Genomic DNA, 144179 nt, shown 5'->3' with positions numbered 1-144179 from the left:
TATGCTAAGCCATTAATTGAGGAACTTTTCCTCTTTCCTTCTACTGTTAATGGAACAAGCGCCCAGTAATGAGAGGAGATTTCCAAAAGTTTTGCTACCAATTTCTCAGCAGTCAGAAGGGCCTCCATGTGCAAACTGTGGAAGCCTCAACACAGAGCAGATTAGCTGTGTTGATATGGAGGAGCAGGACCTGTACATGAAGACTGTAACAGGAAAAAACCCAAGGCTATTTCTATTTCCTTCAATAAACACTTTATTGAATCTAACTTTTCCAAATAACTTATTTAATAACCAGATTCACACACTTAGAGTTTTCCAATATTTGATGTAAAAATAAACCCTTAAAATATTTGGGCTCTTTCTGGCTCACTTTCATATATTGTTTTTGAAGGGAAGTACATTTCTGAGGACTGTAGAAGAACCTTTTCTTAAAATGTATGGCTGGCTGGTCAGCCAGGGACAGCACTTTGCGTTGTCTGTCTGACTCTCTGCACTAAGATCTATCCAGTGAGAAGGATATTCTGACATAAGCTAGTCTTTCCAGAACAAAAGGTGTATATGATATCATTTCTCCATGCTGAAAAATAAGGATTAGAACTTCAATTCTTGCATGAAATTGTCCAATAACTTGGAAACCAATACACCCTGCCACGGAAAAGATCACTGGGCAGAAATTACCTGTACCATTTAAGTGAGAAATATGAAATCAAGCTTTACAGGTAAAGTAAAAAAAACCCAAACAAACCAAAACCAAAAATTAATCACTAGAGGTTCATATCAGAGACAAGTACTAGCTAAATGTGTGCATAATTCCTGCCTCGGTAGTAAATATAGATCATTTACTACTCACTCCAATACACAAGGGGATCACAGAATCATTTCAATGCCACATACATTTTCAAACAAATCTATTTGATTTAGTCTGAGGAACTGGAGAGTCTGCTTTAAAATTACTTTAAATGATAAAGACTGCCAAAATCAGTAGTCTTTTGGAGTTATTAAAAAAAAAATAAAACAACCACATGCAGGAAAGCTAAATAAATAAAGACTTTGTTCTTCCTTTCACCTACATAATATGCACTGTCACTTTGCAATGAATAGATAAAAAGGATTAAAACTGCATCTGTTTCCCCACAGAATAAAAACATTGCTGAAAGGCAAGTAGAAGCTGGCTTCCCTACATGTCAGCTCTCATACAACGTATGCAAAACATCCCTGTAGCATCAGGACAACTGTGATGAAAGCTGAATGCCAACGTTCCAGCTGAAAACAAATCTTGCTGGGAAATGAGCTGTAAGGGACACCGCAGTTAGCATGACTGTCTTTGTTTATCACATGCCACACTATTAATTTGTTACACAATCATAACGCTACTGAACCATAATTTATAAGTATGTGGTTTTTTACTTACAAAGACAAGAAATATACATATTAAAATCCTTTTGGTTTTGTAGATGTTTGATAGCTTGGAAAAAAGCACCCAACAGCACTTGATATTTAAAGAAGAGCCTTTCAAATCATGATGACATCTTGCACTGTATTATTTATCTTAGTATGTACAGGGCAGGGTCAGCACAGACAGGAACACTTAATGTTCTCAAATACCAACCCTTGTACAGGTATAACAAAATTACCTTAAAATATCTGTCAGAAACACACATCTTCTTAAACCCTCCAGCAGAATCAGACTGATGTGTGCTGAGCTGCATTCCTTCAGAATAAAATGTCACAGTTGGAGATATTTACATCCTCTTTGGCACCAAGGCTGAGAGCCTTGTGGATGAGCTGAGGGTTTGCACCATCTCAGCATCAGCCCATGAGCTCCTTGAACTCCCTGTGATGAGTGCTCAGTGACAGTGAGAGTTTCAGAGGAGCTACTGGCTTTTTCTTTGATGGCAACAAAAAATTTACCAGGGTGATATTGCAAATACAGTAAGATCCTTCTTCTGCAAACAGTTTCTCTGATCCTGTACAGCATTTGCTAAGAAACATGTCCAGCTTAACACACACTATTAGGTCTGTAAGCCAGGCAAGAGTGACCGTGAGCTGTGCCCTTAAGAAAATGATAACTGCATTGATGCCAGGCATTCTTGTCTAGTCTACTACTATTCCATTTCATGCTTTTTTGAGCTTGATGCACAACATTTCTTTTCACAAAATTGATTGCATTATTCATCTGGAAACTTTAAAAATCTGTCAAAAGCTGCAGCACAACTTACTGATAAAAAATACAGTAAAATGGTCTAGCACTTTATGCATAAATGACAGGTAACTTTTAATTTAACCATGGACTTGTTAAACAAATACAAAAAATGTCTTTATGATGCATTCTTGGGCTTTTAATTTTGCTCTCAATTTATTGTTAGCTATAAGAAAATAGGGCTTTTTCCATTGTCAGCTTAGACAACAGAAGAAATTTGGGGGATTTAAATTAAATTAAAAGGCTGTTTTCTCTTTTTTATAAGAGGGAAATCTAGATTCAGCTCTGACCATACACCAATTTCATGTTGAGTAAAGCCAGGAAAAGCCTACATATTTAAATTATCACCAGGATCCACCAATTTTTCTTCTCTGAAAAATAATATTTACAGCTTGGTTTCACCTAAATTTGTGAGTACTGGGAGAGTAGTTGGGTTTTCTTGGCATCTTTTGAAGAAGCCAAAGTACCAGGCTGGGGAGGCTGGGTGGAGGCTGTGAAATAGTCTTTCTGTAGGACACCTCTGTATGAGAGCCAAAAGCCACAGGGCTATTTTCTGGTTTCCATAGTGGCTTCCACTCCTGCCTTTCACCTGTAAATCTGCCAGCACAAATAGGGCCACTCCATGTTGGAGTTTTCTTAAGTATTTGGGATACTCAAGAAGCATTTCTTTGAGTGTGCTGTCAGTCACAGAGACCAAGGCTCTCTCCTGAGCTCCATCTGACACAGTGCCCTTTGGGAAGCCCTCTTGCAGTGTAACCCACCACACACATAGAAGGTTTAGACACAAAGCAAACAGCCCTGCCTCTTTCACCTAACACATCAATTTACAGGACGCAGCTTCCATTAGTGTTGTCAGGAAGCATCAAAAAGAATGAAGGCATCAGAATAGATCAAACATCCAGCTATGTCTTGCTGAGAATTATATATACAGTTCAGAGAGAGGTATGGCTGGTCAGAAGAGCAACAGAAGGCAACACAGGGTGGGTCAGGACACAAGCAAGGCTTTTTAGCAGGTGGTCTGAAGACCTCAATGAGCACCTGAGCCTCAGTGCATCTCTGGCAACCCTCAGAAAGAATCAGTTCCTCCTAACCCTGTCAAAATAGGAAAAATAATAAAACCAAGTAAATTAATTGAATCTACTAATAGTGTTTTAATTTTATTATTTTGACCTTGTATGAGGTATAAGCCAGGAGCTACAGCTTCTACCTCTCACACTGCTCTTGCTTCCCCCCACACTACTTTTGAAAGCACAGCACAGATGCTTTCCCAGCAGTGTGTTGTTCTGCTGCCAATTCCTTTGTCTTGCTTGCACTGTCACCAACTGTACTCTTCTGGGGGTAGCTTTTCCTGTTTCTAACAAGATGTATTTCACAAATTACAAATTAAAGCACTGCAACAGGTCTCCTGACACGAACAGAAAAATTGCGCTTGCTGGAGCAAGAGCACAAAGGAGGAAGAGATTCATTGCCACCAGATATATACAACTAGAAACAGAACAACTGCTAAAAATGAATTTTAAAATGCAGTTATGTGGGAGTTATAGAAGAAATGTCAAAGAGATGACCTTAATAAAGAAGTGAATGCAGTACAATGGTCATGGCACACATGCTACTTCATGTCTCTGCAAGCCAGAGGAATTTCTAAGCTGGGTATGGGATGCCTAATTACTTTGAGTCACGTTGCTCTCAAAATATTTTGCCACATTCCATAAAAACGTGGTGAAATATTTAAAACATGCCAGACTCCTGTTAAATGGGAACTACTCTTTTTTGAGTGCTTACTTCTACAAATGGGAAATTCAATGTCTTTAATATCTTTAATATTAACAGCGAATTAATCTCTAGCTAAAATATTTTAAAGCTACCCCGTTTACTGAATGTAAATTTAAATAAGCTACTTTGTTCACATCAATTCAAGGAAAAGAATAATTTGTTACATGTGTTTTGGGATCTATGTTAACTCTCCAAAGCATATAGTGAAAGTTATCCCAGATTCCTTATTAACAAATTTAAATAAAGCAGAATTACTTTTTCTGTGAAGATCCTTTTCCATTTGCATGTTCTAAGATGGTAGTTTCTATAGTCTAGGTTTCTCATTTATATTTATAGATGTAGTATAACATTTCAAGACCAAAGCTGAAAGAAAACACAAACACACGCATTGAAGTCATTAAAATTCCTCTTAGGTCATAATATAATTAAAAATAAGAGAACAAGAGCGAAGACAAACATCGCTACCTTCACAATAATGTTATTAGGTTAAGGATGTGACAATTAACAATCCATTGTCTGTGATTTCATTTCTACAGTAGTTTGTTGTTGTTAGAGAAGTAATTGATGGAGCTTTGTTCATATGATTGCACACAGGCATGCAGTGTTGTAGATGAACATTTATTTACTCCCTGAGATAAGTCACCCTAAGTAATCACACAGGGTTCCGAGAGCCGTTTGGGGCTCAGCCACGAACAAAGCCAACAAGCACCATGCACATACTAATTTCTTGAGGTCTCCTACAATCACCAGAGTCAATAATTGGCTCTTTATGGTACTAAATAAAGTTACTCTTTATGGCACTAAATCTCCTTGAATAAAATTTTGTGCAGATGACATCTGTTCCTTTTACATTCATCAATACAGATTATTTTGCTCTCAATACATCTCAATGCTTAGAACTTTAGACACATTCTGTGCACTTTCTAGAGCAATGCCCTGGGTATGATCAGTTGTGCTAAAGCACAGATATATTTCTAAAACTGTTCTTTGGCTTAAATCATGAGACACAGCCATTCTTAAAGCTGGAATTCTTAAACCTCTCTCATGTCTCCCTAATCTTTGGAAACATAGTTTTCCTGAGAGCTCCTGGTGCTCCACAGTCCCCATTTCAGTGTGAGCAGAAGCAAAGGTCTTGCTCCTGGGTGTGACCAGGGGTTACATGGTTCTGTTCCCTTGCTGATACTCTGCTGACAGCTGAGATACGAAATTTCACCTCATTTTTACTCCTTCATGTGTTGTATGCAACACACTAGCACTATTGATTTAATACAGGCACCATGGCCTTTATAGGTGACATTTTATCAGTTATATTATTAAGTAGCTTCATCTTTATTATAAACACAGGTGAAGTTATCCAGTTGTTAGAAACTAAACAGCTCTGTCTTTCCACCTCTCTTCTAATTTGCTTTTATGCTTTATTTTTACATGTGCATGTGACAATACATATTTTAATTATTTTAAAATTTAAATATCCAGAAGGAAGATATTTAGCATATCTGAGTTAAATATAACCCACTTCTTGCTCGACTCTTTCTTCCTGTAATATTATTTCAGACAAATCTAGTGACAATACATTTAATCTAACACAGATTACTCACAAAACTCACACAGTTTAGATTTCTGGGGTTGTTGGGGTTTTGGTGTTTTTTACAGTTTTTGTTGTTTTGCATTTACTTGGTTTTGGGGTTTGGGTTTTTTCCTTCTTTTGGGAAACTTTCACTTGCATTCTCTTTATCTGATGTGTACACTGTCTCCAACTGCATTTTGAGTTTTCTTGATGACAGTGCAAGAGACACCAGCGGTACTACATAAATTTATGTCACACTTAATTGAATGGTAGGAGTGAAGAGTATTCCCTAAAATTAAACTGACTGTTTCCATGGAAACAAGAGAGCACAAACAGAATTGTAATAACTTGACTTTATAAAGTCAAAAGAAAGGGCATTTTTATATGTTTTGTTGACAAAAGGACAGAAGCCAGTAGTTTATTATTTATGGGATTTCACCTTTAGGCATATTTTTGAATCTTATTTTGTTTGGAAGAAATGAGTTGTTGCTTTTGAGGTCAGAGAGGCTCATATTGGTATAAAAAGGTATAGGGTACCACTGTTAATGAATAATATGTTCTCCCAAATAACACAGATGAGAGCTTGAACATAGAAACACAGTTTGAAGACATTGGGACTATTTTTCAAATGGAATTTAACATTCATCTTCAGGGAAAAAAACAAAACAAACAAACAAACACCACCACCAAAAAAAAAACCCCAAACAAACAAACAAACCCACAAAATAGATAAAGGAGAAGACTAGCTGTTTAAAAATTGCTAGCAATGGAAATCAACCTCAACCCAGACATTGTCATAGTTATACAATATCTTTTCTCAGTTAAAGACGAAAACAAAATAAAAACAAATACACCCCCCAGTATAGGGAGAGGGGGTGTGTGGGAAATTGTTAAGGAAAAAGTTAAGGAGTGATTTGCTACACTACAATAGCTAATTTTGTGAAGTCACCCTAGTCCTCTGGCCAATTAGATGAACATTCCCTACTGAGATCCTCCTGGAACTACTACCCCAGGATTTGATACGGGGCTCCAGAATCAGAGACAACTGCTAATCGTGAGGGACACCCTCTCCTCCTACTGGAAAGGCCCTCTGCTTCTACAGCTAAGGATTAGTCCCCCACTGTAGCCCACTAAGGGCTTCAGGTCTAGACACAGAACTTCCCATTGTCCTCTCACCTTGTCTGATTGCTCACTTGTGTGTCACATACAAGTTTTAATAGTTATTTCAGCAGTTCTAATAACTACTTTGAAAATAACAATGTCAAATGTCACAGCCTGCACACACCAACAAAGCAGCTCCCTGACAGTGATTGCTGCTTGACAGTTAACCAAGTTTTAATCCCTTCTCTGTGTACTGGTGAGCTTTTTATCATTCTCATTTCATGGGTGAAATGCTGAGTATCAGCAGCTCATATTTTCTGTAAAAATAACTATATGAACTATATTGCCTGCATCAGTTAAACTAGTCTGCTTAATGATTTATTTATTCTTAACCAAAGGGGATAAGTTACTTCATAAACTGATCCGAAAGCAAAGACAGCTGGTGGGACTGATACAAATATTTGTATAGTAGCTTTTCCCTATAAGGCTCTATCTCATGTGACATCTCCATTTTACATTTACATCCTTAAACTTAACAGCTTCATAAACACAACCTATACATTTAATTCCTTTATGTACTTTCATACAGAATATCCAAATATACCAATAAACTAATATCTTTTGAATGAGCACTACTAAGGCATACTTTTTGATAGAATTGGGTTTTCTTTTTTACTTTCCCACCTTAGCTGGCTGGGTATTTTATGATTTTTCAATGCTATTTTCATTGGCAAGGATAATATTCTGTGACATGGATCAGGAAAGGAACCAAAAAAAAAAAAAAAATTGTGAAACCGAACCTGTGAAAAGAGAGAATTTAGCATAGTACTAATGTAAGAGTGAGAATACTGAAATGCAAAGCAGATGCCCATTTGTCTTCCACTGCAACTTGTAAGACTAAGGAAAATTGTTTTAGAAGTGATTAACAGTTGTTTTTCAGAAAAAAGTCACAGGTGAAGATGCAAGATTTGACTTAATTTTCTAGATCTTTCACAATATGTGGCCTTAAACATAGTTTACTTGTATGTATACTAAAGTCTAATCTAAGATCATAGTGAAATTGCATATGCCTTTCTATGCCTTCTTTTCAATATCTTCTCTCCGTGATTTTTCAAAAAACAAAAAAGCCCCATGGGAGGCTAAACACTCTTCCATGACCATCCTGTATGCTGCTACAAGACTGTATCCCCAAACATTTTAATTCTAATTGTATCCCCAAACATTTTCTAAGCTCTAACCACACAAGCAGTGTGAGAAATATGATGTAAGCAAACATACATACCTGTTAACAACATATTAAAGAAATTCCAAACAACACATAAGGTTTTCACATCTGTTAGTTAACAGAATTTTTCATAGATAAGAATACATTACAGAGGAAGAATAAAATGAGAGTGTGACACTATATAAATACAGCTAAAAGATGGAGATTGCAATTATCTGTAACAAATCATTAATAGGCTTTGAATTCAGACTTAGGCCATGAAATCTCAGATGCCCTAGCTTTTTCATTGTCAGCCTGCTGGCATAGACTCTTACACCAAGAACTGCGCAGTACAGAGCTTCCATCCGTCCCTCCCAATTCAGGGCACCAGGAGAGCAGAATCAAACAGCACTGGAATTAGAAGTGATGCAGAGATGCTCTTTTAAAAATGTAGATGTGAATTTGCCATTCCATTTTGTGGTCTGCAGTGAGGCATTGTAACTGAATGTGACAGAACACTGCAGGAGGGTAGTTCTGCTTCACAGCATTTTAAGGGAAGAGAAGTGGGTAATGCTGATGCTTTAAAACTGTAGGCATGTTTTTCCACAAATAAGCTCTACACAAAAATACACATATACAGCCAGATGTCAAAGGTACGTAGGTTTCATTTCAGGGAGAGGGAAAGGCAGAAGAAAACAGAGTTACAATAGAAATACTATCTTACAGCCAGCACTGACCCTGCCATTGATACACCCAATTACAGCAGATTTCTCCTAACAGCTCAGGTCTGCCACATCTTGCAGAATATCAGCCCTTCCACCTACAGATTCTGACAATGTAATAAGATGAAAGGATGAGTGAGAGTCTCTCAAATTAGTCAGAAAGTTTCCCCTGCAGCTGTCCTTACTAAAATTTCCTGCAGAACCGGACCTCTTCTTAGCAAACTTCTGGTATTTGTTTTTCATTTGCACCAAAACAAAAGGCTCCTCCTCAGCACTCAAACTTTAGCACTCGGTAGAAACGGTACAGAAAATGCTCTTGAATTCCAACTAAAAAAACAGCTAAAAACTATAAACATAGAGCAATGTAGAGACTATTCAGAAATGGTGAAGAGGGGTGATTGGGTAGGAGTTACACGCTAGAATTTAAAAGATCGTTTTGACAGAAGCTTTGCCAAAACAGATCCATTGACAGTTAAAAATTTGTTTCTATGAGCCTGTATTTACTTGGGGGATAGTGTGAAAAATGCACAGAGCCATACCTGATCTGCAGAAACCCTTTAACACCACATAACCACAGTAAAGAAGAAGGAACAAATAAGTCAAACCAGGAAAATAGCTATCTCCACCTTTCCTACGTGCAAGAGAAACTGAATCATTTACCAGCTGCTTGTGCTGTTGTTTACAACTCAGGCAATGCAACATAAGAAAATTAATTATGCCAGCACCACAGATTCATTCCTAGTGTTAATTTGCTGTGCACATTTTCCTTCACACTTCACAAGTTGCCCAGGATAAACTGAAAAAGGACTGGTAAGAAAAATCCTACAACCTTGCTGCAAGTAAGAATGCAGAGCAATCAACTACTTCCAAACTTCTCCCCTCCACCTCTTTCTATCTGTTCTCTGCAGCCACAGTCATGATCTCTCATGCAGAAGCCCTCAGGCTCTTATTCCCCTGTGCTGGGGTTTTACCCCAAACACCTTTGTGGTCCAAGCCTGCTTGCAGCATTGCTGTGATTTGCAGAACAACTTGCACAAACACCACTGGCTCTTCAGCTTGGCTTGTCCCAAGGGGCTTGACCAGAGTCTCTGCGATTGAAATCTCTGCATCTCCTGGCGTAAGTCCCAATGAACTTGGAAGAAATACCCATGGTATTTCTGAATGTGCAGAAATACTGTGCTGACATCTTTAGTCTTTAGAGGAAGACTAAAGGTGTCAGCCTGGTATTTCTGCATGTTCAGGTTTAAAGCCACACCTCGGCTAAACTATTCACCTATTGGAAGTGAAAAGGAGGTCTAAATGTTTTCTTCAGCTAAAACACAGGTCCCCACTGCTTTACAAGCATTAAGCAACGAACAGATAAGCATATTACAAATCCTTTAGAACATCAAGTTGCTGAAAGTATACATTTTGCTATTTTATCATTTTTTATGCAAGGACAGAAGCTTTTAAGTCTCAGTATACTCATCCCAGAGCTGGAATTGCTTCATTTCCTCTTTTGCTAAATTATTTTAGAGCAGTTTGTGACACTGTTTTTTTTTCCCCTCAGTCACATCACAGAGCCTGTGTATCACTGTTGAACAACAAGACTCAAATACTTTAAAGCAACTAAGGCAATGCTGGCAGAGAACAAAGTCAGAACTTCACTGGCATTCTTGAGTTTGCCGGGCACCTGGCCCACAAGGGGCTGGGGCAGCACCTACCAGAAGGAACAGGGCACTCTAAGTTTCAAAGATTTGTTTCCATGGGATTTATGGACAAGATATTTTATAGAAGAGATATTGAAGGTATAAGCAAAAATTAAATTCCTAAATTAACATTATAAATTAATAGTAGCCTAGCCATACCTCTTATTTTGGTCAGTTTTGCCACACATTTTATCAATGGCCTAATGTGACAGTTCATTCACAAGCTGAACGAATTGAGGGAGGTACTGGGAAGAAAGACACCAAAAGTTGGCAGAGGCTCCCTTCAAAGCCTTTCCTCTCATGGTGGACTTGTCCTTAATATTGGAGAACTCTCTCTGCAGAAGAATCACCAAAGAAAAAAACCAGATGACAGAAAAGACAGCCTGTAATTTACAAATCATTTTCACTTTTTTCTCCTCACACATTTCATCCTTCATACATATCCTAACATAAAATTTCTGGTTTGGCTCTGCCTTCACTTCTTATAGATGTCAGATAGCCTCTTGTCTCACAGAGACCTGTGTAGAGTTATTTATTATCCCATAAAAATAAGAGTTTAGTCATGTATGTTAATATATGCATTTACAAACAAGTTCACTGTTATCCAATTTTTACTTTGTAGCCAATCTGCACTGTTATAAGATATATTTTGGTTTGGGAACCTTTTAAAATAATTACAATTATTTTATGTCAATTTGGCAAGTTGCTTGCTAATATTTATTCATAAACCAACACTTAAACAGTTAATTCTTTATCACATTTTTAACAATGTACTCTGCAGAATAATTCCCGTGAACTCCCTTATCAAAATGGCAAAGAAAACACTGTTAAGTAATAACCCATGCACAAAAATATCTTATTTCCCAATAATTCCTGATTAGCCACAGATAAAGCATAAGCCCAGCTTGTTAAAAAACAAAAAATAGCCTGCAACTTCAACTTCCATTAAAAACCTAGAGAAAAAAAGAGTCAAGATTTTCCAAAGGGAAATCACCAGAGGAGGAAAAAAAAAAATCAAGCTTTTGAAAGCATGAAACTGAGAAGCAATTTTCTAGAACTCTCAGCTTGCTCAATTACTTGTATGTGGAATTTGTTTTAATTTTCCCTGTTGGAGGACTTGCTACTAGTCCTACTGCAGTCTCTACGAGCATCACTAATGAGGTCACTGCATAAGGGTTCAGAGCTGAACTGCACTTACAGACAGAAAATAATGGCTATCACAGAAGCACATTTAATTATATTATCAAGTTTATCTTTATTGCCTCTTCATGAATTTCATATCACATTCTTTCCATTTACAACTGAAGAATTCTTCTCACATTCAGCTACAGGAGAAATAAAAGACAAGGCTTCAAGAATGAGTCCACTCTTGAAAATATAATCATCCAAATGAAAAACATGTGAACAAAACCAACCAAACAAAAAAGAAATTTAAAAAATAACTGCAGACCGTCCTGTGTATCAAAGCCACACACAGGCACACCTGCCCTGCCAGGATACCTGCTGCATATGAGCAGCGTGGGCTCAGTAGAATTCCTAACAAGAAATGCAGTGTTTTCTGCACGTCAAATAAACTCTGCCCACACAGACTCAACCTGCAGTACACAGGGTACTAAAGAGTCCAACAGCAGGCAGGACTCAAAAGGAGCTCCCTTTTCAAATAAAAATTTTAATGCTATTTCAGTCGATTTCACATTCAAAACACAGTTTCTCAACCACCATATTTAATTTTTGTTTAAAAGCTGAACTGTCTGCAAACAGCACACTGTGCTGCACAGAAGCTGGTATCCACCAGAGTGAAGTCTCAGCAGTACCACAATGTCCCTTCCAGTCCAGTCTGTGAGCAAAGTGTGTGCTGTGGAAATAGGTTATTAGAGGGAAATCAAATTATTGATAGAACTATTATTATTATTATTATTATATTTAGATAAATTAATAGATAATTAAATTGATCTTGTATATTCTTTCCTCATTCACGTGCAATGTAAGCTCATACACATATGCTCAGGAACTCTGAAAAACTCTGTTGCTTTAAGACAATGTAGGAAGCCTCGCTACCATGTGTTATTTGAGGAGATCTTAGAGATTTAAATGCAAATACTTAAATCTCTTTTCAGTAGTTTGTGCTTTTCAACACTTAATTTCCTAAAACTTTAGGCCATAATAAGTGTTTCTAATGTTTTACCTCTTATTTCACTTTGCAGTAAAACAATTTCCAGTCTGTTGTATGTATGATAGCAATAAACAGAGTAAACAGTATTTTTCACTAATAGTTTACATGATTTCTGTGCTGCCTTCATCTCGGGGTCAGTGCTCTGAAAAGCTGAACAAATTTTCTTTAATTAACATTCTGAAGTGACTGAGAGGAAGATCCAGTTAGTCATTCACAGCCAGGAGGTCAGGCCTCCTGTCCTCCTCCTGCTGCACACAGATGTCCCCACACTTGTAGTGAGAGGATGTGAGCTCCAGGGCAGCCCATGTGCCAACTCTGCCCTGGCCACAAATGTGTAATGAAGACCCCAGGAAAGAGAAAACACAGGTGGCTGCAAAACAGAAAGTGCATACAGAGAGGTCAGGTTAGGACACAAATACAGGTTCAGCACGTTGGAGTTACTTTACCAGTTTCTGCTTAACTGTCTGAGTGCTCTCTGATGAACCTGGGGCTAACAGTCTGTCCCCTTGCTCTTTGTTCCTGCCTCTTCCAGATGGGCTGCAGAACTCTGATGGGGAGAGGGAACAAATAAAATACTAATAGCCACAGCTATTCCAGTACAATAAAGGGAGCCAGACTGCAGCCAAACATCAGTGAGAAAATGGTAAAGATTGTGTTTTCCTCCCCTCGTATTGGGGAAACACAAAGTTCCCTTGATGCCTATATTAAACCAAATCCAAATAAATCAAAATGTTCTGCTTTTTTAGAACAACAGTCTGAAATTAATATGCTTCATTTTTGCCACAGCAGCCCCCCCACCTCCATGGGCAGGAGCAAAGAATGGGAGCTGTGACTTGCAGGATGCATTTCCCACTTCTCTCTTGCCCACCTTTAACTCTGTGCAGCAGTACCAATATCTGGCTGCTCGCTCTTGAAGCTGTGCTCAGCAGGTGAAGCCCATCCACACACTCAAGAAAGTCAAATGGAAATTAACTGCATGTGTATGAAGCCAAAACCCGCATATGCCAGATAGAAAAAGGCAGAAATCTTTATAACAATTGTTTTAGGACACAGACTACATAGACATATTTTTAGCATCATGCTTGGGACTGTTTTGCAAAAGGCACTATTTCTTTGCCCCCAGACATCTCTTTCATGAACTCCAGTAGCACAATTAACACTAGAAAATATTAACAAATATAATCAATGGGGAAAAAAAGAAAGGATTCTTTTTTGAGAACTGCTGATAAACATGAGTTTGCTGTGATTTCAGATAGTTTATGTCTCGTCCCTGTGATAAGACAGGAAAAGGCAACCAAATGTATTTTCTGGTTCCACCAGGGAGACTCTCAAATGGCCTTTCACTCCAAACAGCTATTTGCACAAGTGCCTCATCCAATTAGGAATGAAACCCAAAGAGCAATGATTTGTCTGGCAATCAGGTATTTCCAGTCAGTCTCTGGATTATGCTCACAGACACACAGAACTTCACAAGTAATCAGTCTGATAATCAAATATTGTTGTCATATAATAAATTCGACTAATAGACACAGAGCACCTGCTGGGTTTGTTCCTGCTGCTATTACTAGCCAAATTTTATTAGCAAATAAAAGCTAAGGCTGCTCTTCTTCCATTTCAGCAACTTGTGATAATGGTGACATTAGGATCCCTGCTCCAAGCATATAATTTTTAAGCTCTGTCTACACTTTCATGAGCACAATTAGGCGTGTCAAATCTACTAGTCTAAGAATCTTCATCTTCTTTCTCAGCTGAATTATTTATGCAGCCAATATTAAGTAAAGAACTCTTTACATATAAATGTTTTATATCAACTTAATTAAAAGTTCTAGTTCTCAGTCACTCAGTACTGGCCTAGGTAATTTGCCTAATTTTTGTCTTCCGGGGGTTCTCTTGTGAGCAATCTAACCACACCGAACCTGTCAGGAAGGAACAGTTTACTGAAGTGATATGTAATTTATTTTTTTTACCCTAACTGTGTTTTGGTGACTGACTGAATTGTGAATCTTCATCACAAAGAAAGGCTCTTGCTGAAAGGGATGAGTATTTCTTCCCTGAAAGGTGATATAATAAGGTGTGGAAATAGAAGAGCTCTGCCAAAGTCCCCTTTTCAACTGGAACTTCTTCCACATGCAGCTGATGTGAACTCTCAGTCCACACGGGGCAACAGGGTAGCCCAGAATCACAGAAGGGTTTGGGTAGGAAGAGACTTTAAAGATCATCCAGTTCCAACTCCCTTGCCATTAGCAGAGACACCTTCCACTGGACCAGACTGACAGACCCAGCCTTGCTTGAATGCCACCAGGGATGGGGCATCCATGGTTCTCAACAGGGCCTCACCACCCCCACAGTAAAGAATTTCCTCCTCATATTAATCTAAACCTACCCTGTCAGTTTTAAAGACTGATTCTTCATTGAGCAAAGCACTGAAATCTTTAAGAAAATAGAAAACACAACAAATTGGAAAAAAAAAACCAAATCAAAACACCCTAGAGTTTAATGGGAAACTACCAAGGACAGGCAGAGATTTTAAAGAAAATATTTGCTAAAGACATAAAAGCCAGGATCCATTCTGGACAGTGCTTGAAGGGCAGGCAAAATATTCAGCAAAGCTGAAACCGTAAGATAAATCTCAATGATCTCTCTGTGCTGATGTTCACAGTGCAGGAAGAGCAGTGGGGACCTTCTCACAGCAGAGCATTCCTAAGAATCACCGGATCACATCTAAGAATCCATTAAAATCTGCAGTGTCTGTAGAAGTCTTAATTACTGAAATCAATTAAATTAATAAAGCCAACTCACCACCTGAACAACACGTCTGATAATATTCAGCCAAGAGTTTAAAAGAATTTCTTAATGAAATTGCCTACTACCTGCTACTCTAAAAGCCCTTTCCCTGAACTGACTTCCATATGACATAAATGAATGTTGGCAAGGTTGAGCCAAGCAACTAAAAACCTTGACAAAAGCTTTTAACTTGGGTAGAGAGGTTGAAAGTAAAATGAATTAAAAATTTGCTGGGGACTTTCAAAAATAAGATAGAATGGAAAGCAAATCAACATTTCTCTTTTTTCAATAAAAGTAAAGTTTCAGATTTATTAAGTTTATGAAGTTGCAAACAAGCTAGAATAATCCAGCCATGGAGCATCCTAGATCTTCTGAAAGAAATTAATTTAGAAGTCTCTCAATGACCTCTAAGAAAAATAAATTGTCATTGGATAAGAAGGAACTGCCAGACTGATAATTTGCTAAAGGATAGAAGGCAAATTATAAGAGTAAACAATTCTCTTGTTGATGATAAATTAGTCATGGTAATAAAGATCATAACAAACCCAGATGAATTCCAGAAAGACCTAACAATGCTGAATGAGTAATTAAAAGGCAGATGAAATTCATCATCAATAAACAAAGAAACGTCCTTATGGAAAACATAAGTACAAAATTATGTGCTTGAAATTATATTTTCCTATTCAAAAAGTAATGTAATATCTCTGATATTGATCAAAAATAACAGTTACTTTGATAAAAATACCATTTCAATGCCCAGTAGTCCAAATGTAAATAAGAAATCTTAGGGAAAAAACAGAGAACAAAGCATGAAACATCATTATGTTTTTATATAAATCCTTTGGGTGCCCACATTTTGAGTCATGAGTTCAATTTTAGTAACCTCATAACACACATAGCAAAAAGGGCAACAAAGGATGATCAGAGACAAAATGATTTTCTAAAAATAGAGACTGAATAGAAAAGGACTCTTCAGAGTGGAAACCTGACAATAAAGATGGAGTATGCTCATTTCATGCATCTCTATCAATGTGGAGAAGATGAATAGGAAGTGATTATCAACTGTTTCTCAGAACACCACAAATACCCAAGTCATGCTATTTAGTGCTACTCTTAAAAGCGTAGAAGAATAAATATTTTTACATACTTCATTGATCATTTTGCCACAGAAGACTGGGGTGATCAGGAAAACAGGAAAGTGCAAAGAGGAACTAAACAATTTCTGGACAATAGGTCCATTGATGGACACTAACCCAGTTGGTGCAGTCTTCTTCTTGGGCAGTGCTCTGACTGCAGATTTTCACAGCTATGGAAATGGATCACTCTACACTTATCCTGCTTTTACATCTGTTCACTTCTGCCATAGTTGAAGACTAAAGATGGCTAAACAGAATTATGGTCTGACGTGGTAAAATTGTTCCTGTTCTATTTTTTTTTTTTGGTGATTTGTGTTTTTTTTTTCATTTTCTTGAAGTACTACGACATTCTGGTAAACAAAATAATGCCTTCCAAGAAAAAGAAGGAAGATAAAAGAATTGATGTTTTCCAACAGAGGAAGTGTTTGTTGCTGGCACTAGAGCCTTACAGGCAGTGGTTTTTTATTAGGCAACACAACAGTTAAGGTCACTGGTATCCACTTTTAGGATCAGTCTGTTGGATGCCCCAACACACAAAGGGGAGCTGGCAAATTTGCCTGTGAGATGGTACTCACAACTTATTCTTATATTCTTATTATACACCAGTGAGAGCTGATGCCACCCCTCTCTTTAGCTAATTCTTCAGCTCTGAAGAGCAATAGAGAATTGCAGTTATGTCATCATTACTACCAAGCATGGGGCTGAAACATAACCTTCATATGCTTCCATTTGGTGGTGTGTCCTTCCCCATCAGGTTTAATTAGAATCCTAATATTTGTATGGATATACTGGATTTTATGTGGGAAAAATGTAGATAACCTGAAGTTATTCCAAAAGTCTGGTCATTGATTTAAGTCACTTATTCTAGTTGCAGTGATATGTTTAATGAATCTAAGTAAAGGTTTGAGAATTCTATCTCAAATTCTGCCTTTAATATACATTTTACTTCTCACTGACTCCAGAGAGAGCACTCTAAAGAAAGATAGAGCCACACATCAGCTGCTTACTATGCTCATTGTCCTTTAGAGAGCAGTAGAAAAAAAAATAGTGTCATCTCTAGGAACTAAGTTGCTTGATTTATGCCTCCTTTCTCTTTTCTCAGAGTTTTTGGATTTGTATCCTCATCATTTTACATTTGTTCCTACGAATGGTGTGCTCTCAAGCTATTTCCTATCACATATATACTCCCTTTATTGTTTGCAATATTGAACAATAGTGACTGAATTCCAACACCACTACAAAATTTCTCCAAGGTCCCATCTTTGTTATCACCAAACTTGCCAATACACACTACTTTCCAGCTCTAGGAAGTTAGTATTTTACAAACTTAAAAACACATTTAAAAGCAAGGAAGACATTTAGACAGTCTGCAAGTTCTTTGGAAAACAGGAAAATACCAGCTATAGCTGCATTCATACACAATGGGCAAGCACAGAGGGTTTCCATTGCTTCTTTACACCAGTAAAGAACACCAGTGCCCTTCTCTAACATACATTACACAGTTCCTAACACGTTGCAAGCCATCAGTGATTGCCTCCTCCTTATGGTGGGATACAGACACGGGAGATGCACCACGCAGCCACACTGACTCTGCACCAGCCCAGGGCCCTCTCATGCCCAGGAAATTCTCCCCCATCACCACTCCAGGACAGCATAAACAGCCTACACCCAGGAGAGCCTTCAGAACTATTTCAAAGTGACCTATTCCTTTTAAATACATGGTTGTAACAAGATGGAATCCAAGGTTATTGTGTCTAAGCAGTACCTCCTAGGAGACACACTGTCACTGGGTCAGTACCAAGAAAACTTTTAAAACAGGAAAGGAAGAAATTTTGTGCAGCAATTCAATATATTCCTCTACTAACCAAACCATTTCTTCCCAGCATTCAAGGCTGGGAAACCAAGGCTTTGTGACTTATTCAGTTTTCTGAAGTATGCCTGTGAAGACACAGTTCTCATGAACTTATCCTCTAAATCAAAACCCCTGTCAATAACCTGGGTGCAGAACATGAAGGTACTTCATAACAGACCTTGCCAAGGTCACAAACATGTGCCAGGTTTTACACTACCCTAATCTATTTTGTGGGCACTGCCATATCCTCTCCTCTCCTGTCAGACAGGTACTGAGGAAGGGCTTTGCAGTTCAGAGCCCTGCAGGACACGCACAGCTCCTCCCACCCCGCTGCAAGCAGAGCAGCAGTGCCACAGGGACCTCTCACCGTGGGGGCTGGATACCCAGGCTGGATATACAGCGAGCACAGAGGGGAGGCAGCCAAAGCTCAGAGAACTGCAGAGTTCCCTTGAAGCTGCTTGGACTGCACAGAATCCAGGTAACGAGGGGTGGATCCTCACACCTCTGCTGACAGCCTATCTCTGGGATTTCCTGTTCCCATTTCCTTCTCCAAAATGAAACCTTCTTTTCCACAAATTCTTTCACTACTTCTCTCCACTGACACATTCTGGATTTATTCCAATGTAAAGAAGGCAAACTTTTACTTTACTCTCAGTTAGGTGGGTGGGAGATTTTTCTGTTTGATTTAGGTTTGTTTGCTGGGGTTTTGGGGGGGGTTTTTTTTGGTTTTTTTAAGTTAAGTTAATTTTATTATTATTATTGAAGTTTATCACACTGTGCAAGTCATCTTGAACTGCTTTCAGTCATGCACAGACCAGAAAAAAGCCTGCTGAGAATAAACATGTTGCAAACCAAATTACACCTGAAAAGGCAACACACTGTTTCAAATGACATATGGCTGCTGTACAGAACACAGTGTAGAACATTAAAAGGCTGGAAGCTGGGGGACTGACTCCATGCATCCATGCATGTAACAATACAGATTGCTAGGATTGCTCTATTTATTGTGGTGGCTTTTAAAACAAAAAATGACACAAGCTTGATACCACAGTTTTATCACCAGCATAGATGAGCTATTTACAAGGCATGAAGAGAGATATTGCACTTTAACTTCAGACAAAGGTATATTTAAAAAGCAAACACATCTTTACTAGGTTAAGCTGCTGTAGTTTACAGCAAGTGCAGAATCACATAAAGTGAATATCAAAATTCTCAACAGCAGTTTTTCTTCTGAATTCAATCCAAACTAATAAATCTACTGTGGCTCTGCATTCTCTGTTCACTTCAGCTCTTCTCTAAATGACAAGTCTTGTCCATGTGCCATGGATAAGTATAGCATCGTGTCAGGGAAATGACAGAAGTATCCTCAATTCTGCCAGACAAATCACAGTAGATGGGACATTATTTTTTCTTTCACTATTTGACAGTGCCATCTGTAACTTCTGCCAATTTTCATGCATTACTCAAGGCAATTGCTTTCCTTTTGTTAAGAAGAAAAGAAGGTTGTGACAGAGCTAGCCATCAAAGTTAACAGGGAACCCATCTTTGTGCAACTTTTATGATACTCCTACCTGCAACATGGAAGAGAGGCAAAATGCCAACAAAATACATGAGTCAACAGACTGACAAAGACAAATGCAAATTTAAAAAAAATATATAGTCAGTGTTTTGTCATTCAAGGAAGCACTAGAATTATACATGACCTGCTTTGTCCTTAAGAGCTAGAATGGGCACTTGGTTGGAATATTAGTACAGGAAATGCCAGGCTCATCAGGCTGGAGGCACATGATCTAGTAGGGAAGCAGCTTGTTGTGCTACATACTGAACATATTTCTACCTTTTTTGTAGAAAAATAACACTCCAACTTCCTTCATGCCATCTGCCTTACACTGAGTTCCTCAAATATTGCAGGAAAAGGAAAGATGCGTAGGAACCTCCTATAATATTGTCAATGTATAAAAGACAGTCTTCTCTACTAATATTTCAAATGCTAAATGGTAGACTTGGTCTCATAATTACTAAACACATTTAGTTAGGTTTATCCTGTATGTGCAAGGTCATTGTAGGAGAGTTTAAAGCATTTAAGTGTTCCAGATAGAATACTTTAATGCTTTAATACATGGTCTTGTGCAGCATTTCTACCTGAGTTCTCCTGTGATAGTGATTAACTCCAAACAGCCTTTTGTTGACAAGACTCTCCCACAACTTGGCTTAGATTCCTGCATGCTGGTGACTTTTGCAACTTTTCTAGCTTTCTCTGCTCAAATAAGGTCTTAGTCCTCAATATAACCTTTTGCAAGTAGAGCAGAGCAGCAGTTCTTTTTGTCTCAGTGGTGGTAAGAGATGACACAAGGAACTGCTAAGTTTCTGTCTGGCTCAACAAGTCGTTTTCTGCATGAACTGAAGTACATTTTGCAAACTGGATGCTGGCAAAATGGCAGGTACATGTCTAGAATTAGTATTATAACCATTAACATATGGTTAACAACTCAAAAAGAGAGAAGGGACTTCAGGACCTAAAAGCTGTTGAGTCCTATCTTCCAAAGACATCCACAGGGGACTGGATACTTTCTAAAAATAAAATGGAAGATCCACAGTGTAAATTTGAGTGCCTTTAGGGGCAAGCATGCATGTTTCAACCACTTAGTCTTAATTTTTTTTTTTTTTTATTTTGCAAGCTTTTTTTTGAATTGTCAAAGTAAAAAAGCTCAAATCTTTATCATGCAAGCTATGACAGATGGGATCCCTTTGGATCTGCTATAGAAAAAGATTCAGAAGGACTATCTGCAGTATTTGCTGCAAAAATTCCCAGCAGAAGTCGGATGTCTTCATGAAAGAAGTGTACTTTTTAAACATTCTTACAAATTAAAAATCACAGGTAAATGCATAAGTTCTTAAGTGATGTTACAGGGTATATTAAAGTCCTTCTTGAGCTGAGAATAACAGATAAATAGTGCAGAAAATATAACCTGTCCCTTTCTGTCCTAATGCCAAAGATGCAATCACTCTTGTCAGAAACATTATTGTGTCATACAGTAAAATTTGAGAATATTAAAATACCAGTGCAGAGATTTGATATTAAAAACATTTCTCATGAAATTACTTGCTGCACATTGACAAAAATATGGAAGCCCTGTGGGCTTGTTCCTTTAAAATGATACATTTGATTCTGACAGAAAGAAATTTAAAGAAATTATGTACAGACTGATTTCCAAGTAATAGCAGAAACACAAGTCATGCTCACAACCAAAAATCCAAGTACTATAGCCTTTGAGGATTACATTGAACATGCTGATAAATGATGTGCAAGTGGGTGTAGGAAAAAATAAATACAAGGATCACAGAAGTCACACTAAGTTCTGTACAGGCAACTCTCTTGTGCAGGAACATTTTCATTTAAATCAACTTGTATTAGCTTGTTTCTTTGAAGCTGTAACAAGAACCATATAAATTCTCCTGAAGTCATTAGGCACAGAGACATACTAAAATGCACCTGTAAGTGTTAAACCAAGTAGAAAATGTGTAAATTAAATTAACTAAATTAGGAAAAAAAGTAGAACTTTCAATATGGAGAAGCAATTGATACTTAATTATGACTCAACAGCAGTTATGGGCTAAACATATCACTTCCCTTTTGATGCAGTTCTTAAACAACTCCCAGCAGGACAGCATAGGAAGCTGGGGGATGCTTAACAGGTCACTTCCTTCTGCACTGCCTTCTCAGAGTTAAAGGCTGGAATGGAAAAACTGAGAGAAGTATTGTAAAACACAGGTCCTCCTCCTCAAGCCACACAAACCATTTCAGGAACTTACATCTGCTTCTGCAGGAGAAGCACCAAAGATACTCTCCTAGTCTCACCACCCTACCACTCAAAAAAGAGAGGTACACTGTGGAATAATCTCCAAGCCTGCTTGTGAGATCCTTTCAAGCACTTCCTCCATGTAGTGTCAGAGTGCTCTTAAGGCACTTAGGGGCCTGGCTGACAAAGGACCAAGCTGACCATATCTGAGCAGAGAAATAAAAATATGGGATTGCTAACTGCCATGAAGAATTCTACACCAAGATTCCTTCCCATCCTGCCTAGATGGCCCAGACCATGGCTTCAGCCTGTTGGTAAGAGATTTTTTTCCCTAGTTTTCTTTTTCTGCTCTTCTAATAGTACTTCCATTTGAATACATGAAACCCTTTTTAGACCCATAAAAACACTTTTCTTTTTGCTGCAGCTAAATCCATTTCTCTAGTGCATGCCAAAATCCAAATCTTCTATGATAAAGCAATAAGATGTCTCTTAATCTTGCCAGCATGGATTGCATAAAGCTAGAGAGCTTTATATTGAGGCTATTCCTTCCTTTATCTTAGAAATCACACACCCCCATCACTGTCACTATTTCTTCAATCCACCAGTGTCCAATCTCTGAAGAGAAATGTTGGTTTTTTTCTGGACAAACCCTGTATTTGTGATATATTCCCACATTTTGATCAATTGTTAGGGGTTCTGCTAACGCAGTTTCTTGTTTAAGAACATGAACAATCTTCAGTGTGTCTGAGTTCCTTCACCTGCCTGTTGAAGATCATCCTGCATACACAATAAGTGAATGATCAGAACTGAATATGCAAGTATGACCAACATTGTCTGAAAGTGACAAACTGGTAAAAAAAATATGTAATTATGGAATATAATTAGTTTAATGCCTTAGGATCTTAGCTTTTATGTTTTTCTTATGTTTGTAATCCTGCAATTCTTTAGTGTATAACTCTAAAATTCAGGTAGACTGTTAGCTACTGCTTTCCCTTCTTGGTCAGACAAAAAAAATCCTCTCCAGGCCTGAGAATCAAGGACACCCCCCTGCCTCAGGCCCCAAGAGATGTAAACAAAAGTGAGGCGGGAGGGGGCTCAAACCTGGGATGACTTCATTACCTGGAGCTGTAATTGGAAGATTAACCCCCGATATGCAAATGGACCAAACTTATAAAAGTATGAAAACCCATCCTCCATTTTTTGGGTGTAGGCCCTGGGGGAGATTTGTCTGACATAAATATAGGCCCTTCAAATAATAATAATAATAATTCAAAAAACAACAACAACAGACCAACAAGAAAACCCCCATGCTTTTTATTCCCTTAATTTTATCTGGCCTCTGTTTTTAGATAGTCTCAAAAAGGCATCAGTTTGTTTCATGAAAAGTGTGGGCTGCACCAAAATAAAGAAATTGTGGTTTTATCTAGACAGTTTAAAGGGTAAGTATTCTTAGAGCAGCTGGCTGGGATCATTTCAGCTGAGATATACTCTGAACACAGAGACAGATCTATCACTTACAGTAATAAAAAGTCATAAATGTCCCTATTAAAGAGTGGTTTTCTGCATAATGAGGAATAAAGGACTGAGGGGTCTCTCAGGTGAATGCTGAATGTATAGGTAAGCTATTTTTTCATAAAGTAGTTCCAGACACTGAACAAGAAGTCAGGTTTGAAATCCCAAACTGACATTGATTCAGATGCTAGCTTGAGGCCATGCTTTGGATAAGTGTACTATTGCTCTCTGTGTGGAACACAAGAGATTCGCCTGTAGCAGCAACAGCAGCAAAATTGCATTAAAAAAATTAAAGCCTGCCTACTGAGCTCTTTTGAGGCTGTAAAATGGTATAATTTTGTGCCAAAACCTACCATTAAAAAAACAAACAAGGAAAATAACAACTATTTTGTCTTTATGACTATTTCCTTTGATAAGACTCCAACACATTTAACAAACCAATATTTTATAGAACTTAAAAAAAAAAGTCAACATTCTACAGCAACACTTGCTACAGGCACCAAGGCTGGTGACTGCTGGGCCTGAGGGATTTTTAGTGTATGACCTGTATCCAAATGAAAGGCTTCCATTAATTGTGTAACTGATGAGGGGAACAATATGAGAGAAAAAAATCTCTCTTAAGCTTTAAGGGAATGGACTCTACAATACTTTGGGGTTAAAGTTAACTTTAAGTTGTTAGCTTAGTATTGACACCTGCCAGGTGAATCAGCTGAAATACCTGAATCTCCGGGGTCTTCTGAAGTGGAAAAGCAGAATTTTTACCTCATAGCAGTATTAGTCATCTGCCTTCCCAGCCCCTACAATCGCCTGAGAGAGGTTTCATACGAGCTGCAGCCCTTGGCAGGTGTTCCTTAGCCTGGATCACAGTTTACTGCTTCACATCCTTTAGCTGTGTGCCGTGGTGCTCTCCTGCCGGCTCTGCAGCCACAGCCACTGCCCAGAGGCCCCTCACAGCTGCCTCCTCGCCAGGACACTGCCCGATGTTTGCAAGCTTTATACAACAAAGGAGGAAGGAAAAGAAGACATAGTTCCATAAGGAAAGGCATTTGAATGCCTTTTCTGTCATTACATTCAGCCACGTTTCCTTCAGTTGCAATAAAATCCCAGAGATTTTAAGCCTTTTCTGATAATGTTATGTTACATGGTTTTTCTCCTGATGTTTTACAAAAGAATCTAAATAATGCCTTTCACCCACACACTGCATTTGTTGGTGGCTCAGAGAAAGCAGGCTTCCTCACAAGTTTCCATGAAACTGGGTGGGTAATTCTAAGTTGGATTTTTAAAAGAAATATAATGTTTTCTCAAAGAAAGCTATCAGGGACTCATTTCTGGGGAAGAGAAAGATGGATATTCCAGAAATAAATGTCTGAACTGGGATGTAGGAGGCACAACCTCCAGACCTACAACAAGGGACACTGTCAGAGCTCAGGCCCCTCATGGCCCTCATGAGGCGCTGAGGGCCAAGGCCCCAATTTCGTACCTTAATTTTGGTCACAAACTCACAAACAACCTCTGTGATGCCTGTGCTGGTTTCTGATGAGGGTGCCCTTTCCAGCATGGTCAGCCACAGTCATTCTTCGCCCTCTGTCCCAGGGAACGGGGAATTTGGGATGCCATTTCCGATCTTTGCTGAGGGCAAGCTGTGGGGCAAGGACGGGTGCCATTCCCAGCCCCGGGCTCGGCTGTGGGACGAGGCTGGGTGTGCCATTCCCAGCCCCGGGCTCGGCTGTGGGACGAGGCTGGGTGTGCCATTCCCAGCCCTGGGCTCGGCTGTGGGACGAGGCTGGGTGTGCCATTCCCAGCCCCGGGCTCGGCTGTGGGACGAGGCTGGGTGTGCCATTCCCAGCCCCGGGCTCGGCTGTGGGACGAGGCCGGGTGCCATTCCCAGCCCCGGGCTCGGCTGTGGGACGAGGCTGGGTGCCATTCCCAGCCCCGGGCTCGGCTGTGGGACGAGGCTGGGTGCCATTCCCAGCCCCGGGCTCGGCTGTGGGTCTCACTGCCGCCATGGGGCTCTGCTGAGGGCAGCGCCTGCCGGAGGAGCGAGGCGGGCAAGCAGGGAAAGGCTGTGCAAATAAATTAGCCTTTGTTTTATGGCCCAGCTCATGTGAAAATAAGAGATTAAAAAAATAAATAATAAAAAACCCTACCATCAAACCTGAAATGAAAACTGGATCAAGATGCATTTTAAATAGTCACTCCCTCTAGAAACTGCTGAGAAAATAAACTGACATATACATCTTGAAACATTCTAAATAGGTCAGTTAGACTTTTCCAGTTAATAAGAACACTGTATCTTAAATTCATTCTTTTTATACCATATTTACCATTAACACTCACCAGACCTATCACGGACTGGGTTTTTTTTCCATTACATCCAAAAGCTTTTATAATATAGTCTACCTTTAGCACTACAGGGCTCCAGTCAGCAGGAGGCTCTGAAACAAATAGTTTTAATTAAAGCCCTTTTAAACCCAAATTTTTTAGTTCACCCATGTCAGGAAATGCTTCGTAGTAGGGCAGCCATCAGAGTGCTGTGGGAGTGAGGAGCATATGTGTGTTTCACAGACATTAATGTCGGGGGTTAAGGGGCTGGGAGTGGCCTCTGAGGAGTACTTTTGTTTGTCACATCCCAGCTCTAAGGCAGCCAGGGAGGTAGTAAGGGGAATTTAGCACAGTGGCAGAAATTCTGACTCTCTAGGTGACGTGACCCCAGGTGGGTGCTGGATCTTGATCACTCTGAAAAGCACCACACAACAATGACAATTAAGAGCTGAACACTTCTAGAGTAATTTTGAAATGTTTGTTAACTCAGATGCCATGGTTACATTAACAAATTCAAACATACATGGATGCACTGTCAGAATCAAGCAGCTTCAGGAGTCCTCAGTAAACAAAACCTACCTACAACTTCAATCCTACTACCTCTACTGCCCAGGTGGTTGGTAGCCCAACTTACTACAGCTGAGACGCACTCAGCTCCCAGGCTCATCACCTTGGCTTAAAAGTCATATTATTCAGTGTACTACTTTGCTTTGAAGAGATATGCAGCTATATTTCTGGCTGTTTGTAAGGAACATACAGTTGGCTGTAGCAGATGCTGATTCTGATTCTGTAAGTTTACATACCCAAAAAGACTGAAAATATTAGTCAGATCAAGAATTTGGAATAGGATCAGAGAAGAAATAACCAAATGTCTAAAAGTGCCAAGTGAATTTATGACTGAGCACTGAAACCAGGTAATGGTGGAAGCAACTGAGACATGAAATCTATCCATTTCAATACTTCCTCTGGAAATGTTCCATAAAGCTGGAGGAGACTGGAGCTCAGCCTGACAGGATTTGGATGTCTATAAAACCAACCTAAATAACAAACTAAATCCTGTGTATGAGGGTATTCTGAGGAGGCGGCGAGTTATCTAAATATAAAGCTTTGAATTTTAATTGTCATTTCTTAGAATAGAATTCTGCACTTAGAGAGACAAGCCTCAGTTGGATGCAACACAGTGAAAAACACCTTTGCTAAAATATCTTTTTTCCTTAACATCTGTTGTTGCAATCCTCAACTCATACTGCAGTCATTTAATACAAGTGAGATTGTTCTAATTCTGTGCAAATTAAACATAAATACAGCTGAACTGCTCAAACTCCGGGTCTCAAACAACACCAGTAACTCAGGAGTGTAAAGCAAGCCTGGAAGCATGATACTGATGGAGTTGTTTAATAAACATTTCTGTGCAGTGTCAAGACAGCATTGTTTATTCTCTATTCAGCTTCAAGTTTTGTGCTATTTAGTTTATTTCTGAAAGGGTCAAGTCTGACATGAGGCATTAGTTGAGAGGCTTGTTTTCCATTAAAAACAAAAACTATTGTAATATTCATGACTGAGACAAAGTAAACGTCAAAGACAATCTAGAGGTAAACAACAAGAAAAAAACCCTTGTTTTTTTCTAACCTGCCATTGTTTACACATTGTTTACTTATGTGGGGGGTTTTAATCCTTGGGAGTAGCTAATACTGAAATTTGTACTTGGCAATTTTATTGTAGATCCTTTCCATCAGAATTAATATGAATACAGATCAATCCACTGGTCAGTGCAGGTGACCTTATCACAGAAATTTAAGAGTTTTATTATTTTGCATTGCTCTTTATGTTATAAATACAGCATACTCTAACAGTTACCCAAAAGAGGGTTTATAGAGTAGTTTAAACTGCCAAAACCAACAGCTTGCCACTAAAAACAAACAAAACAAGACTCTACACCAATAACATATTGGCTATTTTTGTCTTGTTGGTCATGAGAATGTTAGCAAATAAACCTTGCTTTGTTTCAACAAATAGTTTGATACAGTCACATGTACAGAGTAATCTATGTCCCTAAACACTTCACAAGAGACATAACTGTAATCATATTCATTTTCTAATACCAGAAGTCTTGATTATAAACAAGTCAGTAAAGAGCAGTAAAGAAATAATTCCTAATAAGGACCTATTTAATTTATTCTAAGACCTTACTTGTAAAACTGTAACACATGATGTTCTCATCAATGGTCAGAACTCTGCAACAAACTGCAATGTCACAGAAATTTTCTCTAGTAGAGACAATTCAACAGGAAAAAACAGGTAAGCCTGGGACTAGCCAGGTGAGACAGAGGCTATTCATGCAGTTGAATAACTTTGGGAAAGCCCATGAGCTAAATCATAAGAGACACGTAAATGAAAATAATCAGAGTAAGCAGTGTTGCCTACAGGTACCATTACACTGTCTACCATTATAATGCATAACTGTTATAATGGAAATATTAGGCAGTTTTACAGTTTTTTCACATTCCAATGGAACTGAAGATTTTTCACATTATCTGTTCCGTACTGGGTTTACTGGGGCTTTTTTTTTTTTTTTTTTGTCATTGTCTCAGAAGCCCTTCAGTTATTTGTAAAAATTTGCATTAGTAGAAACTTCTCTTTTTCTCCTGTTAACAATATCCACAACTTTTTTTTAAAACATCTTGCCAGGTATGTATGTTCCCTCTCATCAGGAACGTACTCTTCACCATTTCTATGAAAGATGCTACTTAGCTGTTCCCATGCAGTTCACAAATGCTCAGCCTCTGGCACCAGCAGGAGAGCCCAGGGTGTTGAGGCAACAGGCAGAAAACCTGAGCAGGAACGCTCTCTCAGGGAAGCAGGAACGCTCTCTCAGGGAAGCAGGAACGCTCTCTCAGGGAAGCAGGAACGCTCTCTCAGGGAAGCGGGAACGCTCTCTCAGGGAAGCGGGAACGCTCTCTCAGGGAAGCGGGAACGCTCTCTCAGGGAAGCGGGAACGCTCTCACTCCTGGGTTTCAGAGCTTCTGCTCCTCTTACCCAGGCAATATGGCAAGGAAAGCAGACTGGCAGGTGGGACAAGAGCCAGGATGAGAGATTGGAAAAATGCACCGACAGAAACAAGACAGCTGCAGGTGGAAGACCAAAAGCACAAAGTAAATTTCAGTTTTTTGTTTCTGTTGTCTTTGACTGCTTAGTTTGTAACCTTGCTGTCCCCACATAGCTTTTGTTTTATGAAGTCAAATGCTTTACTAGATTTCTTTTCTTGGTCTATATTTATCTGTGCATTGTTTGAGTTAACAGACAAGTATTTACATAATCATGTCTTCATCTGCTACTGTGAACATGTACAAAACTCTGCATATGTAGGAATCTGCAGCACTGTCAGTTTAAAAAGATCATATTTGGTGTCCTCGCTCAACAGAACTTTTCAATATAAAGTAACAACATATAAACAATGCTAGTTCAAATATCCCAAACAGAACTTCTTCCTAGTTGCAATCATGTCTGTGGTACAGCTGTGATGTCAGCAGATGTGAAATGGCTTCCTATTCTTTGGAATAATACATGGGCAGATGATGAATCAAGAATGAAATGGTACTTCTACACTGAAATCTCCTTTAGATCTTGGCATCAACAATCCATTGGAAATGCACATGCATTCCAGGTATCTAACTAGCATGACTGATGTTAACATTTATGATGGTGAAGCAGAAGATTTTTAACATGAGTTATAACTAGATTCAGCCTACAATATAAACCCATTCTTCTTATTTCTCCCAAGACCAGTGAATTCTCAGAGCCACTCTCCACTACACTTCACTCATTGTATCTTCTACTTGCAACTTAATATACCTTAATCCTTTCAAAGCATTTGGAAAGAACACTCAGTGCATCAAAAACAATGAGTTAATTATATAAATGTTTGATTGTGTAACACTTAATCTCCTCCCCCCCCCCCAAAAAATATAAAAACAACCAAAAAGACCAAACGCACACATACTTTGTTCTTGACCAGGATTAGTTATTGTTCACATAATTCATACTTCCCTTCAGCTTTGATATTAGCCTAAATAAATGGACAATATCATGGCTGTGGAAATCCAGTACCTTCTTGCTGTTACACAGATAATAATCCAAAAAATTCTCCGTATGCTCAAATTGTCTCACTGACATCTCTATTTACACTAGCAGCAGTAGCTTCTGCTCTCTCTGAGCCGTATCATCACTGCAGGCACCAGACCATTTTTATGCACCTGGTGGGAACTGCTGCTCAGGTGCCTATCACCTGCATATCACCTACTGTTTTTAGGAAGAAACCCTCTTTCATTAAACCTTGGCACTCCCATTTTCTAAATAACAGGATCAGGGCTCTTTTGCAAGCATTTCTGCAAATTATATAGCCACTATAATCTAATGAATGACTGTTCAAATTTATAGACAGTAGCCTAGAAAAACAGTGAAGTACAATTAGGAAAGAAACCTGCAGTTTTTTGTCTCTTGGGTTCCAGCTCTGCACAAGCACATTCATTCCAAACAGTTGTTGTTCTGACTTCAATCAAGTTTGTTTTTACCATGAAAATTTGCCTGTTCAGGGCCTCTGCTACCTCACCAGCAAAGGCCTGATCAACAGAGCCATTAGAATGTTTGTAGTAATCTTCTGCTAAAATTTGTTCTGTGGATACAATAGCTGCTGCCTGTTTTGTGCTGCAGTTGTGTTACAATTAGCAACATTAGCTACACATCTGTCAGGTATTAGGTATTTTTCACATAGACCCTCCACAGGATGATCACTGGGTAAAATCCTTTGGGGGATGCTTGTTCAGATTAATCACAGCATAAAGCAAGATATGTGAGTTTAACTGAATGGTGAAGTCACTGTGCTCGTCTCTCATGTCCATCACCCAGAGATGAGAACAGGCAGCTTGTCTGCACAGAGCAACACAGCCCTGCAAAGACAGGCTCTGCAGCTAGGTCCTCTCAGTCCTACAGACACTGCAGGCAGCTGACCATTCTAGGTCATCTCTCCTGAATGAAACATTTACAAAGCTGATTAGTTGAACTGACCCATCTTTTGGTCAGCTTCAGTTTGGCTTCAGAAATCCCTTAATAGGATTTACTCTTCTGCTGCAGCTTGCATAGGAGCCCTGTAAATTCAGCCCAGAGGGCTTTTACTAAAGGAAAATGAGGTGGTGTATAATTTCACTGCAGTACACTTCAAATACATGTGCAAAAGCATGAAGACCAGTCAGGTTCAGCATTGATTTGCATGAGGTCATATCAACATGATGGTTGTTCCTATAAAAGGCACATGTGTTGTAGCAAATTCAAATTGCATTGCAGGAACATGAAAGAGGGAGAGCATGGAAACTGCCTCATAGGCTTCCTGACCCACTGAACAAAAAACACAGCAGTCAAGAAGTTTGACAAAGTGAGCAGGAGACCTGCATTTGGCAACTCATCCCTACATGCAGCTCCCTGCCAGAGCAGTGAGCAAGGTGCCTCTGGTGGCACATTTCAGTGCACAACCTCCATTCAGCTACACAGAAAGTTGTTAAATTCTGCATAGGGCTGAAATTTTCCATTTTCTGTTTCAACCATTATCAAGGTTTTTCCCAAGATGAAACACATCTAATAGTTATTAAAATAAAACTACCTAGAATAGAACTTTAAATTTAAAAGATTAGCATGTTTGTGCATATGTTCTGTGCTGTTTCAAATCTGAACAGCTACTACAACTTTGAAAAATGCCATGTCAATGAACCCTGGGATGCATCAGACCAGGTAAAAGGGTGACGGAGCAGTGGGAAATATTGTGGAAAGTTCTGGTCTCCTCTCAAAAATTAGGGTCAGACAGAACTCACAGAGAAGAATACAAGGTCGTCTAAAAGATAGGAAAATGCTTGTCATTAATGTCCAAGATATGAAATCTAGAAAAGCAAATGGGCAAATGAAACAGATCTTCAAAACTCTAAATGTTCTAGAGGTTGTAAGATTAGATGCCCATTCATCATCTCTTTCAGTGCAAGTGTTAAAAATGAGACGCTTGACACGGCCAATATATCAAGCAGCAATTTAATAATTAATTAATTAACATGGTAAAGTGTGAGCAAAGAGGCAGCGCTGGGTACAGTGGCAGGGGTTTTCCCTTCCAACTGCACACCCATTGCTGGTTTTGATGGTATTTTATACATATTCATAAGCTTTCTCAGCAGTTTCCATTTCTAGTTTTAACGTCACAATTCAATACCTAACAGCCATAAATCTATAGATTGTCCTGTATAATTCTATGGACCATTGTGATCTATTCTGATATTTCAATACTCCAGGATGTACTTCCAGGATATGTTTTTCCAGGTGGTGGGATCTGGCTTCCAGATGTGGGGGTCCCATCTCTATTTTCAAGTCCATCCATCTCGGGCAGTGATGTCCAGTTTCCTTCTCTAGGAGCCATGAATCAGTGAGCTGAAGTCTTGTCTTCATGTCCAGGATGTTTTCCCACCTTGTGTGAGGCCTGACCCCCCTCCTTTTTCCTTCTTTTGTCTAAAAGAAAACCTTTTTGCACTCTAAAACTACAGTTTAAAATTCTTTAATACAAAGCAAGCTTCTAAAGTTATAATTAAAGGACACTAATTGCAGAATAGCTTGAGACTTATAATAGATAATTGCAAGCAAAAGATTTATTCAAAAACTTCCTTCCATGCTTTCCTCAGCTGTTTATTAGAACTCATCTTTATAACTGTCCCATGGCTGTGTTCCACCACTATGATTACACAGATTTTCTTCATTTCCCTGACACGAAACATAACTTTGTATTTCACAGTCCCCACTCTGCTTGTATAAATTTTTATTTATCTTGCTTATTCGTGTCTGGGTTTCGAACCTGGCCAAAACTTTAGCAACTTTTCCCTCTTCATCCTTCTTCTTTAATTTCATTATTTTGGATATTTTAGATGTTTTCCCAAAATGGCCAAATTCCCCTGTAGCTAGTTCAGGGTCTACTGGCATCACAGCGACCTGCATACCTTGTATCACAGAGTGGATAAGCCGAACAAAGCATGGAATTAAGCAAGGTAAAAACAACAATCCAGTCAATGAACATAATATTATAAATACTATTTTCTTCCACCAAGCCCCCCCTCCAAACAACTGGTCTCACCATGGAGCTGAAGGATAGAATTCTATTGTTGAACAGGCATTTGTTTGTTACTTAAATATCCTTCAGGGTTTTGTGGCTACCACCGATTTTAGAGAAATTTGTGGTATACATTTTCCTGCAAGAGGTTTCCCCTACTCTTGTCCCAAAAGCTTTCCCTTTCTTGGCTATGCATTCTTGGCCTATTACTACATTTGTCAATACTTATCCTTCTGTCCGTTCTTCAGGTTTTGTAATTCCTGTTCCCTTCTACTTTAAAATTTGTGCTACTTCTGACCCTTCTCCTCTCTAAGGCTATTGCCCTGTCATTTGGGTCCCACCACAAATTCAGCACTTGGAAATATTTAATTCTATTACAATTCATTGCATTAAATCCATAAACAAATTCTCCAAAAGTGGAAAGGTCTAACTCTGGCAGCTGTTTCTTTAATTTCTCATACAAATTTGGGGAAGCAACTTTAGATTCAGAGTGGGTTTTCAACCCTTCTACTGCTTTCTGCACTAAATTCTCCCCATATTGAACTCCTTCCCCATCAGTGTATCCCCACATACTTGCTTTGGTAAAACATATATATTCTTCTCTTCTTGGACATGTCTGGTAATTACAGCCAGCTCCTCCTCTTGCTCCTAAATTCTTTGCCATCCAAAATTCTCTTCCTTGCTCTTCACAAACACTTAACTGACTTTTATCATAACCACCTTTGTTTATATGGGTGTGACCAACAAAGGATACCGTTGTGACTCCTCTCCATTTCACTGACTGGTGACATGAGTGACATTTGTCAATTGCCATGGCAATGCTTACACACATGATCAGGTATATAACGAGAGGTCCAGTATGACATGCCTTTCCACCCCTCCAACCTATTGGGTTGCTGCCAACAGTTGGGAATTTCATCTTCTTGGTGGCAAAGGCAGAGGTCAATCTGGTCTTGCCCTCTATTTATTCTTACCTGTGAATTGTTGCCAGGCCCACTGAAGCTTAGCTCTGTGCCACTCCCTTATTTCAATTTGGTATCCGTCTGGTATCCAATTGTTGTAATCACACTCAATTCTTTCCAATTTTGCCTTTGCTTCTTCCTGCAGATCGATCTCAGCCCGTGTCCCGTGCAACCAGGTCTCCCACCAATCCTTATCACCTACTTTGATGTATCCTTTCTCTACTGCAGCCCTTAGTGTTCTATCTGTCTCTTTCTCTATCTCATCCCTACAACTCCAGCAAAGGGTACTAGGGATCTTTGCCCCCACCAAGTTTATATACCACAATTTCTGACACTCAATGCACCTGAAACAACCCCAGGGAAAACATTTACAGTTTTGGGTAGGACATTTCACTTTCCTTGGAAGGTTTTGATTCTGAAACCTCAGGTACAAGAGTTTCTGAAACATGCATCAATCCTTTTTAAGTCTTATTTTCAGTTCTCTAGGAGCAGATGAGATGTTCCACTGAAGCTCGGCCGGTGCCTCTGTTGGTGGTCCCACTGGTCCTTTAATCGTGATGTGTGGGTCCAGCCTTTCTCTGCAGTCTGGATGGCTGTATCAGTGGTTAAAGGGGTTAAATATGGGCCTTCCCATTTAGAAGATAAGGTCTCCTCTTTGCAATTTGCAGCTTTTAACCAGCACTCAATCACTTGGTTTTATTTTATGTATGCTAAATCCTAGAGGGGTAGATTGAGCCAATATTCCTTTTTCTCTCAACTCTAATACATGTTGTCTAATTGTTTGGATATATTTTCTGAATAGTCATATCTTCAACTATTACTGATGTTTGGGGTATCTCCTGGGAATATGGCATGCCATAAAGCATTTCGTATGCTGATAGCCCAGTATCTGCATTAGGAAGTGTTCTTATATTAAGCAATGCTAAAGGTAAACATTTTACCCAGGACATCTTGGTTTCAATCATTAATTTGGTTAATTGCTGCTTTAGTGTTTGGTTCATCCTTTCCACCCTCCCAGAGCTCTGAGGGTGCCAAGGGGGTATGGTGTTCTCAGGAAATACCCATGGCTTGTGTTACCCCTTTGATGACACTAGAGGTAAAATGGGAGCCTTGATCAGAATCAATGGCTCGAATAACCCCAAATCGGGGAATAATTTGTTCTAGTAGTATTTTAATTACAAATTTGGCCGTGGCCCTTACAGCTGGGTAAGCTTCTACCCAGCGAATTAGTTGATCTACTATTACTAACAGATACTTCCACTTACTGACTTTTGGAAGCTCAGCATAATCCACCTGAACTCTTTCAAGAGGTTCATAGGCTATTTTCTTACCGGCCCCCCCCCGCTGAAGTTTGCCTCTTTACCTTTTTGTTGACTCTCTGACAAGTAACACGCCTCTGTGTTGCTTGCTTTGCTATTTCAAAAAAATCCCAATACACCCATCATATTTTTAAAAAATGATCACACAAGGCTCTGGTTCTTCAATAAGTATGCTGATGTAATTGGCTCAAAATCTTTTGTGCATAGGCTTTGGACAAAATTTCCCACCTATCTAAGAGTACTCCTTTTCTTTGTTCTTTCTTAGTATCTAATTTCTTTATAGCTTCTTGGGAGCTATAAAATTTTTTTGGACTTCTCTTTGAACTTTTGTTATAATATTCAACTGAATTGTTTCTTTCAATTCAAAAGCTGCCTCTTTTTGCAGCTTGGTCAGCTATGACATTTCCTCTTGCTAAATAGCTTGTGTTTCTTTGGTGACCTTTTACATGTGTAACAGCTATTTTTTTTTTTTTTTTTTTTTCTTTTTAATGATTCAAACACTTTAAGTATTAATTCTTGATAGATCAACCATTTTCTTTGGGTATTGATCAAACTTCTCTCTTTCCAAATCTTCCTAAAAGTATGTACAATTCTAAAAGTATACTTTGTATAAATAGTCTCCACTTTGTCTTTTAACAGTTCTAAAGCCTGGTATAAGGCATATAACTCCCGGGCTTGTGCGGGCCAGCTGGAACTTAACCATTTCCTTTCTACTATCAACATGTTTCCTCCCTTTACAATTGCATATCCTGACCTCTGCTTCCTTTCTAATACTTTGGAGGAGCTACTGATGAAATATTTCTCCCCTTCAGATAATTATATATTTTTTTTTTTATTTCAGTTAAATCTGGTCTTACTTTAGTTTGTAATTCAATTAACTCTACAAAATCATGAATCTGTTCTCCAGTTAACTTCTGATATAAAAATTTTGCTTTTTGACTATACTTTTTTATCTACTACAATACTTTAGTACAATACTTTAATAGTTTTACCAGCTGTCTTATCTCTCCCTTTGTTCTGGGAGAAGGTAAGGCAAGTATGCCCGATACTCATTCGGGGTCCAGTTTCTTTGTTCTTTTACTTAACTAATGACCCAAATACTTCATTTCTGCTTCTACAAATTGCAACTTGGACATTGAAGCTTTTAAACCCTTTTTCTCTAAGAAGTGTAATAGCTTAATTGTGGCTTCTCTTGGGCCTCAGGAACTGATCTAGTTTATCAGACACCCCCATTTCCTTTTAAGGGCTCTCACATCCCCAGTGTTCAGTGGTACTGATACATATCTAATAGCTGTCCTCCCCTTCCCCCCTTGGTATCTTGCTATCAGTACCTTCCTTAATGGATCTAACTGGCCCCTTTTGCTCTCATCATCACTGTCCTTGCGCCTTTCTGCCCGAACTGTCTCCCTGCTTCTATGTGCAGGTGGTGAATCTGGAGGACGAGGCAGAGCCACAGGGGCTTGAGGTGCAAGCGGTGCCATAGCGGCTTGAGGTGCTGGGGGTGCTGGATTAGGCACCTCTGGTGGGGCAGCTGGTTGTGGTAGATAAGGGGGGAGGTTGTGTAAGTGGCCTCATGGATTCTTCTCCTTTTTTGGTTTTTAAAGCATACAGGGGAGAAGGCCAGGACTTCTGCTATAAAGCAGCATAATCGCTCTCTTGGTTAATTGGATCCTTTTTATTTACACAGGCATTCAGGGCCTGACAGATCCACTCCTCAGATGACCTGTACATTGGCCAGTACAAATTATCAGGTCGTGTCATTTCTTTAGTCCATTCCATCATACAGTATTTTATCATTTTCTCTTTACTTTTTCCTTTCCTGGATTTACATTCATCCTAAAATTTTAACATTAACCCCAGGGGACTGTCCTGTGGTAAAAAGCTCCCTCCTTTCCCAGTACCTTTAGTACTTCTATTTGCCTGTTGGTTTATACCAACCCCTGGGTCCTTGCCTTGGCATTGACCCACCCTAAGAAACGGGTATTCCCTCACTTGCCTCGACCACACTCTTTCTGACTTCAGTAAAGAAAGGCCTTCCTATTTTCTCACTTGTCTAGGATTTCTTTAATAAAAAGTCCCTTCAACCAATACCGCTTCCCGCCTCTGATTTACTGTAAAGAAATCCCCCCCAGCTATTGCCGCATCCCGCCCCCGACCTTTTTATATGAAAGAATTCCCTTTACCAACACTCGCTTTGTTCCTTCACCTGCCGCTCCCCTCGCGGAGACACGGAACCGAGGTTAGAAGAACTCCACAATCACTTCGTGGTCAGACCACGTCTCACACACACACCACTCACACTCTCACACGTGTGTACCCGTTCTTAGCCCACCTAACCAAGCGATACTTACAGCCTCCTTTTCTCGCCTGGGTCTCTGTGCACGAGTTATTACAGGTGAATTTCACTGCAGCTTTATCCGGGAGCTCAAAATCCTTTGCTCACAATTTACCTCGAGGATCTCCTTCTCCCTGAAAGATTCCCCAGTCACTCAGGGCCACCTGAGGCAAAAGCCTGCAAGGTGGGGCGCCTCCCCGAGATCAGGGGCCTCCCTCAATGGATTGGAGATGCCCGCATTCTCCACCAAATTGTTAAAAATGAGACGCTTGACACGGCCAATATATCAAGCAGCAATTTAATAATTAATTAATTAACATGGTAAAGTGTGAGCAAAGAGGCAGCGCTGGGTACAGTGGCAGGGGTTTTCCCTTCCAACTGCACACCCATTGCTGGTTTTGATGGTATTTTATACATATTCATAAGCTTTCTCAGCAGTTTCCATTTCTAGTTTTAACGTCACAATTCAATACCTAACAGCCATAAATCTATAGATTGTCCTGTATAATTCTATGGACCATTGTGATCTATTCTGATATTTCAATACTCCAGGATGTACTTCCAGGATATGTTTTTCCAGGTGGTGGGATCTGGCTTCCAGATGTGGGGGTCCCATCTCTATTTTCAAGTCCATCCATCTCGGGCAGTGATGTCCAGTTTCCTTCTCTAGGAGCCATGAATCAGTGAGCTGAAGTCTTGTCTTCATGTCCAGGATGTTTTCCCACCTTGTGTGAGGCCTGACCCCCCTCCTTTTTCCTTCTTTTGTCTAAAAGAAAACCTTTTTGCACTCTAAAACTACAGTTTAAAATTCTTTAATACAAAGCAAGCTTCTAAAGTTATAATTAAAGGACACTAATTGCAGAATAGCTTGAGACTTATAATAGATAATTGCAAGCAAAAGATTTATTCAAAAACTTCCTTCCATGCTTTCCTCAGCTGTTTATTAGAACTCATCTTTATAACTGTCCCATGGCTGTGTTCCACCACTATGATTACACAGATTTTCTTCATTTCCCTGACACGAAACATAACTTTGTATTTCACACAAGGAGCAAGTGGTCTCAAAGGAGGCCACCAAAAATCAAACTCAAAAAACCTAAAAAGGGTTGTTTTTTCATAAAAGACTAGTAAAGCTGTGGATCCCCTTTCATATAACAGTGAAATTTTATACTTTTTTTATTATTAAAGAGAAACTAGAAAAATTTGTGGGAGAGATATATGCCAGCAGTTACACTTCACATAATATTATTTGAACATGTTTCTGTATTAAAAATACTGGGGGCTAGGAAAAGGACTAGAGGATGGTGGATATACATATATATTACATGTTTGTCCTGTTTGCATTCTCAGTCCTAGTGATTTGCTTTTGATTTCCGTGGGAGGCAGGACCTTGGAATATAGGGGGGTTTATTTAAAAGAATTAAAACTTAAAACCAGCTATTTTCATGCTGTTATCTCTCAAGTTACTGTAAGCCACAAAGAACAAGTAATATGTCTGTGAAGTCCCAGAGATTTTAAAAAGACCTCAATTAAACAGATTCTAGAGCACATCTAATGGAGTCCTTTTACGTATCCTCTTATTTTATTCTTCCCAAAGGCTAGCCTGTCCTGACTTTTCCCCTTGAATACCCACCCTAGTCCCAGGCAGAAGGAAGAAGGAGGAAGCACAGCATGGAGTTTATCTCAGCTCACACCCAGAGGGGTCACATTAGTCACTGTCAACTTGCAACTGTTATATAAAGGAAGCAACTTGCCCAACAAAATATGGAAAAAGAGGCTTCAGTGGGCTCTCCCAGACAGTGAATCAGAGTTCTACACCTACTCAAAAATCCTCTGAAGGTGTTTCCATCTCTCCTAGGCAGACTAGAAGACAAGCCAGCAAACACAGACATCCAAGGAAAATGGCTAAATTTAGGCAGATAAATACCTCTTCTTGTGCAGACTGGAAATAAAGGCAGAGCCTAAAGAGATAACTATCAAATAAATTGCCAGTGATTGCTTTTGAACTGCCCAGGAATGATGGTATTTTATCTTGTCATCACATCTAATAAACAGAAAATGCAATTGAGTCACTCAGTAGGCAATTGGATTTGATTTTTCATTTCCCTTTGATGCTTATAATTCCATTTTATGTTAGCAGCTGAGAGGGCTGGGTTGTGACAGTGATAACAGATAATCTAGTAGTGCATACTTTTTCCTAGAACATCATCAAAGCAGCAAGTCGTGATAACCTCTAGGTGCAACAAGGACTAAAGATGAGACTTTCACATAGAGGCTTTTGCAGCATTACTGACATCATTACACTGCTGCTCTGTAGAAATCAGTTGGCATTTTTCAGCATAATAGAGCAACCTTCCTTCAGCAAAATGCTGGTGTTAGCTGAACTACTCTGGAAAGCCTGGAGGGGCTCATTTACACTGGGGTTAATGGTCTAAATTCTGCACTTCTATTCCCAAAATCCAAGCCTCCATGCAGACATTCTCCCAGTTTTCGTATCATTCAGCAGCTTTTGCCTTCTTCTGATAAAATATAAATTGCATGGCTTGGCTTTTTCCACAGCTGTACAAACTACTTCAGCTAATGGTTACCTAACTCTCACAAGCATAACAACATTTGTATCACAACCCAGCAAGTCCTCCAGACAATTCCACTCAATTCCTCTTCTAAAAGTCCTTGAATTGATGTAGGTTCATAATTATCCAAGTATACTCTTAATTGTTTTCAGATCAGTCCCCTTATTACAATTTTTTTTCAGTCTCTCTCAATTAGGCTCAGTTTAAGTGCTTCCAGATGAAACATCCCAAGATAAATATTCTTGTGACTACCAAGACAATTGAGAGTTCAAAGCACTGTATAAATGTAGCAGAATTTATCTGTTTAGGAACCCAAAAGTGAGACAGTATCTTGAACCTGATAGACAAATGAAGTTGAGCCTATTTGTCTCCTGCTGTTTTAACTCAGTGAGTGCCCTGTGCTACAGGGGCACCTGACACTGCAGTAATGCTGAGGCACAGGAATAGATTACCTACAGTACTTATGGAAATGCCTAGCAGTGGGAATTTTTAAGAACATGTTGGACTAACTGCTTGTGACAGTTGCTTAAGTATAGTTGACATTACTTTCAGAAAAGGGGATTATCTTTCACGGGTTTTCCCAGACCTATTTTGTAGAATTTCATGGCATACCAGCATTAAAACCATGGTACAAATTTATGAAACAGCAGCAGCTCACATATCTTGGAATGTGACGTGACTGTGTGGCCTTCTGAAGTTCCTTCCAGCCTGATTTACCCCAATTCCCTGGGTAGCTGTATAGATTGCCATGGATCCACTGTTCTCTGTGCCCCACTGTGATTTTAGAGGTCAAAGCCTCAAATATGGAAATTTGTTGAGAAGGCTGGTGACAAACATGCCTACATATAACCATGGTTCTTGTACTGCACATTTCTTACCCTTAATCTTGGTGTCTGCAGACATATTGTGATCTGTTTGCACTCCCCTTCTTTTTCTCTCAGCTCCTCTTTTCCTCAGGAAAGCATCACATTCTGAAGATTTTGTGGACATTTCTACATGTTTAGAATATTCAAAGTGTTTTACCATTCTGAAAGATCTTCACATCTGACTGAACTGTATTTACAGATGAATGTTCACAACAAAGAAAAAAAAGAACTTGTTCAAATTTTAATTTGCAGTAGAAGTAACAACTTGGCTGCTACAGCCAATAAACTTTTATGTAACTAACTTTGTGAGGCGGTGAACACTTTTCCCTATATATAATGGATTAGAAGTATGTCATATATTGAGTCAGCCCTAAGATCTCAACATAAAAATAAAGAAACAAGCCCCAAGACATTATTACCTTAGAAAAAAAATTCAGCGTTCTCAAGTTCAATCTTCAGTATAACTAGCTTCATTACCAGCTAGTATAAATGAGCTTTTGATCCATGGTGCAATTTACATGCATTTATAGCATGTTATAAACCCACACAATAATTTTATTTTTTTTAGAATTTGCTTCTTAGCAAGTGTTTTCTGACAAGAAAGCATCTTCATAGCTCCATAAGAACAAGCGTATTTGAAGATTCTGGTGACAGATAAAAACTAGCTATGTCCAAAACACCATTAAAGCTGTAAAGCTACTCTTTTTCCCCCCCCCTTAACTTAAGGACTACATCGCTAATATTCCAAAGCTGTATTTTATTTTTCCTCATCATCCTTATTATTATTTCTGGTTTCTTACTCCTTAGTTTAAGAAAAATTTGTAGATGCTGAGAACTGAGTTATGAAAAGCATGCTAGACCCCATGCTTTATACAAAAGAACTCTGTCAAGTTTAAGAGGTTCACATGACCTTGTTCATACATGCCAAGGAGGAGAGGAGGAGTTCCCTCTAAATCCCATGGCATCAGGAGTCCATGTATTCCAATTACAAATCAACTAAGCCCACACAGTGTAAAAATTAACCTCAGTATTATGTTTATTTCCTGATGTTTTCCTGTAAATCAAATAGAAATTAAGGATGTGCTTGCATTTAGATTTCTTAAATGAAAATAGAAATAAACCAAACCAAAATAAATTTAAAACAAACAAACAAATTCTCCCCTCCCCTAAATAAGATATTTTAATCTGGTAATTCCTGATGCAACCTTGAGTAAAGCTTACCATTGGCTTACACCTAGTATAATAGAAGGACTTTTATTTTTCCCTGTTGTCCTTTAGATGGGAAAAAAACCCCCAAAACCCAGGCAAACATGCTGTGAGCAATATCTCACCCTTTAACATCATATCAAAAGTGAAGATCAAGTCCTTTTCTGCATAAATATTTAGGGAGAGCCCCTCAACACATGGACTTTGAAACTTAAAAGGATTTAGGCAACACACAAGACATTTTGATGTTCCACTGAGAAACAAGATCAATAAACTGCAACCAAGCTGAAATATTAGTTCCAAGAAGGATGATAAGGATGATAAGGATGATTCTTTCATAAATGTTGGATTTGAAGGTAACTATATAGTGTATATGTACTAGTTTACATTCAAATATTTATATTTTATTCAGGCTCTTACACACATACTAATGTGTGACATTCAGTTAAAGTACTACATATTAATGTGCAATCTTAATGGTGTTTGAAGGAAGGGAAATGACACCCATTACCTTACCTGTCCACTCTCTCCTCATCCAGCACATGTTTAAATTCAGCCTATGGAGTATGAATAGCACAGCTGTCCCAAACACTTCAGAAAGCAGTCCAATATAACCAGACGGGTAGTATTCACTTATAAGACTCAAAGTGTGGTGGGGAAATACAAGAGAGTTCTGCCATCATTGCTTTAAAGAGCAAGACTGGATGCTGAAGTAGATTTAACAACAGAAAAATAATCTTAATAAGTGCAGGGCCTGGTAGCATTATGCAGTGTTCAGTTTGATATAAGAGATGGGGAATGGTTGCAGGGATTTTGGCTTGGAAGACTGACAGTGAAGAAACCTGAGCATGTACCATGGAGCAGTGAGTGATTGCACACTCCTGAGTCTACTCCAAATATTTTATTTTATGCATGCATAACACTCAACCAAAGTTATACCAGTTCAGTATGGCATAAAATAAAAAAGTAAGGCATTCAGAGAAGCAAGACACGATACAATTACCATCAGCTTCGCCTTTCCCTAAGCTTTAAGAACCTGTAATTGAGAGCTGTGGGAAACCCCCATCAAAGTACATCTAATATTATCAGGCTTTACTTAAATTACTGAACTACAAACTCAGTTTGACAAAACTGCTTTAGTATGGCTCTACTGTTATTCCATTTTAACTTTTATTACCAAAAACAAAATCGAAATGCAGGGCTTACATTCAGGAAATTATTTAAATTTACTTCTGTTGTTAGAATGGACGGCCTTTAATGAGGTCTGTACATGCAATAAAATATCTTGCTATAGGCTGATTAAATAGATCCTTTAAAAAATTAAAAAGAAAACTTTAAAAGAGCCCTAAATCAGAATTTTGAAGCCCAGGTACCAGTTTGAGTCTACTCTCACTTGGGCTCCACTGCTGCTTGCTGGAGGTCTGAGCTGCTTGGTGGGTGCTCAGATTGTCTGAATTTCATCCAGGAATACTCTGAGCTGTTGACATGGCAGATGTCAGAGTTGCATGAGTGGAATCTCTGGTGTGTTTAGCTGGAAATTTAAAGCTTAAAATTTGGTATGACTTTTAGGAATCTGAAAGCAGGTGGTACACAGCAATTTGAACAGGAACAGAAGAAACTACCACTGAATTCAGTGAGAAGAGAGAACATGCAACCTTGGAGATCAGGGATCAGTAGACATGCCCAGTCTTAATTCAGACTAATACTCACGCAGCATTTCTTACAATCCTGCCCAGGCTTCCTGCATATCCCTCTCCAACCACTGAATTGAAATTTGGGTTCCTGTAAAGGCACAGTGAAACAGGCCATTCATTTGGGAAGTACAAGCATTTTGGCAAGCCAAAAAGATGCAAAAGTCAACTAGAAGGTCAGTCCTACTGTATATGCCAGCTTTTTCCATAAGCTGTGAATGGCACTGAAAATTAGAAGAAAGGAACAGGCCCTGTATCAGTGCACTGTCCTTTAGAAAGATTGCAGATGCCTCAGAGACCTGAGGTGTTAGAGCAAAATTTTCTGCAATACCATCACAATTTAAATCTCAAAAATCATGCACAATAATTAACGTCAAGAGCTATTCAAGGACTTTGTACTTTGGCCAAAATATCCCCAGCAGATGACATGGTCACTAAGCACAAAAAGCCCAAAATCACATTTATGTACATGCACCCAAACTCAGACTGTGGCTGTAATGAGGATGGGTTTAAAGTGCAGTGAGAAGGCAATGAGAAAGGAGAGTGGTTTATATCAGTTCTCTTCCCTGAGGCCATCTCAAGAGCACTCAGGGAAGAGGATGTAGACTGCATTTGTTACATTGGTAATATATGTTTCATTAAAAAAATCCAAAATTCCCAAACTCCTCTTTCCTGGGGAAATGCAGAGTGCAAAAGGATTTGCTGGCATAAGTGTAACAGACCACATACGGAATAAATTCAAAATTTGGAAAAAGTTACATTTTTCATGCATGCACTGTACTCTTGTACAGATACAGAGCACGTACACATACACAGAAAACTCATGGTGCTGGAGATTCAGTCAGAAGAGAGAACAGGTAAAATTTATGGAGAAGAAAAATGTTAATCCTGCAGAGGACCAAAATTAGGTCTGCTGTGCCTATGAAAAGGCTTGCACAGAATATAACATTTACCAGATTCCAAACTAGTTAGCAATTCCAATCCTGAAGTTTATAATTAAAGACCAGCTTCACTCTGCAAAAAGTAGTGGAGCTGGCAGAATATTTTTCTTGCTTTTAGGTGATCAGGAGAGGAAATATGACAGAATGGCAAAGAAAAATCTATGAAGAAAGATGAGGCAGTTCTTCAGTTTACTGAATTATCAATTACTAAGTGACAGTGTGACTCCTAGAAATCCCACTTGTGCAGTATGACATTCAGTATGGATAGTGTGGAGAACACTGACTGGTTTTGAAAAATACTGCCAGGAAATGTAGGGAGTGTTATTAGGCATGTCAGTAAAAGCCAAAGGTACAAGTGATAAATGCTCAGTGCAAAATGTGAGTGTGGGAGAATTGTGTGGGTCTGCACAGGATCTTCACACAACTCTTCTGAGACATTAAAACTGAACAAGCTGGACTTTGCAGGTTTTTAAATTTTAAGTCATATAATTTTCAAATTAATTAGGCAGTAACTTGTAACAAACTTCAGTAAGTAGCAACACTGCAACATTCCACATTCAAACTAACCAAAGAGTAGCAAAATCTCTGCCCTATTTTAAGAGACTTAAAATGAGATGTCCATGACAGATATTTTTACAAATTCATCCTACTATCATTTCTGGTCTTGACTTCTGTTAATTCTGCACAATTCTTTTAATTTCAAGAACAAATACCTAGTAATTAATATTTTGGGCTTTTAAAAAAAATATTCTAAACTCTAATCCTTCCTGTTCCAAAAAAAATAACTAGCCATTACTTATCTACTTGTAAGTAAATATGGCTCAGCTTTGAAAAACTGAAAGGTTAGGAACAGACACCATGAAATCTAAGACATATAAGAAATCCCTATCAGAATGATAAAATCTTTCCTTTTTGTCACATCCTTTTTCATATTATGTACTTTTATTGTCACAATATCTACATACAATAAGAAAATTCTTAATAATGATTTTCAAATTATCTGTAGGTCCTTAAGCAGAGGCAATGTCCAGTTCAGTTTGTTTAGACTGAACAGTTATCCTTATACACATCTTTATTGTCACTGAATTACTGAAGCCTGATTAAAGTTTAATGACATGGCTAGTCTAGTGGTGAGTCTCCAGAGACTACCACGAGCTGACAGATCTATTTGTTTCAAAGAGAGCAGAAGTGCTAAAAGTACATAAAAGCAGTAGCTGCACATTTTCAGATTAGCACTGCCTTCTCTAAAGACACAGTGCAGCACGTAAAGCCTGAGCCTGTGGTGTTACTCACACATTGCTCAGAAGGCTGCCCCACAGAGCTTTAAAAAAAGCCCAAATAAACAATTACTTAAAAATTATAGATCTCTATCAAGAATTTTTGAAGAGGGCTTCCAAGAGTTTTGTGTTTCAGAGCTCCATTTCTTCAACCTTTCTCATACAAGCTATTCCTATTGCAGTACAGAAATCTCCAAAGTGCAATAAAACACCACAACATTTACAAGGGTTTTCTCCAGTTGTGGGCCTTATTTTAGCTGTTCATAATAGAACAAACTAGTCTCTCCAAAACCATGACAGATCCCCTTCTGCAGCAACAGAACAGGGTCTGCCACTGCAGACTCACCAAGTTTTAACATTTGCATCTGTGGGGAGTATTAGCATTACTAATGGTATTAGCATTACTGTATTCTTAAAACACTACAAAAGAAATTGGATCCTTGAACATAAGTAGGAATTAGTCATCTTAATAAATAGTTTATGAATATGAGTTGAACCTCAGAAATTCATTTTCCATTGGAGGCCATTGATGTTAAAAATAACGTCTATTTTCCAATGTTTATTCACTCTATGCTATCAATAAAAAAATCATTCTGGACAACAACCAAAAAAGGATTAGCTCTTGAAAACAAAATTTCATGTGTATTTTCTCACCTCTAAGCAACAGTAATTTTGTAAATTCTGTAATAGTTTCTTCATGGTTAAGACCAAGGATGCTATGGTCATAGCACTTTAGAAATGCAGAGGAGCAGAATCTAATCCAATGTATTTAAATAGCCTTAGAGAAACTTCCAAGGTCCAATAATTACTTTACATAGACTACAAATAACCAGCTAGTATAAGTCAGTGAAAAAAATGGTCACATTATCTTCAGCAATTAGAAAAACTTTACCAATATGCAAATGGACAAATTCTGCTATTTTTAACTTTATCGCTTCAAAACCAAAACAAAACAAAACAAAACAGGCTAAATATTGGCTGTAAGTCTTGCAGTTGTCATCCCTGAAGTAGGAGCGCCTGCATTCTCTCAGTAACCTGAACTGTGTTCAGGTTCAGAGAGACCAGTTCAGAGAACTGCCTTCTCCCAGTAACCTGTGGGAAATGAGGGCTAGATAAGGCTTGTGATGTTTCCAGCTGGAATTTCCTGATGCAGGCAGCAGAAATGCAACCCTTCCACAGTGAGTGCTGTGCAGAGTCTGGGCACACTCTGTATGTAACATTGCCATGCATCAAGCACATTCTGCATGGAGTAATTCACTGCACAGTGCATCTTCAGTTACCTAAATGTTTTCACACCCTGTGGTTTCCCAGCACGGGCACTGCAGGAACCAGGGGGTTCCAGCAGTCAGGAGCCACAGGGAGGCTCAGTAAGCAGCTCTTGTTGCACTGACAAGCCTAATGTACAGAGATATCGGGCAAACAGTGAATCCATGCAGACAGAATTAACAGTCTGGGGAGAGTCCAAGGAAAAAAATCAATGCTCACGCATCTAGGAGTGAGTCCTGACAATGCTCCAGGGGAACCAACCCCGGGTTTCACTTTCACCTGATCTATTCAGGTGCCTTTTGCACTTTTCTGACAACAGACTCAGAGGAAGCTGTGCACAGCTTCCTCCAAGCAAACAGGTGGTTGTTAGTTACACACCTAGTGGGTAAAGCTTAACAAATGAGTGTGATCTTTGAATATATGGTAGCCTGCTAATTACAACAGTAATAAAGACCAGGGTCTAATATTCTTCACTAGGCTGAGAGTCATAAAAGAAATCTGTCAAGGTGATGCTTTTGTCACCCCAGACATCCTCAGGTGGCAAACTCCACATTCCAATGCTGAAGTTACTCTTTTGTATGAAAGATTTTGAGAATCAATGAGGTACAAAAATACAGGAAAGAGAACAAAACTCACCTGAGAAAGTACAGCCCTCACTGCACTCCATACTCCTATGCTAATCATGCATTTTATTCACAAAATGTTTCTATTTATATATTGTATCTTTGAGCCTACAGTTATAAGTCTATGAAGCCAAATAATGAAGTTTCAATTTAATTTTGTTTATCAAGATTTAAATTGAGTACTACACAAAATAAGCACACAAACAAATGCAAAACAACCTGTTAATATTAGAGCTTTGCAGAGCAGTTTTCTGTATGAACCATATAACTTGCAGATAAAATTTTACTACACCACAAAATATGAACTATAGTTTACAGCAGAAAAGCCACATTTATTCCCATCTGATTTTCACATCAGAATATCATAATCAAAATAGTGTAAGAAACATATTTGTATAATTTAATAGTTTAGTAGCAGAGATCCTTTTGCCAGAATTAAAATTTAATAGCATTACTCACCTGGACCATTTTTTATCATAACACCTACACAGTAAGGGCCTAATCCTTCCTTCACATTAGTTTACTGTACAATGTTAGAATCAAACTCTTCTTTTATAGCAGCCTGAGAAGATAATCTCATGGGAGAGAGATGACTGAAGTGTGATCTGTTATTCTGCTAATATAGTTGGAGTTTTTGCTTTGGATTTGTTTGTGTTTTTCTTCAAACAAACAAAATTAATTTCAATTTTGTTCATGTTTCATACAGAAACTGGTAGGGGCAAGAACCGAAAGAAGTCAGTAAGTTCATCTTGTAGTGTCAGTGTAATTAATACACCCATTCAGTGTAGCTAAACTCATTCCTTACTGATGCTTTCCCAGATACTCCCAAGAGCATCCTGTGATCCCACTGTAATTTTCAGTGACTGACTGTCAGTTCATCTCCAGTTGTTATCTAAACCAAATTTCTTAAAGCCTCTGAGAACCCCTAAGTACTGTGGTCAGCCACAAGATCATACCTTCATAATGCTTTAAATGCAACCACAAGTAAAATAAATAAATAAATAAATAAATAAAAATTAGGCCTAGAAAACCCCTAACCATCACCAAACTAGGACTCATTAAATATTTATTGTATGTTTGCTCATTCTGGGTATGCTTAACCATGCCAAAAATATTTGGAATTTTGTCCTCCACAAATTCCCAACATAAACCATGAACAAAATGTCTCTCAAACTATTACAACTTGTATTTTAAAAGCCCTCTGAAAAGCTGGGGGGTGGGAATCATACTTTCAAAATTTTTCATTAAAAGGAAAATGTTTTTATTTTATTTTATCCATTCCTCTTCCAATCATAAGTAATTCATCCAATTCAAGTGAAGTTGCATTGCATATCCACATGAAATACTCACTTATTTCTCAAATATACCATCCCTAGATGAATCTTGAATCACTTTTTTAAATGAGGCATCTCTCTGACTCCAGTTAATTGTGATTTAAGAAATTAGAAGTCAGACACATAGCAGAAGTATATGTAGCTTGCTTCATTTTTATTACTATTTCTATATCAAAATGTAAATAACTTAAACACTGAAGTGCAAATTCACTGATAGAAGTCAAAAAGCATATCATGAAAAACAGATTTGTGGAATGAAATGCCTGCCTACAAATGCAGTTGTAGAATCTTAATTTTATTTTTTTTCTCATAAATACAAAAATTATTTCAGGATGTCATCAAGCTGTAAACACTCCCATCTTCCCCTCAAATCTAGATAAGGTCTTTCTGTTCAGAACTATACATGAAGTTGCCTTTGCCTGCTTGAAACCTTCCCAAAGTGTGTCTTATTACTCGTTATCTATCTGTATTATCCCTAGGTTTCTCTACAAACAAAATTTCATTCAGAAGTGTTTCAGCCCTTACAAATTTAGGCTCTGATGCAATCGTGGGTCTCATGGATATCTCAAAAATTTATCCTGAAACTTTAGCAAGCTTACTGAGAAAATATGGAGGATTATGGGTGCTGGGGTCACATTATTTAGATTTCCTCAGAACTTCGAGTGGGTCTGAACTATGATGAAAGGGCTGTGCAGAAGGGTTTCCATGCCTGTGTACCTGTTACAGTGGAAATACACATTTCAGTTTAACAACTGGTATTTATGATTCTAGAAATACCATTAGCTACTATGGTGATGAAATTTGATTTCATGGTAATTTTGAAACTTTTAACTCCATTGGATTTTGTACGTGACTGTAGGCATCTGTTTACTGTCTCTCCTCCTGCAGCTATTTAAACAACTGTACATGGTAATTTAGCAGCCTAAAGTATGAAAAACATGAAAGGTCAGGTTTTCACACTTCTTTAAGTCCTTCTGGTTTGTAAAAAGGTTGCTAGCCTTTTGTTATTTTCTTGCAAGTTCAGACAGAGATTTTAAAATGAAATTGAAGGATTGGAGATTTTTTTGGTTTTTTTTTACTGGTAGTAACTGTCCTGCTCTTTTCATACACCTGCTTTTTATTGTCAGTAAATCTTGTCATTTATTCAAATATATTGCATGAGCAATTTTTCACATTGCATCTCATGAATATATAATCCACACAGAAAATTAGCACACAGAAGTTGGTATACTCTTAGATGAAAAATCTACCAAAGGCTTTTTTTCCTTCACATTTTTGTTGTATGTTCATATCACCTATGCAATTTCTATGCTTCAATAGCAATCTTACAAGGCACAGAACACTATAGACAACCCTATCAATCAAACATTCTGCACTATTAGTTACATTGGTATTCGAATTTTCTTTTTCAGCCTCTTTTTTGACCTCTTTCATATTTTCTTGTTTTCTACCTGCCTATTGACATGAAGGAAAAATGGACAGTTGTTATTGATAGCTACTATGAGACCTGTTTAGTAAATCTTTTAACTTGACCTCTTTTTCTAGGGACATACAAAATATAATACCTATTTAAATTCTAACTGCTCACAGCACTTGAAAATTTCACCCAGGAGAACAGCCAAAAATATGAAGCCTGAGGGAAACACTACATTGGAGGATGGCAGCTAGAATTTAGATAAAATTTCCAAAAATAGTTTAGCAATGAAAAATGCCGGTGATTTTCAGGAAGACTCAAAATTTCTGATCCTATTTTCATTAATTATTCAGAATAATCTAAAAATTCTACATGTATTCTGAAAACAGAGCTGACCCGTATCACCACAGCCTTTTAAGGAAGCAGCAGCATTCTGAACAACCTCTGGAGCTGCAGGAAGGGGCAAGAGCAAGCACACAGCAGTTGTACAATACATTCTCACAGCTCATGGAACATTAGGTTTGGATGCTCAGAGAATGGGGGACGCCAAAAGCATTTTTTTCATCTTCATCAAAAAACCCAGGGAGGCATAGATGAGCTCAAAGAGTGTGTTTGGGAATGTGTCACCTTCTGTCGACTCTACATGCATCATCACCTTCAGATGCCTAAAAGATTTCAGTTAATGCTACACACGATGGTTCATTGCCTACCAGCTGGTTATTATTATCAGCTTCTAGCCCAGTTCTGAATAAAATGAGTGCATTACTTTTGACCTAAGAGGAACTGTATGGTTCAGTTTGAGCTTATTGCAAACACCAGGTCCTTTCCCTGTGGAATAATGCAGTTGAGATCAGCTGGAACACTCAATTATAGGAGCTCTTTAGTTTACTGGAATGAGAGTGACAACAAACTGTTCAGAATTTCAAAAATCTGGGATCAACTTATTATTCTTGATTTATCTTTCAGAATTTAAATGCAGCCTCCCAGCCCCTTCTCTTCCCTCATCTTACCCAGGGATGCGGGTAGGCTGAAAATAGAGTGAGGGTTTGGGAGCTCGAGAGAGACAGGCAGAAAGACTGAGTAGGTTTAATATTTAAACTTGCCTAATAACTCAAACAAAAATTAGGTTATGTTAGAAAAAATTCTCTTTGTAGTTGCAGATATGTACATAGATGAAAAATAAATCATTTCAACCATGCCCTATGGCAATGAGCTGCATTTATTAGAGGGGGAGCCGTGTCACCAGTCTGGAGTGAAGCAGCAAACAACTGCTCATTCTCTTTTGACTACATTCAACAACTATCTTGGTCAAACCATCTTTCTCTAAAGCTCCTGGCCATTGTCAGTAAGAATCTTGTCAGCCAGATCTGTTCTGATATAAATTAAAGTCATGCTACTTACTTATTGCAACACATTGTGGCACCTCTTCGATTCTGGTTTGTTGACTGAGGTGCTTTAGTCACAGCCCAGGTACCCATCTCAAAGGGAATAGGACTTCGATTGACAGAGCAAAACTTTGTAACTGTAAAAAACTCCAAACCTAAATCAAATCAAAGCAACAAACAAAACAAACAAGGTACTGGACAACAAACTTTGTCTGAAACATATTGACATACAAAAGATAACAACCTAATCTTCAATGCAAACAATTTAACCAATGTAACTCTACAAGAAAAATACACCCTAGTATTTTGGGTAAAAGAGGTGTCCCTCTACAGTGTCAGTGCTCAACCAACCTATTGAGCAACAACACAAAGAGAATTACGCAACCTCATCAATAACCTGACTGCACAAGGTCACTGCCCATGCACAATAACCAAACACATGGTAATACAAACAACTGTAATATCCATTTTGGTAAACAAACACCTAGTAGACAAATATAAACCATGTTAGATGGCTTTTATTTAAAAAACTTTTCAGTAACTACAGGATAAACCCTTTAGCAGTCGTTGGAAAAGGGATACAGTTTTATTATAAAGGACTAATTAAATATCCATCAAAACAGTAATCTGTGTGCACAACCAACTGCACAGCAAACAGGGATGAGGAGGATAAACAAAGGTTCATCCTCAAATACTTGTTGATTAACACTAGTGTCCAAAGGCCCCTATTAGAATTAGGTGCTGCTTGTCCTAACTGCATCAAATATTTTTATTGTATAAGAGAGATGGTCCCTGTACTTGAGATTTAACAATATTGTATTTAGTCTGGAAATATTACGCCTATGTCCAGAAAATGTCAAAATGCTGACAGGTTTTTGATCGTGCTTTTGCAATGTGCTAAGCTTTTCACCTCTGTACTTTTAATTAGGAGACTTTTGTACAGAACAGCTAAAGGACAAGTAAATAGAAATGGAAAGAAAAATGCTGTTTCCTCCAGCCCCCTACAACGTTGAGCTATTCCTGAAAATACCATCCAGTTACAGGGTCAGTACAGAGTTGCAGAGTTCCTGAGACAAAACAAGTCATGCATAAGCTGAGTGAACAAAACTTCAAATCCACTTAAGCACAGAATCATACAAAGCACAGAATCTTCTGGGTTGAAAGAGATCTCTTGAGAGCACTTAGTCCGACCTCACTGCTCAGCAGGGTCAGCTTGAGCAGATTGTGCAGGACCATGTCCAAATGGGGTTTGGAATATCTCAAAGAATGGCTGAAGTCTAATCAACGTCCTAGTGTAAGTTTGGCTCCCTCGCATTTTCAGGAATGACTGACATATTTTCTTAGGAGACAGTCAGCTTGGTTTGGTGCTATTGTTTCAGTTTCTGTCAGTTCAAACAGCTCTGTAGCAGTTTCTTCTGCTTCTTTTCCCAACAGAAAGGCTGACTAATTATTTTTAAGCAGCCCTTTGGGTTTTTATAAAAGCTGAAATCAGCAAAATCTTAACAATTGGAATAGTCTGTACCCTTAAAACATAAGAATATTGTATTCCCTGGCCATAACCTTCTGTCATCCAGTATGGGAACAGTGTCCTAGGCTGACACATAAAAGACAGCTAACTAAAATGCCACAGTATTCTCTTCCTGTTGCCAATTCATATCTAAAAGCTGAGAGAAAAATACACTCCTGGTGACAGCTTTGAAACAAGTCAATGTGTGACAGTAATCAGTTCTCTTCTGTCAAGCTGGATTCCAGGAAAAAGAATAGGGTTTTTTAGGCTATGTGCCAACATTGTCAAGGAATAAGAACAACGGCACAAAGTAGTACTTGGCTGAATCCCTCAGAAATAAAGACTATGGGCTTTCAGTGAAGAGGGCTGCTGGCTACCAGGGAAAAGGACAATTCTGGTAGATTGCAAAGAAGTCAAGCTGTAATGGCTGGCTCAAAGAAGGGCTCTGCAATAGTGAGAAGAAGCAATAGAAGAGGACATGTCTGTGTAACTGGTTTGTGGAATTTTTGCAGGATGACAGAAACAGAAAATAAAGATTTACCAATGGAAATAAAACAAAAAGAGAAGCAATCAAATTACGTGGGGAGAATCAGAGGGCTTCACATCATCTACAAGGATATGATAGAAATCAAACAAAGAAGCAGTATGTTGATAAGGTCAGTGCTATCTGCTGGAGTGAGGGACCAATGAATGGCAGTGTTTATGATGGAAAAACGAGGTTCAGAGCCTTATCACATCAGGGAACAAAAATCAAACAAAGGTGAGAATGAGCAATATATAGTCCCACCCCTAATGAGGGGAAAACCTCTCCTTTTTTCTGTCTCAGAGCTCTTCCCTTTTGTCAAATCACAAGAGTGAAATATACAAAAAATAAGAGTAGAAAACCTGTTATGAACTTCTGGGGTGACATCACTGAGAGAAAATGCTCATTTCCTTTCTCAGTCCCTAACTGAAGGTCTGTCTGTCCTTCTCCTTCACAACAGAAGCAAAACATTTTAACAGTGCTGAAGAATCTGTTCTGCACACTCAGGCATACGAATGTGAAAACCATAACTGTAAAGCAATTAAGCCTTGGCTGGCTTTAATCAGTGGCCTTAATGCAGTCTAAGAGACACCTAGGTAGTATCACAGAAATCAGGGGCAAAGAGACCTCTGGAGACCACCTAGTCCAACCCCCCTACTGTGTCTCTATTTCCTCCACTTTACATTTAAAATCCAATATTCCCCTTTGCTTTGATTTACCTTTAACTTTAGCAACCATGATGTAGCTGCTATCCTTTCTGTCTCTTATGGCACTTCACATGTTGACAGAAGGTGCAATCCATAGCCTTAGCACAAAATCGTGAGATATTTAAAAATTAAGATGAAACTTCTTCCTCTTGGTTATGTGGAAGTCATCAAGAACAAACCCTTCAGGTTTCAGGTAGCCTTTCTTAACAACAAAAAGTGTTGATTCAGTAGTTAAATTATACTGTGCCTCTGGCCAAAGTTGGCTAAGAAATTTCCGCACTGTAAATTGGAACAGAGAACAAAACCTGATTTAATATATAAAATAATTCCTTCCACGTGCCCCAGGCCCTTCCGAAACTCATTAAACTTCATAATTTCATACTGATGTGCCAACTAAAGGGAATAGCAAAGTGTAGAAAAGGCAAAGGAATGATGTCTTTAAAGAAGAGAAACACTGAATCTTTATTGCAAAAAAAAGGTTGTCCAAACATGGATTTACTGCCCTTGCCCCCTGCCCTTCCTTTTTGTCTTTGAATTTACTCAACAAATCTCTGAACAGAGCACTGACTAAAGAGCAGGGCTCACCATACGAGTCAAGCTTTCAGCAGCATTTGTAGATTTGTACGAGTTCTTCCCATGGTTTTACTGCTGAACTCCTGCTGAGCAGTGTTTGCTATGTAACTAACAGAAGCATAATATTCATCAGCTAACTGGACAGGGCAGATTTTGGGCTTTGATCTTGAGAGTAAATTTATTGAAAACAAATCTCAGCAGAAGTGGAATCTTGTCAGCAACTACAAGGCAATACCAGTTGTCTCCAGCCCTCCAAATTTCACACCTGAGCCAGCAGGACTCCTGCTGAACCCAGGAGGCTCTAGGTTCAAAACAGTGTTTGCACCATGCATCCATCAGTTTTGATTCAAGTGCTTTTAATCTCTTCTTTCATGACTAGAGACCAATTCTAATCATTTGCACTGCACAGATTCTCTGACATGGTTATGCAAACACCACAGAGCCGAGCCTCAACGCACTCGGTATTTTCCTGAAAAGAAAAAACAAGCAAACCAGGAAAAGTTTGCTGAAAGTAACCAAATAAAATAGTCTGAATGAGTTCAAAACAAGACCAAACTTGTAGTTAACTCTAGGCTCCTTCTCAAATGCTCGAGTGTCACAACTGAGACAGCTAGAAAGAAATCCCCGTCATTTAAATCACATGGTTTGCGGGGCTGGGGCTCCAAGAGCATCATGACATTCGTAACGAGGACTCAGCACGGATCGCCCGTTTCTCTCTGGAGTCAACGCGCACCTCGCTGTCACGTCCCTGTCCCCGCACCGCAGCCAGAGCACAACGCCAGCAACTTCTGCAGCCGTCCGGAACTCCTGCAGCCGAGCCGCCACCTCCATCGCTCCGGCCAACAGCTCCCGACCGGCGGCCGCCTCCCGCATGTCCCGGCCGGGCACCGGCTGCCAGGCAGCGGATCGCAGGTGCGAGGAGCGCCGGGCACGCCCTGAGGGGGGACGGCGCTCGCCGGGGCTGCCCGCGCCCGATCCCGCCGCAGCCCGCACCGCCCCGGGGAGCGCAGGGCCCCGCGGGGCCCGGCCGCGAGGGAGGGCCGGGGGAGGTGGCGGGGCGGGCGGGGGAGGAGTGAGGCGGAGGGCAGGGCCGGGAGGCACCGCAGCGCCGGGGATGCGCCGTCGCTGCCCGGACGCGGCCGGAGCGGAGGGTCCCGCCGTCCCCGCCGCCGCCATGGCCGGGCGCCCCCCGCCCGCCGCCCCCAGGTAGGGCCCGCGCCCCTCCCCGCGCGCCGCCGCCTGCGCGCTCCGGGCCGCGCCGCGTGAGGGCGGCCGCGGAGCCGCCGGTGCCGCCGGGTGAGTATCGGCGCCCCGGGGCCCGCACGCTGCCCGGCGCGGGAGCCCGCGGGGCGGGCACGGGGCCCCGGCCCGAGAACGGTCACGGCGGAGCCGCGCTTGGGGTCCGCGGTGCCCGCGGGGAGCGGCGGAGCGGAGCCGCTGGCGGGCGCGGAGGGGCTCCGGGATTCGCGTGGGCTGCGGAAGGGCGAGCGGCGCGCTGCACCTGCCAGGAGCTGGTCGGTCACGGTGCGGCTTTGCCCCGGCACCTAGAGCAGGAATTAGAGGGCTTTGCTTACAATAGAAAGAAAAAATAGACATTGTCATCTAAATCTGTTCTGACAGCTGGTTTTCATGCCGTAGCATCTCGAGACAGTCGGTAAGTTAATTAGTGCTTAATGATACCTTTAGGATGTTGTGCTTAAATCACTTCGACGCATGTCCGCTGCCGCGTAAATCAGATTGTTTCACGATGAAAGAAAAACCTCAAAATCGCTGTAGTTCTGTTATCCTGGCTCCACCAAACGCGCATTTATAGCGGTCACGAAGAACCGATTAGCGCAAAACTTCCTGCAAGACGGAAATGGATGCACGGATAGCAGGAGCCTGCCGGAGATGCAAGATGTGGTTAAGCGTAATTTGCAACAATCACTAGTAAATTGCATTTTGATAGTAGCAGGCAGACAGAAGTATTATAGAAATTGTACCGTTTAAGACTATCATAGATAAATAGCATGATGTTATCAATTATTACAATTCGTTTTGGTTTAGTTGCTCCCAGTGAAATGTCTAAATGAGTGGTAAAAAACCGATAGAAATAAAGTTTGGAGAACGCAGAGCCTTAAAAGAAAGATGGTGAAACGATGTATAACTGCCTAAACACACAAGAGGAACTACTTGAGGAAGGGAGGGACAATGACACCTGAGTGGGTGATAATTACTTTGAGGAGAAATTGACTCTCTTTACTAGAAGTAAACAAAAAGCTTTAATGCAGTCCCTTAGAGACGCTGGATTGAATAGTGTTTCATATCAATAAATATTTACTGACCAAAGCTTAATAATGCTTTTGCACTTTGATCTGAATTGCCTGATCTAGGAATAGTCCTTCCCAATTTTTCCCTTGGCATTTCAGGGTGAAAAGGATTTAGCTTTTTGTTGTTGTTGTTGATAATCATGGCAAGTAATTTTTTACACTATGAATAACAAAGGGATTATAATAACTTTGTGTGTATTTTGTGGGAAGTCACAATCTGAAAGAGAGAGGCATGCAGACTTTAAAGGCAAGAGAGACTTTTAGGTTATCTGATACAACATCTTGTATTTCTGCATCTACAAAAATTGGGTAGAATGCAGTCTTAACCCCAAGATAAACAGATATTCCAACAAGACAGTCTTAAAAGTATCAAGAACTGGACAATCTGCTGCTTTCCTTGCCTACGGTCTTGTTCTCATTGTTACAAATCTACCTCCTCATAAACCTACAGCCATCTTCCAGCTCCATGATTGTTGCTAAGTTTTTCATCACTGTGTTTAGAAACGGAAGAAACCAGTCCTACTCCATTCCAGAGCTCTGCCATCTGGTCATCTCTTCACCTCTGCTACAGGCCTATTAACCCAGATAAAATTGCCTATTTCTGTAGCAAGGCCAAGGCGTTACCTCTTTCATCCTCCTGAAGAGAGATTCTCTTCCCGGAGCTTAAGCAGGTCAGACTTCACTACACCAAGAACGACTGTTCTCTCTCTCATGTCTTTTATCTTCTGAGGCTCATTGTTGACAGCTCCTTGTTATTTGTTAATCAGGGTAGCACTTTCTTTGCTGAAGCTTTAGTGTAAGCTTTCTGTCTGTGAGTAAGGATCACAGGACTCTGGGGTGACCAGAACAGCAAGTAGTTTATGCAGGTCATTCCTGTCTTCACCAGGAAACCTTGTGGAAAAAAAGTACATCTGGGAAACCCTGGGACAGATAACTTGTCATCATACACCTTCAGCTCGTTATGCCCACCATACGATATTTAGACAACTTTTAATTGAGATGTAGTTACAGCAGCTGTTGAGAAATAGAGACTTTGAACATTGGCATTTAGGAGTTAGCTTACTGACCTCACCAAAGAAAGTTTTCACTTCAAACTGTTATAAATCGAAGGTATTTTTCATTTCCCTTACAGAATCACTTCAGGCATTAATTTGTTTCTGTGGCTGTTCATGCCTTACCTTAGTCATCTACACACATCTTCTTAAATCAAGGCTACAGCTCTGCCCACTTGCTGACTATCACCATCACTCCCAGAGTTCAACAGAAACTCAGGGTGCACATCAATTCCTGCCCAGTACCTTCCCTTCCTTTGGCTTCCATAGCTGAAGGCAAAACCATAAGCCCTGGGTTGGGATGCCAGCAGTCACCGCAGAGCAGGCAAGTGGCCTTCAGGCTTCCACTGATAATTTAGCATTTCCAGCAGCAGCTTCTTGCAGGGAACACTTAGCCTGAGGGTCAGATGGACAGCTGCAGAGAATTGCACAGAACTGGTAGCTTCTACTTTTCCTTCAAGCAGATAAAAGACATTTTGGATGCATGGTGCAGTTGAGGAGCTGGAAATGTGATCTATCAGGATTTATTTTTATTTATGGTGGCTGGTTTTGGTTTGGTGGGGATTTTTATGGTGGAGGAAAAACACTCCCACATTAAAACCTTAACTATACCAGCTTGCACTTTTCCTCATCAGGCGAGAGACAGGAACACAAATACTTGAACTTTTTACATATGAGGCAGGAGCTTCCTTGTGTCTGGCCCCTGTGCTAGTGACTATCTGGGATGCTGCTGCACAGCTGCTTAAGGACATACAAGCACCCACTTCAGTAAAACTGCAGTTTCTCTGCTCAAGCTTGTGAAACCAAAGCTATAAACATATGCAGTTTTTGGCCAATCATGTACCTGAAAGAAGTATTGGCTGCCAAATAAAAGTCTTCCAACATGTCTTTTGGACTGGCACCTGCTTTCAACACACCTTTTTGTGTAAATACTGGAAAGAAATGGAGGAATTTAAAGTGTTCTTTAATTCAGAATAGGAAACAGCAGTGGAGCTTAGAAGCAACACTGGACTGAATAGTAATCTGGAAAATTACGATGCCTGTACACTCAACAGAGATGAGAAGTAGCACGTTTTACATTTTAAAAAGTAAGAAAAGACAAGCCCAAAGCAAGTCTGGCTATTTCTGAGAACTTGCTCTGCATGTAATAAAAAAAGTGTTGTATCACCAACACAAAATCTTTGCTACATCTCAGAAATACCTGGTGTGCACAAAGAGTGGCTAGGAAAAGCCTGTCTGGTTTTACAGGATCCTGGTGGAAACCAAGCACTGTTTACATTTGATGAACATGCTAGGGCTGACCACAGATGTTAAGAGGTAAGTTAAGATATTTAAAGCTGAGAAGAGACCCAAAAGCTGTGGTTTTATCAGAGCTTCCTTACAGGCAGCAGGCATGTGGCACACACTCAGTGCCACTGGAACTCACACTACAGCACTGTCACAGGCAGAGCTGACAGCTGCTCTCATGCTCCAGCAAAGCAGCCTGGATCTTGTGTAACAGAGAAAACAGATTTGGTGGCTTTGAACTAAGATGCTTTCAGGAATGAGTGAAATAAAACTTTGATCCTTTAAGGAGACAAGATTGCAGGCAAAGACTCCACAACAACCATGGGACTAAGCTACAGATAAAAATGAATTTGAGTAAATCATTAAAGAATAGAGAATACCAACAAAAATAAATGGAAAGCAACACATAAACAGAAATAAATACTAAAAATGTATTCTGAAAAATTACCAGTGATGAGTAAAATGATATAAGTGAAGAGGAGCAAGGGGTAGTGTTTGGTGGGACTGACCACATAGACCACGTTTTACAGGTCTGTTCTCCTTATTTTTCCACCTCTATGTGTAAAGGAAAACCAAATGTATTACAAATCTTACTTAAACGAAAGATAGCAAATAAATCCCCTGAACAAGTGAGTAATTTCAGAACTCCCATTATCAGGAAACCACATACATTAGAGCAGCAGCTGGTATCACATATGAGGATGAAGTTTATTTTTCTGCACTTCTGCAAGAACCAGTACTGCAGCCCAGCCAGAGGAATCAGTTTAATATTTGCTGGGCATGCTTTTTATTTGCTAATTGGCAGATGACTGTACCAGATATTATGAGTGGAGCAGCCAGAAAAATTACCTGATAAGTTTCGATTTTCACTAACTTCTTCCAGTGTTAGTTTGAGTCTCAGTGGTGGAAATTCCTGAAATGACATGCTGTGCCCTGTTTTGTGGGCAATTACTTTTATAAGTTCACTTACCTGGCTAACCTGTGTTGTTAAATGTAGCCAGAATTCTCAGAGATGCTTTTCTTCAGTGAGGTCAGGGGAGAAAAAAAATCAGCTGAAACCAGAAGGAACCTAAACTGTCAAAGGTCATAAATCTGTGCATGAGGAATCTGATCCCTTGAGGAATTGGACTGTGGGTGAAGGGTGAAGGGAGACTTGTAAAAGTAGTAAAGAAGTTAATTATAGAATTTCCACGCTTTGTTTCACTAACCCACTTGCACACTACAGTGACAAAACCATACTGCTTTTGTCCAGGCTTGGCATCTCCACTTCTTCCTTATTTAACCAATCCCATCTGTTTTGAATTCTTTAATCCTGCCTATCCTAGCCTCCCACATGAATTTCTCACTATTTTCCTGAAAATACCCATTAATCTCCTCTTTCAGATCTGGCTCTAATCCCGTGCATCCCTTCTCTCCTTTGTGACTGCAGTAGTTGCAGTAGTGTCAGTCACTCTGTTCACAGTCTGCCTATGTGTACCAACCCTTCTCCTCATTCATTTGGTCCTCTCCTTCTCCAGACAGGCTTGAAAAATACTAACAGCTATCAGTGATGATTTGGAGCATCCGTATTCTGTTGCTATGCTGCTCATTTTGTATCTGATTTAGATTATGACCTCCCTCCCAGTAATCTTTGTGGGCACACTCACTAATTCGTCAGGGTTTTGTCATCTCCTTCCTCAGCCCTGGATTAATCACTTTACTCTTTTGTTTTACGTGTGGTTGATTCAGCTGGTACCTGCTAAGGCTGGGGGGAGGGAGGCATGGACTCCTGGGAACCTTTAACTGCACTGTGGGTGATGAGCCCTGGCCACTCCTCATGCAGCTCTCCTTCCCTTAGCCGGAGTGTAAGAACACCCTCTACAGTACAGTGTTTCAAGGCATCACTGGCGCCTGAACAGGCAGAAGTCACACATGCAGACAGCAGCGAGGTGTTCTAGAGGTGCTGATGAGCAGGGGCAGACAGAGGGAGGCTGAGAACTCCCTCCTCTGAGGATAGCAGCCTGGGATGGCAGCATCCCAGCAGTGTCCCTCCAGGCTCACTGCTCTGTATTGCACTCACTGCAGCTGCTCTCAGACACAGCATTGACTTATTTCAGTGGAGAAGCAGCTTCAGCATGAAGGACCCAGGAATGCAAGGACTAATAGCCATGCAGTTTTGAACATTTACACAGAAGTGTAGCAGGCAGCTTTAGTTTTTTCCTCAGAAAAAGGGAAATTAATTAAACTTATACATCAAAACAATAGCTTTAATTACTAACTCACTGGATAAAATGCAGCAGCAGCTCCTCTTCTCATGGTGTGTTATACAGGCTCTTGGCTGTGCTCTCTGGAGAGAAGCAGGAACGGGAAGCCTGCCTGGCACTCAGGGGGATAAGGCACTTTGAAAAACTTCACTTCTCAGGAGCTCAGTGTCAGAAATTTGTAGGGGTTGTTTCCCAATTTTTTAACAACTTTTTTGCTTATCAGTTGATTTGATAGTGCTTCAGACTGCATGTGCATACAGCTTCCCTTCCTCCTGCTTCACTGAAACTGAGAGAAAAAAAAAGCCATACTGCATATTTCTGGTTTTCTTTTAACCAGAACTACAAAGTTAGCATGTGCAGATTAATAATATGATATCTGGGACTTATTTACTGCCCAGGATAAATTTTAGAACTTCTTTTTTCAGTCTTGTCATCCTTTGGGTTATTCTCATTAATGTCTTTAGTTTCCCTCAGTAATTTTCTTCACTTCAAGACTTGACTGCTTATTATTAAATATCTGGCTACTGCAAGTGCCCAGGACACACAATAGGTAGGTGATTTTTATCAAAGTTATGTTTCCTCTTGGTTGTGGCATCACAATTTCTTTTATATCTAATTATTCTTGAGTGCTATGTAAGAAAGTTTCGTTTGTAAGTCTTGATTAAATTTAATTTATAGCTGAAAGAAAAAGTTATTTTCTAAAACTGCTAACACAGGACTTGATGCTGGAATACATACTTCACTGCTAGTGAAATTCAGAACTGGTCAACAAGTCCTGTATAACCCTAAGCGGTCACTTTGAAGACTGGAAATTACCCTTCACAGACTGTCCTGAGCTGGCTCCATGCACGTGCAATAAATATCTTCCAAGTATTATGGGAGCTTTTTGTTTCCTGGAAAAGTTTTGATCTATTACATGAATTGATGGGAAGCTGAAATTCATTGAACGAATACATTGTTGTGTTGTAGTTAAAACTTTTTAAACAGAAATATGCACAGAGTTCCATTTGGCTTGTATTTTCTTTCAGCAGTGAAAAACGTGTGGTCCTCATGTAGTCCCTCCCTGTGAGATTCCATAGTTTTCAGAATTTCATATATGGGCATTTCATCAGCAGTGGAGCTGTTCATTACAGGCAGTGACTCTTCAGAATATTAAAGGGAGAAATGGTGTCTCTTCGTTTTCAGAACTGTGTTTAAATTAGGTCCCAATCCATTTTCCCTAAGACACATTTATAACCATCTGTGCTATTTCAATTTGAAAAGGGAAGAGATCAAATCAGCAGGGTAATGTTTCAACAACATGCTTATAGATTGTTCCTCTTCTATGTTGTCAGGGCGATGCTCTCCTTCTCGGTGAAAAATGTGTATTACCATTGTAGACATCTAATAAAAACAAACAGGTCATTTATTGTGAAAAGGAAAATATTTGCGTGCTGTGGTGTTCAATTGAAAACCTGTTATCCTCACATAAACTCTGGAATAAGGCCTTGCCCTCAACTGGAATTAAATAAACTGCTTCCTGAATATTTAAAAATACAGAAGTAATAGCACAGCTCTTAGTGAGCTTAGTTATATGATCACACTATATCTGCCAAGACCTTCAATCCTTAACATAATACACACCATAAATCCAGTGAAATCCAATAGTCACCTTATCCACATTCCCAAAGGTAGCATATATAACTTGTATCAGTGTTTGCATGATATAATTTAAATGTTAGTATAGCTACCAAACACAGAGTTTTGGTACTTTTACAAATACACCCATACTTCTCAGATTTTGGAAATCCCTGCATTATGGAACAGTGCATGTGACTATAAGAGACAGGTGTCTTTTGGTATTAGCCACAGTAGCAGATTTTTATTTCATACAAGAAAAATTATTTCATAAGTAAGTATGTATTTGTTGAGTGCAACAGGTGATTTTCTGATTCAGAAGGCAAGGCTTTTAAGGCATCATGTATAAAAAAATAATTAACTAGTGAAAAAAATAGTGACAGACCATAAACAAGTAATATAAATAGAAATACTAGTCCAGTAACGAAACAGAGGCTGTAGGGCTGGGTTTACTTTGCATGGATTGCTTTTGCATACACAGAACCAGACCTTTGTGTTACCTGTGTCTTTTTCTAGCTGCAATTGTTACAGTGACTCCCACTAATGAAGCAATAAGAATTTGGCAAAACCTGGATTTAAGGCATACTTGGTTTTTTGTTCCTCTGAACTGAAAGAGCTTAGTGTTGATCAGAGCAAAATTTAAACACACCCAAAGTCATGAAACAATTTGCAACCTCTACTCTTAATGAAGTTAATAGGAAGAGCTGGTTTATATTTTTTTTCATTAGGTGTAAGTGTAGGAATACTCATTTGGCAAGTACTCCGAGAATTGTGCTGCAGGCAGTGATAAAGTTGTCTGAGAGCTTAGCCTGAGCTCAGTCCGTGGTGCAGATGTTCCTGCTGGACCTTGTGCATCCCAGTGGGAACAAGTTAACCATGTCAAGCCCCAGTATGACAGCAGTTTCATAATTAATCTGAAGTTCATTGCAAAGCAGTGGCAGTTTATCTACATCGTGCCACCAAAGAATTAACTAAATCAATAACACATTGACCTGATTCACTGTTAGACTCCCAAAGATCATGTCCTATGTTCATTACATAGAGTATGAGAGGCGGTAGATTTTAGAGGGTAGAAAGAAGCATTCATCTTGCCAAAAAGCTCAATCATAGTTTCTAGGACTGAAATCTCACACTTTTTTTAAGCAGGTATAAGTGAAGAAAAAGTTGTGAATGTTGCCTTCACCTACCACTCAATCCCGTTAATCACATTACAGTCCATGGAAAAAAAAAATCACACTTTGAAGCAATTCAAACCAAATACAGAGTTTGCAGTATCTTGACAGAATGGCACAAAAGCATGTTTTACCATATTAAAAGCCAGGTTGATTAGAGGCAGCTTCATTTTGTCCACATCTCTGACAGTGCTATCACGCTTTTTTAAAAAAACCCATTCTTTTAAGCAAATTTGTTTTCAGATTTTTTTTCTGTCTAATCACAGATTATACTCATTGACATTCACACAGCATCAAAATTGATAAGATTTGTGTTTCTTTGGGATATTGGTAGTGAATGAGAATTGTTCAAGAATATTTCCAGTATGTAAAACAAGTTAAAATAAGATTTGTTGTAAATAAGCCATGACAAAATATGTTCTTTGACATTAAAATAAGCAGAATTTTAACTGACATTTTAACTAGATAGTTTATGAATGCAACTGCAGGTGGTCATCGAAACAATACTGGAATAAAGAGAATAGGAAATTTCTGTGAATATTTCAGATGAAAACACTTATTTTTAGACTATTGTTTTACTTTTCTACTGTTGTTAATCGAGGTAAAGACATATTGCTTTCTGAACTCTGTTATAGTCTTAGACATTATTTTGGAAGGTTTAGCAGGAATCTAAACCAACTCAGCTTTCTTGCAAATTGAAAGGGCTGGGAAACAGAATGGAGTTGAAGAAATATATACGTTCACTAGAAATAACACATTTTCTGGATTGGTACTTTTGAAAGTACTTTAGATACTCTTAAGGTAAAATATTTTATATAATTAAATTGAGTTTAGTAGGGACTAATATCACAGCTATATAGTGTTATTTTGACCAGGTTTTTAGTTGGTTTTTTTTAAGGTATAAATATGTTGGTATAGGTGCCTGACCAAAGGAACTAATTACAACAGGCTACAAATTTCCTTCATTTTACAGCTGTAGAAATGATGTTACAATTGGGTAGTGTTATTACTGAGAACAGAGGAAGAAGAGCAGACTCTCCTTATAAGAATATCAACCAGATCTCCCAGCCTTGCTCACAACAGCAAAATCTTGCATCTCTTGTGGTCAAGTAGAAGGGATTAATTCAAGCATTTGGGATCAAAACACCTGCTGAAATCTGTTCTGCCCAACAGGAGATCAAACTGTCTTTGGTGGCTCCCAAAACACCTGCCAGCCCCCATTGTGTTGAGGGTGAGGCTGATCTGGCTGTTTCATTTGAGGCATTCCCTCCTTCTCGACTGAGAGCACCCACACAGACTGGCCTGATCATTTATTTGCTGGTAGGAGGGATGGCTCTGCAGTGTCCCTGTCCCTGTGTTATAAAAGACATGGCATAGTACTGCTTCAGCTAGTGCATGTCTTACAGCTTCCTGATAATAGCAATTCCTGATCACCTCACCATATTTTTCTCCCTCTGCTCTGATTGAGTTAGATCACAGAAATGCTTCTCTCCCCCAGAAAAGGGGAAAAATAGGAAAAGGAAAAAGAAGTTCTCATGCTTTACTGATCAGTTCAGTGGCTTACTGGTGGCTGGGGAGTCTTCAGGCTCTTGGAATAAATATTTTGTTATAATTTCCTGTAGAATTCAGGGGTATTAACTTCTGTGATAGGGAAAGATGCATCTTCACTACTCTGCAGTCAATTCTCATGATTTGTAATAGAGAACACTGTACATTATGATGCTGGAACCAGTTGGTTTGTCATACTCATATTTTTCTTTTTCCAAGACCTCAAGATGTTCTATAATTCAAATTCTGTGTTGAAAAATCTGGTTTTCCAGTATCAGTAGCCCATTTTCACTAACAATTTTGTACTTTTTAAAAGTAGCTGAAAGTGATGCTGCAACAGTGGGAAATTCCCAAGCTCCTATCTTAAATATCTGTATTTAGGTACAGACAGGACCCCATTCTTAATCTCATAATGCCAAAGCCAGATTTATTATTTCTGTGGAGAGGTGGTACAAAGAATTTCAAAAAGTCTGCTGAACATTAGGAAAATGCCATTCAAAAGGTGAAAGTGATCTTCACCTTCTGATCACGCACACAATCCTGACTACCTACCACATTTCAATTACACTTGTACAGTCTATTTGATTTGTAATCAATTTAAAAAGGAAAACACATGAACAGCTAGCAAGTTTTGATTAGCTACACACATTTTCTATTCAAATAAAATCACGACATATGCATTTACTTCTAAGTTATGAACATCTTTGTCACATTACTCTTCAGAAGTATCCAATATCTGTCTTGAATATAATCACTGAAAAACTTTTATAAATTAAATTTGTGATCTTTGGAGGATGGCCTTTAAAAAAATTGTCAGACAGTGAAATACTGGTTTGCATGTGCTGTGCTTTGAGGCTTGTTTTGTCAGTATATGACTGTTGTTTCTCTGATGCTCTGAACGAGAATCACATTTGTTGATGAAAAAAAGCTGGTTGAGAAGCTTGACTGGGATGTTTGGCTATACAATATAATTAGGATGCCAAAAATACGTAATGAATGAGTTAAGGCAAGATTTACATCCTCCATATAGAACAGACACTGGTGTCTTCCTGTGTTGTGTTGCACTGCTTGTCCTGAAATGCCCAGCTGACAGTTTGTGCACAGCAAAAGGATGAGAGGAGCAGGCAGTGAACACGAGTTGTTTATTAGATACAAGAATCATATAAAACAGGCTGTGAAAAATTACCCAATGGTTTATGGCATGAAAGCCTAATTTTCAATGTCTTTGATTTCATCCTAAAAAGTGCTGAGGATTTCTATTTCTAGCTGAAATCTGTGGGAGCTGCTTGCACATTTGTTATGTATTTAAATTAGACCAAATTTCACCAGTTTCCAGCTGTGCCACAATGTTTTTTCTGTTCTTTCTAAAGGAGGATCAGATAACATCATACATTTGGACTATTACATTGTGGTGCACTAACAACATATCCTATATTAAGAAGAAGCATTGCCATCAAAAATGCAGAAATAATATAAATTTCTTAATAAATACACAGTCATGAACATTTTGCTAGAATGGAAAAACAATTATTTCCTCTTTTGTCCTCCTTTCCACAGCTCAAGGACCAGTAATATTGTACACCTGCATAAGCTAAATGAAAAAGAAATTTTATGTGGGACATCTTTTTAAGAATATTTCAGATTTTGTATTGTTTTTTGCTGCCTTAGTAGGCTTAAATAGTAGCAATTCTATTGCTTTGCTGTAGAGATGAAACTGCCTTATTCTGATGTTTCTGTGATACCTGTGCCTGTATCTCTCTAAAATCATCTTCCCAATCGGCACTGCTCACTTAAGGTATGTCTACTAATTGCTCAAAGAATCCTTCCTTTAACAAGATTTCTTATCTTTCCTGCAGTCAAACCCTCAGCAGAGCCTTAGTTTCCCACTGGCTGGCACTGCAGACCCGAGTACAGACTCCTTGCTTTTGGGGCAGAAAAACTGTCTGAGTTGTCTTTCAGTCCATCTCCATAAGGTAAAGTCTTTCAGCCTTCCCTGCATTTCAGGGTCTGTTCCTTAATCTTTTCCAAGTCAGTCATTCTTCTTCATTACACCTGGCTGGTCCCCAGCTGTTGATCCAGGTCATCTTTTCGAACCTTCTAAAACACCCTCCACCTCAGGAACTCAGCAGATGTCCCTGTTACCTGTGCGTTGTTGAGGGCATTTCCCACCAGAAGAGATCTCACAGTTCCTCCTGTTCTTTTCTGTGGTTTCCTCTGACTAAGGTCCACGCCTGTTCTTTCTGGAAGGTTTCCTTAGTAAGCAGCCATTCTACCAGCATAACCATCTAGAACGGTCCTGAAGCCATGTCAAATCCAGAGATAGGTGGGGAAAAGGCAGGATGCCTATCAGCTGTGGGCAAACACCAGTCTATATTGGCCCTCTGTCAGTAAATTACTGAAACAGAGTTAACCATCAAACCCACCAACCCAGTCATCTGTTGTTCAGCCCCTGAGTGCCAACTCTTTGATTTGATTGTCATCTCTCTGAACTGAATATATCCTGCCATAGCTATTGAATGTGGAGGAGTTTGTCAGACTTGTACATAAAGCCTTGTTATTTTACCCTTAGTAATTCAATCAGTAAACTCGGGAAGGAAGGAATATTTCTAAGAAGATCATTAAAAATGTAGTTAGTTTTGTTTACATTTATTCTTCAGTAAAACTTGTCTGTTCTTTTATAATACTTTAAAAACATGATTTGAAATAAGCCTGATGATTGCTACTGCTTACAGAGACTTATAGGTTTATTTACAGGTCTAATTTGGAGCAGAATAAAGGTCATTCAGGGCTCTTTGGGCATTGTGAATTGTACCCCAGCATGGGTTGTCTTTTCTCTGCATCTGTTTTTTATCAGCATGTAGCTAGAGACTTGGTCTTTTGGCAGCTCTATCACTGATAGAAATGAAATGTAAATCAAGAGTACCCAACAGACACTGTGAAATGAGCAATCTGAATATAAAGCATTTAAACTTCTAGTCTTTTTAGTGTGCTGATCTGTCAAACCCAACCCTGCACCTGTTAGAGTTCACAGACAATGAAGGGAAATATTCTGTATTTTTGTTTCCAGTGAAGCCAATAGCAGCCATGGGGGACTGAAACAGGTCCATGAATACCTTACAAGATGCCATCCTGATATTGCCAGTGGTTATATTCTGTACTTGGGTTCCAAATCCATAACAAAATCAGAAAGACATTTGTTTGAGGTATTTATAGAGCATCTGTTTGACTAACCATCTGTGCTCTGATTGAAGTATACACATTGTCCAGACTGAATAAAAACCATTTATATGGATTAAAATAGTAACTTTGACACTGTTACATTGAAACATTTTGCTCCTAGTGACTTTGCTGACCTGTTTACTTGCAAAGGTAAATTTTAAACCTGTAAAATTTGGAAGGTGGCATGAGGAAAGAGTATTACTAGTCTGACCACTTCAAAAAGGCTTTGAAGTTAAGAGATGCTGTTTGAACACTGCATGCCTTTCAAAACTGCTTCTTGCTTAGGGTCTGGATTAAGCTGGCTGCCTTCCTCAGTTGCTTAGTAGCTTTCAGATTTATTTGGGAAGGTAGAAGTAAGAAGATGCTAAGGTATTTTGCTCTGCTTTCACTTCTCTCATATTTCTATTTCAAAATAAGATTCTTCCCTTTTTTGTTATTCATAATGTTCCCTACAAATATTAACAGAACACCAGAAATGTAGCTCACTATAGCTTGGCATTAATTGCATTGAGAAACCTCCCTGTGTTCATTCAGTTTGCTTCCTTCAAGATTATTTTTTTCATGGATCAGTACGTTTCCTATGTTCAAAAGGCCAAGATGAGGCGTCATAATGAAAAGAGGACAGGCAACAGGCTGTAATATGATTGATTCAAAAAATATATATGTAATGGTCACTTATTATTTATTGAGATTGCTCCTTAGGAATGATTATTGAACAGCAAGTTTTGGGAAGCTGGTTATGTTTGTTCAAGATGGTAGGAAATTGAAGTTTTTGATATTGTTTCGGAAGATTAATTTTCTTTAGTGATAACCTGGGGAATTCTTTAAATTGCCTCATCTTAGTTGATGTAGCACCATCTGCCACATCTGCAAAGGAGATAATTATTTTTAGGAGCAGCTGTGGATTTTTTGATTAAGTCTTGAGTCATCGAGGTCAGTATTTTTGAATTATTCAGCACAGGAAAGATGAAGCAATTCATTTGCATTTTGGACAGTAATACATGATGTGTGATTATTACAGTTAGTGATATAAACCTCGTAGCTATTTACTACAAACCTCTAATTTCCAGGACATTTGTTTGTATTCTTTGTGAGTGCATATAGCTTGTAGGAAAAAATTATCAGATTATTCATAAATCAGTGAGACAGCACCTGGTGGCAAATGAGTGTGGAGACCTCTTTGTTAATAGCAAAGTGAAAATGGAGCACTTAACGCCACGTCTTAGATCCACGTTCCCAACTCAGTTTCAAAAGCTGAATTACAGACTAGGATCTTCCACACCAAAGAAAACTCCAAAATGAACCATCCCTTAACAGAGATTGCTGGATATGCCTGTGGCTTTTTGTGATACCTCCGAGTCAGATGAGCACATCTAACAGATCAGCATTCTCTATTACATACTAAACAAGGGAGCCAAGAAAACTTGAGAACTGAGACCTAAAAACTCTGGCAGCTTTCTTTATCTTTTAGTGAAAAGGCTCCAATCTGTGCCAGATGTCTTAGAAGTCCAGCACTTCATGCAAACTCTTAATGTGAAGTAAAGAGCATAATATGTGAAGGCAGAGCTATCACTTGATGATGAGCTGGGTACATCTCTGCAAGAGTTTCTTTTGGCTTCCTGCTATTGAGGAACTAATGACAGCAGAAGCTTCTCAAAGCCAGAATAGTTTTTCCCTGGAGAGTTAATGAAAAATAGGTTTATATTACTGCCTTTGCTACAGAGCAGGGGTGGCAGAGCTGTGTGGCCTGAGGAGGGTCTCTTGAGAAAACACCTGTTTGAAAATGAAAGCTTAGAAAAGGTACCATGGGGTAAAGAGAGGAGGAAACTGAGAGTTGGGATAATTGAAAGAGAGATGTTGAAAAGCCAAATCCGCGTTCCTTGTTGGAAGAAAGACCTGTGCCTCTGGAGGTAACTCTGCAGGACCTCATACCCTGGACCTCCCTGAGTTATGGAAGACTCACATTTGTGGTGTGAATTCCCAGCCTGCAGAAGCACAGCTGGGTGCTCGTTTTCCCATCAGTTGGCATGCATTGCTGCAAATCTCCTTTGTGTGATATCTAGAGGGGCTCATGTACCTGACTGACCAGCAAGAGTGGCCAGGGGGGTTTCCTGTGCTTCTTCTAGAAATTGTATAGCCATAAACTCAATAAGGAAAAGACCGTGGAGTCTAAGACTGAATGTAGCTCTCCTATTTTGACACTTCTTAGTTAAAATTTTTCTGCATTTTGGTGACTGAACCCTGACCAGTTGAAGCTGTTTGCAAGCAGTGGGGGCCCAGAGTTCCTGTCCCTGGCACAATTCAGGAGTTCAGCTGCAATGCAGCAGGAGAATGGGGGTTCTGCTCTTCAATTACAGAACTGGAGATGTGAACCTAAGACAAAAAAAGAAGCTCTGAAAGTGTTAGAGATACTTGTAAATGCTTCCCTTGTCCTGTGAAATACAGCTGCTGATTTTTCCTGTGCTCCAAGTAATCAGCTGGATGTAAAATACAATTCTGAGCACTGGGATAGGTGACAAGAAGATTTAGGTTTACTAGATGTTGGGAACACTAAAGGCAGTTGGGTTTCCTGTCTGAACTTTTGTCTGAGTGGGAGCCTAGTCTCCTTTAAAATGTTTAACAGCATTCTACATTTATTTCAGTCATCATGTGCTTTTAACAAGGTTTTCTATATTTACAAGTGAAAAGTGGACTTACTTTGAAAAGAACACAGATTTTAAAGGATTAAGAAGCTTTTACAGATCATTTCACTTTCCACATGACTTGGAGGCGAGCTTTACTTCTGTATGGGACATGTCATGTGCTACCCCTTGCTGAAATATTGTCCAGAGATAGCACAGATCGGTTGATACTCCAGAATGTGACTCTTCAACTACATTTTCCAGCTATACGTTAATGTGGTATTCTATTTGTACTATTTAATTAAGTTCCAAAGAAGGCCTTCAGGTAGTTGTCAAACTGTTATCTTTGTTGCTGTTAGACTCAGCAACACTTCATGCAGTGAAGTTCCATTCCCTGAACACAGTGGAGCTGAGAGCAAATCGTCATTAGCAGCCCATCAGCTCCCCGTGGCAGAGCCGCTCAGTCTTCCTCTCAGTGCAGAGCAGGGGAAAATGGTACAACAGGCTTTGTACTTCAACCTGCAGATCAGCCTTGATCTGTAATTTTCTGTTAGATTGCATAGGTGATGCATCTTATGAAAAGAGGCAGTGCACAGCTTCTGCTGGGAGTGGTGTGTTTTACCTTGTCCAAAAGCTGCATCTCAATGTGGACTTACCAAGGAGGATGCTTAACTATTTGACCCTCTGAATATGAGGTCCCTACTTTGAATGGAGATAGAAAGACAGAATTCATGTGTTTAATTTCTGTCATTCTGTTAAAGAACTCAGTATAAGGCCTATAAAATGCTATTTTGCTGTGTCAAATGCCAGAGAAATTGCTGCCCAAAAATATTACTGTGTATCATCTGAGCAATGAAGCAGAGTTGTGTAAACAGGCAGAAGTCTTCTTTCTAAGTACGAATGATGCTGGTATCTTCCAGAGGATTAAGTAAGGATTCACTTTCCAAGTGAAGTCAACCCTCTGGTCTCTCTTGTGCATCTATATTCAGTCCTCCCATGTGATTCATGATACTTCCGCCCAGCTAGCAATTAACAAGTCCTAAATTAGTTTTATACTTTTAATTCACTCTTCTAATTCCAGCACATCTAGATACTTTTTTAAATACTATGGAATAGCACCACACACATCAGCAGAATTCTCACTGACTATGTTCCTTACCAGTGGAAATGCATATATTCATAGCTAGTTCTAAGCAGTGTCAGGTGAAAGGTACATGCATGAATCTTTGAGGGAAAGGTAGCCTTAGTCATGCTTGGCTCTAGATATCAGAAAGAAAAAGTGTGAGTGGCCTCCTCTTAACATACTGGTTTACACTCCAGTAAAGGTGAGTGAGAAAAATGCACGTAGGTTTGAGCAGGGCAGGAAGTTGCACACGCTCTGTTATCCCTGTGGAACCAGTGAGAGATTACTGCTCCAGCCGTGCTAACCTGCTCACTCTTTGGGTCCATCACAGCATGTTCCAGATATTCTCATAGGTGACTTGCAATAATTAAAGCACTCCAAAGACCCGGCCTGGGAAGCAGAACATGATCATGTAGGATACTTTTCCCCTAGTATGTTCCTGGATAAACAGTCCTTTAACACATGTGACCTTTAACTGTGATTGTGTTGTGACCAGAAGGAGAAGCTTCATTAATCTTAGACCAATGTGATCATTACATGGTGGAAGATCTTTGAAGACTAGCCTGAACTATTCCAAAAGAAAAGTATGAAGGGTGGCTCTTGCTGTGTGTGCAAATAATTTGGCTGGTGGAACTTATTTTTATGGTTTTGTACTTCACATCTAAACAGTCCCAAAGTAAACATATTTTTTGTGTACCACTGAATCACAAACCAGAATATGTTCACGACTTACCTTAGCTCCAAACCTATAGTGTATTGAGCTGTTCCACCTGGATTACAGAGTACTGCCTCTCCTGTTGTGTTTTTTGCTTTGTAATCACTACCCCTTGACTTCCATCCTGGCAGGTAAAAATGCAGCAAACACTTCTGTTGTTTACCAAGCAGAATTAATGCAGCAAGTATTTCATTTGGTGCTCCAAGCTGCCTGCTTATGAAAACACACTAGTACCACTTTTTACAGTGGCATTCAAGACAGACAGGTCTGGTGGCAGCCAGTTAATGCTTTCCTCTAGTCTTCAAAAGACATTGGTCTGCTATTTTATATCCAAAGTGTTTAGCTCAGGATAGTCTTTCAAAAAGGGAAAATTAGTAAATAGACTAGTAACATCAGCTAGGAGAGTATGGATAGCATCTTGTATTCTAAGTTACATCTCTTTACTGACCTGTGTTTTGGTATTATTTGAGTTATTTATGTAGCTGAGTCACTGGAAAGGTTTTTGGGGGCTTGTTTCTTTTTTATTCTTCAGCAACTTTGAATCTCCACTGATGCATGAAGTCCCAGAGCGCCAAGGCAGCAGCACAGACAGTTCTGCAAGCAGTTTGGGAAGCTCTGTCACAGCATGTAAGAAGGTAACTTTTGAGTTTATTTTATATTCAAAGTCCAATATATATATAGCTTTGCTTTTCAGCTTTAGTGAGGAATACAAAATGTGGTACTTAGAAAAGGTTTGATACAGAAAAATAATTTAGTGGTGCTGTTATGGTATCTTGCAAGTTTTGTTTGCCTGGTCTGTACTTGTCTGGTCCCAAAATACATTATTCATGTATGGGAGATAAACTCCCATTGAACATTTCTAATTTACCTCATTATCTGACATTTCATTATATGAAAAAAAAACCAGTGCATAGCACAAATACTTCAGGACTGCTCTTCAATAAATGATAAGCTTCTGGGTCCAGACAGAGCTTTGCTTCTCTCAGGTCAATGCAATGGAGAGTCCTTGATGAAAACACTTTGACTGGAATGGTTTCTACAAGTGGTATAGACTGCTGTTATTGTTTCCTAAAACCAGGTTTAAATGTAATAGTTTAATTTAGAGCATGTGGAGGGGAAAGAATGGCACCTGTGTGAGTATGTGTGTCATTAGGAGGGGTCAAATGTCATTTTATGCATGTAGGTGATTTCAGTACAACTGATAATACAAAAGTGAAGACCTTTTATTGCTCCTTGCTAAGAGCACAGTCTGAGGGAAGGGGCACTACCAGAGACTGTTGAGGAAGACAGGCTTTCTTTCACCCCTCACTTTCCAATAAATCTCAGAGCTCTACTGTCTCCCACAGGCATAATTCTAGAGCTGAAGAGATAGCATTCATTTTAAACTTCCACAGTTCATTCAGTCTTCTCATAATTCTGACTTTTAGTAATGCTTTCCTTTTGGGTTTGGAGTTTTTTGATTTTGTTTTATGTAAAAAGAGTGAAGGATAAAACGTGTAGATGCTAAAGATTAATTTTCCGTATACTGAACACCATGCACCAGAAATTTTGTTAGATATAATATCACTGATATAAAAGTAAATTCGATAAGACAGACATGCATGCTGGGACTGGGCTTCTCATCCTCACCCCAATATGGCTAAAAGAGAAAATGTCAATATTTCACTTGATCAAAGGGGTCATTTGCAAAATAACACTTGGGTTTTAAAAATGCTGCTGACTGTGATTGGAATCCTCATATAGGCAGAAAATCTACCGTGTGGGAAAATATTCTAAACTTTCATTTAATCTCAGAGTTGTCTATGTAAGAGTGAAGGACAGTGGCACAGCACTAAGTGCCGCCACTCCCTTTACAGAAAAGGCTCTGCTCGGTCATGTTCAGAAGTATCACTCTCTTTTAAAGGGTAGCTTGTATCCCATGGCTGAGAGCTGCTTCACCTGTCCAGTCCCATACATTGGAGCTGTTCATTGTAAAACAAGTCAGTTTTATGATTGTCAGCACAATAAAAGAAGTTATTCACTTCTGACAAGGCTTCTGACAAACACCAGGATGTTTTGGGCTTCTTTACACCATTTTCAGAGGGAATTTACCTTTTGTGTGTGTGTGTGGAAAAGGATGAAGAATTCTCTTCTAGCCTGTGTTAGGTGATTCTGAAGTTAGATGTGTAATTGGTGGTGGAGTGAGATGCTGTGGGTTCCTGCTGCAAGGGAACAGTTTTGAGCAGTTGACTTGCAGGTTTGAGCAGTTACATTTGGCATGAATGGCTCCTGTCAGGAGCCGTATGAGATGTAGCCTGTTACTATACAGACCAACCTAAGCGAATGCAGATGTGCCCCTTGATACCTCATTTTATTCTGTATGTCCCACTTTCCTATCTTTTTTTGATGAGTAGTAATTAACCAAAGCAATTAAGATGTTCAGTCACAAAGATGCAGATGTTTCATTTGTGGAGCAGAGCCTTTTTAATGCTGTCTCGGTTATAGATATTTACTGTATTTTAATGTCTTGTGATCTAAATCAGGGAGCAGGAAGCTGTTACACTAAACTCATATGCAGTATTTTCCTTTGGGAAAGAGTGACTTTTCTAATCCACACTCTGCTAGAGGCTGATTTAGTTCATTGATTCACAACACACTGAGTAACGCTGATGGCTGAGTCTCTAGATGAGAGTGGAAAACTTTTTTTTAGAACCATGAATTACTGCTGATTTCACATTTAGTGCATGATGCAGATTCATCCTGAATTATTTTCTGTGTGATGATCCTGCTCCAAGCCAGATAGACAGCAGTATAGTGTGTGCAGCTGTCACATGAGTATGGTCAATGAATCAAATTCTGCTTTCAGTTTGCAGCTGATAGCAAAAAGCTTAACAATGTGTCAGTGGGATTGGCCCTGGACTTGTCTTAATTAAATAAGAATGAAGAGAAGTAGGAGATAGGAGGATGAAATTTTGGCAAGTGCTACTGTTTGCCTTAAAGTGCAGGACTGCAGACTGACAGCTGAAAGAGAAGAGGGTTAGTTTTCTTGTCATTTGGTACTGATCACCTCAGTATATTTTGAAAAAATGCTTAAATGCAAGAATGGCAGTGGTAATAATGCTGGTAGATATACAAAGAATACCAGTTCTCACTTTGCTTTTGATTAATTAACTAGCTCTGTTAATTTAGATCAACTCCTTCAAGCTTATACACTTTTGATTATCGAATTTATGTATTATCTTACTATAAGGCGTTCAGTATGTTCCTTTAAAAGCATGAATATCCCGTCAAGTTTTCATGCATGTGCAAACTCCCACTTTGTCTAAACACATGAACCTGTTTAACAGGGAGAATTACCTTACAATAGCAAGAGGCTGTAAGAAATACTCCATTTATTCTTACCATATGTGTGTCTTTGACCACAATAATATTGTTTGTTACCAAAAAAATATGCCCAAAAGTTCATATGGCTTTCTAGAGATATATTTTTGCACAGCAGGTGTGTGTAACACTACCTGTTATCAGCATTGCAGGGTGGCCCAGATTATCCTTCCTGCACAGAAGTACTAATGGGAAAGCTCTGAGCAATATCATGTCATAATGGTCCAAATGCAAGAGCTTGTGTTTCATAGGATGGAGTTTAAACTGATCCAAGGTTTACCCCTCACTCCTGCTACCACTGACTCAAATGTCACCTCCATCTCCTGTGCACCACTCAGACCTGTGTAAAACCAGACCATGTGCAAGGACACCTCTGGCACACATTCCTACATTCCCCCATTCCCACAGTGCCTTTTCAGAGTAGTTTCTGGAGCCTTTCCAAATTACTTTGAGCCAGCCTCTGTTCCTTAGATCTGACCAGCTGACCTCTGCCAATTTCTGCTGTGTGGACTCAAGTACATCTGGTTTTGTTTTTCTAACCAGTCTTTTCCACATCCAAATTGCTGTAAATTATTTTCCCCAACCTCCAGTATTAAAATGTTACACCTATTCACTCACCCCTCTTCACACTTCTGGGTACACCCTCAAGCATGTGTGAGGAACAACGTCCGTCCACACAGGAGAGCAGAATCTGGCCCAGGAAAATCATAATGTTACTAGTGGTGTTCATCTACTTGAGGTTACTTAGAAAGCACATGCTGTCCAAAACTTCCATGTGGTAATTTTTACCCTTGACCTCAAAGTATGTTGTAAAAAGCTGCATACAAAATATTAAATGCAATATAAAGCCTTGGAACTCATAAACCACTCTGGAGTGGCTCAGGCATGGCAACCATGACCTGGCCTGACCAGACCAAAACATTTGTTCAGGAGAGTTATTCCTTCTCTGGCTGCTTTGCCAGTATTTGCTTCTTGATGAAAACATCCTCTGAAAGAGAATTACAGCTACCAAGGGTCATTTTACATCCCACAGGAGACAAAGCAGGTGAAGTGTGGAATGCCCAGCTCAGTTCATGGGTTTATCATGTACAGTATACTGATCAAACTGTTCTGAAATGCACACCAAGCCCTTCTGAGACAAAGACGAGCAGCACCAAGAATATCTGCAGCTTGTTTCTGCATGATAAAATTCTGCCTATCACAGTTTCTTAGAAACTGTCTGCGTTTTGGGAAAAAAGATATAACGTGATTAACGTTGAAGAAAAATTCACTGTGATCTTTAAGGAAATTAAACAAGATTGCTTGTTACAGCAAAAGCTGTTTGAGCTAAAACCCCGTTTCCTGCGTATGCAAAATTATGTTTTAACAGGTTATTAGAACTTCAGTCCTTGAGGATGAGAAAGTCGAGAATCTAATTAAATCTGAAATCATATATATGTATATATGTGTGTGTTTGTATGTGTGGTTTTGTATATGTTCAATTCTCTGTTGTCTTTATAAAGCCCAAGAAAATGGTAATTTTTCAGAAAGAGAAAAAGAATGCTTAATTCTAGATTTTACCAACCAGTTCATAATGCTGCAAGATTTCCTCAAAAAAACCCAAAACAAAACAAAAACAAACCCACACACCAGTTTATTACACTAACAGGAAATTGTTTCTTTGAGATATGGAGTATATTATTTTCCCCATCTAGTCTCAGAGTTAGGTATGATGGCAGGAATCTTTTTGCACTGAGACGGGAAGTTATAAAATTTACTGAGTGCAGAGTTGTTGCACTGGTAAACAAGAGCAGCTAGCAGCTCCCAAGAAGAAGCTGGTGTTCATGTGAAGCATTCACGAGCCTTTGGCATTCTCAGAGGAAACTCTTTGGGCACATACTTCCTCTGAGGATTTAGTGAACCTTAAATTTGTATTTTAAAGCTCTTTGGAAGAAAACCCATAGCAGGGCTGGTGTACTGAGAAACAACCACAAAGGCAGAAAGTCTCCATGGAGGGCACCAAAAGAGGGCACAGAAGCGAGCCAAGCTCAGGGCCTGTGGTGTTACCCATTACCTCCTCATCCCTCCCCTGCTGACTTTTATTCAGAAGTCAATAGAAGTATAACACAGGGAGTGAAATATTAAGTGTAACTGAATTTCTACCAGAAAGATAAGAATTAGAGTGGGTGTTAGTGTGTGGGTGGTAAGAAGCTTACTTCTGGATGCCCCCAAGTACTAGAAAACTGTGTCAACTGGCCAGATGAGCTTTCCACAGTCATTCATCTTCCCTGAGAAGTGAGAAGGCCTCACAAGTTATTCTAACTTCTCTTCCCAAGGAAGGGATGTAGGCTTAGAGATCAATTATTCTTGAAGTAGGACAAATGTGTGTCAGTACAAAACATGTGTTCAGGTAAAGGAAAGTACTGTAGATAGATTTTCTTCCCCTAGGTATGGCAACAAATTTGTATTTTAAAATATCATTATTAAAAGTCAAGAAATTAGAGTACAGGCTATTTCCATGTAATGCAAGAATTGCAAGAAGTACAAGTGAAATATACACCTATTTCACAAACATACTTCTGAACATTGCTGCCTAGGGAAGATGATAAGCATAGAAAATGTTCTGTAAGTAGCACCAATGGTGTAGCAATATTTTACCCACTGTTCCCTAGCTGTTTTAAAGATACTAGTGGTCCTTCTTTTTCGTGCTGGAATATTAGTACAGATGCAGAAAATAAAGAATTGCATTTAATCTAAGCATCAGATTTGCCAACTGGCTTTGCCTCTTTAAAGTCTGCAGATCTCTGTAGCCCCATTTTGGTTTTGTCTGAGTGGGGGCTGTGGCACAAGCTGTAGGGCTGAGTCAACTCAGAGACTAAACCCAAAGTTTTGGTCTCAGGGTGCTGACTGACCTCAGGACTCATTGCAGAAGGTCCAAAGTACTTCAGCCTCTCAGAAAACAGAAACACTTGTTTAAGGAGTTTGAAGCCTTGGAAGTCCCAGAAATGAGGCTGCTGGCTGAATGAAAAGTACTGATCTGCTGTGCAGAGAGATACAGTCCGTCATAAAGGCGGCAAGTTTGTGTACTCTGGTGTAACTGAATAATTAGTTTTCCTAACACGTCTGTTTATCACTTTAACACAGAACAAAACTCATAGCAATATTTCCAATAAAAATATTGGGTTTGGGTGTTTCCTTCAAGTATCTGTTTCCAAGGACTCTCAGTTCTGGAAGAAAATAGGCTCATACTTTAGGGGATATGTAAGTGATTTGACTAAAGGTGCAGTAACTGAATGAGTCCAAACTAAACAGGTCTATCTTGTCTTTCTCCTGCCACCCCCCTCCCCTCAATTTTGTCAACAAAATTTCCTTAGAGTAACAAAAATAGGGTTCAGGCCCCCAAAGCACAATAGGGGTCAGAAAAAATCGTAATTATTTTAACTATTTTTAACTATTTTAACAGATTCTCTGCAGTAACAGTCTGCTAGAATCAACAGACTACTGGCTGCAGAATCAGAGGACACCATGCCAAATTGGCTTTCTAGAAGACAAGTCGGAAAGCAACTGTGCCTCAGTAAGTACTCACTGCCATCTCCTCTGGAGAAGAGTTCCTTGAGAGTTATTTGGGTAGGGTGTGGGCTGGCAACAGTACATGTTAAGCTAAAAAGTTGGTAATTTCTTTTAAGAGCAAACATATAAACTGAAAATACAGATTTCTATACAGAGCACATTAATAAAGACCACTGCAACATTTCCCCACATTTGGCTTTCAGACTTTGGTGGCCCGATGTATATTTTTATGTTCATAATCTGCAAGTCACAAGAGAGAAAAACAAGCCAAAGAGAAAATTATGCCGAACCATAACTTGTGAAGTGGCAGGTTGGAAAGAGCAGATGTTTAAAAGGCTGCTCAATGTTCCTGAAGGCAGAGACACAATTAAGGAGAAAAAGCTCTTTCCATGTTAGATGAGGGGAAGCTGCTGAAGAGCCCAAACGGAATTATTTTGCACTTGAAATTAAATTTCAATCTCATTATTGTGGGTTATAATGTGATTAATATCAGCTCTTGTTTAACAATGTGCATGAATAAATAGGAGTTACTTTATAAACTATCTACATGAAACAGGATGGAAATACATGGTTATGTTTTTAGTGGTTTTTTACTTGATGGAGGACTCAGAAGAGCAGATCTTTCCTCAGAATCCTATTGGAATGCTATTCCCTGGTCCCACCGAGCAAAGAAGGGCTTTAGAAAAGATCAGCTTTATGTCAGGTAAAAGGTTTCCAGCACTGCCTGTGCTGCACACAACCTAAAGACCGGCTGAGGGCTCTCCTGGAGTCTGCCGGGAGTCCCTCAAGGACAGGGACATTCAGCTCCAGCTGAGGGACCCAGCCTGCTGCTGGCAGCAAACTCAGCATTCCCACTCCACACAGCCCAACAAGGAACTGCCCTTGAGAACCACTGGTGTAGGAAGTTAGCACCTCTCCTTCCCAAGCAGTGTGCCTTTCTGTGAGGGGCAGGGGAGTTCCAGAGTGGCAGAAATCCTGCAAACGTCTTGTCAAATATCTTGGAGAAGCAGAAACTTTACACCCTTAAATGACAGTGGTAAGTATGGAAGGTGGAAAATACCTGCCTTTCAGTTAAAACAAAGCACTAAAGAAACAGTGCTCATTTCTTACTTTAGCATAACAAGATAACACTTTTTAAAGAGTCAGGATGTGCCAGGGGCTCATTTTAAATTGTTTTATATCTCCTTAAAGCTGAGAAAAAAACCTGGATTTGCAGGCAGATGGATGAGAGAACAGTTTCAATAAAGTGTTAAAAGGTTTTGAAACATTCTTGAAATAGTCCAGCAGCTTTTCCATTTGCAAGTGCTCCTACTCTAACTACATAAATGCTCACTCCAGAGTGCTCCTTACAGGGATGTAGGTAATGCAGGCTGTATGCACAGACAGAGGCAGTGGGATATGGGCTAGATCCAGCCCAAGGGAGCAGTGGGAGCACATGGCCACAGCAGAGGGAAAGGGCAAGGACAGCAGCCCAAACTTCAGTCACATTCAGTCATGGTAAAACACCCTCTTGTCTAATTGTTGGCTGCTCTTCTCTGCCCCTGTGCCATTGGCACTTTTTGGGAAGTGGTATGGTGGTGATGGTGGAAGCACAAAGAGAGTGGAGGACAGCATGACTGGGGGAGTGGGACAGTGGAGACAGCAGCAACCACTGAGTGGGCTTATGGCACGTGGAAAAACCCTAACCCATCTGCAGCACAGAGGGAGAAAGATTACAGTTTAGGGCTATAATCAGGTTAGTTTAGTGCAGGAGAACATACCCAGCCTAGGAGACAAACGTGAGCTTTTCAAAGAAGGGAAGCAATGCTTACCTTAGTGAAGTGAGAAGTGAAAGAGAAACCAGATCATTACCAAAGCAAAGAGGTGATGTGGTGATGGAGCACATGATGTGTGGTGTCTCTGTTAACTTCGATAGTGAAGAATGTCATTTTGCTATCAGAGCAGCTGGATTTTCAGAACTGGCTGCTTGCCTTGCAACTGCACGACTTTGCTGTCCAGAGCAGGTGTTTCAGCATTATCACTTTAATTGCAGTTTAGCCATCAAGCTTTCAAACAGCTTCAGGAGGAGGTTAAAGATGCCATTATGCACTCATTTGAGCTGGTCAAATCAGGGCTTCTGTGGTCTCACCTCCTCCTCCAGCTCCTGCTTCATCTCATTTACTGCCCTGGCATTTGTACAAATGTGCAGTAAATCAATTCAGAGAGAAAAGTAACTATGAAATTAAGAAATTAGTTTTTCTAGCCAAGTCTTCCTTGAATCATCTCACCATATTGTCAGATAAATGCCAGTGCTCACTCAAGGGACGGAACAAAAACATCCAGGAAACAGTTCCCACAAATTAATTCAAATTGAATGATAACATATGCAGAAAGGAAAAAAATCTTTGCCAAGGTGTATTTTGATGAAACAAAGGACAGCAGCTTTCACTTGAATTAAACTAGATTATGAGTGGGTTTCATTCTTTTCTTCACCCAAGTCTTTTAAAAGATATTGCACTGTATATCTTTGGATGTTTAGGTACAAATACACAGATTATTTTCTTTTTTAATCAGTCTTTGATACTATATTACTTCCAGGTAACTTGTTAGCAATAGTGCAGACACTGTGTCAGGGACATTTTCTATCCCGTATTCAGGGCCCCTGTATCCGATATGTTCTTCAGAATGTCCGAAGAACGAGAGCCTGCCCTCGCTGAAGAGTGACAGTGTAGTCGTACAAGCTCAGAAAGAAGGATTATTCCCAGGGCTGGTGGTAGTCAACAAGGCTTTTTACACATGCAAATGCAGAAGTGCAATCTTGAATCCCAAAGGAGGAGATTTTTGTTTGCTGGCTGGTTTTAAAACAAAGCCATGTATGTTCCTGAACAGTGACCATGCACAGCTGAAACAGGTGCTTTGCTTTATTGTGTTTGAATGAAGTTTTACATTTGCTAGCAAACATAGCAAAGCTCTATTTTTCTGCCTAAACCCACCAGACCTATGTCCTAAGACCTTTTTCCTCCCTCATGAGATTGCTTGCACACCTCAGCACTATGTCATAGACAGGGAATTACAGGGGTATTTATTTTACCTTTCACTTCATAATTACTCAACCATCTTCAGGAACAGCATTGTCTCTTTCAGAAATCAAAATCCATCCGTTGCTTTCCAGATCTAAACCATAATTACTGGAGATATTTTTAGGTTTAAGTCTCATCTTCCTATTCATCTTGACGATACCGTAATTACATCCTGACAAGGTGCAGGAATCAACAGCAGCAGGCTAAATTGTGGCATTGAGTTGTAGTCCTTTCTCAGGCATGTGTGGGCGTTCATGCTGCTGTGGTAAGGAACTGTACCTTCCAGAGAGCCCCTCTCTGGCTTGCACAGGGAAGTAAAACCCCTCCTCTTCACCAGTTGCTCTCTGCCTTATGGAGCCCAGTGCAGGCAGACTGAGAACTTGCTTAAAAGACCACTGAAAGGATTACTTGTATAATCTGTAAAATATGTTTCACTTTCTGCTCTTGTACGTACTTGGCTCTGAAAAATATAGCTTCACATATGAGCTAATGTTAAGACAGAATTCAAATACGCCCCTAAAGGGTTGCATTTCCACATTTTCAGTACCACACATATATCATACAGCACTCAAAAGCTGCCTCATGAATTTCAGAGTGTGGAAGATTGACAATAGATTTTCTTCTCTTTCCTGTCACTTCAGACTTGGGACAGTCTTTAGTCATCTGTCTAGATCTGCTGTCTTCTTTCCTGTCCCCCTGTGACAGTCTCAACACTGCAGTGGTTTTCTGTCTGTGCCTAAGAGAAGCGGGTGCTTAACCTTACTCTGACAAAGCTGTAAATGCTGGGAGGATCAAGCGTGGCATTGCAGCTGTATTCTCTCCAGCATTCCACTCTGGCATATTCTCAGTGCCTCCATGACCTTCCTTATCAAGAAATGAGATTCTTGTGCTACCTCCAGAGCTGATGTGTGTGACTGCTGTTATAACCACAGGCTCCCTCTAACATGAATTGCAGGCTGAGGTTTGCAGAAATGTGTTAAATATTAAGTATGCAGGGCACTGAAGAGAGTAGATGGTGCATGTGGCATAAATATTTATTGGAATATTTTCTCTAAGTCATAAGTGGCAATTAATTACATCAAACCCAAAGCTTTAATGGGAAGAAAATATTCACAGCTGGTTTTGAAGCAATGGATTATGAAGAGATAACTTGGGAAGATTCATTAATGCAGTCCAGCCATTAAAACAGGGATAGTCTCTAAAATATCAAGAACCATAAATCCACCAAGTCATTTGAGATAAGCACTTTCTGAAGAATAATTTGGACTCAATTTCAAACACATTACTGCTAAAAATGCTGGAAGGAGAGCACAACATACAAGGAGTACCTAGAAGAGAACTGTGGCTGGGCTGGGGAGACATGGGAAAGTCATGTCAGGACCTTATTTAGATGAATTTGAGTGACTCACAGCAGATGCACTGACTTGTTTGCTTTTGGAAACACTCCATCAGGGCCTGCAAGAAGAGTGGTTGGAAACCTCATCTCGTGTGCGATAGCAGTTGTGCAGCTCACAGGAGAGATTTTTACATGGAAACTGAAAGGAGTAATGTGGCTTTTGTGGCCATCCCAATGAAAATATAGGGCAAGAATGGGAAAAAGACTTCCTCCACTCACAGGTAGAGATGGAAATTGCCTCTCTGTGAAGGATGACACAACAGAAGGAAGGCTCAGACCTCATTTCAAGTTGATATTTCCCTAATCTGCCTTGCATCTTGTTGTATTTTTGGGCAGGGAAACTGTCCATTTTTTGATGGTAGCCTGATCTGACTTTGGTGAGATAAGGAAGGTACTGCTGTGTACCACTGAGGGATACCTGTCAGGAAGCTGTTTGGGTTATTTGTAGTACAGAAGATGGTCCTGAGCTGCTTCAGACTCTGAGGTTACCACTGTGTGCAGGGCTGGAGCTAATTTTCTTCACGGTGGCTGGTGTGGGGCTGTGTTCTGGATTTATGTTGAACACAGGGTTGATAACAGAGACATGCTTTTGCTATTCCTGAACGGGGCTTGCACAGAATGAAGTCCTTTTTCCTTGTACTGCCCCCACCAGTGAGTTCACTGGGTGCACAGCAGGCTGGGACAGCAGACCCAGGTGGCCCAAGGGATGTTCCATAGTTGTGACATGCTCAGCACAGAAAGAAGGGGGGACAAGGAGAAAAGGGGGGACAGAAATTCTCCCACCTGTATAATACTGCTGCCTCACATTTTCATTCATGCAGAGCAGCTAAAGGGCATATCTAGTACTTCCAAACTAATAGTTTAATTTCTACATTTCACAGCTGGTTCCTCTGCCAGAATCATTTTGGCAAGCATGGAAATTACTGTGAGACCAACATTGCATCCAAATGCTAATGGATGATTAGCTCTGTCTTCCAGAAACTTTTTTTTTAAAATTCTGAGTCACTATCAGGCTATTTCAAACACCTCATATAAGACATATTCCAGCTCAAGATCCTCTTTAACCATTTAAATGTAAAAGGTCAGATTTTACTGTGCATGGAGGAGAGAGCTACATCTCTTACACCATTCCCAGTCTCCCATCTACTAAAAATGTGCCCTCTGCATATTAGTGATAACTGCTAATGACCCCAAAAAGAAGTGATGAGACCCAATGGCAGTGAGAATAAGTCACCAGAATTTGTTCAGTTGAAGAAAGGAAATTGTAATCTAAAACCAAGTGCCTGCAGAAACAGAAAAGCAACAGCTGGCAATTTTCAGTTTCCTTATTTTTTATAATATTGCAGCTCTTCACAAAAATATGTCAATCTTTAAAGCAGTATATATTATATACACTTCTATACTATATACTATGTACACTATATGTACTTCTTATCTATAGGCTCAGGAAAAGGAGACACTTTTCACAAGTTACACGATTGCATTCTTCCATCCCAAGACAGCACATCAATTCAATAGCAAGGCATGAAACAAAATCCTGCCTGCTTCCCAAAAGTACTCCAAGGTGGAGTAACAGGAAGCAAAATAATAGTAATGATTAAACAAAAGAAAAGGTGGGAGAACACTGAATAATATTACCTGAAACCCACACATTTCAGCTAGTAGTTTGTTAATGGTTGAGATCTCTCTTTCCCAGAAATTACAGGAAAGTGTCTTTTCCATTGCATGCTTTATAATGGCAGTGTCACAAGCCTCACTGCTCTGCATGAAGGCACTTTAAAGCCTACTATAAAAGCGGGAGGAAGATGAATGAAGATGACATGTTCGGCATTATGAAACCATATGCAAAAGAAAGCCACGTGCACACTCCTGCTTCAGATAATCCTCACTTCCTCTTCATGAGTGTCTGTGTGTCACTGCACACACAGACACTCATGAAATTATATCTTTAAATAGCTGAGAGATGTGTGAGTGGGCTGAGTGGTGCAGGAGCCATGTGCCCCCAGGCAGGGTGTGTAATTGCTCTGCTCCAGCCGAGGCTGCTGCTGGCTGTGGCAGCAGAGCTTCTCCTGCCTGAAAGGAGCAGTTGTTTATCACACTGATAGACACAGAAGCCCCATGACAGTGTGAGAACCTGAGGAACATACCAGAGTGGGAGTTCTTGTGCACAGCTTTGTGCTCTTAGTGTGCTCTTAGCTTCCACTGTGGGTTGCACCTAACTGCAGCTGAGTGTTTTGCCACAGGTGTTCCCTTCTCCAGAGAGCTTCTCACAGGACCTTGTATAGACAAAGGGTGTGTCCATGTGCCCTGTGAGCTGAAAGATGCACTGCAGCTGTCCATACATCATCTGTAAGTTAGAGAACAAAATCACCACACATTTCAGTGTCACTGAAATTACCCCAAATACCACTCCTGCAGGGACCTGTCTCAGGCTGAGATTTCCAATTCCTTTTCCAAAAACATCCAATCCAGTCCTCAAGTAGATGCCAAGATTTCTCATCTCTTTGGTCTTCTGCAAAGAGACTGGGAACTACAGAACCCCTGGCTTTAATCATCACTGTAGGAGTTCCAGGGCCCCTTTCTGTAATATGAGTCTGGACCTGCAGATTGAAGATGGCCATGAAGAAAGCAGATGTTTTCCTGGTAGCAGGTTGTCTAGGGAAAGAAGTTTAGACCAGAATGCCTTTCAAATTCCCAGCGTTACTATTTCAGATGCAAGAAAATGAAAGCTAGGAGATTCGTGTTCTGTTCCAGGGGTTTGTTCTAAACTCCTCAGAAGTGGTATTCAGGTTTTTTTTTTTTCTCCAACCATGTATGCAACTAAGTATGTGGAACAAACAACTAATTCTTTTAAAATTACAGAGCTTAAAAATAGTAATAATAAAACTAATGATCTGACTGACTCATGGACAGATCTTTATTTCTGTCAGCTGCTATGTAATTTAGTAGAAAAACATCTATGATTACAGCAGCTCTATGGTCTGGCAGTGGGAATGCAGAGCTTGTGGAATGGATGAGTGTGCAGAAGTACAGGTACTTCTGCCTGACACACGGGGGTTGGGGATGGATTCAATAATTCTGATGTCATGGCCACCTCCTCCACATTGCAGCAGATGTTTAATTGAGATGTTCCTTGCTCTTTTTAACTGACAGTATGTAAGTGTGAGTAGTCATATTTTTAAAATAATTTTTTTCAGATATATGGGAGTAATTAGTATCAAATTCACCAAAATTCGTTTTCCCAGTTAAAAATAACTTTATTTACTATGAGGAGTTTAAAGAATTTCCCCATTTGCTTCTTGAACAGTGTATTGAACAGGGTAAGCTAAGTCCTTCCAGATCCACACATCCACTCTGCACTAGTTCCCTCAAAGTGCTTGAAGAACTCTGTGAGAGGAAATTATTAAGCTTTACTATTACATACTAGATTCTGGAACTCAGTGAAACAGACCTCAACTGGGGAAAGACCTAAATCTGTCCAAAAATACATCTGATTAGGCAAAACATTCTCCCAAAGCAGGTGTGGGTTTGTGTGAATAAAAAGAATTTGACAAACCAGTTGAATTAGATTTAAATTAGTTTGATTAAATTTTTTTAAACAATCAAGAGACCATCTAGGATTACAGACTCAGTAATGATGCATGATTAGAGTTTCTGGTTGCCTTTTTACCAACAGAAATAATTTCAGGCTCAAGTGAAATAATTTCAAGTTCACTTTTGAGCTTACTGGATGGTTATCTGTCTAATTTGACAATAGGTCAGAGGTTCGAGAGCCAGAGTTCCTACAGGTTTCATGAATACAGACGGAACTGAGGAATTGTAAGGATGTGAACTCAAAACCTCCTTATACAACAGAGAAACCAGAGAGAGCCACACTTTAATAAAGTCTACTGAGAGGAAAGTGGCAGTGGCAGAGCTTACTCTTACATCAACATGCTGAAAAGTTAACCTTAAGGTGTTAATACATAGATAAGCAGACTTTTCTAATCTCAGCACTCACACAGCCAGTCAGCCAGCCAGCTGTTTTCCAGACTGATTCACAAGCACAGGAACCTGTACCTTTTTCATAAATCTTGCTGCCTGAGAGCTCTACCTATTTATAACCTCACAGCTGGGGCAGAGCTGCCCTGCAATTTGCAGAGCATGCATGAGCAGACAGATGCTGTGCACGTCTGCTGCAGCAGAGGTCAGTCCCAGAAGGTTTGGGAAAAAATGACCGGAACCATCACTGTCACCAAACTGTGCTTGTAGCAGTGCTCGGAAGTAGCTGGATACTCTGTATGCTGAATGTAAATTCTGTGAATGGAAGCATGAAACAATCCTTTCTAAGGGGAGAAAACAAGATGGTCTTGGTTTAAAAATTTAATTTTATGAGCCAGGAAGCAAGAAGAGGCTTGGGGCTGGGATGGGCCTAGTGAAGAAAAGGAAGAGCTCAGGAAATTATCCAGCTCAGTTAGATTTTACATTCCTAGTTTCTTACAGTGTATAATGGTGCATATTTATTATACAACTGAGCTCAATCAAAATCCATCATCAGACCTGCGTGCTTCCTTCCTTATTTCTCACCCCATCCTCTGAAAAGCAGAGAGAACTTACAGAATGATCTGCTTTTAGTAAAGAATTTTTTAATCAGAGGAGAAAAGGGGCTTGTTTTTCATCTAGAGACAACAGTTTCTGATCTACTGGATATAGTCCTGAAATCCCTTCACAGAAAGCTCTGAGTAGAGATTTATCAGGAAGAGTTTCATATGGTGTGACAACCATGGAGCTGCTGGTTTTCCCTGCTGCCCTGCAAAGTGCCACCCCCCATTCCTTCTTCCCCCAAAGTAGTCCAGAACAAAAGGCACCTAAACCTGGGAGACTGCAAAATACAGCAGACCTGCCCCACTGTGAAAGACAGAACAAAAATGAGATACATGGTCTGAGCCATTAGGCATACTAACATTTTACTTAAAAAGATGGGGGGAGGGAAACATACTGTGTGTTATAATGAAGTGATAAGTAAGATTAGAGTAGTAGAGGCAAGTAAGGAAGAACTAGCTCAGTTTAAAACCTCAAATCCAAACCTCAAATCTCAAATCTGGAACTCTGTTCCAGATCCTGTGTTTTAGCTGCTGATGTGACAGCCTATATCTGGCTGTATAATGCACAACTGCCTCTCTCTATCTGCTGATTTCTACACTTACACCTTGGTAATACCTGCTCCTCTTGACACTCCAGAGACTGGAGCAGGCGGAATTTGAGTCTGATCAGTCTCTCAAAGTCACTGCCATGCAGTATTTTCACTTGACATCTTCATTTAGCAAAATCATTTGCATTTTTAAATTAGGCTTAGCCGCATTGACTTCCTCATCTTTCTCAAGTACTAAAAAATCCTTTAGAACACCACAGAACAGTTTGCTGTGCACAGATAAGCAGAATGGATTTAAGTACTTACAACGCTTTAATCTCATTTGGTGCCTCTACATGTCACACAAACGTCTTTGAGAAAAATAATTGATTTTTATAGTAGTTTAGAGCAATACTGTACCAAATAAAAGTATCTAGGTGTGTTGAAGAAAACAGTAAGCAAATACTCAACTGTCCCAGAAATCTGAGCATTCATTTAGTAATGTACCATCAATGCTCTCTGTTCTGTAAATCAAACATCATCATAATTTCCTGCTTCAGTTGCTTATAGGATTAAAGAATTCATCTGTTTGGCTTTGTAGACTGCAGGGAGTTGTATTTCTTGGCTTACCAAAGCCAGCCTGGGCAGAGATTGCTAAGACAGTCAGAATTTGGGGCTGTAGGGAGTCAGTCTTTCACCTTGGTTTCATTGTTAAATAGTTTGTTTTTCAAAACCACTGAATATTTTATATTCTTTGGTGCATTTGGGACAGTGTTCTTAGCCAGTGATGGTTTCAGTCATTTTAAACAAAACCTTTTGGGACAGACCTCTGTTTCTGCTGCATTATTCAGCAGAGTCAGACCTATAATTAACCACAACAGTTAAAACTTTATTGCATCATTGCATTTTGGCAATTTAAAGTTTCAACAGTTTCTGTGAAATCTTTTCCCTGGAAGTGTCTAAAATTCAAAAGTTCTGTTTTATGAAGTTTTGTCTTTTTCTTTCTGGAGCAGCCTGGTCACTGGCCCATTGTTGCAGACTGTGCTTGTATTTCAGTAACAGGCCCACCCTGCTGAGCAGGAGGTCAGAGGAGGCAGGAAAAGGAGAAGATGCAGGACTGGCTTCTGAGCAACCACAAACTGATTTCAGGTTACTACTTATTATTATGCTCATGAACAAATTCTCCTTTAAAATACAGCCTCCTGCAACCGTCTGATGGAACCATAATTTTTCCATACCAACAATTTTAAAATACAGGAAGTGGAAAAAGTCTAGATTAGCTTGAACAAAGCTAAATGAGGATATCAATTATGTTTTATTGGTTTATATTTATCATTTTTTTTATTTGGACTGGCCTTGAAATCAGATCTGTTAACTGTCACAGTTGTATTATCTAGTCCTCTGAGATTCTATTTAACATTTAAATGGATACAAAAAGAAAGAAAATAAATAAGCATAATAAGACCTATCAAAAAAAACCCTAAGAAGATTAATGCAGGCATATAAGGTTTTATAGAAATGTGCATTAACTCTTTAATCTTGCACAAACAGTAATACTTTCTATTCATTCTGCAGTAAAAACTCCTTTTGATGCCAGTCCATAAATACAAGTGGTGACAGAAAAAATTAACTTTGTAATGGTAATGAGAGACAAGCAATCACCAAGAAATCATCATTTCAAAACTATTTGTTTTTTATCTTTCTAAAAAAATGATACCTGAAACTCTATTGGGATTGCAAGGTTTAAGGAATTGCAATTTTAAAGAACAGAGAGGTCAATGATTAGAGGACCTTACAGCCAGTACATGTATATACTGTCATATATGTATATATATGTGTGTGTGTATATATATATATATACATATATATACACACCCATTTATATCTATATATCACAAGAAGTCCAAGAGGTTTTATTTAGCCATCACATTAGCATAAATAAGTGAAAATAAATGGAAAGTTGTGTTTGGGAGCTTTGCAGATCAGCATTTTGCTAACCATCAAAACAAATGCTCCTGTCACACAAACTGGCTCGATGGACTCAATCTGCTGGAAAAGACATTTTATGCCATCCTAATATAAATCAAAAAATTGTATGAGCGATTCTGGTCATTTCCAAAGATACAGAGCCCACAGCAAATTTCTGGACAAAATCTGGCACGTTGCCGCTTTGATATTTTCTATGGATTAAAGTTTGGCTCAGAAGTACAGGGTAAAACAATATTTTTTCCTCAGGCTTTTGCTGACTTCAGCTCCTGAGGGAGCCCATCCTGCAGCTGTAGGTTCTCTGAAATAGTCACCATTTCGGTGAGCAATGCCTTGGAGCAATTCTATTCTGTTATTGTGCTGTGGGGAAATTACAATGATCTAATCTTTCTAAAGCCAGGAGACTTAGACTTAGGTCTAATTGAAGTTTAGAGCAACTGTATTGTTTTTCGACTTTGAAGAGATGAAATTAGGATGAGAACAGGCTCAGAATTCCAGATCTGTCATCCTATCACAGAGTTATTGCTAAGAGTAGAAATTACTGTGGTCAAAGATTCCATTAAATCCTTAAAACAACTGTCACAGCAATCACAGTTGATGTAAAATTCAATCACCCTCTTCACAAACTGTGCCTTCACAGTCCTACATTTAAAAAGGGATGTTTAGAATAATAGTGTTTAAGAAACAACACACACCCTGAGAATAAACAACACCTGCCCAAAATATGGAGGGGAAACAACACAGAAGTAAAATGCCAAGCCTTTAGGATTTCAGAGGATGATCTTAAATAATAATCAGACCATCACTGCACTGGTTTAAGATGCATATCACTCACAAGCATCACAAGGCAAGAAGCAAAGAGGCGCAGCAAGGTGCGTGTTAGTTTAAAAGTGACTTTGGGAGAGCTGCATACCCAGTCACCCAAACAGGCCAGAGAGGACACTGCTGTCTGTCCTGACATACAGCTGCCTTCTGCTCCTGCCACTGCACCCTGGTCAGCAGCAGATGGTGACATCTAAAGGGAACAAAATCACTGCCGAGGGCATGGGGGAAGCTCCAAGTGTGAAGGGCAGCAGGGTCTGATCCTGCCTTTCCTGCAGTGGAGCTGCAGTTGCTGCTGCTGTTCTGTGCTGTGAGGACTGCATTCCTACCAGCACTTTACCTGACTCTTTACATAAAACTACCTTCAGTCCTGGGCACTGCAGCTGCTCACCTTCTCCTGTCTCACAGTTGTATCCTGCACATCCTCAGATTTAGGCATTTACACTGTTTTAACTTGGCACCCAGGAGCTGCCTGCTCAGAACTGCTGTCTCCTGAGATCTCTCCTGGGACTAATTACCTTTTTAACTTCTGTTTGTAGGAAATGAAACATGAATTTTATGGGCAGATAAAAGAGCAGTCCCAAACCAGTTGTTCCCTCTAAGTGTCTTGTGGGGTGTCTGAATTGGCACCTGGCATGAGTTGACTCGGTGATATGTCAAGAGGAGGATGGGAAAAGCAGAACAGCACAGACCTGAGAGATAAAGACTCTATAATCTCATTTTCCAGACAGCATTTACATCCTGACATACCACCCAGGACAGCACAGAACACGCAGAGTTCTACACAGTTCTACTGCAAATCCAAACATCTGCACAGACATTTGGCCTTTGCTGAGGTGTGTGGCACCAAACCCAGCCTGCTGGTGACACCTAGGCCAAAGCTGAGGATCAGGTGGAGGGGAGCAGTGGTGGGATGACAGGGATGAGGCAGTTTGTGTCACCTCCATGTAGTCCTGCTACCATTTTGATAGTCTATTTATCTGTGCTGTCCTAATCCAGCTGTTGATGGATTAGAAACGAAGAAACTGTGTTTAGGAGTGTCCTTTAGGTTACAAAGTCATAGGCTCGAATGTTAGAAAATGGCAGATACACAGTACTCTGATTTAACATAATTTCCCCCCTTTTTGCAGGCTGCCTGTTCACTGAATCAGGCAGCAATGGTGCATTGCATAAATGTGGGCATATGAGGTAAAATTCAGGTTGCACAAGCCATCTGTATATAGTTCTCATTTTTGAGTCTTGCCTCTTCAGTCTGAGTTCTTTTCTTTTAAAATAGATATTGAAATTTTGGGGAGGGTGGTATAATGTAGATGTATTTGACTTTATGGGAGGAAAAAAAGCCCACCTCCTGCAGCACTTCAAGCGTTGACCATAGTCCTTGACAGCACAGAACACAGGACTTTGGCTCTCACTTTGCTTACCAGGTTAACCATATCCTGGGGCCATTTGTTCTTAAGGAACTGTGTTTACATTATATCTTTAAATACTTTATAAAAAGGAATTTCTTAATACATAGTTCTTTTAAGAAGTGAGGTGTCTATATAGTTTCTACACCAACTCAAGAGCAGATTTCAGGACTTCACTGATCTATAGAATTTACCCCATGCAATTCTTAGCAGTCATAGAAATTATCATGCAAAATACGAAAGGAAAAGCAAGAAGAAAAAGCAAAACCAAAGTTTCTCTATTTGCTTTTTATATGATCCTGGAAAGTAAAGACTTCTTCTCAGCAGAGAAGTCAAGAGCTCAGCAAGTTAGTGATGATAACCTGCCTGGAACTATTCTAGTAGAAATCCTTAGAGGGTTTGATGAGAGGAAGGTTGGGGCTCAGACCCAACTCTGTGCTACTGATGTACAAGAATCTGCATAGTGCAAGAGTTGCTATTTACAGTGTGCCTGTGCATTAAATGGTTTAGGGACATGTAGCATCCTGCTTTGTTCTGCATTTCAGTGCAGTGGTACAGTTCACCAAAAGAACAGCACTTTTCTCTCTCGAGCAAATGGGATTTCTAAACTTGGGAAAACGACTGAACCAAAAGTAGATCCTGGCATCTACCCTGGAGGTTGTGGGTGACTGTCTCACTGTGTAAAGCCTGAATTTGGGTGATGGTTGTTTCTGGTTTGTGTTATGCAACATCATTTAAATTTTGTTGTTTTCTCCCTCCAAAATAAGTATTTCCTAAGACAGAAAAAAAGGCGACATCTTGAAGTTTCTGTATGGTCTCCAGACAGTAGATCAGTGTAAGTGGAAAGCAGACACACTTTGGAACTGAAAAGGTTTTTTGTGGGAAGTCAAGGATGTGAAGCTTAAAGAACTGGCTGGGAAAGGACTGACATTTAAAGATATCATGTTGAGGAGATGGTTGGGTTACATCTAAACTAAGCTGCATCTGATACAAGGAAAAAAATCAGAATTAAATTGTGGTTAGCAAATCCTGACCTGACCTTGGCTCTTTGCTCATAATTTATGCAGTATTTCCATCCTAAAGATTATCAATTGTTCTCTAGCATTGTTTTGCCTTGTTTCAATGGAGGTCCCTGACAATTCCTAAAAGTTAATCAAGCAATGCAAGCTAATGAGAGCTTAAAACTTGTATTACATAAACAGAAAACAGGGAGAGATTTTCCATAATAGATCATTTTCTGTTTGAGCACCACTTGTGAAGTATCTCCAACAAAAATATCTGCACAGTGAAGTTCCTAGAAGGAAGCAGTAGTGCAGAGCAGGCCAGGATGGAACTGTAGAGGTAATTTATGGTTACAGCATCTCTCTATCTAATCCTGCCTCCTGCTCACAGCAAAGGGAAAGAGTAAGTGAGTTCTTCAGTGTCCTTCACTACTGAGAAACTGGTTTTGTTCAAAAATTGCCTATAATTAAAACTGCAAAATCCACAGAACAAGAAATGCTAAAAGATTGAATTGACAGTATAATAAATCAATGTCAATGGAATTTGACAAGTGTATTTGGAAATGGGATTCAGCACTGCTGCAGGTTTTATAGTGCAAGTTCATTAGGTTTTGAAAATCAATTTTAAAAAAAAAGGAAAGAAAGATAATGTGACATAAAATACTAGATATTGCTGCTTGTACTGAGGTTTCTTCTGCTGAGGCATTAGTGAGTTTTGTGGCATGCACACCTAACCAGAGATGATGATTGTTTTGGCTGCCTGGAGAGGGCCTGGCTTTAGGATGGCAGTGAGTGCCACTGGTAGCAGTGCCAGCGTTCATCACAGCAAAGTTATGAGCCATCATCCCATGGAGGGAGCAAAGTGCAGACCAAGGTTTGTCAGAGAATCAGGTGTTTGGCTGGAATGTCCCTGAAGACACAACTGCTCCTGTGCAGCTTTTTCACAACACTCCTCACTAACAGCCCTGCCTTCGATGTGGGGTGACCATGCTGGAGAGGGCTTGAAACTGCCCCACACCCTCCCACACTCCTGCCCTGGTGCCAAATTAATGGGCCCCTAAGCACACACCCCTCCATGCACCTGCAGGCTCACATCTCATATCTCATACTGTTGTGGGCAAGCCCATGTGCAAATCAAGAGTGCAAGTTTCTAATGCTTTTTGGTAGCTACCTATTGTTGATATGTGAAATGCCTACACATGAAAACCCAGCAGAAAGTAAGAGAAGTGTTTGTTTAATCAGCAGCAACATGTTTAGGACATTACATAACCACCATACTATCTTGCTAGAGGGTATTTTTACTGTTTTGTAGCTTAGACATTTTTATAACTATTTCTTAAAAGTTCAGCAGATGACAGTGGCATATCCTGATTGTTGTCATTATCACGCACAGAAATATTTCTGCTAAAATTGTAAAAGGGCTGGAAAATATGTTTGTAAGTTCATGTAAAGATGACATTAAATTATTTAAAAGGGCACAGAGCTTTCTTCTTCACTGTATGTTTTTTTGGTTTATAATGGGAGCACTGGCTGGATCTTTCCATCTGCTGTGCTGGCTGTTCCTGCAGATGGTCATAATCTGTACATATGGCATGTGCATATATAAACTGAAATCAGGGTTGTCTTCGTGTAAAAGCAGGCCCACAACAGGAGCTTGGGTGCCTAACACAACAGTGTTGGTGAAGGGGATAATTTGGAGCATTTTCATTTTCTGTGGGATATTTACATGGAATTAGGGAAAGTATTTCCTCTTCACTGAAAAAGAAGCAAAAATCCAAAATCAGGCAGCTCTTTTATGTTAGATTTTGGATCTGCAATTTATTTGGAATCAGGTGTTGGCTTCAGCTGTGCCTTGAATTTGTGTTAGGTTTGGGTTATATGAGGATAACACCAAACTTTCATAAACTTCACAGTCAGCCTAGATTTGGAGTCTAACTCAGAGCTGGAGGAGGGATTTTCCCATTAGAAAATAGCCTTCCAGTAAGCATACAATAAAATAAAAGTGTTCAGAAATTAAATGGTCTTTAGATCTGAAGTTTCTGTTTAAGTCAACCTCACTACCATTAAATAGTGGCAGAAACCCTTGTCATCAAAAGTAGAACTCTCAAAAAGAGATCAAAAAGTCAAAACTCTCAAAAGTCATCAAAAGTAGAATGTTCTGGTGCATCAGGTGCTCACCAGGCAGTTGAGCTGTTCTGCACCTCTGGTGCCCAGTTAGCAGTGCTGAAAACTTCCTGTTGAATATTGGCTCATGAGCCAAGTTTAAAAAATTGCTTTCATAAAGTTTTTAACTTCTCATAGACATTCTGGAAAGTTAGGAAAAATACTCCAATATTTATGTGGTATGCAGAAAAACTAAAAGCAACTCAGTTGCACTTACAGAACATTTAGTAGCAAGTGCCTGAAATGAAGTCATTGGAAAAGCAAGACATGAAGAATTTATCAGATATATAATCAAATGTATTGTTAACATTTCCTCTACCTTTACTAATATCCTCTGTATTACAGTTTATTTGCTCATTCATCAGACAAGCCAATAGTCAGCACAGATAAAGTCATGACTCTCAGTCCTTTTACCTACTTTCTTAACATTTACTAACCTTTCTACCTTTCTTGTACTAGGAAAAGGCTTCACAGATTCAGCAACAAAGCTAGAAAATGAAAATACAGTGACTTTAAAAGGGTTGCTGCCACTCTAATACAACTTTATAAAGCGTTTTTTCTCTCTCATTACAGGTTTGTTTCGTGAATTTAGATGCCAACAGAGATGATTGCAACGATGAGCAAGTGAAACAGGTAAATGCTTAGGTCTTAAAAAAGTGCACAAAAGATCTATTCAGGCCCACCAGGACTCTCCAGTAAAAATACAGATTAAAATTCTATGAACAAACTAAAGCCAAGCCTAGATTTTTAAGCATTACAGAGAGCAATGCATAAGGAGTCTGAAATTGTCTCAACACTAGACTATGTTACATAGCATTTCTTATTCCCATCACAGAAATTTGTAATGAATTGTCGCAGTCTGAATTCATAGCAGTTATATGAGTAGATTTCTTGCTTTTATCAGAGAACTGAACATGGACATGTCATACATCCTTTTTTTTTTTTTTTTTTGGCATAATATTACATAGAAAGAGTTTTGGGTGTCCTGCTCTGCCACTAGCTTCTGATTTCTTTCTCTGTCCTACTGCCAAAAAGCCTCTGAAAATCTTCTACTCATCTAGGTCTTGTTCAGCTGAGCTCTCTTACTCAAATTCCCCATAGGTAGATTATGTGCTCTTGAGGAGGGGGTGTTGATAGAACAGAACTAAAGGTGTGTATCATCTGCTTAACTGACAGTTACAAGGGTAGGAAAAAAGAAAATTTTTAAAAGCAATAAAACCTCTTGGTTATTTTACAAGCAGAGACAAACTATGATATGGTATTTAAAACACGCATCATTCCAGAAAAAAAAACCCTTAAATCTGCAGATGTCACATTTTAAAGAAAGGGTCTGGTATCAGTTTTGTGCTTACACCTTCCTTTATCAGTTCCTTTCCATCATGCTGGCTCAGTGCCCATGTTTGACATACCAATACAGAAGCAATATGTAGTGAGTGAACACAGGTAAGATCTCCTGACAGTACCCAGGGAGTTCCTTGGTTAAACCATTACAGTTCACTTGCTGGAAACACTTTTAGCTCATAGAACAACCAGTGCTGGCACCTTGATGGCTCCTGCAAGTCATTTGTTAGCAGGAAGAGTTTATCTGCTGTTTTCTGCATCCTGGATCTGTGAAAATTCAGTTGTCAAAAATAAATATGGCATCTTGCAGCAAAATGATTTTTCTATTGAATCAGCAGGTTAACTGTGCAGAACAGCTTGAGAGGTTTTTTAGCTTGAGAGGTTGTTTTCTAAAATGCAGTGGTTTTATTGTGTTTACAGTGTTTGTTGAGGAGCAAAAGCTATAAGAAGAAACACCAAAAGTTTCTCCCTCAATCTTAGAGCTAGACATCTGTTCTCAGTTTTCAGTGTAGGTAATAAAAATTCCCTACTAGCACAGGTGCTGTGCATTCTTTTCCAAGAGGAAACTCCCTCATCCCCATTTTTGTGTATAATAAGCAGGTTTTGTAAATTAGCATTGAGTGGCGTGGAATTTTATACAATGCACTGGTGTGGTGAAAGCATTTCGTAGAAGAAGTTTGAAGATGTTAGCACAGCTGTTGTTTATATGAAATATGTAACTATTTACTAGCAGGTACTTGATTTACTAATAGGTACTGTTAGGATTTTGTATAACTGATTGAACCTTGGAATGGATTAAACTGGAGGGTTTTGTATAAAATAATTATGCTTCCAGACTTCTTTTTTTTTTCTGAAGAAAAGGTAAAGAAGTGAAGTAAAAGGTATATAAAATGCCATAACTTCCTACATAAGAAATCTGATAAAATCTGGCAATTTAGGCAGTAGAAAAATAGAGATACTTCAGAAAGTATTTCTGATAAGAGAAAGGTTATAATTTGAGAAAAAAAAAGGATGCAAACTTTTTTGTGCTACTGTGAAGCATCAGACTGAATTGAAGCACTGAGTCCAGTTATGTCACATAAAAATATTTAGTGTCATCTGAAGATCAGTCCCCTGAAAAGTGAACGGTTTCCCAATATTGATTTAGCTTTTCTAAGCCAGAAAGTTTTATTATATCTAATTCAACCCAAGGAAAATAACAGTACTGCAAGCTTAATATTTTGAGGATGAAAAGGAAAAAAGTGAGGTATTGTTGCCTTGGTTAGTAGCTCAAGCAGATGGCTGGGTGCCCAGATCTGCACTCCCTGGAGGGCTGTGCCACATGCTGGGCACTAGCACGTGGGCCATGGTGGTGCAGAAGTGGAGGTGGTGTTTACTCTGCTCCTGCTCTAGGGGGTCAGCCTTGGTTCTCTGTTCACAGAACAAGGACACCAGGATCCTTGGCAGGGAGAGCTGCACTCTCAGAGTAGGGATTGTCTTTTTGGCCTGGCCTTTGTTCTCAAAGGAGCACAAATGTCCCTTGCATGTGCTGGGAGCAATACAGATCTCCTGTATGGCATCACTGATGCTGTGACTGTTATTGCTTTTGCCTCTAACAAATACATAACATACAGGGAGTGACTGTGTTATTGCAAATGGAAGGTCACAGAGGTACACAGTGTAACAGCAAAGACAGGCATATTTCATGGATCTCAAATATTTTTGCTGTTCCATGTCTAGCATTGCATTGATTTGGTTGGTAATTTCCAGGTAACTTCCACTGGTTTCTTGCTAGTCATATGCGTGGAGGAAAACAGGAAGATCTGTCCTGTTCTCATTACCATACCTACTGAAGCTTTTGTGTTTCAGACCATGAGAGAGACACTGTTTTCACAGTCTAAGGAACTCACATGTAACAGGAAGTATTTAAATGCACCAATCCAGTCAAGCTGTTTAGCACGTGACAATGTGAGGGGTGGCAGATTGTCCTGCTGGACACTTGAGCAAAAGTTTATACTGTCATCCTTGTCTTGTCTGGTGTCTCAAAAGGAAGAATGTGCATTTTAATGCTGCCAGTTCTAGTCCTGATCTACTTGAAATAATAGTTTAAGTGAGTTTTCTAAAAGGATGCTTATAAGTGATATTTCATTCTATTATTTATAACCGTGCAACTCGGACTGCATTAATCTCTGTTTCATACTACAGAAGCTGATCAGCGTCTCACCCAATCTCCCCAAACTCATCAGTTCCATGAACGTACAGCCACCCAAGGAAAATGAAATAGTCCTGCTGAGTGGACTGACGTCAGGAAACCTTCAGGCCGATTATGAGGTTCCCCAGGTAGGAGTCAAACTCATCTGTAAGATCACATCATGCCTCTGAAGGATGGAAAATGGGAAAAAGGAACCTGAAAGCAAAGACCTGAGATCAATTTGAGATGAGTGGAAGTTTGCACACATACAAATAGCCTTTATCAGACAGATTTAAGTGTGAAGTGCATGGTGGGGGGACATAGACCATGTACACAAAGAGGTTCTGCAGATGTCTGAGTTGCAGCTGGTAATGCTTTAAGCCACATTAGCACTTGATTCTTCAGGGGAGGTAGGCACTGGTGGCGGAGATGACTGATTCATAAGCCTAGATTTCAAGAGCAGCAGAAGGGCAGCACAGGGGGAAAGGAAGGACATAACACTTCTGTGCATAGAGCTGGGCCAGGGCACAGCTCCTACAGACTCCCTTGCCAGTGGTCTTGCCACTTCCCACTTTCATTCCCAATCCATCTTCACCTCTCAACTTCATTAAAACTGCAGAGTTACTCTGGAGTACAAAACTGTCTCAACAAATGTAAAACGTGAACAGGTATTGCCAGGTTTGTCTGCTGCAGATAAGAAAAGCAGGAAACTTTCTTTCACTGAAATCACCTTGTGTACAAAAGCCTTCCTGAAGCAGACCCCATGACAGCTGTATTGCAAAGATCACTGTATTTTATGGTGTACAAGTAAGCTGATCATTAAAGAGGGCAATTACCTGGTTATTGAGCTTTCTTGCCACTCATGACTAATGGCTGAATTTAGAAATGTTTAACAACAAGCACAAGGCTGTGGTGGGAGCGACATCCCAAGTTGCAATAAACACAGGGGTGGTCTGAGACCCAAACAAGGTAACTGAAATACCCAGGTCGCCCCTGTCTCCACAGGCCTACGGACACTGAGACCAGCAGCCCTCTCACAGTGAGTGGAGGCAAGAGACAAACAGGATCTAACTAAACTTCTGTCAAGTAAAGCTTTGCATTGAGACTGGATGAGATTTATTGCCCAGATATGGCAAAGTTATCCTATTGTTTGGCTTTCAGAGAAATTAATTTGTAAGGTAACTGGCAGAGATTTTGTAAAAGGATTTTTACTCCACTCCCCCTCAAGACATTTTCACAAGTACAGCCCCACAAACTGTGGACTGGGGAAAAAGCAGGGGAATGTCTGATCTAAGGCTGCATCTGTTTTTCATAACATTTTTCACAATAAGCTGCATGCTCAAGCCTGATTCAATTTCATAGCAGCTATCTAATCTATCTTTTCTGTTTTAACTAATTTATCTGGTTTGCTGTTCAGACACATTTTTTAGGTGGAAAGGAAGAGCAAGCTAATAAACATGTTAATCCAGCATAACACTCATGCCACTCTCTTTATTATTAGATATTTGATTTGCATTCACAGTCAAATACAAAAGGTCCAGGATAGCATCACCTTATGTTAGATACTGTGCAAATGCCCGGGGGGTCCAGGGCATCTTTTGCACACCTAAAACAACTGCCTCAATCCAATCCAAAGTTGGTCCCACCCAAGCTGGCTCTTTCCTGGGAGCCTGAGTTCAAAGCTGCAAAAGCCTGGCTTTAGTTCAGAGTACATCCATACAACAAGCATGGTCCCATGCAGAGACATCGACTCAGCTCTGTTGTATAAATGTCCAACTGTTTTAATGTCAGTAAAACGAGGATAACAAGAGTTCCTTCCTCTCAGTTTCTGTCCAACTTTCAATCTAATTGTACAGCTTCTCTAGAGAAGGCAATTTTATATAAAATCTAAGCACATTGTGCACTGTAGCCCCATTTCCAGTGGGAGGTTGCATCGGCCTGAAATAATGGGGCTTTGGACAAAGAGGGAGTGAGAGGAAGAGCTGCAAAGAAACAAAATAAAACACTCTTTGAAAATGGTCTGTTGGAACATCTAAAGGTGACCTACTCTTCACAATCTCATCCACCAGTATTTACAGGACTGTCTTCAAACAAGCACTGCAACAAAAATTATCAGGCCCACAAAAAATTCCCTCCAGAGAGGTAATACTGGGTAGTATGAGGCCATTAATAACAGCATGTCAGATGACTAACATCAAATAAGTCTCTTTCATTAAAACAACAATTGATTGAAAACAAACAACTTGGCGATTTCAACAAAATTGCCAAGTATCCCCTGTGATACAGCTGGGTTCTCTACCAAAACACTTGTATAACAAAAGCTGTCAGTCCAAGAAATCTTATTTTGGCATTCATGTAACTGCACTCTGTTACTAGCAGTGACAAATCGTATTGCATCTTTGCAACAGAACATTCCCAAGATATTTATAGAGAGGAAAGCTTAAAATAAGTTTGGGGTTTTTTTTTTTAATTGAATAACTGTGATTCTTTTCCCCTCTAGTGTCCTTGGCTGGCAGATGTCTGCTTGGTTCAGTGTGCGAGGGGGGATAAGAGGAACAGCACAAGCTGCATCATTTTTGAAATAAACAAGTTTCTGATTGGACTTGAGCTTGTTCAGGAGAGGCAGCTGCAGATAGAAACTCGTGTCCTGAAGCCTGAGGATGACACGAACTGCTCCGTGTCCTCAATAGAAGAAGATTTCCTCACGGCCTCCGAGCACCTCGAGGATGACAACGAGGCTGATGAATATAAAGCTGGTAAAAGCAGGGGGACTGAGCATAATTCTGCTGTTATTCATACTGCAAATCAGTTATAGCAATCCTCACAGAAATTGCACTTGATTCATGCATATGTATTTTAGAAAATGGACAGCCATTCATATTTTAAGTTTTTGTTCAAAGAGAAGGTACATGGCTGTGCAGTACTTCTACAGAGCAGTAATGGAGTACAAAGTTGTGCAGCTCTTTAAAGATTTGCAAGTTACTCTACAAAAACTAAATTTTTATTTTTCTCAACAGGTCATGAAAAATTAAATATTTCAGAAGCATCTTCAGATGTCAAAAAAAATAAAGGAAAGGGATTTGAAAACATTCACTATAGAAAAGCCAGGTTGCCGTTCATTCTTGAAGGGAACTGCATTAATAAAGATAATGCAACTGCTCAGGTCTCTGAAACTGTGAATGTTGCGGCTGGAGATGGCATCTCACAACCTGAAGATAAATCAGACCAGGAAATATTGTGGCAGAAGGAATTAGCTGAAAAAGGTACTTCATCATTTAGTACTACTGCTTTGACTGGTGGTGTTGAAAGCTCAGCACTCATGTTAGAAGATGTATCTGTAACCAAAATGGCTAAAGAGGAGCTGCAGCCTCGGGGTGACCCCACAACGAAACACAGCAGCAAGACAGAAAGGGAAGGTTGTGCAGGTATCAGGAAAGCTGATCCTCCCTCCCAGAATGAGCAGGCGACCACAGGTCAGTATGCCACAAATTTGGCAGAATCTGTTCTGCAGGATGCCTTCATTAGACTGTCACAGTCGCGACCGAGTTTCAGCGAGGAGGCTGCGGTCAGCATCTCTGTAGGAGGCTCCTGTAAATCAGAAGATGTATCTGCTTCCCGATCGTGGAATGAACTTCCAAAGATCGTCATAGTGCAAAGTCCAGACAGTTCTGAGAATGTACCTGAGTGGCCAGGGTCTGCCTTGCCCAGCCTGAGCCACTGGGCTGAGGCAGAAAGCTCTGCTGAAGTTTCAGATTACTTTGAGGAAGAACATTCAAACCGACATGACCAAAGTGCACTGGAAGTGGCTCTGGCTTGTGCAGCCACTGTCATTGGAACCATTTCCAGTCCCCAGGCTGCAGAAAAATTCTGCCGGGACCAGGAAGGCACAGACTCGAGAAGTGGAGTGGTTGCTGATGAAGAGGTGCACACAGCATCCTCACAGCTCCCTGACGACTGTGCTGGCACGGAGTACTCGTTCCCGTCTGCGCTCTGTGGCATGACTCAAGTAGCAAGTGCTGTGGCCATCTGTGGCCTGGGCGAAAAAAAGGAGGAGAAGTACCCTGCAACCTCCAGTGGACTTCTGTCTGCTGCTCAGGCCTCTGCAGCCATTACTCTGCATTGCAGCTTAGCTGTAGGAAGCAGCGTGGAGAAGGTGAATGAGAGCATTGCGGAGGCGCTTCTCAGAGAGGCATCGGTAATTCTGACACAACCCAACACATACAAAAATGTAGGGCATTTTATGGAATCCATAAATGGGAAAATTATTGAAACAGCAACAAGACCACGTATTCCACGTGGTGATGGAGTAATCAGGGACGAACTTGCACAAAACTTATCCAATATTATTCTACGACATTCTGTGGAAGAGGTTAGGAAGAAGAGACAGCTACAAGCCCATTTGGAGGATGGCTCAAGTACACAAGACATTTTCACAGAGACTGCAAACGAGTTGCTTTTTAATATAATGTATTTCACTTGCAAGAAGATGAACGACATAAGGCAAGTTGAAGAATGTTCTCCCCTCTTTTCGGAGGGCACAAAAGCAGAGAAAGTAACAAGAGCAGAAGGATGGGCAACACTGGCAACAGCATGTGAAATTTCACACAGCCCCCTTGATCACTCTGCTGCTAAGTCATTTGGTACATCCTACAGCACCAGTACTAGCACAGATCTTGAAAAGGTCACAAGCACTTGCAAGAGTACTATCAAAGATGTAAATAGCAATGAAGGTTCCACACTGAATTCAGAACCAAGTGGAAATACAGGGCATAACACACTCAGTGCAAAAACATCTCCCAAGAGGAGATACCTGAAAAGAACTGCACGAGACTGTTATAAATCCCCAAATCAGAGCAACAATTATCATCAGAAGAAAGACTACGGATCATTTTCAGACAGAGAAAACACCTTTGCAAACAGTGAATGCAGGCACGGTGTTCAAGAACAGCTGTCTTCCAGTGCCACCATAAATACAGAAAACCAAGCCAAGATTAAGTGTGATTCTGTGCTAAATAATGATGTTCAACTTAGCTTGTCTTTGTTGGGAAACCATGTCTTGATTCCTTCTCAGCCTGTGCTACAGGTGAAAAAATCAAGGGACAAATATTGTATAACAGACTTTGCAGAAGAATTGGCAGAAACAGTTGTCTCTATGGCAACAGAAATAGCTGCCATTTGTCTAGAAAATTCAAATGGCAAGCAACCCTGGTTCTGTGCATGGAAGAGAGGCAATGAATATCTGGTGACCCAGAGTTTGTCATGCAGAACCATGAAAAGGAAGAAGGAAACCCATACCAATGGTTCTGTGGTTCGGAAGCACAGGGCACCTCGGCTTAGTGAGATCAAAAGAAAAACAGATGAACATCCTGAGCTGAAGGAAAAATTGATGAATCGGGTAGTAGATGAATCTATAAACCTTGAGGACACACCAGATTCAGTCAATCTCTTTGCGAATGAAGTGGCTGCCAAGATCATGAACCTCACCGAACTCTCCATGGTTGACAGCATCTGGCAAGGTCCAAACCACCCCAGGAATAGACTGCACTGTGAAAGGTGGAGCCGAGCCAAAGCCTCAAGCTGTGAGAGCATACCAGAGGAGGACTCAGATTCCAAAGCCTCTTTCAATACCCTAGGCCTCATGAACAGCTTTGGTCACTCTCTGAGCCAGACAAGTTCCGTCTCAAAGCAGTCTAGTTGTGAAAGCATTACAGATGAATTTTCAAGATTTATGGTGAACCAGATGGAAAACGAGGGAAGAGGTTTTGATTTATTACTGGATTATTATGCAGGAAAAAATGCAAACAATATCTTAACTTCTGCCTTGCAACAGGTAGCCAAGAAAAATGGCCATCTTAATGTAAGGCCAAGTTGCCCATCCAAACAGTCCAGCACAGAAAGTATAACAGAAGAGTTTTATAGGTATATGCTAAGAGAAATCGAAAAGGAAAATAAAGATAATCTGTCATCCTCTCGGAATTCAAAGGACTGGTGTGGCAGTTTGCTGGCACCCTCTCTACGGTCACCTTTCTGCTTTAGGCAGTCGTCAGTGCCTGACAGTAGATCCTCAGGCTCCAGGCTTACAGTGAACGTCCCAATTAAAGCAAATTCCTTGGACGGGTTTGCCCACCATCGCCAAGATTCCTTAAGTGTACAGCCCGTCAGCACCGTGGCTTCTGCGGGGCTCTGCAAGTCCGACTCGTGCCTGTACCAAAGGGGCAAGACTGACCAGATCACTGACATGCTGATCCACGAGACCTGGGCCAGCTCCATCGAGTCTCTGATGCGCAAGAACAAAATCATAGCGGATGAGGCAGAGGCCACAGAGACAGACCGGTTTTACAGCGATTCTCCACCACATGTGGAACAATACGCAAAAAGACTGGCTGCAAATATTGTTGAAAGTGGTAAAAGTTTAATTGTTGTCCAGCAGGATTCCTTTGATAACACGAGCCGAGAACATGTGCTGGAAAGCAAACATCCCCCAAGTACAACCCAGACACATCCGAAACCCAAAATGGAGGAAGTAAATTTGGATGAGAAAAAAGAGCACGTGAAGACCCCTGGCAGCCTCCCTGCAGGACAGCTCAGGGAAGTGCCTTTAATTCAGATAGAAACTGATCAACGAGATGAGGCAGATAAAGACTCAGAGTCCTTAACTTCGTGTGGTCCATCTGGAAAGGGGCATCAAAGCAAAGAAAAGCCTCCAGAAGCTCTGGCTGGGAAACACACGGTTTCCAGTTCCCCGGTAAATAGGTAAGTGACAAAACAGAAAATCAGCATATTGCTTTGGTCTTTGGTTTATTTTCCTATTAAAAGTTATTTTGATAAAGGAAGAAGATAAGAGTGGTACTAAGAAATAAGCAGGCTAAGTTTTGGCTACGGGTTTCTTTTGGCATAAAATCACCCAATCATGTGTCACAGTGGTACTTTCTGGAGAAAACTTACATTGACTATGACATTATGATTGTAAGACTTAAATCTAATGCTGCACAGACAAGTTCTCTCTCTACAGACATTGAAGTCTCCCATAAGACAGGAAAGATCGACCAGAGCTTAAACTTTTATTTAGCATAGACTGATATCTGAACTAAAAAATATATAAACAAAAATCAATATATGACAGAAGATAGCAGGAATTTGACCTCTCTGCTATGCTTGTTGCAAGTAATGTTTTGTGTACCTGGAAACAAGTCCAGACTTCTGAGAGCTTGAAGTTTAACTTTGTGTTTACTGTCTGGAGCTACAAGTAATAAAAATTCTTCAGTGAAGGAAGTAAAAGAATAAAAGTAGCCCTCACCTCTTAGTTCAAGATTTCTATGGTAGAATTTAGATAGGAAAAAGAAGAGCATTTTATTTTAATGTCGTTTCATGGAGTTTACATCACAGCTTACCACCCTCTCCTTACAGCTGTACTCCTTTTGTAAGGAAACCTGCAGCTTGCGTTGTTAAGGTGAAGTGCGAGCCAGCAGGAGAGTGCAGTGCAGATGCAGAGGATTGCTGTGGGTGCTCTGAGGTGAAGGGAACGCTCTCAAGGCATTGCCTCTTTATCACTGTACTTCATTGTATCTGTTACTTTAGTGGTATCTAAACTGCCAGTCTCTTGGGGCACTGCAGCACCCCATTATCTCAGAGTGGCAGAAAGAGTGCAGGTGCTGGTGTTAGAAACCATTTTGTAGCTCATTTTATTCTAGGCAGTGCTGTGTTTTGGCATTTGACAAAGCTCTGCTTGAAGTGAGAAAGCATAAGTGTTTCTCACTTGAAGTGAGAAGGTAGATGGATTGTGTGTACTTTCCTGTGTGTGGCAGCAATTAGGGGGATAATTACCATGGTGTCACTAGTCTTCCATCCTGACTCTCCCGCACTAACCTTCCTCTTCCTTAAAATCCAACCTGCTTTTAGTGAGATAAATTTAGAAACCACCAATTTGGAATCTTGACTGCTTGAAAATGAAGTTATTTTTGCAGTTTATGAGCCCTTTCATGCCTTTTCCTCTGCCTTTGAAGCAGAGTCCCTGACATGGCTATGACATGGTTAAAGCAATAGGATTGGTAGGGCAGACCTGGTAAGCTGAGGCTACACCCGCCTGAGCATCTTGGCTCAGCAATGCCGGGCAGTTCTGGTTCAGCTTGCCTCCATCTCTGTCCATTGGCCTCATCTGCAGCATGAAATGCAGAGTTCTTCCAAAGCAATCTCAGATAGAAGCTCAAGTGCTCTCCAGATGTGCTCCTATCCCTGCTGGGAAGGCAAAGCCTCCAGTGGTTCTTCACACAGATCTAAGCCATTTGTGGCATGGCTGTCTGAACTAAGCCTAGGCTGAAGGGAAAAGCTAAAAATATATATAATGTAGCTATAAAAGCATCCTCTGAAATTGCTTTGATCCACTCCTACTGCATGAAATTACTTGCTAGTTCAGATACAGGCACATAGGAAGGACTCCAGGCAAAATATCAAGCAGACATAGAGTCAATTAGGGGAAAAAAAAGCCATGCAGGCCTTCAGCAATGAAAAAAAAAGCAGTTTCTTGTACGTAGGCAGTGCAACAGAGGCAGTCCTGTCACAGTTACACAGAAACTGTTCCAAGTGACTGTTCACAAGTGGGGAACTGTCAGTTCAAACCATCGCTGGTGTGAGATGTAATTGCATAATGAATCAAACAAAACCCAAAATGCCAAGAAACATCACCCACACAAATCTCTTTTGTTTTGGGGCCAGGTATCAGGAGCTGCCTGTCCTGTACTAAGAACAGGAATACACCCCTGCCCTGCAGCCTGGCTGCTCAGTGCCCACAGTCAGGGAGTGCAGGGGCAGAGCCCTGGGCTCAGGGGTGACAGGCACAGGGGTCTGGCAGAGCCTGGGGCAGCACAGCCCCAGCAGGCACATCCCGTTCTCCCTGCACAGGCTGCACCTTTCTGTCATCCAGCATTCATGCAGCAACTCCTGAGAGCTTGGCAAAAAGAGATACCCACAATGATACTGTCTCAGCATATGCCTAATCAAGGTAATCACTCAGGAGCAATAGAATCTCTGGTGGGATCTCCTGCTTTAACTGAAGGCAGATACCATAACCATAACTATAGATAAAGGTCTGAAGGCAAGAACTTCTCTAGAGACATCATGCAGAAGGTTGTCAGTACACAACATAACATTGCTTTAATCCCTAAATTGCAAATGCCGACTATCCAGTGAATATAACAAAACTACAGTTTTGCTTTACTTGTTATTCTGGCACTACAGTGATATAACTATTGGAGGGATTGATTATTATTTTTTCTTTGTATCAAAAGCCCAGTTTAGCTCTAAAAACATAGCAAAAATATAGGTGTTTTCTGTGTGTGTTTGTTGAGAACATGTGTACATATATATGGCATACACACATGTGTGACATATGTTAAGTGTGCAGAATTAGAAAGCATTTTCCCCTTAACCTGGTACTTTCTAAACTTAGTCTGGGCTCCATCTTCAGTCTGGTTTCTGACTGTTGCAATATTTTGTTCTTGCCCAGCCTAAGCAGTGAACATCCTAAGGACATGGCAAGCTCAGACTCATTAGTGATTCACAACCCACAATACTTTCCTACTTTCTCTTCTTTTGGATCTACAATTCCAACAAAGTAGAAAACTTGTCAAGAAACTGATTCACCCATTAGCAGGACAGGGATTTTGCAGCAATATATATTTCCAAGAAATACTGTCATTCTGCAGTAACATATACCACATATTTCAACCACTGATTGACTGAAGTGCATAAAACAATAAAGCTTTACAGTGACAAGGTTTTTTATACATGCTAAATCTTTTTTGTACAAACTGAAACTTTTCTATGCATACTTAAATCTAGGGATTGTGTTTATTTACAGCAGCCATAAGAAAGTCCTCTTTTAAGAGCATCTCAGGCCATATATTCTACTGGACTCTATGTATAAATTATAAGCTTGCCCAATCTTTTGCGTGTCTATAATTCTGCAGCTTGGTTGACTTTAATGTGCAGCATTGCCTGAAGATTGGTGGCACCGGTTTGTTTGCCTGTATGACAATATCAATGTGCCTTCCCTATCACCCTGCCAGCAACAGTCCTCAGAGCAGATCGGACGCTGAAATCATAGGAGAGACAAAGACAGCTGAAGAGTTTCCAGCCCATCTCAGCAGCAGTGAAGAAAGCACTGGCAGCTGGTCCCAGCTTGCCAACGACGAGGACAATCCTGATGACACCAGCAGCTACCTGCAGCTCAGCGAGCGCTCCCTGAGGTACCCACGTTGTCTCTGCTCACTGTGCAGTGGGGTCTGCCCACCAAGCCTACCCTGCATCAGCAGTGAGAGGCAACAGCTCGGGATTTTTCTCAGAATACTGTAAAGAATGTCTAATGGCACACCTTATCTCTTTAGTTTTTAATAAGGGGGAAAAAATTACCCACATTCTGATTCTCAGCCAGGTCTTTTAACTATTGGTGCGTAGCTTGATTCAGACAAAGAAAAAAACCTCCTGGCACCACTGAAGTATCTCAGTCCAACAGCAGAAAGGCCATTGGACAAGTTAATTGCTACAGTCTTTCTTTTGATTTATTTGCTGTTGTTTGCATTATGTTTATTGTGGCACCTCTTTAGCCAAGATTGACAAGACTGCCATTCCCACCAGAAATCCATGCACTGAGAACAAAGACTGAGCCCCAGTCTGCTTAGCCTGGCACAGGGGTGCAAATTAACAGAGGATGACCACTTTTTCCCTGAGTAGACATAAATTCAAGAGCTGCTACTGCTATGTGCTGATTTTGTTCCAATTCATGTCAGGACAAATGTTTGAAAATATTATTTAGTCCTTGGAGTTCATATGGTAGTTTGACTTCAGCCCTTTAACAGCATCAAGTTAAGAGTAAAGCTTTTCCTTCACATGCTCTTAGATTGTTTTAAAACATTACCAAGTAATTACATCTTTCTCTTGAGTATTAAGATGACAAGGAGGGAAGACATTATGGTAATGAAGCAGGGAAAAGAAAGAGTCTCTGTCAGAGAGCACTGTTGGCTGTCCAAAATTACTGAACAAAACATGGCTGTGAGTGCAGCTGAACATTGATCCTGTTATTACAGTATCAACCTTTAAGGAAGTCCTTGGGCTGAGAGAGCTGAAGTATTGCACCTTTCAGCTCTGCACTGGAAAAGAAATTGCTACAGCAAGTCTGAATGCATGGCATGCTGACAATGTCTCAGAACACCTTGATGGGGAAAGTAACTGTCTAATCAATCCTTCTAATGTAGGGGAAAATACTATTAGTTGGTTTCTCAGTAAAAATTAAGTGGTTCACCGTGACTTGCCACACAGAATTCGTTCGAGGTAATTGACTTGCAGCCAGCAAATTCACAACCTGTCCATGAGACTATTACAATATCTACATAAACATTCACTGTCACATTTATAATGATGTTATAAAGTGAACTGGTAATATTTTTTCCAAATCTCCTCAAGTGTGCTACTTCATCCTTGTGAAGAAGCCAAAGAGAATACTTCCGTGTATTTGTGGTCCCAGTGAGCATTGGCTTTGATTAAAATCTCAGTCTTTCAGAGTAGTCAGAAACATGAGGGGCCATCTCTGTCCCTGTGGGTTCCATCAGATCCCAAACAGTGTTTGGGGTATGATGTGATACACTGACACTGCTGCTGGGGGCTCACCCTACAGGTAAGTAAGTGTACGATGGGCAGCCAGTGCCTTGCTTGAACTCCCCACGTTCAGAGGGAGCTGGATCTTTGCAGGTTTCTTGCAGGACATCTCTGTACCTGCTAATCCTTCTTTGCAAGGACTCAGGCAGACTCAGTTTTTATTTGAGGCCAAGTGTTCATTGCATAAGCCATTCTCAAGAAGAGAATCCACTTTTTTCCCCTCGAGTTTACAGCATCACTTGATGCATTGATGCACTTGATACATGCTTGATCTAGAACTATTTTAATAAAAGCCTCATTACTTTGAGCAGACTAGTGTGCTTCATTCAGGGAACCACTTGCTGAGCACAATTGATTTTATGGAACAGAGCTCTTCCCCACTTTGCTTTGTAGAGAAATAAATTTTTAGAAGATATATGGAGACATGTTCAGCTTGCCACTAATACTTAAACTTTTGCTTTGTCAGCAATGGCAACAGCAGTACAACTAGCAGTCTTGGCATTATGGACCTGGAAATTTATCAGGAGAACGTGCCATCTTCTCCTATGATTAAGTAAGTAGTCACTGAAGTGAGACTTGATGTTTAGTCCAATTTTAACTGCAAATCATTTACGCCACCAAAGCCGTGCCAAGCCCTGTTTGCACCTGCTGCTGTACCTGCCAGTGGATTCAGAGAAAAGCACATGCAGGTGTCTGTGCAGAGGGAGAGCACCAGACAGTGAAAAATTACCAGAAAACCCAGTCAGGTGGATCTCTTGAGAGCACAGATCCATCAACCGGCCTGTCTAAAAGACAGTTCTCTGTGGTATCAGTTTCCAGTGGTTGAACCTTCTTCTCTGAATAACTCCCAATATTATCAAAACTCTACTGTAATACCAAGGAAGGTCAAGCAAATGAGGATCAATTAAAAGCGATTAAAAAAACCTAATAGCATTCTTTCCAACAATAATAACAATAAAAAATTGGCCCACAGTACTACTTGCCTATTGTTTCTGGAAATGTTTCTACTGAACATGCAATTCAATTATCAAGAGATGTGCAAGTACATCCTGCCTAAAGATCCTGGTACAAGCTGCCAGCTGGTGAATGTCATTATGCAGCCAGGGCACATCCACTGCACAAACATACAGACTGCACATCACACACTGAACACGGGAACTTCCTGAAGTCAGTGACATCAGAAAACTGTCACAGCAAAATACAGACATTGGAAATTCAGCATTTCCACCGAGGTTATGAGACTTGCTGTGTCTTACCATAATGTCGTTTGCTTGTCATTGTGTGAACTGTTAAGATACACAGACCTGGTGAAACAGAATACCTGACGTAACATAACTAATACAAGCACTTCATCCTGCTGCAGAAACATGCTGCAATTCAGTTTTTCCTGATTCACAGATTAAATAATGAAATATAGTCAGCATTTTATGGTTTCATCCTATGTAACCTTTTTCTTGCAGTTTTCTAGGTCTTGCATTGAGGGAGAAGTTTGTTCATCGTGAAGCAATGTTGTAGACTGTTCTTAAGTATGACTAATAAGCTTTGTTGTTGTTTGTTTCTAAGTGAATTAGTAGAAGAAAAGGTTTTCCTTAAAGAACAGACAGAAAACACTGAGGGTAAGTTGAACCATATCAATTAAAACATACAGTTTGATGATAACGCCAATCATTGCACAGTAACTGGTGGGATTATTTTTTCAGAAAGTACTTCTGAGCTTTCAGTGGGAACAGCCAACTGTCAAAAGGACCTCCTGGTGATAAACTTTGATCTGGAACCAGAGTGCCCTGATGTGGAGCTGCGAGCCACCCTGCAGTGGATAGCTGCTTCTGAACTTGGAATTCCAACTATCTATTTTAAGAAATCTCAGGAAAACAGAATTGAAAAGGTAGTGTTTACAGAACTGGGTGTACTAGTAATGTCTACATAACTGTAGCAGTTATGATTTATTTATTGAAGTTACTGAGCTTAAAAGAAGATGTAAAAACATCTTCATTACAGCAAGATGGCAACACTACTGTTTAGGAGAGAAAGGAAAGAGAGGATAGGTATGTCAGAACTTAAGGTATGTGAAATATGTAGTAGATTATCTATGGCATAAGAAAATGTCACTATGAGACCTTCTGCAAAATCTCTATAGCCTGCTTTGATGAATCTGTTCACTGTTTCATAGCAATGATACATTAAATACTGATTCCCAGGGCAGAATTAACACAGTCCTTTATGTGGCTGCATTTGAAAGGCTGCACATGGTTTACATGGAGTTTAAGTACAAAGATTTAAAAAATAACAATTAAAAACCATTTATGTGTAGATGTCACGTACAGTGTTCTGCTACTTGGTCCCTATAATGTGAGACACTGTTTGCACGGAAGATTTCCAGTCCTTATGCTGGTTCTGCCTTGCCTGTAACACAAATTACAGCAGCCTCAGGTCAGTCTGAACTTGTGCCTGGCTGTTCAGAAATTGTTCCAGCTGGGGATACAGCTTCTAGGTGCAGAAGCCTCTTTCCAGAGAGAGTGGACAGACACAGATCACTGAGAAACCTCCTGAGGTTAGTCCAAGCCAGAGCCAGGAGCAGCACTGAAGTCCAAACAGCCACCACAAGTGCAAACTCTTTCTATTCCTGAATGATCAGCTGGTGCTCCTTTGTAGACCACACCAAATACCAACCACAGCATTTCAAGAAAGACCAAAAGAGACCCATTTCCAAGATCAGCAAGGGAGCTTATGCTTTAAAACTTAAAAACATGTTAGTATTTAAGTCAATTAATGAAAAAAGTATTACAAATCAGTATTTTGGTCTCTTATGGGAAGATCATTTTGAGTAGCAGAGATATTGTTTGATTTTCTTGAGTACATGCATTTGGGAATCATAAACATAATTTAAAATGCATTCAACAGCGACAGTCCAAATTGCATCTAATTAAAGAAACAGCTGTCAGCTTTACCCATGTGCTTTGGCAAACAGTTAATTCAATTGCAAAAATACACTAGAGAATAATGAAGCAGATCCTGCCTACAACAGCGTTCTTGGAAATCACGTGCCTATTAAATAACATTAAAATACATATTAAAAGTTTAGGCTGCAGTATGTAAATAGCAAACAGCTACACTAACTAGAGACACAATCTTTTCTTTTGTGCTTAAAACTGGAAACAGAAGGAGCAAACTGATTATTGTGAAATTCAAAGAAGTGAAAAGCCTTGATTTTCATCTATGTGCTTCAGAAGAAAAAGGGACCAGATGGATGACCCTGTGAAGCCCATTATTAAGTACCAGGTGGACAAAACCGAGGATTCCTTTACAGCTGCTTAAGAACATATATGTAACCTCTGGTTTCTCTGGAAATGAAAAAAAAAGTCAGATACAGCTACTTTCTATGTTTAAAACACGACTGTGATAAGTGTCTTCATGTCATGAAATTTTACACAGAATTCCCTCTCACCAGTACTATTTAAACATTTAAAATACTATGGGATGTATATATTGAAATACAGAAAATTAAACATGAAGTAAAATATAGCTAGTGGTAATGCAAAAATATTTTTTAATATGGATAATCACACTTCATTATTTTGACAGTGAGTTATTGATAATATGGCAAATAGGGATCCTTTACCAAACTGACTTTGTCTGTTTTTACTCTTATTGCCATAAATAAGAAACAATTGACAGAAGCAGTTAATTTAGAAAATGTCATGAGAGCCCATCAGTCTTTGGGGAGCTATGGAACTTGAGAAATGAAGTTTTTATCAATAGCAAGAACATTGATGTTGCTGTGCACTGAATGGTGTCCACCCCCTCATACAGCTGTGCATTTACAAACGGTGGGCTAACAAGGTTTTGTGTGGATGCACTCCAGAAAAGCTTAGAAAATGTTCACAAATGCCAAGTGTATTTCATTGTGGTTATTTTTACTCAGTTTCTAGATGTCGTGCAGTTGGTTCAGCGGAAGTCCTGGAAGGTGGGGGATATCTTCCAAGCCGTGGTGCAGTACTGCAAGCTCAGCGAGGAGGGCAGAGGGATCACACCCAGCCTGTTCGACTGGCTGCTTGAACTGGGCTAACAAAGGTGGCTGCTTCAGCTTTTCTGGTTTATTCCAGTTTAAATAAGCAGTGGTTTGTGTAATGCTCTGATTTCTGAACATCGCTGAATAAAATATTAAAGATGTACAAACTCTACAAGAACAGCACAAGTCCGTGCCACAACTGACCCAGGAGCAAAGTGAACCCGAATTTATTGTGTCTTTCTGTGTCATGAGGGACTCTTGACATGTTGTGCTAGAGGAATGCACTGTACTATGAGAGGATGGATTTTTAGCCTTCTGAATTAATGAACTACACAGTAAAGGCTTAATTATCTAACATATTCAATTTTCATCAATTTGATTACGTCAGTCAGGTAAAATGGGATAGTACCCTAACATTCAGTTTTAAAACAACACTGATATTTGTACAGTTTAACTGTTAGAACAGAGTGCATTTCAGAATGCCTGGAGACACCCTTGTCCCTAGATAAGTAATATTTATGGGTTTTTGAAATCCCCATAATCTCCTAAGGGGTAAAATCTTTTGAACACTTAACACCTTTGCAGTTAGATGACACAATAAAAAGCTGCTGAAAAGACATTTTAGTTTCTTCCCATGTCTTTGTTCCTCTTCCACAGCTGTTCCTGATTCCTGCAACCTTCCCAAAGACATAAAATGCAGTCACTCAGTTCCCATCCTTGGCAAACTGACTCCTTTTCTCTGGGGAGCAGTGCAGTTCAGTCCAGCCACACGTGGCAGATCCCTGCTCACAGCTCTGTGAGCCAGGGCAGTTCTCGAGCCCTGTCCTGCCGCAGCGCTGTGACCTCGGGCGAGTCATTTCACCTCTGTGCCTCAGTGTCCCTGCCTGGCAGAAGGGAATCACGAGAGTACAACTGTTACCTAAAGTGCTTCTGTTCAAAGCACTAGGTAACAATCTACATATCAGTTAAAAGCAGTGAAAAAAAGTACTATTTTAATTCTAGTGCAATTGAATAAATTGTTAATGAGGTGAAGAAATGCATATCTGAAAAGAGCACCATCTTGTCCTAAAAATCTCCATGTTGTAATTTTTGTAACTTACAAGACAGCAAAATGTTTGTTAAAATTTCAGCAGACGTATGTGTTCACTTTGAAGATAACTGTTTGGAATACCTGTGAGAGTTCACATTCCTATAACATTTCTATAACTGTTTGATAAGCTATACTCTGCTATTGTCCTGTTGAGATGATCTGTTGCTATCATGCATTTAGTAATACATTCTCTCGACCCTGCCAAAGAGACTGCGTGTGAATTTAAAGGTAAAACCAACTTATGACATCACAGCTCTTCTGCAATTTGTTTTTTTGAAAATACTTTTCATCTCTCCTACCCAAATAGAGGAATAGAGCCCAAACAGAGGAATAGAATACCTGCCTGCTTTTCCCAAAAAAAAAAAATTTAAGAGAAGTTTTATTTTCCATATAACAGTATATGCTTCTGTAATATTTCTTGATAAAAAATCTATCCTTTTGCACTAAATATTTTTAAAAATTTTAAGTAGTTTTAAATAATTTATGAAAAAGAGCCATATTCTCAGTTTTATCTTTAAAACCATTACAAAACTTGCATGATTGCATCACTCATTTGTTACAAAATACAAATTGTTAGTGAATCAAAATCTAATGTGGAACATGAAACAACATGAGTAATTCTCAATCTACTCTGTATTAGAACAGGAGAGTTTGCTTTACAGTCAAAATATTATTGCAAACACTGAACATAAGTGGAGTCACTGGGCCAGCCCCTAAGAACTCCTGAGCATCTGTAACTCCCACTAACATGAGTGGCAACTCTGAATGCTCAGCATTTCTGAGGCTGAGAGCTAATGAAAAGCACCAAGAATTATAGACTTAAAGTGCTTTGTTTGAGTTAATAAATGGGAAAGTGTATTTATTTTTAAACCAAATGCAGTTAGTTGTCGGTAAACAATTTTTTGTTGTGATAGAATAAATGTTTACAAAGCACAAATACCATGACAGAGTTGTAACAGTGTGATGCAGTTTCTCTGTACAGTAGTTCTTAATGTTGCAATTTATTCAGAAATAAATTTATGTCATAATGTGTGTCCTCTTTGCCTTCCTAAAAAGTTCACAGATGAACTGTGGATTTTCTGACCTATTAAATATTTGCCTGCCATCCCTGGAGCTTCTCAAACTCTGCTTCTCAATGACAAATCTGATCCATGGCTCTGACCAAAACAAGCCCCAGAGCAAGCTCCAGGTCTTACCTCAGTGCCAAAGCTACTTGGGTTCCACAATTCATTCAAGAGATAAAAGGCTAAACATTCTTAGTATAACAATAAAATAAATGATACCCTGATTGCCAGAATCACTCCCAATGTACAAACCTCTATTAGTGCTTGCTCTGGCTGCTTTCAGTACCTGCAAAAGTGAGCAGGGGGGTGGGGAGACAGAAGTTCAGGACTTTCTTCTCCTTGTGTAAGTTTTCAGGGGCATTTACTGCAATATTGCCTAGATACCTCAGGTACTTCTACTGCTACACAGAAAAAGAAACTACTTCCCTGACTAAATAAGAAAAGCACTCGTCCATTCTTAATTTTTTTCAGTTTTTTAAAGTGGATATTAAATAGACCTAAATGAGAACAATATACAGCCTTAGGTAAAAACCTCCCTCTACATGAGCATGATGCAGGTTTTTAACAACACTGGGGGTGGTTGCTCACTATCTTTCTTGACAGAAACCAGGATACAACAAATTAAAATCATATAGGCCAGATTCAAAGCAAACAAAAAGAGATGAGAAGTTACCAAATGAGAGGATGCAAGACTTGTACACAGGGTTAAGTGGGAGCTGGAGAAGTTCCTGCAGGAGATGTCTTGGGGGATGCCCTGGCCGTCAGAGCCCCCCACGGGAGCAGCAGCCATGGCTGCAGTGCTCCCCTTCCTGGGGGTGGCTCAGGGGCAGTACATTGCCACCCCAGGGTTGATTCTACCACCCACACCATGAAGAGAACATTTGGCTTGTAAATCTGCTACTCTTCAATTCTACTGTATTTGAATTAGATATTTTAAAACGCCATTTTTAATGTTGTGTTTAGGGTTCTTTTCATGGTGAGGTTACTAGAAGCTGAAAAACTATAATTACCTCATTTTGTTTATACCTCTTAAGATTTTTATTGTCTTCAAATAAATTAATTATTTGTGGTCTGTGAAAAATAGCTACCTGTTAATTTCAGTAGATAACTTTTCTGAAGAGGCCAGTTTTACACTTTCTCTTGCCCTGTTTCATGCAGAGCTGCATGACAGGCAGGCATAGGAATGTCACTGTGAATCCTGAACTCTACATTTCAAAATTACAGAGGGAAAAACCCACCAATAAAGAACCCATAGGACCTACTTTAAAAAAATTGCAGCTCAGAAGGAAAGCACACCCATACTAGCCCATGTAAGACTCTGAGTCAGAGCCATTCCCTAGGCCTTTGCCACATACAAACATCTAACACCACTCAGTTTTCCCGAGCCACTCTGAACCCAGTCATCACAAGGAACAGAAGGCAACCTGCAGCTGTGCAGCATTTAGCAGGACAGACAGCTATATCAGACAGCTGGACTATCAAACTCATTAAAACAATTTCCAGTGAAGAAGGGGCTGGCTGATGGGTATTGCCTCCTCCTCCCAGCTTCAGCTGAGAATTAGACAGTAAAGTGCAGCAAACTGGAAAATAGGATATATTTCCACATCCTTTCACTAACTACCAAGGAAATGTGAGTGATCCCAATGACGGAGATAAAAAAAGAAATTCACACAAAATGCCACTTTTAAAACATGAGTGGGTGTGAGTATTACTGTCATCACCTATTCAGAAAGAATTTGAATCTCACACGTCACGAGTCCAAGTACACATCATGTGCCTACATGGAAATCCCTAGCCTTGTGAAGTGTATGTTCTGTCCTAGAGCAGTTACAGTTACAAACCTCTTTCCCAGAATTGTATATTCACAGAGGTTTATCCTGAAAGGATTTCAAAGGTCTAAAGGACAGAAAGAACACAGCAAATATGATTTCTACATTGACAAGCCTTACTAAAGCACTTCAGGGCTCTACTCAGGTCACCCTTTCCAGAAAGGTCACGGGGAGCCAAGTTTGTCAGCATTTCAGGGTAATGTTGAAAGCTGCATCTCACTCCAGCCACACAGGGATTAAAGGAGCACTTGGATAGAATAAGGTATGCAGATTTAAAAAGTGCCAGGTAATAGAGCCAGAACACATACATTCACCATTTTGGCTGAGGGACTAAAGTGGAATCAGAGAAAGGGATAAAGCTGCTGCCAGACCCACAGAATGGTTCCAGGAAGATAGATACATTTATGCAATACATTCCTAATGTATATCTCTGTAATTTATTAAATTCACATATGGGTAAACCAAGGTGCAGAGAACATAAAAGCATTCACAGAGAGTATCTAGAGCAGTACTGAAGCTCTCACAAGGTGCCAAGCCAGTGCCCTTTCCAGAAGTGCTGTGAACCACACCAGATGTGAAAATATTTCACATATGAGCAGGAAACTTAGATAACTTAGCCTGAAAAGCAGTTCTACACACTCAAGAATCTAAGAAGAATCATAAATAGAACCCAGATGGCCTGCCAGTCCAATGCTTACTGTATGAAACTTCAACTCACAATTTCTTGCAAAAATAGGACAAGAGCTTGAAACCAAAAGCTATTACAGACATCTGATTCACTAGCATAGTATAAGAAAAAAAATCATAAAGGAAGAGACAACAGGAAGAAAACCAAATTAAAAAATTAAAGGGGGTGGGGGGAAGAATCTAGTTCCTAATCACAGTCCAAAGAATATTTTCTACTTTGTGATAGTTCACAGCAAGTCAAATTTCAATTTTTAACTACGTAGCAGTAATTTACATCTCATTATAGTAATTTTCCTCCATTTTTGTCAGCTGGAAATCTCCCAGATCACAGGTGCCCATCAATCTAGGGACATTGGGCAATTCTAAACCAACAAGGAACAGCACTGCCCTTCCTGGCCCTTTCAATTCCAACTAACTGAGATTCCAACATTTTTGACATCCAAAGGTTTTGCAACAGAAACCCAGGAAGCACCACAGGCATTACAGAGACTTTTGGCTCAGCCACTTTGCCTACTGGTGAAAGTTTCATTTTAAATGATCTGCAACTCTCTGCTCATTTCTTCCACAGCACAGCACTACATGAAATAACCAGGAAATCTGCCAAGTGATGACAGGCACTTTTGTTTCTTCATTTACACACACGGATGCTGGCAAGCACTCAGAGGTAGTCACAACACATCAGCTTTAGTAATTTCCTACTAAATTTAACAACATGTAGAAGTCTACAATCACCCAGAAATATAAAAAAATACTCCAAGTTCATTCTCTGCTATATACTTCCCTTCTCCTTCTTTGCCTCTTCATCCTTCTTCCAAGACTGCTGGAGGAGACCGCTCAGCTCTGCTCCTTCCCTGTGGCTGCAAAGAGAAACTGCACTCCCAGGTGCTCTGGGGAAGTGGAGTGAGCTGTGCACAGGTGGAGCCTTTGGGCAATTTCAGGGAGAGGTAAGCCTGGCTAAAAGATCACTGTACTCTAGTAAATAACTTGCATGAGTTTCTCATCCACTTCTCAGTTTGTGTCAGGATCCTTGGCTTCCAGTCTTTGGTAAGCAGAGTTTCTTCAGGCTGGGCTTAATCACTGGGCCAGGATTCCCAGTTGAAGTCACCAGTGATATTAATATATTTTTTTTTATCTCAGTTCAAAATAGGAGAATGAGGACTGAGAAGAAAGGAATGGATTGAATGCAAAGATGTGGGCAAGTAGGAGAGGGGAGTTTAACTGCAGCATGCATGCAATAGTTAATAGCAAGGCAGCTCAAAAATGGCTGCTGGTTTTCTCCAGCAATATGAATGGGGCATTGTATTGCAAAAAGCAAAACTGGCATTTTAATTCAATACTCTATTAAACACACACAGAAAATGAATACAAAAGTCCTCAAAGCAAGTGCATAACAACATTCCTTTCACAACTGAGATTACTATAATGCTCTATTGTTTTTTTATTAAAAAGGTTAGTAGTTAAAAATTACACATAAAGAAATTGAGCTAGCCTATGCATTCATTCTGACTAATCATGATTTCCCTCTGGTGACTGAAATAACAGAGCAGATTCTTCTCAGTGAAGAGGCAACATGCACTAATTGAAATATAAGGAACTATTCCATTTAAACATAAGAGGACAAAAAAACCCAACTTTTCTTCTTCACTATGCAAGTGATCAAACATGAGGCAGGCTGTGTAGAGAAACTGGGGTGTCTTCATCCTTGGACCTATTCAAACCCACGTCAGTCCTGGGCAATCTGCTGGGATGACAGGTCCTGAGCAGGACAGGCTGTTGTACCAGATGATCTCCAGTGGCCCCTTCCAGCTTCTGCAGTTCTGTGATGCTGTATCTAAGTCAAACCTATCAAATCTAGATAACTGTTCTACTTCAGCAGAAGGTGAACAAAGAGAGTAAAAGAAAAAAGCTCTGAAAGGCTGAGTTTATTGACTCGGAAACTCACAAAGTAGGCAGGAATACATCAAACTGGATCTCTCCTTTTCTTCAGTCAGTGCCAGATTCTACAGGAGTTATCCTTGCTCCCTAGAAATAAACACACATTGTGAAGGAATCATCTAGGTCTATCACAGAGGTTATCCATTTTTGTTAATACCTACATCAACAATGTTACCCAGGAGACACATAAATACTTTTTTTCTCCACAACTAGCAACAGGCAGCAGAATCTAGGGCAATATTTTTAGCTGAGATCATCCTGCATCCCATGACTGACATGAAGGAAACCTGATCAGAGTTCAGTACCAAATACACAAAAGGTGTGCTCCCATTTAGAAACCTTTGCCTTTTGTTCATCCACACCTCCCTGTAGCAATGCATTGTGAGAAAATGGCTTAGTCACTGCTCTGGTGCTCATAAGTGTCCACTGGAGAGATGAGGGGGCATGCCCATGCCTTTGCACAAATTTGTTCATGGCCATATTCCCTTAAATCTCAGTTCTGAAGTGCAGTTCTAGATTTTCTTGACTATATTGTAAGTCACTGCTGATACCTGCATTTGGCCCCAGGAAAGTTTTCAGACTATTTTTGTTTTGCCATAGCAAGGTTTCAGATGTCTCTCAAATAAAAAAGGAAAGAAAACCAGAATATATCAGTTACCTGTAATGATTGTATCACCTTCGTAGTTAAAAGCACAGGAGAAGATCTCATCAGCATGGCCCTCTAATATCTGAAGGCAGTGTCCAGTAGCAGCATCCCAGAGCCGAGCTGTTTTATCAGAACTGGCTGTTAGTATGCAATTGCCTTTAGGGTTGAAACACACCTTTAAAAAATACAGAAATGAGTTATGTCACTTAGCAAGTCAGTATGCCTAGAGAAAGAAGCATATCAAAGTGATTGAACAATGAAAATAGAAAGCAGCAACTCTTGCATTCAGCTTTTTTAGCGAAAATCAAGGACAGTATTCCACTAGAGTCATGCTGGCAAACTTCTGTGGCTGAAAACTTTGTGTATTTACTAAGGCCTTATATACCATGACCTTACTACAGGATCATGACTTCCAAATATCAAGCACCAAAATCAGAATTGGTAGCAAATGTAGCAGCTTTATTTAAATGTTATCATTATTCCAATGTAAAATTTACACATGTTTTGCAGAGTTCTACATTAAATAACATACATCTCTGTAGTATCAGAATTTGCACTGGAAATAATTAATTTTATAGTAAGTCTTCATATTTGTTAAACAATCACTGCCATAACTGCATGGATTTCCAGACAATCAGGCACATTTTTGAGCACTAACCAGACAATATCAGTTTATTATATAATTCAAAATTGCTTAATCACTGAGTGCTCTGCTCCCCAGAAATCCAATTTCCAAGTAGTAACATTCCTAAGTGGTCACATCTCCACAGAATATCTGCAGAAATACATGGTCTTTTCCACATGCTCCCAGAGGAGCAGATTGTCTCCTCCAGCACTGAAATGATGCAGATGCTAAGGCCCTGATGGAAGCTGTGTCTAACCCACCCTCCTGGCAGCAGGGGGTCTGTACTGAGTGTGAGATACTGCAGTGACTTCAGTAACTGAGGAAACACCAATCCTTCTCAACTTACTATTCTCTCAGCAAAATGATTATGTAGACAAAGCAATAGAATGAAAGCATTTCAGTTTTGTTCATGAAGAACCAGCCTAGATTCAAAATATTAAAATTTCAACGTCAAAATACACTCAAAAAAGCAGCACAAACGTAGCACACTAGCCTGAAAGCAAGGAGGATTCTCTATTTGAAAGAATAAGGAAAAGCTGCAAGCAATAAATAACAAAGTTTGAAAAATACATACATATTTGGAAGCAAATAAATGTATTTGGAACAGAACCTTGGTGTTCAAAATTGAGCTAGATAAGCAAAGCACATGAGCACACTCCTCATGGCCAAGTGATTCCTGAAATAGACTTTGTATTTCCAAATCCCTTATGCACTTCTGAAAATAAGATTCTCCACAGAAATATAGTTTTTCTGTTCCCTTCCATAAATCAGGTGTACAGAGAAATGACAAAATGTAAAGAGGAGCCCATCTGGTAGAAGCAAGGACTAGAGGTGATGGTAAAAGCCTTAGAGGCAACAGCCTTAGGATATCAACCAGAGATTAAAAACCTGGTGCTGATTCTGTCAGAGACTGTGGGACTCCAATGGCAGAATAACACAGGCACAGTTTAGGACAGGTCAGACAGGAGCTCTGTTAACAATGATCACACTGAAAGAACACACAGAGAGCATCTCATCTCTGCTCCCCTGCCCTTTACCAAGTGGATGTGCAGACCCAACTGATCCAGAGAAAGGAAAGAGCTGAGGAAACACTTCAATGGCAGCAATTCCAGGTGTCCAGCCCTTGGAGGGATGCACTAAAGCGGCTGCCACCGTTCTAAGGAATCAAATGGCAATGACATGACAGTACAGAGAGGTGGCTCTTGGAACCCATAGGAGTAGCACACCCAGTGTTGTCTTAGCTCAGAAGTGGGGAATTGGCAAACAATCATTGTCTGATAGCTTTTATCCAAAAGGAATGTTCTTTTAGTAAAGATAACTTCTTAGCCAGATCTGTCAATCTTAAATATTAAAGAATGTGGTGGTTTAATGATTAAGAGTATTCCTGCATCATGGAATAACTGGTGGATTGGATGTTAGACACCAGATTAAACAAGCTGCAAACCACACACAACTTACCTTTGAAATTTCATCTTCATGCCCTTCTAGCTTTGCAATGCACTCTTTTGTTCCTGCATTATAGACTCTTGCTGACCCTGTTGCAGTAGGAGCCATATGTGATTGTTATGCTTAAGCACTGGTTTCAGTAAGAACATTTCAGTAAGGTCAGAAGGAACTCATGCTCAGGTTTAATTTTGGAAGAAATAGAAGGCAAACTTCACAGAGTTTCCTCCAAGGGTAAAGTATGTTAAAAAGGTTCTGTAATCCGGTTGGAAAAGATTGACTTGCTTTCCTAACCAGAAATGGATTATCCAGGAAAATTCCTAAAATACGAATGCAAAGGTCCACGTAGAACACAGCTTACTGAAGCCTGTTATTTCAGAATGTGCATTTCATTTTATTTAATAATAAATATTAATTATATTTAGTAAGATAATGATTAAATATTCAGGAAACTTTTGACATTGGCTTTTGTCTTAATATAGCAGGTACAGGAAAATAGATCCAAATAGTCCTCCCCATCCAGTCTGGTATCCTGTTTCTGGAACTGTATAATCTAAAACTAATACTGTACTGTCATTATGCAGTATAATATAAATAACTGAGCAGGTGAATACAGAAAACTATTTATTGTGATTCCTAGACAAATAATAAACATGCAAAACTTCTGCATACCTGTAGCAAAACAAAATTGCTTGTTTCATTCCCTCTTTATTGTGTATTCTCTTGCTGTGCATTCGTAAATCCTGCTAGCAAATCCACCAGTAAAATTCCAACTACATTTTTCATTTAAGCCTAAATCTGAGCCACCAAATCAACCCACTCAAAAGCTATTTACATACACATTTAAAATATATTTCCAGCCACAAGCGGAGTATTTCCTTCCCAGTCTGAAGTTAAAGGGGAAAGACGTGGAGTTGGTTGAAGTATGAAAGTAAGAACTTTGTCACCGGAGAAAACTTTTCAAGTTTAATGCCCAGTTTCTGTAAAGCAACAAACATTGCTGGATCTATAGTTTTGAGTCAAGCCCTCCTCTCCATCCCCTACGCTCAAAGCAGAGCCCAGGGGAAGGCTGAGGGTGTTGATGGTGCAGCTGCAGCCCCCGGCAGCAGCGCAGGCCCTGACTCACCGTCGGCAGAGGCCGTGGCCACGCGCTGCCCGGCGTAGTCGAAGCACACGTCCAGCACCTCCTTGCCGTGCGCGGCCAGCGTGGCTATGTGAGCCCCTGTCACGGCGTCCCACAGCTGCACACACAGGGCACACACACACAGCACTGAGCGTTCCTCACACTCACTGGCTCTACAGATATCTACTTGAACAATAAAACAACTCGGAGAGGCCCTCGTGTTTGACGTGCAATTACATGAAAGCTGAATACAAATCAATAATGAGTCGCTCTTTAGTTTGTTTAATGAAGTCCTATACATTTTTTAGTTCAGTGTATTGATTAAACAAGACTTAACTAGATTTCACTGAAATGATAAGATTATAGGATTTACATTTGGTGGTAAATTCTCTAATTCATTGTATGTACTACTTTAAAATAATGCTCCTCAATTTAAAAAATATCCATTTTATATGACAAGTAGCTGTACTCACTACCTACTCAACCAGCTTACCATGCATGTTTTGTCCATTGATCCAGTGACAATGAGAGAACAGTCCCAGTTGAACTGGGCACTGCTAATCTCCCCTCGGTGGCCTATTAAAGTATGCAACAACCTACCAAAAAAATTAAAAATAATCACTTACATTTATAGTGTGTATTTTTATATACACATATAAATTATAAGTTTAGAAAATGAAATAGTTAAGGTGTAAAGTCTTCACCAATAAAGCAATTAAATGGAGTGGTGCAACTCATTTAGGATTCTAGCACTACATCAATTCCATTTTCTATCTTTGGCAAAAATAGCCAGTAAGGAATAAAATGGAAAATTCCTCCCTTCTCTTTCAAAAGCATTTTAGTGAATGTATTTCCAGTGAAATGTGATGACTTTCAGTACCAGCAACAGATTCCTTGCATTTGTTCACATGCTAAGCATATACAGCAAGTTTTTCCACATTACTCTCCCATTATCCTACTTCAATGAACTGCAAACAGTACATCTTTAAACCTCCATATAATCTAAATCTCTTATAAAATCCACTGAAGATCAAATAGAAGTTAATCAGGTACTTAATGCGAGCATGTTCCCAAATAACAGGCAAATGACAGCCCAGCTGAAATATGATTTCTAATCCTCATTAATCCTGAACGTCTTGCTGCACAAGATTGGCAATACAAGTCCCATTAAATTCTTCAGCTTTATCTGAGTAGAGAGGTTATGATTAGCCAATACTGCTTCCTATTAATTAGTGGCCTATAAGGCAACAAAGATAAAAAAGATTGATTGAGATATACATGTATTAAAGGATTAGCAAATTGGGTTATTATCACAATGCTAATATCACTGCATCATTAATAGAAACAGACTGTAAATAACAGATGAACTAATGACTAGAAAAACAACTAAATGAGTTTAAGTGACTGCAATGTTTCATTGCACAAGATATACAAGGGTAGCTAAATTAATATATGAGCTAAATGAACAGCAAAGAAAATTTCCTGAGCATTTGAATTTGCTATTTGTTTACAATAACAGAAATTTGATTATGTTCTTAGCATTTCACAGAATTACTCCTTTTATGTTCTAACACTGTGAGGTCTATACTGTTGTAATTGTATAGATTTTTTTTACAATAAAACCCAAAATCAACAAGCAAATAACAAAGGAAAACAATTTTATAAACATATTATTTGGCCATCAAGACTGCTGTTACTATAATACCTAATGCCCAAAATACCTAGTAATACCTAGAAAAAAGTTTTAATTTAAAAGCTGAAAGCCTAAACTTCCAATTTTCAAAAAGACAGTGAGCTTCAAGCTTTGACATAAAAATCTGATCAAGAACAGAATAAATAACAATGGGGAAAACATCTCACAGAAACCATTATCAGATACACAGAAAGAACACAGAAGACAGGCTTATGAAGTGCCATAAAAATCCATTTAAGTTATTCATTAAAAGTAATCAGCTTTAGTCATGACAGTATTTTCTTAGCCTCCGGTTTCCAAGTGAAATTTGATCTGTGGATGCTCTGGTATTTGACTATAATTGCAAATGAGAAACTGCTGCTCTCTCAGCAGGCGTGTCCAGCGCCCCTGACCCACGATACAGGACCAGACTGTTGATTTGCCAAATGAAGCTCTGCAGACACCTTCAACTGAACTACAGCAGACTGTATCTGCCATGGAAATACAGACCTGGATTACAAAAGTGTGGTTCTCCCTTCACCTTTTTTTCTTTTTAATTGTAGTATTTTATGAAGAAAATCTTGAACTTTGTTCAGATTTCTTGTCCCTATATCAACTTCCCTCAGGGCAGTTCAGGGCACCTACCCAGAATAAAACTCAGGAACATATGTTCTCAGCAGGGTTAGCCAGCAAAATCAGAAGAAACTCAAATCTGGAAAGCTGTACACCTCATGTAATTCACATGGTGAAAAACAAGCACACAAAACCTCACCTAGAAGATTTGTGTAAATCTGCCTGAACCTGTCAACAGCAAATTATGAGTTGCTCACAGTCTTTCTGGTTGCAACTTTCCTTTATTCCTAAATGTATTTGTGTCCAGTGCCATCTGAAAGGCTGACTACTGGCCTTGGAACAATTCAATTGCTCACTAGCTAATCACCAGAGCTGCCAGTGAGAGACTTCTCCTTCATATTGCTGGTATTGGCTCTGATCTAAAGTCCATATTGATTCCATAGGAAAAAAAATGCAACACGAAAATCCCCACACTTTGATTTCACTGTAGGCTCAGACAATAAGCTGGAAAAAGTTGTTTTGAAACAAAAATACTTTCAAGAACATCAGTCTGAAGGAAGCTGAATTCAAAGTTGATTTGCTGAATGAGTGTTGGTATCAAATAAGATCAAAGATTATAGTATCAAGCCTTAAATGACATACTGTGTGTATACTACTTATAAATCACACATTTAGTCTCACTTTTATATATATTGTCTCTTATCCCAGGATATCACTATACACACACTTTCCTTTCATATATAAATTTCAGAGATATTCCTCTTGCTCTCACAAAAAAAAGGCACAACCCCTGTAAACAAAATAGACTGGTTATCTTCATAAATTACTTTGTCAGTAATCAGGGTAATCATTTTATTATTTTACTTACACTGAGTTTCCCACTGAAAAACAAGTGGATTTTTCAGTATTATACAAGTTCATATTTACCTGTTGCATTATTATTTGTTGGGATCTTAATCAAGAGATTTTGTTCTCTACAGTCAAAGAACACATTTTAAATTCATATTGACAAAGGATGGTGAGAAGGAAAAATATACCCTCTGTAATTTTAAAGATAACATAACCAGATTAATTTTCTACAACATAAAATATACTTTCTACTTAAACGGTCTAGAAATCCTAGACACCTTGCAAGTCATGAGTTTCCATGTTGATAAAGTATACTCCTGTTTGGAGAATTCACCAGGAACAAGCACAGGATCTCTCCATTCTTTCTGCCTCTTTAGTGCTCATAAGATAGAAATTTAAAACAAAGAATACATACAAAAGCATTTGTTGAGCAGCACTCCTTTTCAAAAGAACAAAGAGAACAGGAGTAACAAACTACAAAATGAAGAAACATATACTCTAAATTAAACACAAGCTCTGTAAGGTGTAGCTCAACATTTTCTATTTCATTTGTTCCAAAATAATACAAAGTAAAATTACATTTACTAGTGCTTTAGTACCTGCCAGTGCCAACATCCCACACTACTACTGTATGGTCGAAGGAGCCGGTGATGATCCTGTCTCCAGTGGTATTGAACGACAGGGCAATAATTTCTGCTGAGTGGCCCTGAGGGAATTTTTAAAAAGGAGTATGAGAATACAAATGATAACTTTTCCATTAATATAGTTTAACATGTAGTCTTTTTTCAGCAGCATAGTCCTTCCATAACTCGTCATTATTTTATTTACTGTCTTGTTCAGTGTATCACAATTTTGATAGAAAGATGTACTTGACTTTGGAACAGTCAATATCCCAACAACTGCAAAAACTCAGGCATATCCCTTAAGCAGGAAGCTTATTCACTACATTTGACTTAGGATTTATGTGAGAGAAATGCATTGAAGCAGCAGAGGCCACTCTGGCCCTGGGGAATGCCAGCAAGCCATGCAGAGCTAAGGGAGATGACAGTCTAGAGCTAACTGGATGGCTGTCCTCTGCTTGTGTTTACCTCCTCCATACAGAGAAGGGCACAACTGACACTACAGCAGCAGGTTTTAGCAAGTGATGGAAGGGATTAGAATCCATAGCAGTAATGTCACTGCAATGAGAAAATCTGTCTTTTGATAAATAGGACTCAAAGTACCACAGCTTTCTCATTCCCTTCAAGTTTTCCGTTTCGTAACTGCTGTCACTATGGGATCACCTGGTAAAAGAAACCGCAAGGTTTGAAACTGTTCTAATGGTTACACTGTTATTTATCTCAGCTGGAAAACTAAGACAGCAAGGAACACCTCTGAAAACATAATGCAAACATACATTTAAAGTGGCTACTTCTTCTCCTTTCTCTAGATCCCATAATCTGGCAGTGGTATCCATGCTTCCAGTTGCCAACAGTGTGCTCTGAGGATTAAATGATAAACATACCTGTAGCGAGAAACATCGGATAGAGAAAGTTTAAAGGACTCAATTTATATATATTTTCTAAAAAAAAATAAAGCAAGGGTCAGGATTAATATTTTTAAATAAGAAAAAGGTCTGATAATATTTTATGGCATACAGAAAACTTGGAGAATTATTCCAACATCTCACTGGACCAGCAACAAATCCTTACCACATATCTCTGGATAAGTACTCAAACCAAGAGGACTCCTTGCAAGCACATGCTTTGTTTTCTTTATTTCAAAATTCTCCTTGAAATGCTCCAATTACTGTCCAGTCTGACAGTCCTCCCTAGCACTATCATTTGGTAGGTTTTCTCTGTTGCTTGATGAAATTGGGGCTAAGATCATCCAAGCAGATCTGTGTAGCCACAAACACAGTCTGTGCACTCTTACCCTATCAGGTGTCATTATCAATGTCATTTGCCAAGGGCAAATATTTATTTTCATATTTAAGAAAAAGCATGAACAAAAGCTCAGCAACTACTTTAATTCATTTTTCACATTAAAAAATCATGTTTTCATCCTCTCATTCTCTGTAATTATCCAGTGTGATTGCTCTGCAAATAAAGAATAGCAGGTGCCATGAAAAAAGGAAAACAGTAGCTCAGTTTTTCATCCTGAGTAACTACGGGCATGCCCTTGCCAGCAATGTATCAGATGCAATAATGGCCTTTCAGAAACGGGTCTGATTCAGAGAAACACATCATTTCCTGCTGGCAATTATCTTCTTCTAATTACTTGTCAGAGCAACTCATAACACTCCAGGTCTAATCTAACCTCTAAGAAGTCAGAAAAAATGGAGAGGCCTTTAAACATTCACCTGACTCATTTGTGGAAGCAAAATCACTGCAGCCTTTCTCAATAAGCAAACATGTCCTCCATTGTAAGGGGTAATTTAGAGTATCCAGAGAATAAAAAACACGCTGAAACAACCCCCAAATTCCAATATGGTAAACCACCATTTTCTTGCTCTAATTAAGGTCACTCAATCTACAACTAAATTCAATTTCTTTTTTCAGAAACAATTTGCAGCAATATTTAATTGAACAGTGATTGTACAGCTATTTTTAAAAATAAAAAAACCCCATTCATCATTCAAATTCAGAGTTTTAGTGTCATTGCCCTGATCTTTTAAAAGGAAATTTTTGTATCAATGTACTTGCTGTTGCTCATAGGGGTCCTAGTTCATGAGAGAGGAAACCAAGCATTTTTAAGCTTAAACTGTTTTAATTTCATAGATCTTTGACATTTCAGCATCCCACATATTCCCAGTTAACACACTCTACATTTCAGAAATTCATTCCTCTACAGCTCCAATTGGTTCTGTACACGAAGTACAGATCTCTGTGTGAAAGACAACACAAGCAATGATGTTCTTGTGTATTTAGTTCTGCAAATATGAAAGGCAATGCAAGAGCTCGAAAAACATGTGATATGCAAACAAAAAGTATGTACAATAAACTGAAAATTCCAATTGCAATGGTATTTTTCAATGCTTTAATGTTTAGCAAACAAGGGAAATTGGAACAAAGTAAAAATAAAAATATAATTTCAAACTGTGTATGAGGGTTTATTCTATCTCAAGAACTGTCAGACTATCTTGCCTTGTAGTGCAGAAATGTTAACAAGACCTGGATGTATGAAGAGCTGTGCCACAACAACTGTGCCTTCCAGTGGGAGCTCACAGGGAGCTGGAACTCACAATCATCAGCAATGGTGTGAGGAAACGTAAAGGAGTAAGAAACAACCATCACTACTCACTATTTCTGCACTATGTCCTCTGAAGGTATGATAACATTTTCCTGTTTCTGTACTCCACAGTTTGCAGGTTTTATCAAAAGATCCAGTGGCAATCTTGTCACTAAACAGAAAAAAATAAATCCTATAATTTTTGTGTAGAAAACCCCTCTGACTCCAGAGACAGCAGAATCCAGAGAAACAACACCCAGCTTCTCATGCACTTTGGTGCTCACTGCCAGGCTGCAAGATCCTGCAGCAGGACTTCACAAACACGAGTTACAGCAAAGCAAAACATTAGAAGTGAGCTTTTAAGAGAGCTACTGTGCCTCTCTATTAGCACAGGAATATTCATAGCTGATGACTGACCTACTTTAGGGATGATGTTGTGCTGCACTTACAGATTTATTAAGAAGTTACACCATTTCATCAGATAACATCTGTTTACAACAATTATAAATGCAGTTCCCCAAATTTCAGAAGCTGAACTCTACTCCCACTCGAGCCAGTGGAAGTGTTGTGACCATCTGTAGTTAGAGCAAGACTAAAGTGAAGTCTCCAGAAAATGTACCAAGGGGCACTGTACTAAAACCTAAAGATAAGCAGAAAAAAGTGGGTTTTATCAAATTTTTAATACAAAAGTAGTTCAAAGTTTTCATCAGGTTTTGTCTTGCTGTATGTCGCTTCTCCACTTTTATGTTACAGTCTATTTATTGATCTTTGCACAGATTTTTGTCATTAGTTTCACCTAGCTGTATAGATGAACTTCATTAAATGTTTTTCTAAAGTAAAGAATAATATCAGAATATAAGACATTGACACAGCAGCATCTAAGTTTTCTTTTTCACATAGAAGAAAGGGATGAAGTTTCAAATAGTGTAAGAACAAATCTTTTAACATTTATTTCCTGATGTTAATTGTGTATTGTTCAACTGATAAATAGGACATCCAACAGTAATATGATTCAATAGAAAAATAGGAATTAATTTATCTTACTTAACAGAAAAAATGGTTTTCTCACACATGGCAGCTTCCTCAGGAAGCAAATGAAATTTCAGTAGCTAAGATGTAATGCCCTTCACCTAACAGGTGGCAATTCCAGCTTAGGGCAAACAATTACAGAAGAAAACAAAAGAAGCAAAAAAATAATATCTGATGCTCACACAGCAGCACCTTGTGGATTTTACAAAAATTACTCAAAAGCTGTGACATTTCTAAACCATGTCCTAAATAATATTGAGTTTTGAACGGCAAATGGAGAAATCCACTTCTTTCTCCTTAACTGAAGCAACACAGATTGTCATAAGTACTCATATCTCACATCATATACAACTACATGGAGGCAGAAGAGAATGAGTAACATTCAGAACACAATCTGGTCATGTACATATTACTGAAATAAACTGTGTTTCAATATATTCAACTGACTCATTTATATTTTTTCAAGACTGAATACCTAATTAAATTTTTAGTTAGAATTTCTAAACTTAATTTTAAAAAATGATAGCAGAAAACATATTTGAACGGATCTCTCGTACAAATAATGACACTCAGCCTACAATGATTAGCTATAGCTGAACTCTACAAACTCAGAAGTTGAATTCTTTCCATTTGAAATAGTCTATTCTTTGTTAGAATATTTGCAAAATAACAGTATTAGCAATTCTGAAGAATCCCAGAGGAAATTTGTTTACCCATAGGGGTTATTGAAAGCTATTGCATAGACAACGTTCCTGTGTCCCTCCAGCGAACGCAGCTCCTCTCCCGATGCTGTATCCCAGAGTTTGCAGGTTCTATCGTAGCTTCCAGTGATAAAGCTACAGCAAAGAGAAATTCCTTTCTGAATACAGAAAATATCTTAGTGGTCCCAATGCACAGCCACATTATTTATTTCCACAGATTTTAGTTAGCGTTGTTTCAGACCCTAAATCTCCTCTTTCTTTCAAAAATACAGATTTATGATGTAGAGGTTCCTTTTCTTGTTTCTTTTTAACATCTTGTTCACCTTTTTTCTAATTGTTAATGTATTTCAACTGGACAGTATGCTGCTATTTTAAGATGTGAAGGAAAAAATGACAAGACATGTGTCCACAGTGAAATCAATTAACATGAAAGCTTTACTTTCACTACAGTGAAACTCCCAAATGAGTTTATGTCAAAGATTCATTTAGCTTTCAGCAATAATTAGTTTATTGCCATAAATGTGCTTCTTTCTGTAATATGGTAATTGTCAACAGACTATGACTGTAGAAGAAAAAAAAATACATAAATTGAATCTCACCTGCTACTTTTTTGCATCTCCATTGGTTTTCCCAGAGGCCTGAAATATAATCCCCAATTATGCCTAAAGCTGCTTATAAGCAGCAGAGCTGAATTATTTTTGTAGCAAGATAAGAGCACTGAAGTTTCCTTACCATTTAATTTGCAAGTAGAAAACTTCAATTAACAATTACATACTTTGACTTTGAAAGCAACTTACCGGGAACCAGATTTGTTAAATGCAACATTAGTCAGAGGCAGTATGTGTGTTCTAAGCACCTGAAATAGAAGTGAGGGCAGTGAGAGGAAAAACATTTCATGCCAACAAAATAAACAAAACTGCTCAAAATATTCAACAGATTAATTTTTTCTCCTCCTCCTGTTAGAGGAGAAGAAATCCCACATTAATTATCAAGTTATCACTGAAGATGTTATATAATATGGATTTCAATTTTATACTTTATTTGAATGAACTGGGTTTTTTCCCACATTTGCATTTTCTTCACCTTCTCCAAGACCAGCAAAGCAACCCTAGACCAGAGCTGAATGGGCAAAACAAAAGAGGAGACCATGACTGTAAGATCACTGATGAAAGAAACCCCAACTAATACTAAGCCTTAGTAAATGAACCAAGAAATCCAGTTAAATTTGAGACTTTTAGGGTATGGGATGCTTCCAGCTGGCTTGTGACTTTGTTATACCAAACAGGAAGAAGACATATGAGCTACAGCTCTGTCCTATGAGGTTATGGCAAGATGTGCAAAACCATAACAAAGATACTCAGCATGACAGAATTCCAAGACAGAATTTCAACTTTAAAGTCTGCATGTATTGTGTAGCTTGTGGAGGGCATTGTTTTCTAACAGTGCTTTAATCAGACAGTACAGGATCATTCACATGAATGAGCCCATAGCCAGAATAACACACACTAATGTTTATTAAACAGAGGTGAAAATGGTTTCAGATACTGCAATGGAAGTCACCATGCCATGATACTTTAAAAAGAACCAAACAATATAATCTGATTGGTGTTTGAATAAACTGGCTGCTGTAAAACATGGTTTGCACTTGAACAATTTCATCTGTTACAAGCTGCCCTCTCCTCAAATCCAAAGCATAATAAAATCATAAACTGGGAAATCGCGGCAATTGCTGACAGGGAAGTAAAGGGATGTTAAAAATACCCCCGTGGTTCACTAGGTCTTTTCTGTAGTGTAAGAATGAAGAAGAAACTGTTTATGAACAGTGAGATTTAATCACTGACATGTTACCAGAACTTCAACTCATTTTTCTTATCTCAAGTCTTCCAAGCTGGCTGTGTCCAAAAGGAAAATGAGAAAGGCTCATAGATCTTCTACTCAGAAGAGTAGGGACTCATCAAAATGGAAATAACAATCGATAAGTGAAGGATTGAGAGGGAGAGAGAAACAGAAAATGTATTTTATGTTACAGAAACAGCAATTTCTGCTCTCTAGAGAAAGCAACACAAGTTGTACTTTCAGCTACAGAAGTGGGAATGAGCAATCAAGACATGGAAATGACAAAAATATTGTGTTTTTTAAAAAGAGCCACAATATTCATCTGCATATGAGAATCCATAATTATGGAAATTTATGGAAATCTCACCCATAACATTTTTAGGACTACATGCAGGCAGCTCTGAACAACAAAGGTATTTTGAAGTTATGAAAAAAGGGAGGAAAATGAGATGGGGTTTTATGTAATTTCAGATTATGAGACTAATTCTGTTCTTCCAATGCCCAGTGCTGCAGTTGCTTCATCCACAGAACTCTGAGCCAGCAAGAATTGCCTGTGCAAATCATACAATAATCAAGCCCTAAGGCAATATTAGAAAAAATATACCTCAGTTCAGCAAAATCTGCTACAGCTGTACCTAAGATAAAAATCTGCAAATCACCACAGCATCCCATGCCATGGAATACCTTAAAACCCGAGAAATTGCTATAAAAGCTCATTTCTCTGCAGAGTGCCTAACACATCACCATCACCCCAATTACTGGAAATAACAAAAAGATGAGTTTATACACTTGTTTCAGATTTCACTCCAGTGGAACAGGAATAAAAACCATTTACTTTCAAACAATGCACAGAGAGAACATTTTTTCAAGGGAAAAGAAAAAAAAATCCTGCTCACACCCATCTCTTATATTGTATTAGTATCTCAGAAAGACCTGGCACTTGTGTTTCATTTAAAAGCCTTAAAGGAAACTGAAACATCAAAAAAGTTCTTCTCACACACTTCTAACCACTCTTGAGTGAAGGAAATAAGCCAGCACTGATTGGATTTTCCTGCTTCTCTTATTTCCAAATACAAAAGCTCAGACACAGCACTATACCCAACAATAAACAAATACATTAATTACACTCAAGTTTGAACAAGCATTTGAAGATTTGTCAGTCTCTGTGGTGAACAAACAATTTTTAAAGCTTTTGAAAAGCAAGGCATGATCTCAGTTGAGAGCATGACTTGGAAGAGAAACTTTTTAACTATAAGATGACTTGCTACATAGCTCTGTTTTCAAGGTTAAATGCATGTATCTTTGCAGAATTGACCCAGATGATTATTGTTGGTCAAAAGAACCAAAGTGATACTTAGGAACGTGTAAGGGGTTTTTTTTTTGTTTGTTTGTTTTTTGCTGAAAAAACCAACACAAAACTTCTTCTTTTTCTCTTTTACTTTAAGGTAACAACAAACACCATAGCACTGACCAACATTGTTTAACAGCTACACATTGCCATCTGCTGACACAATAAAGATACAACGTTTAATTATGTCAGATGGTAGCATGCAATCTGTGGAAGAAATTTGCATTTGCCCAATTAAATACGATTAAACCTATTCTCTTCTGACAGATTCAATCCTGCATTTGGACCTCTGAAAGGTCTCTATAATTGTTCTTCTTAGAAATCCTATTTGTTTGAAATAATATTTCAAGTGCTGTCTGTAAGCTGAAGATCAATTTCTCAATATTCAAAGATAATAGTAATGACAGAAAGTAATGAAAACCAGGATTTGTAATGACAACTGCATGTAGCATAAAACCCCATAAAATAGTAGTATAAATCCCACAATTTTCACAAAATGAAGAACAAGTAGACACATGTATGAAAATATTTTGGTCCTTTCCCAACAGCTAATTTACTTGTGGTCTATTCACAGGTTTTGTTTAAATGTAGCTATGGATGTTGCTGATCCACAGATATTTATTCAACAAATAAAAGATTGATTCCTCTCAATCCAAAGCCCACCCTAGTGCATAAGCCTGTGTAAATAATGTCTAAGAACAGTTACACCTCAGCCTTTTAAGGGGAATTCCTGGCAGAAAAAACAGGCCAGACTCAGTTACTCTAAAAGTGCAGAGAGGATTGAAAAGTGCCAAGAAATCAGTTATAGAGCGTAATACACAGCAGTAAAAACATACTCATAGTATCAGAAATCAAACCCCCTCAAATGCCCAAAATTATTTTAGAGAAGCCTCTGACCTTAAAAAGAGAGAATTTGTGATTCTGTTTTTCCCCTAGCTTCTCCTGCAATCTTTGTATTAGGTGAATGACATGTTCCAAGCAGGAAGCTGTGATGAGAGGTTCTCTTTTTTGGATTTCTTCTACTACGGCAGTAACATCCGTGCTAATTATGAGAAAAGAATGAAAACAAACTCAATAAATACCCCAAACACAAACCCACCACATTCCATCCTGTGGCAGTGATTATGAATTTAAACCCAAGAATATTATTTACTTGCAGAGAAACTGAAGTAAACAATTAAATGTTAGGCATTCATCTCATTCTGTAAAGGCTTAAAGAAATAGTGATAAATCTTTCTTGGTTTTTATACTTCCTTCCTTCTCTTACTGAAGTTGTACAGTAAAATTCAACTTTTAAAAATTGTATCTTGGCAAGAAATTTATCTTTTCAAATTATTTCCATGGAGAGTCAGGTATGTGTGTCCCAAACTGTCAGTTTAAATATCTGAATTAAACTGGAATTTCATCAATTCCAAACAAATTGCCCATGGAGTAGTAACAAATAAATTATAAATGCAAACTCTATAAATTATACATGCAAAGTCTTAAACTTGTCTCTGTCTGTGGCTTCAGAAATCTATGGCTGTTTCTACAACTCTTAGCTGTGACAGTAACCACCACGTGGTCCAGGGTCCGTGGAGCCCCCTGCGAGGGGGTCCCAGCTGGTCTGTGGAACTGGATCCTCTTTCCATCTCAGCAGATAACTACTGATTTCTGGCTCTCTGTGAGAAACTAGGGCTTGACAATACCCAGCAGTCAAATCACAATACACTCTTAAATCGGTTTAGCAAGAAAGCCAGCATTTCTGTTAGTATGGGAATTATTCAGTCTAAGGGGATTTTCTGCAGTCTTTAAATGGGAGCCACCACATTCCATCAATTAGTACCCTGTCAGTGTTTATACTCTGTTCAGTAACACCAGACAACTCATTTCTTTCACAAAGAGACTTGTCAGGTTTTACCCACAGCGCTATACTGGACAGTCCCAGGTAGACAAAACTTAGTAATTTTTAAATTGGGAAAGTTCATCCTGCATATCCAGCTTACACTTGACTTGAGCTTACATGCAAGGCCTCTTCCATACCAATGCTAGTATTAAGACAATCATATTATTTCATATCTTTCTGCCCAATAAACTCCACAGACTTGGGAGTGGCACTTGTGGAGTTTATTTAATGGTGGCACTTGGTTATTTTTCTGAAGCCCTTCCTACCAGAGCTGACTGAGTAGAGTAGGCTCTACATAATAGTTGATCTCAGTTATGTCTACTACAGACAAATAAATTGTACATGAACATGCTATAAAAAGGTAGAGAGTGCTGGTATCTGAAATAATAACATACTTACTCAGGTCTAAGATCAAGCAGATCTACTGATCTGGTCTTTGACTCACCACCTTCTACGTATTCAAAAAGGATTCCTTCAAAAACAAGTGATAAACAGGTTATAATTAGACTTCTGGAGTTTTATAACATGCACGGTAGACAGCAGCACTTTCACTTCTATAGCTCCACTGACTTCAGGAGAGCCAATTCCAGCTCTTGGAGCTGGAAGGAGGTCAGCTGTTGCTTAGAGTAAGCATGGTCATGAACACCTCTGATGTGCTTATATGAAAAAAAGAGATATTAAACAGTATTATTTCTGGGTTTTTTTCTACTCTGGAAATTAACAAACTCTTTTTTCCAACAACTTTTTGCATCATCATTAATGCTAATTCATTAGCATTAATTTCAAATAAGCTGTCCTGAAGATGTAGTCTGGTGTTCCAAGAAGCCTAGAAAACATTTTACAAAATCTGTTATGTTTATTCTAGTTTGGAAAGGCTTGAGTGCAGTAATGTATCAAAAATCATACCACACTTTACATTTCTAGGTTTGCTCTGACACCTCTGCAACTTCCACTGTGCTGGAGTATTAAAATGTTTAACCACATGGCTTCCTCCTTTGAAACAGCTGATAAAGAGCTCAGCTGCTCCTTGATTTTCTGTGGGAAAGGATACTTTAGATGAATTTCTGTGTCATTCTGCATTTTATAAAGTTCCATAGGAAAAGTGTTTAGTTTGAAAAGGAAGATCATTTTTTCCAATGCACCTCCTGAGCTGGCCATCTCCAGCTTGTTCCACTTCTGAAATTTCATTGAGTCACCTGAGTACAGGATACACCATAACAGCCTGGCAGCACTGCTTTTCAAAGCATGGCTATGCTCAGAAAATTCATAAATCAAGGACAAAAAATTAGAATTAGTATCAGCTAGGCTGGAAAAGGCCTCTGAGATCATGAAGTCCAACCCACGACCAAATATCACCTTGTCAACCAAACCCTGGCACTGAGCACCAGTCCTTAAACACTCAGTGACGGTGACTCCACCACCTCCCTGGGCAGCCCTTTTCACTGTTTCTGTGAAGAATTTCTTGCTAATATCCAATCTAAAGCTCCCCTGGCACAGCTAGACTATGTCCTCTCATCCTCTCACTGCCTGGCAGGAGATCGAGCCTCACCTGGCTCCGACCTCCTTTCAGGTAGCTGTAGACAGTGGCAGCTTTTTTTGCTAGGCAGTCATTTAAAAACACACTTTTTTTTTTTTTTTCGTGTCAGCTACAGTCACTGTGGACCTTTTAAACTCCTTACTGTGATAAGTAAGACTGCCTTGACTTTGCAGTAAGTCACTAATTACAGCCGCGATCGGCGATGAGCCGCTTCCAGCCTCTCACCCAGGCACCGGCACCGGCACCGGCACCGGCACCTCCGCTCCAGCCGGCGGCAGGTGCGCCATGGAGCCGCCCGGCCGTGCCCAGCCCCTGCCGGGCCGAGGGGACCCGCCATGACGGGCGCTCCGCACACCCCGCAGGGCCCCGCCGCACGCCCCACACCCCCAGGCCCCCCGCGAGTGGCCCCAGCCCCGGCACAGCCCCCCGGCCGCCCCGCTCCGCACCCGGCGGGAAGTAGCGGAGCAGGAGCCGCCTCAGCGCCATCGCCGCCACCGCCGCCCCGGCCCCGCGCGTCCGCCCGCAGCCATGGCAACGGCCCGGGGCGAGTGGGCGGCTCCGGCCGCGGGGCTGAGGCGCCGGGCCCGCCATGGCGCTGAGGGGAGCGGGCGGTGGCTGTGGAGCCCCGCCATGGCGCTGAGGGGAGCGGGCGGTGGCTGTGGAGCCCCGCCATGGCGCTGAGGGGAGCGGGCGGTGGCTGTGGAGCCCCGCCATGGCGCTGAGGGGAGCGGGCGGTGGCTGTGGAGCCCCGCCATGGCGCTGAGGGGAGCGGGCGGTGGCTGTGGAGCCCCGCCATGGCGCTGAGGGGAGCGGGCGGTGGCTGTGGAGCCCCGCCATGGCGCTGAGGGGAGCGGGCGGTGGCTGTGGAGCCCCGCCATGGCGCTGAGGGGAGCGGGCGGTGGCTGTGGAGCCGGGCCGGCCCCGGGCAGCGCTAGCGCCGCGGGGCTGGCACTGCCACACCTACACAGATCTGGAAAGGAGTGCGCTAAAAAGCTATAAAATTCGGAGTGCCAAAGAGCCACTAGTAACAACGGTGTGGCAAATGTATGAAAGCTTTTTGGAAAGTGGATAGTTACTTACTAAGGAAAGAGGGCAAAGATTAATTAATTAAATTTTTAATAAAGGAATCAGTTTAACTTTTTAAAAGAGATACTCAAGACTGAAGCACAATTATGAAAATACAGTTTAGAATCACAGAATCACTAAGGCTGGAAAAGGCCTTACAATAAAGACCAACCATTAACCCAGCACCAGCATGGTCACCACTAAACCGTGTCCCCAAGTGCCACACGCCTTTGGAACACTGCCAGAATGGTGATGTCACCAATTCCCTGAGCAGTTCTTGTCATCCAGTCTAAGCTATCCCCTGGCACAACTTGAGGGCATTTCCTCTCGCCCTGTGACTTGTTACCCAGGAGAGACCGACCCCGCTGTATACCCCGTCCTTTCAGGGAGCTGGGGAGTGATAATGTCCCCCCAGTCCCCTTCTCCCCAGCTGAACACCCCCAGCTCCTCACAGCCTTGTGCTCCAGACCCGGCATCAGCTTCACCGCCTTTCTTTGCATGTGCGTTTCATCAAAAAGAGAAGGAAAAATGTAATTGAAAAGAGATAACCAAGATGGAATCATTAGATGATAATGCATTAATAGACAGATAATTTTGAGTCAGGCTTTATGCTGAAATGGCTGTAGAGCATCAGTAG

At 39.7% G+C, this 144179-nt stretch overlaps 2 protein-coding genes across 9 annotated transcripts; one reads left to right on the top strand and one right to left on the bottom strand.

The window, feature by feature from the left end:
* Nucleotides 1-55343: 55343 nt before the first annotated feature.
* SPHKAP (SPHK1 interactor, AKAP domain containing) lies at nt 55344-119517 on the top strand. 5 transcript variants are annotated; one of them, XM_063408700.1, is made up of 13 exons: nt 55344-56674; nt 74907-75009; nt 81177-81287; nt 98800-98859; nt 101752-101886; nt 104238-104493; nt 104755-108490; nt 111802-111981; nt 113853-113939; nt 114950-115002; nt 115087-115271; nt 117309-117457; nt 118053-119517. In XM_063408700.1, exons 1-12 carry the CDS (start codon nt 56340-56342, stop codon nt 117450-117452), a joined length of 5385 nt encoding a protein of 1794 aa, XP_063264770.1. In that variant the 5' UTR covers nt 55344-56339; the 3' UTR covers nt 117453-117457; nt 118053-119517. The 5 variants fall into 5 exon arrangements, with proteins under 5 accessions (XP_063264770.1, XP_063264769.1, XP_063264771.1 ...); XM_063408699.1 differs by having other exon boundaries at nt 55347-56674; nt 117309-119517; XM_063408701.1 differs by having other exon boundaries at nt 55351-56380; nt 117309-119517.
* A 3962-nt stretch (nt 119518-123479) lies between these two features.
* DAW1 (dynein assembly factor with WD repeats 1) lies at nt 123480-143039 on the bottom strand. Of its 4 annotated transcripts, none has more exons than XM_063408706.1 (13): nt 142924-143039; nt 141340-141412; nt 139953-140097; nt 136669-136727; nt 135884-136006; nt 134214-134313; nt 132328-132411; nt 131531-131637; nt 128331-128433; nt 127841-127955; nt 126730-126806; nt 124659-124821; nt 123480-124087 (listed from the first exon to the last, which is right to left on the bottom strand). In XM_063408706.1, the coding sequence occupies exons 1-13, from the start codon at nt 142961-142963 to the stop codon at nt 124053-124055; spliced, it is 1224 nt and encodes a 407-aa protein (XP_063264776.1). In that variant the 5' UTR covers nt 142964-143039; the 3' UTR covers nt 123480-124052. The 4 variants fall into 4 exon arrangements, with proteins under 4 accessions (XP_063264776.1, XP_063264775.1, XP_063264777.1 ...); XM_063408705.1 differs by having other exon boundaries at nt 132328-132435; nt 142924-143038; XM_063408707.1 differs by lacking the exon at nt 135884-136006 and having other exon boundaries at nt 132328-132435.
* Nucleotides 143040-144179: the final 1140 nt, after the last annotated feature.

The sequence above is a fragment of the Prinia subflava genome, chromosome 11 (genome assembly GCF_021018805.1).
Source record: "Prinia subflava isolate CZ2003 ecotype Zambia chromosome 11, Cam_Psub_1.2, whole genome shotgun sequence".
NCBI lineage: Eukaryota > Metazoa > Chordata > Aves > Passeriformes > Cisticolidae > Prinia > Prinia subflava.
This window is presented reverse-complemented; position numbering and strand designations above follow the sequence as displayed.

What these genes read in the sequence shown, in the direction of transcription:
- SPHKAP (XM_063408700.1), top strand. Translation starts at nt 56,340, where the DNA reads ATGTCCCGGCCGGGCACCGGCTGCCAGGCAGCGGATCGCAGGTGCGAG. An exon ending in CCCCCGCCCGCCGCCCCCAG is followed by an intron (nt 56,675 to 74,906) that starts GTAGGGCCCGCG and finishes TTTATTCTTCAG; the next exon opens with CAACTTTGAATCTCCACTGA. An exon ending in AGGAAAACAGAATTGAAAAG is followed by an intron (nt 115,272 to 117,308) that starts GTAGTGTTTACA and finishes ATTTTTACTCAG; the next exon opens with TTTCTAGATGTCGTGCAGTT.
- DAW1 (XM_063408705.1), bottom strand. Translation starts at nt 142,963, where the DNA reads ATGGCGCTGAGGCGGCTCCTGCTCCGCTACTTCCCGCCGG. An exon ending in CTGCTTGATCTTAGACCTGA is followed by an intron (nt 140,098 to 141,339) that starts GTAAGTATGTTA and finishes TCTCATAATTAG; the next exon opens with CACGGATGTTACTGCCGTAG. An exon ending in GAGGACATAGTGCAGAAATA is followed by an intron (nt 132,436 to 134,213) that starts GTGAGTAGTGAT and finishes TTCTCGCTACAG; the next exon opens with GTATGTTTATCATTTAATCC.